Below are 144179 nucleotides of genomic sequence, written 5' to 3'. Positions count from 1 at the left end.
CATATACTGTGCCTACTTGCTCAGTGCCACCACTCATATCTGGTGTAACATTAGTGTAAATTAAAAAAAAAAACTTTTACATCAGTCTGCTAGTGTAATCTAATTTCAGTTGCCAGGCCAGCCTGCCACTGCCAGCCTGTGTGTCAGGCTCACAGCATATACTGTGCCTACTTGCTCAGTGCCACCACCAGTCATATCTGGTGTAACAGTAGTATAATTTTTTTTAAAAAAACTTTTACATTAGTCTGCTAGTGTAATCTAATAGCAGTTGCCTGCATGCCTGCCACTGCCAACCTGTGTGTCAGGCTCACAGCATATACTGTGCCTACTTGCTCAGTGCCACCACTCATATCTGGTGTAGCATTAGTGTAAATTTTTTTTAAAAAACTTTTACATCAGTCTGCTAGTGTAATCTAATTTCAGTTGCCAGGCCAGCCTGCCACTGCCAGCCTGTGTGTCAGGCTCACAGCATATACTGTGCCTACTTGCTCAGTGCCACCACCAGTCATATCTGGTGTAACAGTAGTGTAAATTTAAAAAAAAAAATTACATCAGTCTGCTAGTGTAATCTAATAGCAGTTGCCTGCCTGCCACTGCCAGCCTGTGTGTCAGGCTCATAGCATATACTGTGCCTACTCGCTCAGTGCCACCACTCATATCTGGTGTAACATTAGTGTATATTTAAAAAAAAAACCTTTTACATCAGTCTGCTAGTGTAATCTAATTTCAGTTGCCAGGCCAGCCTGCCACTACCAGCCTGTGTGTCAGGCTAACGGCATATACTGTGCCTACTTGCTCAGTGCCACCACCAGTCATATCTGGTGTAACAGTAGTGTAAATTTAAAAAAATCAACTTTTACATCAGTCTGCTAGTGTAATCTAATTTCAGTTGCGAGGCCAGCCTGCCACTGCCAGCCTGTGTGTCAGGCTCACAGCATATACTGTGCCTACTCGCTCAGTGCCACCACTCATATCTGGTGTAACATTAGTGTAAATTAAAAAAAAAAAAACTTTTACATCAGTCTGCTAGTGTAATCTAATTTCAGTTGCCATGCCAGCCTGTGCGTCAGGCTCACAGCATATACTGTGCCTACTTGCTCAGTGCCACCACCAGTCATATCTGGTGTAACAGTAGTGTAAATTAAAAAAAAAAAAACTTTTACATCAGTCTGCTAGTGTAATCTAATAACAGTTGCCAGCCTGCCACTGCAAGCCTGTGTGTCAGGCTCACAGCATATACTGTGCCTACTCGCTCAGTGCCACCACTCATATCTGGTGTAACATTAGTGTAAATTTAAAAAAAAAAACTTTTACATCAGTCTGCTAGTGTAATCTAATTTCAGTTGCCAGCAGGCCAGCCTGCCACTGCCAGCCTGTGTGTCAGGCTCACAGCATATACTGTGCCTACTTGCTCAGTGCCACCACCAGTCATATCTGGTGTAACAGTAGTATAATTTTTTTTAAAAAAACTTTTACATCAGTCTGCTAGTGTAATCTAATAGCAGTTGCCTGCATGCCTGCCACTGCCAGCCTGTGTGTCAGGCTTACAGCATATACTGTGCCTACTTGCTCAGTGCCACCACCAGTCATATCTGGTGTAACATTAGTTTAAATTAAAAAAAAAAAACTTTTACATCAGTCTGCTAGTGTAATCTAATAGCAGTTGCCTGCCTGTCACTGCCAGCCTGTGTGTCAGGCTCACAGCATATACTGTGCCTACTTGCTCAGTGCCACCACTCATATCTGGTGTAACATTAGTGTAAATTAAAAAAAAAAACTTTTACATCAGTCTGCTAGTGTAATCTAATTTCAGTTGCCAGGCCAGCCTGCCACTGCCAGCCTGTGTGTCAGGCTCACAGCATATACTGTGCCTACTTGCTCAGTGCCACCACCAGTCATATCTGGTGTAACAGTAGTATAATTTTTTTTAAAAAAACTTTTACATCAGTCTGCTAGTGTAATCTAATAGCAGTTGCCTGCATGCCTGCCACTGCCAACCTGTGTGTCAGGCTCACAGCATATACTGTGCCTACTTGCTCAGTGCCACCACTCATATCTGGTGTAGCATTAGTGTAAATTTTTTAAAAAAAACTTTTACATCAGTCTGCTAGTGTAATCTAATTTCAGTTGCCAGGCCAGCCTGCCACTGCCAGCCTGTGTGTCAGGCTCACAGCATATACTGTGCCTACTTGCTCAGTGCCACCACCAGTCATATCTGGTGTAACAGTAGTGTAAATTTAAAAAAAAAAAATTACATCAGTCTGCTAGTGTAATCTAATAGCAGTTGCCTGCCTGCCACTGCCAGCCTGTGTGTCAGGCTCATAGCATATACTGTGCCTACTCGCTCAGTGCCACCACTCATATCTGGTGTAACATTAGTGTATATTTAAAAAAAAAACCTTTTACATCAGTCTGCTAGTGTAATCTAATTTCTGTTGCCAGGCCAGCCTGCCACTACCAGCCTGTGTGTCAGGCTAACGGCATATACTGTGCCTACTTGCTCAGTGCCACCACCAGTCATATCTGGTGTAACAGTAGTGTAAATTTAAAAAAATCAACTTTTACATCAGTCTGCTAGTGTAATCTAATTTCAGTTGCGAGGCCAGCCTGCCACTGCCAGCCTGTGTGTCAGGCTCACAGCATATACTGTGCCTACTCGCTCAGTGCCACCACTCATATCTGGTGTAACATTAGTGTAAATTAAAAAAAAAAAAACTTTTACATCAGTCTGCTAGTGTAATCTAATTTCAGTTGCCATGCCAGCCTGTGCGTCAGGCTCACAGCATATACTGTGCCTACTTGCTCAGTGCCACCACCACTCATATCTGGTGTAACAGTAGTGTAAATGTAAAAAAAAAAAACCTTTTACTTAAGTCTGCTTGTGTAATCTAATAGCAGTTGCCAGGCCAGCCTGTGTGTCAGGCTCACAGCATATACTGTGCCTTCTTTCTCAGTGCCACCACCAGTCTTATCTGGTGTAACAGTAGTGTAAAATTTTTTTAAAAAACTTTTACATCAGTCTGCTAGTGTAATCTAATTGCAGTTGCCAGGCCAGCCTGCCACTGCCAGCATGTGTGTCAGGCTCACAGCGTATACTGTGCCCACTTGCCCAGTGCCACCACTCATATTATCTTGTTTAATAGTAGTGTAAGTGTACATTTTAAAAATAAAAAAACTATTTTGACTGTGAAACATCAGTCTGCTTTTTTGAGTCAGGCTCACAGCGTATACTGTGCCCACTTGTCCAGTGCCACCACTCACATTATCTTGTTTAATAGTAGTGTAAGTGTACATTTAAAAAAAAAAAACTATTTTGACTGTGAAACATCAGTCTGCTTTTTTGTGTCAGGCTCACAGCGAATACTGTGCCCACTTGTCCAGTGCCACCACTCACATTATCTTGTTTAATAGTAGTGTAAGTGTACATTTAAAAAAAAAAAAACTATTTTGACTGTGAAACATCAGTCTGCTTTTTTGTGTCAGGCTCATAGCGTATACTGTGCCCACTCACAGTAGCTTGCACACAGAGTAGCACTAATTGAAAAAAAAATGACAGGCAGAGGCAGGCCAACCCGCAGGGGCCATCGTGGTCGTGGTGCTGTGATTCCCTTTGGCCATAGAATAATGCCCAGTGTTAGGCCACGTACCATGAACACGAAAAGTTCTGATGAAATAGTTGACATTATAACACAGGACACCCAATCTTCTACAGCTTCCGCTCGTAACCTTGACGCACCATCTTCCTCCAGCTTAGCTTCAGGCACCTCTCAACTTACCACTCGCCGCCACCACAGACACTAGCACCACAGCCGCCTCAATTGATCTGTCAGAGGAGTTATGTACACCTCAGTGTGAAGAAATGAGTTATGCGCAACCATCATTGACAGAGGATGTAGATAACTGTGATATGTCTCAGTCAGGCAGCATTACAGACATGGATGACACACGGTGTGCTGATGATGATGATGTTGTACCTGCCGTGGCTTCCGTTGTTGAGTAGTCAGATACAAGTGAAGGGGTTGATGATGACGATGCGTCCATGGATGTCACATGGGCGCCTGGTAGAAGAGAAGAAGAACAGGGGGAAAGTTCAGATGGGGAGACAGAGAGGAGCAGGAGGAGGAGACGAGTTGGAAGCAGGGGGAGGTCGTCGCAAGGAGCTAGTGGCACAGTCCGACAGCATGTATTGGCACCCGGGGTCAGCCAGACAGCACGCCAATCAACGCATGCTGTTGACACCACCAGAATACCGTCATCGCAGAGCTCAGCAGTGTGGCATTTTTTTATGTGTCTGCCTCTGACAACAGCAATGCCATTTGCAACCTGTGCCAAAAGAAACTGGGAAGTCCAACACCCACCTAGGTACAACTGCTTTGCGAAGGCACATGGTCTCACATCACAAACGCCTATGGGATGAACACATGAGGACAAGCAGCACACAAACTCAAAGCCGCCATCCTCCTCCTGGTCCTGCATCTTCAGCCATGTCAACCACTGCTTTGCTCCTTGCCCCCTCTCAACCATCCGCCAATCCATCTCTCTTCCGGAGCAGTTCCTGCTCATCTGCCCAAAGTCAGGTATCTGTCAAGGACATGTTTGAGAGTAAGAAGCCAATGTCACCAAGTCACCCCCTTGCTCGGCATCTGACAGTTGTCTTGTCTGAACTCTTAGCCCGCCAGATTTTACCATACAAGCTGGTGGAGTTTGAGGCATTCAAAAAATTTGTAGATATTGGGACACCGCAGTGGAAGGTACCCGGCCGAAATTTCTTTTCACAAAAGGCAATCCCCAACCTGTACTCAATTGTGCGAAAGGAAGTAATGGCATGTCTGGCACACAGTGTTGGGTCAAGGGTCCATCTGACCACTGATAGCTGGTCTGCAAAGCATAGTCAGGGCAGGTATATCACCTACACTGTGCATTGGGTAAACCTGCTGACGGCTGCCAAGCATAGAATGCCTGGCTCTGCAGAGGAGTTGGTGACACCGCCACAACTTGCAGGCAGGCCTGCTGCCACCTCCTCTACTCCTCCTACTCCACCCTCTTCCATAACCTCCTCGGCTGAGTCCTCTTCTGCTGCTGCATCTTGCTCCACATCAACGGCACCCCCCCAGCTCCCCAGGTACTATTCCACATCCCGGATACGGCAGTGTCACGCCATCTTGGGGTTGACTTGCCTGAAAGCAGAGAGTCACACCGCAGCAGCACTCCTGTCCACCTTGAACGCACAGGTGGATCAGTGGCTGACTCCGCACCAACTGGAGATCGGCAAAGTGGTTTCTGACAACAGAAGTAGTTTGGTGGCGGCATTGAAATTGGGCAAGTTGACACATGTGTCGTGCAAGGCACATGTGAGTAATCTTATTGTACAACGCTTTGTGCATAAGTACCCAGGCTTACAGGATGTCCTGAAGCAGGCCAGGAAGGTGTGTGGCCATTTCAGGTGTTCCTACCTGGCCATGGCGCACTTGTCAGATATCCAGCGGCGAAACAACCTGCCAGTGAGGCGCTTGATTTGCGACAGCCCGACGCGTTGGAATTCAAAACTCCTAATGTTCGACCACCTGCTCCAACAAGAAAAAGCTGTTAATGAGTATTTGTATGACCGTGGTGCTAGGACAGCCTCTGGGGAGCTGGGATTTTTTTTGCCACGTTACTGGACACTCATGCGCATTGCCTGTAGGCTCATGCGTCCTTTTGAGGAGGTGACAAACCTAGTCAGTCGCACCGAAGGCACCATCAGCGACATCATACCATTTGTTTTCTTCATGGAGCGTGCCCTGCGAAGAGTGCTGGATCAGGCCATAGATGAGCGTGAAGAGGAAGAGTTGTGGTCACCATCACCACCAGAAACAGCCTTATCAGCATCGCTTGCTGGACCAGCGGCAACGCAGGAAGAGGATTGTGAGGAAGAGGAGTCAGACGAAGAATGTGGTTTTGAGGAGGAGGAGGAAGACCAAGCACAACAGGCATCCCAGGGTGCCTTAAAAAGTGACTTAAATGTTACCAAATTCCTGCAAGTCGGAAAGGATGGAGCAGTACAAAAATAAATTAAAAAGTATGCTTTACACAGCGTATAAGGGTGATGTCACAGCACAACGGGAATCTAACAGGGGAAGAGGTGAAAGTAATCCTCCTTCTCCCCCCACGACCACGCCGGCAAGGACAGGACGCTTTCCAGACGTGTTGTTGATGGAGGACATGCGGACCTTTTTAACTCCTATGCATAGCCACAGCCCTTCGGGATCCAGCCTCAGAGAACGACTCAACCGACAGGTAGTAGACTACCTCGCCTTAACTGCAGATCTCGACACTCTGAGGAGCGATGAACCCCTTGACTACTGGGTGCGCAGGCTTGACCTGTGGCCTGAGCTATCCCAATTTGCAATTGAACTTCTGGCCTGCCCCGCTTCAAGTGTCCTGTCAGAAAGGACCTTCAGTGCAGCGGGAGGTATTGTCACTGAGAAGAGAAGTCGTCTAGGTCAAAAAAGTCTTGATTACCTCACCTTTATTAAAATGAATGAGGGATGGATCCCGAAGGGACTGACATTGGGCGATACATTCGAGTAAAAAAGGCCTGATGAGATGAGCTGCCTTGGGCTAAAAATGGTTCACACGCTGCTGTATTTTATCTTCGAATGTCGGATGACTTGTGTGACTTATCCGCCAACAACTAGGATTCAAGCCGCAATGTTTTAGGGCACTTTCTAACTGTCAAACAGCTGCAACAATACCTAATTTTTCAGGCATGTGTACATGCCTAATTTTTCTGGCCTCTGGTGCTGCACTGTGGCTTCAAAACCCAAACCAAAAAAAAGGCAAATAACAGGGATTAAACTGCTAAGAATAGTACTACTTAACACACCACTCATATCTGGTGGCACAGTAGATTGCACGTGCAGTGCCCCAAATTTGAAGTAGGAGGACCGACCAAGCATCTTTTTCCATCTCCCGGTTCTTAAAATCCATGCCATATACACGTCCCCTGATAAGGGACACCGCAGTGGAAGCTACATGGCCGAAATTTCTTTGCACAAAAGGTAATCCCCAACCTGTACTCGATTGTGCAAAAGGAAGTAACCTTACCATGGGTCCCAGACCGCATGTCTTGTAAAATTCTCTGTCTGGGAAATTATCTATCTATCAAATCTATCTATTTATCTATCAAATCTATGTATCTATCGTATCTATAAAATTTATCTATTGCTCTGACAAAATGCAGAAGGACATTTGGCAGACGGACATTTGGCAGACGGACATTTGGCCGACAGACAGAAAGTTAAAGAATGTTCCGATTTCGGCCGAGGGCTCTGTTCTAATCAGAGCATCGGGCTCCGCAACTGCCTTTGGGAACCTTACCATGGGTCCCAGAACGTATGCCTTGTTGTAATTCTCTGTCTGGGAAATTATCTATCTATCTATCAAATCTATCTATTTATCTATCAAATCTATCTATCTATCTATCGTATCTATCATCAAATGTATCTATTGCATCTATTGATCTATCTATCTAATCTATGTATCTATCTCGTGGCCGGACTGACCAAGCATCTTTTTCCATCTCCCAGTTCCTAAAATCATCTCCGGGTTCCTAAAATTGATGCATACCTGTACTCGATTGTGCTAAAGGAAGTCATGGCATATGGGGTCTTTCAAATTGTCTGGCCTGTTGAGGGTCGGGGACACTCGTATAAAAAGGCTGAAGGAGAACGACCTGTACTGGGTGTCCAAGCATCTTTTTCCATCTTCCAGTTCCTAAAAATTATCTCCGGGTTCCTAAAATCGATGCCATACCTGTACTCGATTGTGCAAAAGGAAGTCATGGCATATGGGGTCTTTCAAACTGTCCGGCTTGTTGAGGGTCGAGGACCCTCGTATAAAAAGGCTGAAGGAGAACGACCTGTACTGGGTGTCCAAGCATCTTTTTCCATCTCCCGGTTCCTAAAAATTATCTCCGGGTTCCTAAAATCGATGCCATACCTGTACTCGATTGTGCAAAAGGAAGTCATGGCATATGGGTCTTTCAAACTGTCTGGCCTGTTGAGGGTCGGGGACCCTCGTATAAAAAGGCTGAAGGAGAACGACCTGTACTGGGTGTCCAAGCATCTTTTTCCATCTCCCGGTTCATAAAAATTAACTCCGGGTTCCTAAAATTGATGCATACCTGTACTCGATTGTGCAAAAGGAAGTAATGGCATATGGGGTCTTTCATGCTGTCGTGCCTGTTGAGGGTCGGGACCCTCGTATAAAAAGGCTGAAGGAGAACGACCTGTACTGGGTGTCCAAGCATCTTTTTCCATCTCCCGGTTCCTAAAATTATCTCCGGGTTCCTAAAATCAATGCCATACCTGTACTCGATTGTGCAAAAGGAAGTCATGGCATATGGGGTCTTTGAAACTGTCTGGCCTGTTGAGGGTCGGGGACCCTCGTATAAAAAGGCTGAAGGAGAACGACCTGTACTGGGTGTCCAAGCATCTTTTTCCATATCCCGGTTCCTAAAAATTATCTCCGGGTTCCTAAAATCGATGCCATACCTGTACTCGTTTGTGCAAAAGGAAGTCATGGCATATGGGTCTTTCAAACTGTCTGGCCTGTTGAGGGAAGGGGACCCTCGTATAAAAAGGCTGAAGGAGAACGACCTGTACTGGGTGTCCAAGCATCTTTTTCCATCTCCCGGTTCCTAAAAATTATCTCCAGGTTCCTAAAATCTATGTCATACCTGTACTCGATTGTGCAAAATGAAGTAATGGCATATGGGGTCTTTCATGCTGTCGTGCCTGTTGAGGGTCGGGGACCCTCGTATAAAAAGGCTGAAGGAGAATGACCTGTACTGGGTGTCCAAGCATCTTTTTCCATCTCCCGGTTCCTAAAAATGATCTCCGGGTTCCTAAAATCGATGCCATACCTGTACTCGATTGTGCAAAAGGAAGTGATGGAATATGGGGTCTTTCATGCTGTCGTGCCTGTTGAGAGTCAGGGACCCTCTTATAAAAAGGCTGAAGGAGAACGACCTGTGCTGGGTGTCCAAGCATCTTTTTCCATCTCCCGGTTCCTAAAATTATCTCTGGGTTCCTAAAATCGATGCCATACCTGTACTCGATTGTGCAAAAGGAAGTCATGGCATATGGGGTCTTTCAAACTGTCTGGCCTGTTGAGGGTCGGGGACCCTCGTATAAAAAGGCTGAAGGAGAACAACCTGTACTGGGTGTCCAAGCATCTTTTTCCATCTCCCGGTTCCTAAAAATTATCTCCGGGTTCCTAAAATCGATGCCATACCTGTACTCGATTGTGCAAAAGGAAGTCATGGCATATGGGGTCTTTCAAACTGTCTGGCCTGTTGAGGGAAGGGGACCCTCGTATAAAAAGGCTGAAGGAGAACGACCTGTACTGGGTGTCCAAGCATCTTTTTCCATCTCCCGGTTCCTAAAAATTATCTCCAGGTTCCTAAAATCTATGCCATACCTGTACTCGATTGTGCAAAATGAAGTAATGGCATATGGGGTCTTTCATGCTGTCGTGCCTGTTGAGGGTCGGGGACCCTCGTATAAAAAAGCTGAAGGAGAACGACCTGTACTGGGTGTCCAAGCATCTTTTTCCATCTCCCGGTTCCTAAAAATTATCTCCAGGTTCCTAAAATCGATGCCATACCTGTACTCGATTGTGCAAAAGGAAGTCATGGCATATGGGGTCTTTCATGCTGTCATGCCTGTTGATCGTCAGGGACCCTCGTATAAAAAGGCTGAAGGATAACGACCTGTACTGGGTGTCCAAGCATCTTTTTCCATCTCCCGGTTCCTAAAAATTATCTCCGGATTCCTAAAATCGATGCCATACCTGTACTCGATTGTGCAAAAGGAAGTCATGGCATATGGGGTCTTTCAAACTGTCTGGCTTGTTGAGGGTCAGGGACCCTTGTATAAAAAGGCTGAAGGATAACGACCTGTACTGGGTGTCCAAGCATCTTTTTCCATCTCCCGGTTCCTAAAAATTATCTCAGGGTTCCTAAAATCGATGCCATACCTGTACTCAATTGTGCAAAAGGAAGTAATGGCATATGGGGTCTTTCATGCTGTCGTGCCTGTTGAGGGTCAGGGATCCTCGTATAAAAAGGCTGAAGCAGAACGACCTGTACTGGGTGTCCAAGCATCTTTTTCCATCTCCCGGTTCCTAAAATCCATGCCATATACATGTCCCCTGATAGGGGACTTAACAGGGATTAAACTGATAAGAATAGAACTAGTTAACACACCACTCCTATCTGGTGGCACAGTAGATTGCACGTGGTGCTTTGACAAAATGCAGAAGGACATTTGGCAGACGGACATTTGGCAGATGGACATTTGGCCGACTGGCAGAAAGCTAAAGAATGTTCCGATTTCGGCCGAGGGCAGATACACAGAGTGCTCTGTTCTAATCAGAGCCTCAGGCGCCGCAACTGCCTCTGGGAACCTTACCATGGGTCCCAGACCGCCCATCTTGTAATTCTCTGTCTGGGAAAATATCTATCTATCAAATCTATCTATTTATCTATCAAATCTATCTATCTATCGTATCTATCATCAAATGTATCTATTGCATCTATTGATCTATTTATCTAATCTATGTATCTATCTATCTCGTGGCCGGACCGACCAAGCATCTTTTTCCATCTCCCGGTTCCAAAAATCATCTCCGGGTTCCTAAAATCGATGATAGGGCACGTAACAGGGATTAAACTGATAAGAATAGTACTAGTTAACACACCACTACTATCTGCTGGCACATTAGATTGCACGCGCAGTGCCCCAAATTGGAACTTGGAAGTAGGAGGATCGACCAAGCATCTCATCTCTGTGTGATTCCTGTTCTTGTAGGACAGTTAATGGGTCAGTCATGTTGCACAGCTCCTCAATGTGACAAATCTTCCTGGTTAGCTCGTCGTTCTCTTTTTCCCAGCTGCTGGATCAGATCAGAGATTGTGAGTAAAACCTGCTCCTGCTGCCGGGTGATCTCACTTAGGACTCGCTTCTCTAGGTCTTCCAGCGCTTCTCTAGGTCTTCCAGCTGTTTCCTGATGTCCCTAATCAGGGCAGTGAATCTCTCTGTTACACCAGCTGCTATCTCTTGCACCCCTCTCCTGTGCTTCTGCAGACTCTGGACTCTTTTATCAGTCTCCTCTATCTTTGTGGTCTTTGTGGTCATTTCCCAGTTTCTTTTTCTTCTTCTCAGAAGCCTCATTCAGCAGCTCGACCTGATGTCCCCTGTGCTCTCCGGCCAGGGAGCAGGACACACAGATACAGGCAGCATCCTCAGTGCAGTAAAATAATAGGAGCATCTTGTGGGTGGAGCATTTTCTTTTACCCCAGGAAGTGATTGCACACGCAGTGACATCAGTGAGGACAAGGAACGGGACATGGCTAGCTTGGTATCCAACCTTGTGCAAATGGGGAGTTTGCGGTTGTGCAAATGGACTGTTTGTGGTTGTTTGCTGTCAGCCTGTGGAAGGTAATCTCACCCCTGTAAAGGAGAGAGGGAATTTTTAGGACCACAACTGCAGGTTTAGGAGTGTTGTGAATGTATCAGTGATTCTGTGTAAGTGAGGGAAGGCAGCAAGGATCAGAATCATTAGATACAGTTCACTTTAATATAAGGATAGGAGTGACAATGGCTGAGACCTCAGAGCATATAGCCCCACTCAGTATTGACAAACTGGTTCCCACATATAAACAACAAGCAATTGCAAGATAAAGTTGTAGACATACCATATCTAATCATAGGTGGCAGCAGACATAGTGTACAACTTAAGGCAACAAATAGGGTTAATGAGATTTATGCAGCAATTAGGTGTTGAATCTGAACTCTTAAGAATATAGGTTGAATAGAGCATTTACATATGAAGGCAACCTAACTAAGATTCTGAGACATGTCAGGAGTAATTGCTGAATGATCGTAAGTTACTTCGGTATGAGTTTGAAGGAAGCGCTTTTGAGACTTACTAGTAAAAGTAAAGGGTGAGGTCTGTCCGGACAGAGCGAAGTTCCCCTGCAGAGTTTGGGGAAATTGCAGCGTGTGCGATGGCGTGTGACGTCACAGCTTGCCGGTTCCGGTCCTGTGTTAGGAAGAGAGGTGAGCCGCGTCTGTCTCTAAAGTTGCAAGCAGGTTAGAGGGTGAGAAGCTGGATTCAACAATCAAGCAATTTGGTATGAGTAGGAGGGAAATTTAAACTGCTTGTTGAGGAGGAGTTATGTAAGTGTGAAAAGACACAGCTATACAAAGGATAAGGCAAAGAACTTAGTCAATTATTACAGGACCCCCCCCCCAAAGATCAACTCCGGGGATCGAGTCCAGGACGATCAGGATAACGTTCATGGAACCTGGCCACCAACCGGGGGGCAGAGAGATTGGAAGCCGGTTCCCAGGAGTCCTCCGAATCAGGGTAGCCCTTCCAATGGACCAGATACTGAAGCTGCCCACGAAAACGTCGGGAGTCCAAGACATCTTGTACCTCATACTCCAGGGTGGTATCCTGTAGATGAGGAAGTAAAGGAATAGAAGGATCATGGTGACGAAGTTGTCTATAAGGCTTGAGGAGAGACACATGAAAGGTAGGATGGGATTTCAGATTTGCTGGTAATGCGAGAGTAACAGCGTTCATATTCACAATTTTTATGATGGGAAATGGTCCAATGAAGTTTGAAGATAATTTCCTGGAAGGAAGGGGTAAATGTAGATTACGTGTTGATAACCAAACGTAGTCACCTACACTATATTTAGGCGAGGAAATCCTTTTTTTATCATAATGGAATTTATAGCGATCCTTGGCGATGCGAATATTTTCAGCAGTTAGTGAAAAAGATTCACTAATAGTGTTGATGAGGTCATTCACAACAGGACAACTGTTGCTGTCCATAGAATCCCATTCAAAAGAAGGATGGAAACCATAATTAATGAAGAATGGTGTGAACTTTGTAGAGGAATGGATGGAATTGTTGAAGGCGAATTCTGCGTATGGTAGTAGTTGTGTCCAGGTATCTTGTTTAGCTGAAATGAAACATCTTAAATATTGTTCTATGCACTGGTTTGTCCTTTCAGTCTGGCCATTAGTTTGGGGATGGAAAGAGGTACTGAGACGTCTAGAAATACCCAATGAGTGACAAAGTTGTTTCCAGAATTGGCTGGTGAATTGAGTTCCCCTATCTGAGGTAATACTATTAGGGAGTCCGTGATACTTGAATATATGATGTATCATTAAGGAAATGGTTTCAGAAGAAGTTGGCAGCTTATGGTAGGGCACGAAATGTGCCATTTTACTAAATAGGTCTACGACTACTAATATGGTGTTATTCCCTTCAGAAATAGGTAGGTCGACTATGTAGTCAATTGCTATGTCCTTCCAAGGACGGTCAGGAGTTGGTAATGGGATCAATTTGCCGTAAGGGGGAGTCCTCCCTTTTTTTGTAGTTTCGCAGATTAAGCAGGTTTTAACGTAATCCTCAACATCAGAGAGGCAGGTAGGCCACCAAAAGAATCTGGAGACTAATTCTTGAGTTTTCTTTATGCCCATGTGTCCAGCAGATGGAGAATCATGTAAAGTTTTTAAGACTGTTGTTCTGAGACTGTTGGGTACATAGATTTGTTGTTGATAATAATACAACCCATCCGAGTGTAAATCCAAGACCTGTAATGGTTTATTGGAGTCAGCCTGTTGTGCTGATTTGAATTGAATGTTTTGTTCTGTAGTTAAAGCTAAGAATCTGTCAAGAGGAATTAAAGGTGAAAGGTTTGGATGTGACACTTGGTCCACCAAGTGTCTTGAAAGGGCATCAGCCTTCTTGTTCTTGTTTGCAGGACGGTAGGTGATAAGATAATTAAATCTAGCCAAGAATAGGTTCCATCGGACCTGTCGTGCGCTAAGAGTCCTATTAGATTGTAGGTATTCTAGATTTTTGTGATCCGTGTAAATCAAGATTGGAAGAAGGGTCCCTTCTAGAAGGTGTCTCCATTGTTCCAATGATGTTTTGATTGCTAACAGTTCTTTATCACCTATTGGATAGTTTATTTCAGCTGAATTAAGAATACGTGAATAGAAGGCAACAGGATGCAGAGGATCTTTTGGAGTCTGCCTCTGTGAGAGAATTGCCCCCAAAGCATAATTAGATGCATCTACTTCCAAGATGTACTGCAACTCAGAATTAGGGAATTGGAGGATAGGGGCCGTAGTGAAAGCTTTTTTTAAAAAATTGAATATTCCTTCTAAATCATCGTTCCATTTGAAGTGTGTGTCAGTTTTGGTCAAGTTAGTTAATGGTCTAGTCAAGTCAGCAAAATTTTTAATAAACTTTCTGTAGAAATTGGCGAAACCCATGAACCTTTGTATATCTTTTTTACTCTTTGGGGAAGGCCAATTTTGAATTACCGATATCTTATCATTATCCATCTGGATACCTTGGGGTGATACAATATAACCTAGAAATTTAATTTCTTTGGAGTGAAATAAGCATTTTTCTAGTTTAACATAAAGAGAGTTCTCTCGTAACCGTGTTAATACTAGGGTGACATGTTTGATGTGTTCAGTAAGTGAGGTAGAGAATATGAGTATGTCATCCAGGTATATTACCATAAATAAATCCAAAAAATCCTTGAAGATATCATTTATGAAATACTGAAAAGTAGCCGGGGCATTACAGAGGCCAAATGGCATCACAGTATATTCAAAAAGGCCATAACGTGTACGGAATGCTGTAAGCCATTCATGACCCTCCTTTATTCGTACCAAGTTGTAAGCCCCTCTAAGATCCAATTTAGTGTATATGGTAGCATTTTGTAATCTATCAAGGAGTTGAGGAATTAAAGGTAGTGGATAGCGGTTTTTTATCGTACGCTTGTTTAACTCTCTGTAATCGATAATGGGTCTTAGGGATTGATCTTTGTTTTTAACAAAAAAAATACCAGCCCCAGCTGGGGAGGTGGAAGGACGTATAAAGCCTTTCTTCAAATTATCTGCCAAATAAGTTTTTAGATGTTGTAACTCAGGATCAGAGAGGGGAAATATATGGCCGTAAGGTATATCAACACCTGGTAGGAGATCTATAGGGCAGTCATAAACCCTATGAGGGGGTAGATTCTCTGATTCTTTTTTGTCAAAGACATCAGCGAATGTTATGTATTCCTTGGGGATTTGTAAAGGAACATCAAGTAAAATTTGTTCATGATGGAGACACAAATTTTTACAATAAGGTGAATCAAAGATGACATGTGAAGTTGACCATTGTATAGTGGGATCGTGTTGTTTAAACCAACTGATACCAAGTATAATGGGATATAGAGGTGAGGGTATAACATCAAAAGTAAGAAATTCTGTGTGTTGGTCATGTGTGGTGAGCCTTAAAGGTATGGTGTGGTATAAGATGGGTCCTGATGTAATTTCCTTACCATCAATAAAACGAAGTATACTAGGCACCATTTTCTTAACTAGTGGAATTTTATTTACAATAGTGAATTGGTAATCTATATAATTGTGGCTGGCACCAGAGTCAAGGATTGCTTGTGAGTTGAGTCTTTGCTGATCCCACTGTAATAAGATAGGAAGGGAGCAATGATTAGATTGTGGTTGTTTAGCAGATAAACATATACTTGTGGTGTTCATCTTACCCTTCCTACGCTGTAATTGAGAGCAGTCCTTTACAGAGTGATCGATCCCTCCACAGTACATACAGAGATCTAAAGCTTTTCTTCTTAATTTTTCCTGTAGTGTTAATGGACCTCTGATGAAACCGAGTTCCATAGGGATTTCAGAGGCTTTTGTAGTTGTCTTAGGTGGATGTAGATTAGTAACTGTTTGTTTGGTGGATGTTTCTAAGTGTGACTTTTCTGAGCGTCTCTCTCTGATGCGTCTATCTAATGTGATGCTAGCATCTATTAGGAGTTCTAAAGTCTCTGGGAGGGGTTGTCTAGCTAGCTCATCCTTGAGAGTATCTGAGAGGCCTAGGCGGAATTGATTGCGCAAGGAAAGGTCATTCCACTGTGTATCAGGGGACCATTTCTTAAACTCTGCGATGTAGTCCTCCACAGGCCTTTTATGTTGTCTCAGAGACCTCATTGCTGTCTCAGCAGACAGCTGTTTGTAGGGATCATCATATAGCTGTCCCATTGCTTTAAAAAACTGATCAAATGAGTACAGCAATGGGTCATTGGTTTCAAAAAACAAATTTGCCCATATACGTGGTTCACCACGTAGATAGGAAATTGTGGTGAGAACCTTCAAATGATCATTGAAGTATGTTTTGGGTTTTAATTTGAAATATAAGGAACATGAGTTTTTGAATTCCCTAAATTCTGAACGAATACCACTAAATGTTTGTGGAGGATTAGGTTGAGGTTCACTAGAACTAATATGTGTAGTGAGGGTATCAATTTTTTCATTGATGTATTGCTTTAAGGCAGAGTTTTCTAATTGTAGTGTATTTAACCCTGTTGTAAGGTTATCTACAGTTTGAGTTAATTTCTCTACATGAGATAATAAGGCTGCTGGGTCCATGGTAAGGCTTGATTGTTATTGTCAGCCTGTGGAAGGTAATCTCACCCCTGTAAAGGAGAGAGGGAATTTTTAGGACCACAACTGCAGGTTTAGGAGTGTTGTGAATGTATCAGTGATTCTGTGTAAGTGAGGGAAGGCAGCAAGGATCAGAATCATTAGATAAAGTTCACTTTAATATAAGGATAGGAGTGACAATGGCTGAGACCTCAGAGCATATAGCCCCACTCAGTATTGACAAACTGGTTCCCACATATAAACAACAAGCAATTGCAAGATAAAGTTGTAGACATACCATATCTAATCATAGGTGGCAGCAGACATAGTGTACAACTTAAGGCAACAAATAGGGTTAATGAGATTTATGCAGCAATTAGGTGTTGAATCTGAACTCTTAAGAATATAGGTTGAATAGAGCATTTACATATGAAGGCAACCTAACTAAGATTCTGAGACATGTCAGGAGTAATTGCTGAATGATCGTAAGTTACTTCGGTATGAGTTTGAAGGAAGCGCTTTTGAGACTTACTAGTAAAAGTAAAGGGTGAGGTCTGTCCGGACAGAGCGAAGTTCCCCTGCAGAGTTTGGGGAAATTGCAGCGTGTGCGATGGCGTGTGACGTCACAGCTTGCCGGTTCCGGTCCTGTGTTAGGAAGAGAGGTGAGCCGCGTCTGTCTCTAAAGTTGCAAGCAGGTTAGAGGGTGAGAAGCTGGATTCAACAATCAAGCAATTTGGTATGAGTAGGAGGGAAATTTAAACTGCTTGTTGAGGAGGAGTTATGTAAGTGTGAAAAGACACAGCTATACAAAGGATAAGGCAAAGAACTTAGTCAATTATTACATTTGCGGTGCGTTAAACGGGGAGTTTGGTCTGTCACTGTGAAGCGGGTGTAACCCTTACACTACTTGAACAATACAACATCATACCTGATGTTTTAAAGCACGTTATTCCAAACAATTTAGGAATTTTAGGTGATTTATGCCCTTTATGGATTAAAAACAGACTCTGCATCAACTATGTTTTGCTATGGATCCCCCTCCGGCATGCCACAGTCCAGGTGTTAGTCCCCTTGAAACAACTTTTCCATCACTTTTGTGGCCAAAAAGAGTCCCTGTGGGTTTTAAAATTTGCCTGCCTATTGAAGTCAATGGCGGTTCGCCCGGTTCGCCCGTTCGCAAACTTTTGTGGAAGTTCGCGTTCGCTGTTTGCAAACGCAAAATTTTAGGTTTGCGACATCACTAGTAGTGATGTCGCGAATTGTTCGCCGGCGAATAGTTCGCCGGCGAATAGTTCTCGGCGAACATAGCATGTTCGAGTTTGCCTCGGCGGGCAAACATATGCGATGTTCGATCCGCCCCCTATTCGTCATCATTGAGTAAACTTTGACCCTGTACCTCACAGTCAGAATACACATTACAGACAATCAGCAGACCCTCCCTCCCAGACCCTCCCACCTCCGGACAGCATCCATTTTAGATTCATTTGGAAGCTGCATTCTTAGTGAGAGGAGGGACAGTGTAGCTGCTGCTGATTTAATAGGGAAATCGATAGCTAGGCTAGTGTATTCAGTGTCCACTACAGTCCTGAAGGATATCTGATCTCTGCTGTAAGGACAGCGTCCCAAAAAGTCCAGTGCCACCACTCATATCTGGTGTAACAGTAGTGTACATTTTTAAAAAAAAAAAACACTTTTTTGACTGTGAAATAATAGCAGACAGCTGCCAGTACCCAAGATGGCCGCCAATAAGGCAGATGGGGAGGGTTAGAGAGCTGTTTTGGGGGGGATCAGGGAGGTTGGGGGCTAAGGGTGGATGCTACACCAAAGCATATGTAAATATGCTAAAAAAATTTTTTACAAAGATGTAAAAACCTTTAATTTTAGTACTGGCAGACTTTCTGCCAGTACTTAAGATGGCGGGGACAATTGTGGGGTGGTGGAGGGAAGGGAGCTGTTTGGGAGGGATCAGGGGGTCTGATGTGTCAGGTGGGAGGCTGATCTCTACACTAAAGCTAAAACTAACCCTGCAAGCTCCCTACAAACTACCTAATTAACCCCTTCACTGCTAGCCATAATACACGTGTGATGCGCAGCAGCATTTAGCGGCCTTCTAATTACCAGAAAGCAACACCAAAGTCATATATGTCTGCTATTTCTGAACAAAGGGGATCCCAGAGAAGCATTTACAACCATTTGTGCCATAATTGCACAAGCTGTTTGTAAATAATTTCTGTGAGAAACCTAAAGTTTGTGAAAAAGTGAACATTTTTTTTTTATTTGATCGCATTTGGCGGTGAAATGGTGGCATGAAATATACCAAAATGGGCCTAGATCAATACTTTGGGTTGTCTACTACACTACACTTAAGCTAAAATTAACTCTACAAGCTGCCTACATGCTCCCTAATTAACCCCTTCACTGCTGGGCGTGTGGTGCGCAGTGGCATTTAGCAGCCTTCTAATTACCAAAAAGCAACGCCAAAGCCATATAAGTCTGCTATAATGGCATGTCTGGCACACAGTGTTGGGGCAAGGGTCAATCTGACCACTGATACCTGGTCTGCAAGCATGGTCAAGGCAGGTATATCACCTACACTGCGCACTGTGAAGCGGGTGTAACCCTTACACGTAACCCTTACACTACCTGATCGATACAACATCATACCTGATGTTTTAAAGCACGTTATTCCAAACAATTTAGGAATGTTAGGTGATTTATGCCCTTTATGGATTAAAACCAGACTCTGCATCAACTATGTAATTTTCCATGGGAGTTTTGCCATGGATCCCCCTCCGGCATGCCACAGTCCAGGTGTTAGTGCCCTTGAAACAACTTTTCCATCACTATTGTGGCCAGAAAGAGTCCCTGTGGGTTTTAAAATTCGCCTGCCTATTGAAGTCTAGGGCGGTTCGCCCGGTTCGCCGGTTCACAAACTTTTGTGGAAGTTCGAGTTCTTCGTTCGCGAACCCAAATTTTAAGGTTCGCGACATCACTAGTGAAGCCCCGGCAATGCCTGTCACTACACAGGACCGATCTCCAGGGTAGGAGCGGGTGAGAGCCCCCAGATCTCCCTCAAGCTGGGAGAGTTCTAGCGACGGCCGTCGTTATCACCTGAGTGGGAAACTCTGCAACGGCTCAGAGTCGTCATTAGCACTGAAAGGGTTAAGATAGCTATATTGTAAATTTAATTTAAAGTTAGGGGAGGTGTTAGGTTTAGGAGTTAGTAGTTTAATTTAGTGATTTGCGATGTGGGGGCCAGCGGTTTAGGGGTTAATAGGTTTAGTTTAGTATTAGTGATATGGGGGGCCAGCGGTTTAGGGGTTAATACGTTTATTATAGGAGTAGCGATGTGAGGGCCGGCGGTTTTGGGGTTAATATCCTTATATAGTGTTGGTGATGTGGGTGGGCAGCGGTTTAGGGGTTGATAACCTTATTATAGTAGTAGGTGTTACGGTTGCCTCCAGGCTGGCTGGAAGTTGGACCGTAGAAAAGGATGCTCCTAGCGCTCACCAAAGAATCATCAGCACCGTAGTCAGCAATCCCTGTAGTGATATAGCTGTCCCCTACAAACATGAGTCAAAGCTGCAAGTTAGAGGGTCAGAATAGGTCTGATGTGCTGGAGCACACAGCCTCCTTTTTATTGAGGTTACATGCAAACAGGACACTCTCAGGGGGAGGCATAAAATCCCCTATCACACATTTGATATTAGATAGAGAGACACTCCCTTTGACAGGCCACAACATTACTTCAGCAGATAACATTACACACAATAAAACAATGCAGTCCACCTTATCACTAGCAGTCTGATTAGACAATGGTAAGGTTTATCACTAAACCTAATTAGAGCTGATCCCAGCAAACTTGTATTTAGAATTGAACAAAATTAACTCTTAATGGCACACAATGAAACTGAACCAAGTGGGAGAAAGCCAGGGACAAGTTATTTCACAGGTCTGGGGACATAGTCTTAAAGGGGCATTGTTCACCAAAGTCACAATATGTCCCCAGACGGTTCTTAAAGGGCCATACACACCCAATAAAAGTTAATATACTCTCAGGGGCACAATCTTCCAGGGGCCATAGTCATGAGGAAGGAGGCTGGCAAATAGGCTTCTCCAAAATCCAGGGAAGCAGGGCAATTTTCCATTTAAAGGGCCAGTTACAAATAGCAGTTTGTAACATATCTCCCCTTTGGAGGGAGACTAACCAGGCACCTGACCTTCTGTCGGTCAGTGCCTAAGTTAGTCTCGTAACCCACCCACAAATAAACATTAGCAGCAAAGTAGCCCCCCCACAATAAGTAGTACTGGCCTGTAGGTTCCAGGTTGTAGGATGAAAGTGTAGCATCCTCGGCCTTCCTGGCGCAGCTGGGCAAATAGCTGGTGGTACTTGGGGGGCAGAGGCCAGCGGCACTCTGCCCTGGTGCCAGCGCTTCTGCTGGGGTGAGGGGTTTGCAGGCCAGTCCTGTAACAAGGGGGTCTGTAGGGCAGAGGCCAGCAGCGCTCTGTCCTGATGCCAGCTCTTCTGCTGGGGTGAGGGGTTTGCAGGCCAGCCCTGTAACAAGGGGGGTCTGTAGGGCAGAGGCCAGCAGCGCTCTGTCCTAATGCCAGCTCTTCTGCTGGGGGCATTGGGGCATAGTCCTGCCCGGTGGCAAAGGGAACGTGGGGGGTCAGTGGGGGTTAACATCTCCACTGTTAACCCTGGGCCCAAGTTAGGAGTTAGATGGAGAATGGAGACTGGGCTCCCAATCCACTGCATCTCACTCTGCTGATGGGGGACAGGAGCAACTGTCTCTGCCCCCTGTGCTGTAAGTGCAGAGACCACGGTCCCATCTGCACGGTTGTGGGGCTTACTGTCTCCCCCTGGTGCGTTAAGATGCCGCTGGGGAGAGGGGGTTACAAGCTCCTCTCCCATACATACTTCCAGCCGCTGGGGAATGGAGTCTGGGCTTCCAATTCCCTGCATATTCCTCTGCTGCTGGGGGACAGGACCAGCTGTCTCTGCCCTCTGTAACTCAGCCTGCCGCTGGGAAATGGAGTCTGGGCTCCCAAATCCCTGCATATTCCTCTGCTGCTGGGGGACAGGACCAACTGTCTCTGCCCCCTGTAACTCAGCCTGCCGCTGGGGAATGGAGTCTGGGCTCCCAATTCCCTGCAATTCACTCTGCTGCTGGGGGACAGGACCAACTGTCTCTGCCCCCTGTAACTCAGCCTGCCGCTGGGGAATGGAGTCTGGGCTCCCAATTCCCTGCAATTCACTCTGCTGTTGGGGGACAGGAGCAACTGTCTCTGCCCCCTGTGCTGTAAGTGCAGAGACCACGGTCCCATCTGCACGGTTGTGGGGCTTACTGTCTCCCCCTGGTGCGTTAAGTTGCCGCTGGGGAGAGGTCGTAACAAGCTCCTCTCCCATACATACTTCCAGCCGCTGGGGAATGGAGTCTGGGCTCACAATTCCCTGCATATTCCTCTGCTGCTGGGGGACAGGACCAACTGTCTCTGCCCCCTGTAACTCAGCCTGCCGCTGGGGAATGGAGTCTGGGCTCCCAATTCCCTGCATATTTCTCTGCTGCTGGGGGACAGGACCAACTGTCTCTGCCCCCTGTAACTCATTTTCTCGCTGGAGAGCAGGTGTCCATACCCCCAAACTCCACAGTTGGCGCTCAAAGGCTCGTGCCGCTTCGTTCTCAGTAGCCAATTTTCGTATGATTCGACTGACTACCTCCTGCGCAGGGTCTGGACCATATCGGACTAGCCGCCTCTTTACCTCTGGAACGAAATCAGCGCCCTCATAGTGACGGATCAGGTTGAGGTGCTCTTCACAGGGTTCTGACCAGTGTCTTGTCAGCTCCATGCTGCTGTAGGTAGGGACGCTGCGCAGTGGCTAGCGTTGTCCTCAATAACTCTCCTACGATACCAGTGCTGTTGGTGCTGCTCCTTGCGCTAGGACGCAATCCCACCGCTGCCGCCAAATGTTACGGTTGCCTCCAGGCTGGCTGGAAGTTGGACCGTAGAAAAGGATGCTCCTAGCGCTCACCAAAGAATCATCAGCACCGTAGTCAGCAATCCCTGAAGTGATATAAGCTGTCCCCTACAAACATGAGTCAAAGCTGCAAGTTAGAGGGTCAGAATAGGTCTGATGTGCTGGAGCACACAGCCTGCTTTTTATTGAGGTTACATGCAAACAGGACACTCTCAGGGGGAGGCATAAAATCCCCCATCACACATTTGATATTAGATAGAGAGACACTCCCTTTGACAGGCCACAACATTACTTCAGCAGATAACAAGTTACACACAATAAAACAATGCAGTCCACCTTATCACTAGCAGTCTGATTAGACAATGGTAAGGTTTATCACTAAACCTAATTAGAGCTGATCCCAGCAAACTTGTATTTAGAATTGAACAAAATTAACTCTTAATGGCACACAATGAAACTGAACCAAGTGGGAAAAAGCCAGGGACAAGTCATTTCACAGGTCGGGGACATAGTCTTAAAGGGGCATTGTTCACCAAAGTCACAATATGTCCCCAGACGGTTCTTAAAGGGCCATACACACCCAATAAAAAGTTAATATACTCTCAGGGGCACAATCTTCCAGGGGCCATAGTCATGAGGAAGGAGGCTGGCAAATAGGCTTCTCCAAAATCCAGGGAAGCAGGGCAATTTTCCATTTAAAGGGCCAGTTACAAATAGCAGTTTGTAACAGTAGGGATGTGGGGGGCCGGGTGGTTTAGGGGTTAATGGCAGCGCTATGGAGAGTGCGATACCGCTAATTTTTTGCGTAATTTACGCACCGGGTTTAGCACATAACTTGTAATCTTGTCAATAATGCTGCTTTCTGGGTATAGCATTTTACATTTGCCTATATTTTCGTATACATGTGTTTTTCTATTAGGGTATTAAGTATTTGTAATGATTTGAGAAAAGCTTGGCAGCTTTTAGCTAGCGAGAAAAAACTGTGAGATCTTTACAGAATTAACCTGGAATTACAAAGACATTTTCATATACTCCCATGGATAGTCCATGTTCAGTCCATTTTACGAAAAAAACAACAATTACACTTTGTATTTTGTATTTATAAGTACAAATTCTGTGTGATTTTTGAACATCCAGTGTACTAAAATTACAATTTATGCTGTGCATATTTAATTTAATTTATTCCTGTGTAAATTACATACACATTTTAAGTTTTTGTTAAATACAATATTTGGTGAAGAATTTTGTTACGGTTTTTGATGCACCTTAACAATACAATTTTTCTCTGCGTATTCAACTATCTGGGGCGCGATCCGCCACCTACATTATATGTATTAACCTCTAAACCGCCGCACCTAAATAAAGTGTTTAACCCCTAAACCGCGGCTCCCGGACCCTGGCGCCACCTACATTAAATGTATTACCCCCTAATCTGACTCCCCTACACCGCCACCACCTACATTAAATGAATTACCCCCTAAACCTAACTTATTTATTATTTAAATAAATCTAAATAATATAACTATTATTAACTAAATTATTCCTATTTAAAACTAAATACTTACCTATAAAATAAACCCTAAGATAGCTACAGTATAATTAATAATTACATTGTAGCTATTTTAGGATTTATTTTTATTTTACAGGCAACTTTGTATTTATTTTAACTAGGTACAATAGCTATTAAATAGTTAATAACTATTTAATAGCTACCTAGTTAAAATAATTACAAAATTATCTGTAAAATAAATCCTAACCTAAGTTACAAATACACCTAACACTACACTATCAATAAATTAATTAAATAAATTAACTACAATTATCTAAAATAAAATACAATTAAATAAACTAAACTTTAGTACAAAAACAAACACTAAATTACAAAAAATAAAAAAATATTACAAGAAGTTTAAACTAATTACACCTAATCTAAGCCCCCTAATAAAATAAAAAAGCCCCCCAAAATAAAAAAATGCCCTACCATATACTAAATTACAAATAGCCTTAAAAGGCGCTGCCCCAAAGTAATCAGCTCTTTTACCTGTAAAAACCTGTAAAAAAGAACAATCCTCCCAACATTACAACCCACCACCCACACACCCCTACTCTAAAACCCACCCGATCCCCCTTAAAAAACCTAACACTACCCCATTGAAGATCACCCTACCTTGAACCGTCTTCACCCAGCCGGGCCGAAGTCTTCATCCGATCCGGGCACAAGTGGTCCTCCAGCCGGGCAGAAGTCTTCATCCGATCGGGGCAGAAGAGGTCCTCCATCCGGCAGAAATCTTCATCCAAGCGGCAGAATGTGAGGTCAATTCTATTGGCTGATCCAATCAGCCAATCGGATTGAACTTCAATCCGATTGGCTAATTAAAACAACCAATCTGATTTTTCCTACCTTAATTCCGATTGGCTGATAGAATCCTATCAGCCAATCAGAATTCGAGGGACGCCATCTTGGATGACGTCATTTAAAGGACCAGCCATTCATTGGGTAGTCATCGTGCAGGAAGGATGCTCCGCGCCGGAGGTCTTCAAGATGGAGCTGCTCCTCGCCGGAAAGATGAAGATCAGATGAAGACTTCGGCCCGGCTGGGTGAAGATGGCTCAAGGTAGGGTGATCTTCAATGGGGTAGTGTTAGGGTTTTTTAAGGGGGGATCGATGGGTTTTAGTGTAGGGGTGTGTGGGTGGTGGGTTGTAATGTTGGGGGGGGATTGTTCTTTTTTTACAGGTAAAAGAACTGATTACTTTGGGGCAATGCCCCGCAAAAGACCCTTTTAAGGGCTATTTGTAATTTAGTATAGGGTAGGGCATTTTATTATTTTGGGGGGCTTTTTTATTTTATTAGGGGGCTTAGATTAGGTGTAATTAGTTTAAACTTCTTGTAATTATTTTTATTTTTTGTAATTTAGTGGGGGGGTTTTTGTACTATAGTTTAGTTTATTTAATTGTATTTTATTTTAGATAAATGTAGTTAATTTATTTAATTAATTTATTGATAGTGTAGTGTTAGGTGTATTTGTAACTTAGGTTAGGATTTATTTTACATGTAATTTTGTAATTATTTTAACTAGGTAGCTATTAAATAGTTAACTATTTAATAGCTATTGTACCTAGTTGAAATAAATACAAAGTTGCCTGTAAAAAAAAAATCCTAAAATAGCTACAATGTAATTATTAATTATATTGTAGCTATCTTAGGGTTTATTTTATAGGTAAGTATTTAGTTTTAAATAGGAATAATTTAGTTAATAATAGTTATATTATTTAGATTTATTTAAATAATAATTAAGTTAGGGGGGTGTTAGGGTTAGACTTAGGTTTAGGGGGTAATACATTTAATGTAGGTGGCGGCGGCGTAGGGGGGTCAGATTAGGGGTTACTATATTTAATGTAGGTGGCGGCGGTGTAGGGGGTCAGATTAGGGGTTACTATATTTAATGTAGGTGGCGGCGGTGTAGGGGGGGGTCAGATTAGGTGTTAATACATTTAATGTATGTGGCCGGTGTAGGGGGGTCAGATTAGGGGGTAATACATTTAATGTAAGTGGCAGCGGTGTATGGGGGTCAGATTAGGGGGAAATACATTTAATGTAGGTGGCAGCGGTGTTGGGGGGTCAGATTAGGGGGTAGTATATTTAATGTAGGTGGCGGCGGGGTCCGGGAGCGGCGGTTTAGGGGTTAAACCCTTTATTTTGGTGTGGTGGGGTCTGGGAGTGGTGGTTTAGGGGTTAATACACTTTATTAGGTATTGCGGTGGGGGATTGCGGTTGACAGGTAGATAGACATTGCGCATACGTTAGTTTTTTTTTTTTACAGGCATTTTAGGGAGTTACGGTACTCCCATACGGCTGCATTTTATGGTGAGGTGAAAATGGAGTAAGATTTCTCCATTTTCGCCACGTAAGGCCTTGCGCTGGATATTGGATACTGATTTACGATGCGGTCCCATGTTAGCCTATGGGAGTAAAATTTGCGGGCGACGGGTGAAATATAAGGGCGTAACTTGTATGCTATGCCGTATATGTAATAAAAAACCCGCACAAAATCTGGCGTCGCCGGCTTTTGCGGGCGACGCTGCATATCGGATCGGGCCCTTGTTTTGTATGATGTTTAAAATACAAATTTAAATGTGCACTTGTTACGGTACCAACAGGATACCAAGGGTTAATACCAGGGAACAATGTCCTGCATAGGGAATTAGCAATTCACAACCCAGCCAGTTTTCAGGTTTAAAACAGAATGACATTTATTAAAAGGCTATGCCTAGTATTTATGCAGGTCTGACCCCCCCCCAGATGGGGGTTGAAAGGCTGTTGTACATTACATGGAGGGAACAAGCCCTTTGACATGATACAATAGAATTATATTACTTAAACACTTCAACCACAAGACACTCTTGGCCCTTCTTATCACTTAGGCGTTTTCTCTCTGGAGGTGATCAAACAATAGAATGCTTAGCACTAATTAGATTATAGCTGGAGCCAGCAGACTCTGTCTTTAGAAATTAGTTTCTTAGCTAAACACAATTAACTCCTTCAGTCCTGACAGAAGGGTCTGTCACATATCTCCCCCCTTGTGGAACACTCCGGCAGACCCGGCTTGACCCTTTGGCGGGTCAACCTGGGGATGACCGGACTAGGAGGTGGTAGGCATGTCAGTTTGCCAGGACAATCCATCTGTATTCCCGTTATGAGAGAGAATTCCTGTCCATACAAACAAGGGTTCAACTTCCTCAGTGCCCAGACTAGGGCTAAACAGTCCTTCAAAATCCCATCAGCTTCTTTACGAGTTTTCTGTACCTGCTCTTTATAGGTATCCACAATCCCTTCATACTGACATAGGGTGCCCTTGAGTTGCTGCACCTCACTATGAGCCAGCGTCAGCTTCTCCTCAAGTGTCGCTAAGTTTTGTCTTTAATGTTTCATGTCCCACTCTCAAGCTGGTGTTTTCTGCAGTCTGTCGGTGCAGCTTGTCTAGCAGAGATTCACGTTCTAAACGTGCTTTTTCCTCTGCGCTCCTCTTCTCCTTCATCAGCGCATTGTAACGGGACTTCCACGTATCAATAGCGGATAGAGATTTACTGAGCTCAGCGTCCTGGGGCTTAGCAGCAGGGGGGTCAGTCTCTGCTGCACGGATCTGAGCATGGGAGCATAGGCAGATCTGAGCGGGACCCATGGGAGCATAGGCAGAAACAAGGGGAGCCAAGTCATTTCCAAGAAGAACATCAGCAGGTAAGTCCTTCTTGACCCCCACATTCACAGGTCTAGCGCCCACTCCCCAATCCAAATGTACCCTGGCAACAGGTAGGCTGAACACATCGCCCCCTGCTACCCTCACAGCCACAGTGTCTCCAGTGTACTGTTTCTCAGACACCAAGTTCTTTTGAAGCAAGGTCATGGTAGCACCAGTATCCCGTAGACCACTGACCTTCTTCCCATTCACTTTAACCAGTTGCCGGTTATTCCGGTGGGCAGCTTGCACAAGGTCTGCCTCATGTAGGATGCTCCAGCATTCTTGCGCCTCTACGTAGCGGGCCACAGGCTGAGAGTTACGTGGGATTCCGCCGGCGGGTCTTCTCCAGGACTGTGCTTGGTTCGCTGCATTTAGGGGACACTCTGGTCTTTTGTGCCCTAGTTGCTTACATCCAAAGCACCAAATAGGCTGTGAGTAGCCCCATGAATTGAACCGGGCTCTCTGAGGGTAGTTCGTGGCCGGAGGCCGTGTGGTATAGCCGTGCGCCGGGGGTTGGTAACTGGCAGCTGCTGGGGTGACTGGGGGTCTGTACTCCACTCTAGCAGGGGGCTTAGTGGTAGCAGTGTCCAGTTTGCGGGCATCCATATACTCATCTGCCAGGCGAGCAGCTTCATGCAGGGTGGAGGGTTTACGGTCCCGAACCCACTCTCTAACTCCTGCTGATAACTTGTCAAAGCAATGTTCCAACAGGAATAGCTGCAGCACCTCTTCCCCAGATACGGCTTGGCACCCCGCTATCCAGTGAGCTGCTGTGCGGTGCACCTTACATGCCCACTCAACGTAGGAATCACCAGCTAATTTAACAGTGTCTCTGAACCGCCTCCGGTATGCCTCCGGTGTAACCGCATACCGGGAGAGCAGAGCCTCTTTCACAGTATTATAATCCCCAACCTCCTCATCTGGAATGGCCCGAAAAGCCTCACTGGCCCGGCCGGATAATTGTCCGGATAATATCGTGACCCAGTCCTCTGCAGGTACCTTGTGTAGTGCACATTGCCTCTCAAAATCCGCAAGGAACCCATCAATCTCTCCTTCTGTTTCCAGGAAGTTTTTAAAAGCTGCAAAATTTACTTTTCTCTTTTCCACTTGGGCTGCTGCAGCGCTGCTTTGGCGAAGTAGGTTGGCCTCCACAGCTGCTATGACCCCGGTCGATAATTTCCGCAGATGGGTTGGGGCCATAATATGCCAGTCTTATTTTAACCGCCCGATCAAAGCTTGCTTCTTCAGGGGTTCTGTCTGATATGCTGGGCCCATTGGTTCCTTCTGTCCCTGGTACTCTTTCCATCTTAGTCAGTATTGTAATAATCCCCCTCTTCCTGAGGTTACTGGCTTGTGTAGTTGCTCTTCTGGGCGATAAGGTTCATCCCGTCGCTTGCCACCAATTGTTACGGTACCAACAGGATACCAAGGGTTAATACCAGGGAACAATGTCCTGCATAGGGAATCAGCAATTCACAACCCAGCCAGTTTTCAGGTTTTAAAACAGAATGACATTTATTAAAAGGCTATGCCTAGTATTTATGCAGGTCTGACCCCCCCCCCAGATGGGGGTTGAAAGGCTGTTGTACATTACATGGAGGGAACAAGCCCTTTGACATGATACAATAGAATTATATTACTTAAACACTTCAACCACAAGACACTCTTGGCCCTTCTTATCACTTAGGCGTTTTCTCTCTGGAGGTGATCAAACAATAGAATGCTTAGCACTAATTAGATTATAGCTGGAGCCAGCAACTCTGTCTTTAGAAATTAGTTTCTTAGCTAAACACAATTAACTCCTTCAGTCCTGACAGAAGGGTCTGTCACAGCACTTTTCATACGAAAATGCAATATACGCTCCTTAGCGAGACAAACTGTTTTCAGGGTAAAAAGTAGCTTTAGATCATTCCACCAGGGAAATAGAAGGACTGGAGAGTAATCATTAATAATCTCGCCAGCCCAGAGAGAGTTCAATCATCGAGCCCAAGGTTTAGCAAGCTGGAATGCATCAGTTTAGCATTAGAAAGTCCCTTCAAGTCCTTTTCCAACAACAAACACACAGACTCGTGCCTGATTGCTGCAGAGCACAGCAGTTATTTACCCCTCTATTGGTAATAACAAATGGAGCAGGGATTCCAGTTTAAATCACTCTGATTAACCCCTTGAGGTCAGTAACACACAGGGTAGTGCAATTAAATAGCAGTGATTAGACCCTGTTTATAGTGAGCTGTTATTAACCCCTTCCTGTAAGTAATACAGGCTGTCTGGAGTAATTTGTAAACATAGTAAAACAGCAGCTGGTGCAGAGTAAAATCATTATCCGGTCAGACATAAGATGGCAACATTAGAGGGCAGAGCATCATCTGAAACCTGTGAGGGCACATTAAACATATTTTTTTTATATCCTGACTAAGACCGAGCATGTCATTTTAACAGACAAACCTTTTAAATTTACTTTATTATCAATTGAGCTTCATTCTCTTGGTATCCTTTATTGAAGGTGCAGCAATGCACTACTGGGAACTAGCTGAATACATCTGTAACCATGACAAGAGACATGTATGTTCAATCACCAATCAGCAGCTAGCTTCCTGCTCCTGAGTCTACCGATGTATCCTTTTCAACAAAGCATGCCAAGAGAACAAAGCAAATAAGATAAAAGTAAATAAGAAACTTTTTTTTTAAATTGTAAAATCTATCTGAATCATGAAAGAACATTTTTAGGTTTCATGTCCCTTTGATTCTTGATAAAAAGAACTCTTTAGTATAACAAAAAAAAAGCAGTGCACATTCAGGGCCAGATTACAGGTGAGATTACATATGTGGCGGTGCCTGTAAAAGCCGGTGACGCCGGTGTTTAGTCCGGGTTTGCTATCACATATACTGTACATATAAATGCGTCGCCCGCTAATTTTACTCCCATAAGCTAACATAGAATCGCATCACAAGTTGGTATCACATATTCAGCGCAAAGACTTACAGGGCGAAAATGGCGAATTTGAAATTCAAATCAGCCAATTGGAATTTTTTAGAATAGGGATTTAATGCGCGGTAAAAGAGCTGAATAACCTTTTAATGGGAAGTTTGGGATTTTTTAGTGTTAGTGTTTTTTTATTTTGGGGGGTTTGGTTGGTGGGGGTTTCACTGTTAGGGGGAACTTATTTTTTTTTAAAGGTAAAATAGCTGTTTAATTTAGGGCAATGCCCTACAAAGGGCCCTTTTAAGGGCTATTTATTGTTTAGTATTAGATTAGGGGGTGTTTTTATTTTGGGGGGCTTTTTTATTTTCATAGGGATTAGGTTTAATTTTTTAATTTTGATAATTTGGTTTATTATTTTATGTAATGTTAGACTTTTTTATTTTTTTGCAATTTTAGATTAATTTAAACTTAATTTTTTTAAAGTAATGTTAGGTTTTTTATTGTAACTAAGTATTTTTTAATTTAGGTAATTGGGGTTAATTTAGGGGGTGTTTGGTTAGGGGGCCTAGTAATTTAATTAGGTTAATTGCGTTGTGGGGGTTTGGTGGTTTAGGGGTTAATAGATTGATTAGGTTAATTGCGATGTGGGTGTATGGCGGGTTAGGGGTTAATAGTTTTGTTAGGTAGATTGCTATGTGGGGGTTTGGCGGTTTATGGGGTAACTACATTTATTAGTTTAAGATATCATCAAAAACAGTAATAGCACCACATTAAAATATAATGTAATATAAAATAATTGTATCAGTAAATAATAACTCATATAATCTCTGAGAGGGTGCACGAGTATAGTATCGCCAAAAATACTCCAATAAATCTAATTAAACTATTATTCCCTAATCCGCCATTCACCCACATCGCAATCTACCTAATAAAAGTATTAACCCCTAAATCCACCAACCCCAACATCGCAAACTACCTAATAAATGTAAACAATATTACTCAGCACACCATTATAATGAACATCTAGACTTTATTCATATATATATATATAAAAACAATGCAAATAGAAAAATCACTGCCTAAACTCCTCTCATTCAAAACATACATCAATCATGCAAACATGTGAAATAGATTTAACCCAGGCGTCCCTAGGGGAATCAAGTACAGGCCATCATCTCAATTATGAAGAGTCTCAAGAGACATTTGATATTCCAAAGTCTGGTTTAATACTGTAGTCCAAAGGATGAGGGTAGTATGTGAAGTTAACCGTCTCAAGGAAAGTTAGTAGACAAAGTTAGTATCTCAAAGTGCCATCCGTTATTATTAGTGTTAGTTTGTCAGTACAATAAAGCACTATGCAAAGTTCCTCTCCTCCTGAACCCTTGTGTATGAGCATATATGTATAAGTCCCAAAGTTGAGAATGTCCGCCCTCCCCCCCCACTCCTAATACAACTTCTCTGTTAGCTCAAGACTTTGCCAGCCACTTCATCTACAAAATTGACTCCATCAGAAACGAAATCAGCTCTCAACATAATTCCATTCTCTCACCCCCTTAAATGCTCTCAATCAACCACAACCCACATAACCTTAAACTTAGCTCATTCTCCCCTGTGACTGAGAAAGAAGTTTCGGCACTTATACTGTGCTCTCACCTCACTACCTGTCCCCCTGACCCTATCCCCTCACAGCTACTCCCCTCCCTCTCTACTACCATTACCCCTATACTCACAAACATTATCAACCTCTCCCTCAGCACTGGTATATTTCCCTCATCTCTGAAACATGCACTCGTCACACCTATCCTCAAAAAAACCTTCCCTTGATCCTACCTCCCCATCCAACTACCACCCTATTTCCCTCCTCCCTCTTGCCTCAAAGCTTCTTGAAAAAATAGAATATGCATGCCTATCCATTTCCTTACATCAAACTCCCTCCTTGACCCACTGCAATCTGGATTTTGTCCCCATCACTCCACAGAGACAGCAATTGTAAAGGTTACCAATGACTTACTTACAGCAAAATCAAAAGGCCACTTTTCTCTGCTTATCCTCCTTGATCTGTCCACAGCCTTTAACACTGTTGACCACCCTCTTTTGCTCCAAACTCTCCAATCCTTCGGCATCTGTGACACAGCCCTCTCGTGGCTCTCTTCCTACCTGTCAAACCGTACCTTTAGTGTAGCCTTCTCTGGGGCCTCCTCTGCCCCGTCACCACTTTCTGTCTGAGTACTGCAAGGCTCTGTCCTCGGTCCCCTTCAATTCTCAATCTACACGTCATCACTAGGTTCCCTAATAAAGTCCCACGGTTTCTAATATCATTTGTATGACAATGACACCCAAATCTATTTATCTGCACCAGACCTATCTCCTTCCTTGCTAACCCGTGTCACTAACTGTCTTTCTCACATCTCTTCCTGGATGTCCTCTCACTACCTCAAGCTAAATCTCTCCAAAACTGAGCTCCCTATTTTCCCCCTTCTTCCAAAATCTCCAGCCCCAATCTCTCTATAACTGTCGATAACTCCATCATTACCCCTACCCCACATGCCCGATGTCTCGGGGTCACATTTAACTCAGATATTTCTTTCACTCCTCACATTCAGTCCTTGGCTAAAGCCTGCCGCTTCCACCTTAAAAACATCTCTAAAATTAGACACTTCCATACACAAGACACAACTAAGATTTTATTCCACTCTCTCATCCTTTCCCGCCTCGATTACTGCAACTCTGTCCTCTCTGGTCTCCCCACCTGCCGCCTAGCTCCTTTATAATCCATAATGAATGCCTCTGACAGGCTCATCTTCCTTACATGTCGCTCTTCATCTGCTGCACCTCTCTGCCAATCCCTTCACTGGCTTCCTCTTGCCTCTAGGATCAAACACAAAATTCTCACTCTGACATACAAAGCCCTCAACTGCACTGCTCCCCCCTATATCTCAGACCTTGTCTCCAGATACACTCCCTCCCGTCCCCTTCACTGTGCTCATGACCTCCTACTCTCCTAGTCTCTTGTTACCTCATCACACTCCCGTTTACAGGACTTCTCCAGACTGGCTCCCATCTTGTGGAACTCTCTGCCTCACTCCACAAGACTCTCCCCTAGTTTTGAAAGCTTCAAGCGCTCCCTAAAGAATCTACTGTTCAGGGATGCATACAAACTACGCTAACCTTTCCTCTCCTCCATCGCTATCCCCTGAACCCCCTTAGCATGTAAGCCTAAGAGTCCAGCTGTTTGTAGATCACCTTCTTAAGAGCTGACTACAACAGTGCAGCTCTTGGCAGGGCCCTCTACCCATTTGATCCATATAATTGTTTTGTTGTACTCCGCATTTGTTTATAGCTCTGCAGAATCTGTTGGCTCTCTACAAATAACCGATAATAATAATAATAATATTAATAATAATGTCGCTCCGTTCACTATATAGTGCATATAAACGCCTATCATCATCATATTAGCCCAGTGCAACAGGGTATCATAACAGTATATGATATAGGTATTAAGCCCAATACTTGCGGTTCCATTAGCGAGGCACCTTTAGTAATGTGCATTCATCACATGCAGCTAAGTTGTCCTTTTTCGTCAGGATAGCTCCGTGATTCTCACACCACAAACATGTCAGAGGACTGCTTGGTAGGATTCAGCCGTATGGATTCAGAAAACATCTTGGCGAGAGTACAACAGATAGGTACTATGGAGAGTTGATGGCACCAACAAACAACTCTGAAGCACGTTTCGGGACTTCACCCTTTCTCAAGGAGTATACATCATACCCAATTCCGCCTCTTCAAATAGGCCTTGACAGAATTCTTATTGGTTGGTTGAAACACACCTTTCACACATGTAGCCGTACAGATAGTACAGCATGCTAAGGCACTGTGGCTGAGCTCTGTAGCAACCCAAGGGTTGCAGGTTCAATCCCCGGTGAGGTCCACTCAGCCTTTCATCCTTCTGAGGTTGATAAAATGAGCAGCGCCTTGAGACCCTTACGGGTGATTAGTACCCAATATATATATATATATATATATATATATATATATATATATATATATATATATACACATGTGACCTACATTCATACTGCTCCTATCTTTTAAAGGTGGTATTGTATTTAGGGGACTGCTAATCCAGCCTATCCCCTTCAGAAAAAAGGTTGCTTCCCATGTCATAATTGTGCACAATGCAATTCCCTCATTAAGGGTGACAATGTGACACATCCCCACACTGGATGTAAAATTGGAATTAGAGGCACATATACATGCAATTCCAGTTATGTTGTATACGTAATCAAATGCCCTTGTGGGCTAGCATACGTTGGGGAGACCACACAGAATGTGCGTGACAGGATCAGACAACATAAGGTAGCTGTAGGCAATTTGGATATAGATGCACCAGTGGGCATATCACTTTACAGTCAATTACATAATAAAAGTCAATTAAGGTTCCAAATAGTTTAGGATGTCCTCCCCTTGAGAAGAGGGGGGAGACAGACAGAAGCTCTCTATTTAAAAAGGAGGGCCCAGGGCGGAGTTAGCCAGCTACTGAAGCAGCAGCAATTGTGAAGATCTCTGTCTAAAAATAACTCAATAAACTGGTAAAAAGTGCTTTTTTAAGATCAGAAAAGCCATAAAGGGACAAAGGGAAGCACCCCCAAACGGAGGATTACAATTAGAAAGAGACGTTTTACAGTTTGGGGAAAACGGAAGTGAATCCGCATTTGAGAACCGGACCAGATCTAGGAAAGCCCCCGGTTGCGGCCTACTCCGGACCGAAAGGCCATACAGAAGTTAAACTAAAGACCATCAAAACATCGGAGGTCAGTACAATAGTAACAATTGAGTACTGGAGGGGCTAATCGATACCACAGCCAAGAAAGGGAAAACTTTATTGAGAAGGGAAAAGACTCTGGGCCCACTCGCATTTTCGGGGCGGAGCTGGGGGGGTGAGAGGCACCCAGGACTCTGCATCTGCAACTTTAATATCTGAAGAGGATACCCAGAGCTGACCTTTAGCTACAGGAGGATCTGCTACAGTTAAGGCAGAGAGAAGAATCAATGTGAATTTGGCGTGAATCACCATTTTAAAGGTACTTTTTCTTTTCCACTCTCCTCTCCTTTTGCATTCCCTAAATGGTGAAGAAGGTTGGGTTGGCACATCTTATACAAAGTGGGCCTGAGAGGTTTAATACATCAAGAGCAGCTAACAGTGGCCCATCTTTTTAGACATAAGTGTGGAGAGAGATTTTGTGACAGGGTGCATTTTTACACTGCAGCACAACAACATCACAGCTGCCATCTCCCCCACAGGCCTACACTCAAAGTTTGTTTGCAACATTGCCTCCCAACTTTAACAAGTAGGCACATCTGGAGACACTTAAAAGAGGTGCTGAATAAACTAGTTCAGCTTCTACTCAGTCCCTACTGTTTAACAGCTTTTGTGCACCACATGTAACAGACAGCAGCACTCTCTCCTCATCCCTTTCCTGCCAGTCATAGTACTGGTGGGTCATATCACAGACTTCCTTTCCATGATGGTCCTGTGAGGACAACTTCCCTGAGGAGCTGAGTGTTGTTTTGCATCTGCTCACTTTTAGGAACAGGGTGGAGCACATCTTTCATCCTATATGACATTTTATTAACAGATGGTCCACTGATAGGGTAACATAGTACCTACAGAGGCTGTTTCCACTCGCTGACCTCTCATCCTCTAGCCTAAAGGCCCTTGGGCAGCAAGAAATACAGGTGGGGTATACTTAGCAGGCCCTGACATACTATACCCTATTCAGACTCCTTATATCTATCAGGATTCTATGCATACTTTCTCAAGTTCGTGCACAAGAAGAGATGATAAAGGATTAAATGTTTTAATGAATGAACATTTCGGACATGACTGAATAGATAACAATCTAGGTGGATCTCTACAAAGGCTTGGGTCGTGAGGCTGCTATATTGGCAACAAAGTGGTATTGTTTTATGAAATAGAAACTGCATAACCAATCAACAAGTCCCATACAGTGTAAAATTCAAGTCTTTTCTATCTATATATCATTCCTCATAGTGTTTCCAACATGAAAAGTCGTACGCAGTCAGTCAAAGAGTGCTTATCGAAGTCGCAACAGAAGAAGAAACAAGCTATGCTAAATTCATCCCAAAGGATGGAACCAGACGAAGATATAATAGACCCCTCTTCCTCCTCTCCCAAGTCCAATACCTCAAATGAGGCCCTCTAAAAGCAAATAAAACAAATGTTTCATGAAGAAATGAGAGCGGCCCTATCAGAACTGACACAAGAGATTGCAGACATAGGTGAGAGAACTTCGGCAATAGAAGACAAAGTGGATGAAATAGTGGAAGAAATCCCGGAACTATAAGCAACAGTGAGCTCACAACAAGCTCAGATACAGAAATTGGAAGACCACCTGGAAGATTTGGAGAATAGATCTCGCAGATCCAACATTCGCATACGCAACTTACCAGAAAAATATAACAACCTTTCTGACACTATAACCCGGATCTTTCAACAACTAGTGCCAGAAGAAGATGCATCATTCTTTCTTATGGATAGAGTACATCGAGCCTTAGCCAAACCTCCAAATCCTGGAGCTTACAGAGATGTTATAACAAAACTTCATTATTATCACATTAAAGACAGAATCATGCAGGCTGTCCGAGGAGTTCAAGAAATCACCTTTGAAGGTCACAAAATCCAAATTTTTGCTGATTATCACCTATCACTTTAAGGAAGAGGAGAGAATTTAAGCCAATAGTAGCAGCCCTGACCAACGCTCAGATTAAATACAGATGGGGGTTTCCTTTTCGACTATCCTTCATAGTGGATAAAACACCTTTTTCCTGTGCAACAGTTGAAGAAGGACAGTGGATCTTGAACAGACTTCATACTGGTAACGAGACGCTCCCTACAGCACAATCTCCCAAACCTCAGCGAAAGGCCCTAACACGTACCTGGACACCAGTACTCAAAAATGGGAAGACACTGAGGAGAAATCAAGATTCAGAGAGCCCGACCTGAGCCAAGGAAACAACTTACAAGTTTTCTTATATGTCCCCAGACAGGGGGTTTCGATGCCTTATTGGACTTACCCTATGAGGGTACACTCAAGAAACTTGTTACAATTGATAAGACTCGACCCAGATCTCACACGGGTCACTGTTTAACTATTTAATGAGGGTTTTTCAGACAGAGATCCACCTCTCATTCAAATCATTCAAACCATTCACATGATTCAAATGTTAGTTATTTTGAAGCGATGTATTTAATATTTCAATATTATATGTCCGAAGTTCATTTTGTTCTTCATGTTCTTTGTTATCCTTTGTGTTTCTATGTTTTATTACATTTTGGGATTCCTAATCCTAGTTTTGACCAATTATGGTCCACAGTTACCTGTTTTATTGCTGTTTAAACTAATTGACAAATGTTTTTCCATCTCAGCAATTTGTACATTATATATAGTTAAGCCTCTGCTTGTATGTGCCTCAAGCGAATTGACCGATAGTTTAATGTTTGCCCGGGGTGGGAGACCCAGCCGGACTGCAATTGGTGAGTTTTCTACCTTGTGTATTAAGAACACCCCCCACATAATTAAGAAATGTCAATAAATATAGTTTCCCACAATGTCAGAGGGTTGCACTCAAATGTAAAGAGACGTAAGGCTCTAGATGCTTACAAATCCCTAAAGGCCCATATAATCCTATTGCAGGAAACCCATTTTACAAAAATTAAAACTCCAAAGAATTGGGACAGGAGTTTCCCCACTCAATTCCACGCTACATGCCAGTCTAAGAAATGCGGAGTATCCATTTTGATCCACTCAGGCCTAAATTTCAAGGAAGACGAGGTAATAATAGATGTCAGGAAGATTTATCATTGTTAAGGGTAGAATACATGACACACATGTAATTATTGGTAACATATATGCTCCCAACGAGTCTCAAGCCCCATTCCTGTCTAAGATAGGGAAACTGCTAACTACTTGGAAGAAATCACGACTAATCCTGGGGGGAGATTTTAATCTAGTGGCTAATTCAGAACTAGACAAATCATCAATCCCACAAACACCTTCTTCCTACAACTCTAAAAAACTCATGTATGATTTTTTCCTTGATCATAATCTAGTAGATAGCTGGAGATGCATGAACCCGAAAACAAGAGATTATTCATTTTACTCTAGCGCACACAATGTATATTCTAGGATAGATTTTATCCTGGTCAGCCAGATCATGACCCCCTTAATAATGGCTTCAGATATTTTACCTGCACCCTGGTCGGACCATAATATAGTATTGACAAAACTGTCTGGTTTAATTGACCCTTACAGGGGCAGAAGCTGGACAATAAATCCAACATTTTTTCGGGACAAAGTTTTCACACAGTTTTCAGACGGAAATAGCCCACTTTCTAGAGACAAACTATAACTCAGTGTCTAATCCTATGCATATCTGGGGAGCACTTAAAGCTTTTGCGAGGGGCATCTTGATAAAAGAATCTAACAAGCAAAATAGGGCCTATTTAACTCAAATAGATCATCTTAAACAAGACATTAAACATCTGCAATACCAACACCATATAACGCATGATGAAAGAACACAGATTATTGAACGATAAAAAATATTCGCTAGATAATTTATTGACAAACGAGGCAACTAGGTACTTAAAACTTGTGGATGCCCAATATTTTATACAAGCTAATAAACCAGACAAACTGCTGGCGTTTAAACTAAAAGAAATATCTAGGGTAACTTCTGTGCCACAAATTCAAACAGCTAGTGGTCAGGTTTCTAATCACCCGCGGATTATTGCAGATGCCTTTGCCCAGTACTATAAAAAATTATATGCTCTTCCGGCACACGGTAACCCGCTCGATTTAGTGACAGATACAAATAATTTTCTGCAGGCCTGTAAACTGCCTAAAATCGATGAGGGCGACCTAGACAAATTAAACTCACACATAACTATCCGAGAAGTGAAACAAGCAATCCGTAGTCTAAAGATTGGCAAGGCGCCTGGTCCGGATTGATACTCGGGTATTTTTTATAAAACACTTATACAGGATATTAGCCCCATCTTAGTTACTATATTTAATCATATGTTAGAGGGTGGAGAGATCCCTACAGAACTTTTAGAGGCTCGCATATTGGTGTTGCCTAAGCCTGGAAAATGCAAGCAATATTGTAAAAATTACAGACCCATCTCGTTAATTAACTTAGACATTAAATTGTTTACCAAAATTTTGGCAACCAGGTTGAATGATATCCTTCCAAAGCTTATCCACCAGGATCAGGTGGGATTTATTCAGAACAGGGAGGCCCCAGATAACATACAGAAAATAATAGACTTGATAGATTTCTCAGCAAAACAGAATGTGCCTTCTCTGTTTCTTTCATTAGATGCAGAGAAGGCATTTGATCGGGTAAGGTGGGGTTACTTAGACTCAGTGCTAAAACATATGGGCTTTGCGGGAAATTTTTGTGCAGCTATTTCTTCAATATACTCTAACTCTTCCGCCTTCATTAAAATAGCAGGATATAAGTCCTCACCTATTAAAATCCTCAACGGAACCAGGCAAGGTTGCCCTTTATCGCCACTACTCTTCGCGCCATGTATCGAACCATTAGCAGCTAGTATCAGACAAAATATAGATATCACTGGTATTAAAATACAAGATCAAGATCATAAGATCAGCTTGTTTGCAGACGATGTTATTCTGTCTGTCACTAGACCTATGATTTCTCTTCCCCTGATTTACTCGATTATTGGCAAATTTGCCAATATATCGGGTTACAAGATTAATAATGATAAGTGCGAGGCAATTAGTGTACATCTCCCAGAACACACTAAAAAACTTCTAACACTGAACTTTGACTTCACATGGTCCGACAAGGGCATGAAATACCTGGGCATCAACATTCCAAGCAATTTAGACCACCTTTATAAATTAAATTACATACCCTTGTTCAAACACATTAAAAACCTACTATCCAGATGGAACAAGCTTAATATTTCCTTATATGGTAGATTGACTTTGATCAAGATGACAGTCCTGCCTAAAATTTTATATCTTTTCCGGTCGCTACCTATAAGTATTCCTACTTTAACACTGCAGAAAATTCAAAGAGACTTTATAGCATTCATTTGGAAATATCGAAGATCTAGAGTAAACAAACAAACCCTAACTAGACATAAGGTGGGAGGCGGGATGGGGCTGCCAGATTTAAAAGTGTATTATTATGCGGCTAGAGTGGCACAATCTTCGCTGTGGCATAATCATTTAGATAAAATCCAATGGGTACAGATAGAATCAGACATGATGATGACACATCCTATTTAAAAAAACTCCTCTGGTCCAAAAAAAAAGATAGACCTTCTAATTAGAGATCCTTTGTCACCATAGCACACACACTGATAATGTGGGACACCTTGACTACTAAATATTCTCTGATACAGAGGGCATCGAAAGCGACCCCACTGGTAACATTATCCACTAAGTATGACCTAACCACACAAGAGAAATGGGCAAACAAGGGCTTATATCGAATTGCAGATACTCTTGTGAGGACTAAGTTTTTAACCTTTCATCAGTATGCTGAACTTAATAGGTTAGAGAATTCTAGCTGGTTCCACTACTTCCAACTAAGAGCCAGAGTAACTGAAATTCTAGGCAACACTAAATTAACTACTAGCTCATACCTAGAGAGATTATGCCTGGCCACAAATCGGATTAGAGGGGCAATTTCCAACCTATATATACAATTTAATACACCTCATCAGTTAAGTAAATTACCATTCATGATGAAATGGGAGTCTGAATTTAATTTCACTTGGACAGCAGAAAAATGGTGTGACACCCTTAGATCTGGTACTTCTTTTTCTGTATGTGCCCACTTAAAAGAAAATTTTATTAAAGTGGCATTCCGGTGGTACTTCCACCCCTCTAGAATACATAGGATACAGGCTAACACTAATTGTTTACGAGGCTGTAATGAGAGAGGGACATATTCCCATATGTGGTGGCATTGTTGTCACGTGACTAATATTTGGTCCCAAGCATCGTCTCTTCTGAGTGAAATTATGGAAAGGCAAGTTAATTTATCCCCAAATCAGGCACTCTTACACGAACCTCTTCCAGACCTGAACTCAAAAGCTAATAAATTAGTAGCACTTATCTGTACGATAACTAAATTAAATATAGCTAGATACTGGAGAACATCGGTACCTTCATTCTCATTAATCAGAAATAAGATCGATTTCTACTATCAGATGAGTAGTGCATCTGCAGATATAATAGGCAACAAGGAGCAGTTTCTGAAGATATGGGAATCTTGGATGATGTATTCTGAAGCCGGAAATAGACAGCAGAGATTCAGAACACCTGACTAAAATCTAAAGAGTCATGAGGTGGGTGAACTCCTGCCTCTCCCGATCCTTCCCAGCAGGTCTGGGTGGGTCACAACCCACTTCCCTTTCCCCTCCTTTGGGTTATACCCAATCTCCCCTGGGGCAGGGGGGGGTAATAGATAGGACACCATGGTTTTTTCTCCAGGCTGGGTCCCCTCTTCAACAGGGTTCTGAAAGGTTATTGTTGGAAATAATGAGTTTTGTTGAATTTATGCTTTTATGCAGGAGGTAAATGTGATCATATTTAATGATTTAAAAGGTAATTATGATGGAATTCTTTGTCAAATGTAAAATGTACATTGTAAAATTCAATAAAAACTTTTGTTCATAAAAAGGAGGCCCAGTGGATTAGGAAACTAGATACCTTATCCCCTAAGGGTTTGAATAGAGATGTCCCATGGGGACACTTTGTATAATGTAATTTGCATATTATCAATGATAGATTCATTTTAAGATCAGTATTTTTACTGTGGAAGTCTTATTACATTATGGAGCTAATATGCTGTAGAGATTTGATATGCATTATCCTACAAGAATGTGATATATTGTGTATAACCAGCCTTCTCTTTGTAGATTTTCTATATATACCTAGTGTTAGTGCTTTGATTAAAGATAGTCATATGTATAGTTTCCTTGTACATTTATGTATATATTAGGATTATTTGAGATACTATTTAGCTGCAGTTAAAAATATTTGTACGTTTTATTTTTAGATTTTGTGTAAAATATTACAATTCCACCTTTAAAAGAAAAGGGGCAATATGAATGTAGGTCACATGTGTGAAAGGTGTGTTTCAACCAACCAATAAGAATTCTGTCAAGGTCTATTTGAAGAGGCGGAATTAGGTATGACGCATACTCCTTGAGAAAGGGCGGAGCCCCGAAACGTGCATCAGAGTTGTTTGTTGGTGCCGTTAACTCTCCATAGTATCTATCGGTTGTACTATCACCTGGATGTGTTCTGACTCCATACGGCTGAACCCTACTGACTGAGCAGTCCTCTGACATGTTTGTGGTGTAAGAATCATGGAGCTATCCTGATGTAAAAGGACGACATAGCTGCATGTGATGAATGCACATTACTGAAAGTGCCTCGCACCGAACCGCAAGTATTGGGCTTGATACCTATATCATATACTGTTATGATCCCCTGTTGCACTGGGCTAATAAGCTGATGAGAGGCGTTTATATGCAATATATAGTGAACAGAGCGACATTCTCAACTTTGGGACTTATACATATATGCTCAAACACAAGGGTTCAGGAGGAGAGGATCTTTGCGTAGTGCTTTATTGTACTACAAACTAACACTAATAATAACAGATGACACTTGCAGATACTAACTTTACTAACTTTCCTTGAGATGGTTAACTTCACATACTACCCTCATCCTTGCGATTACAGTATTAAACCAGACTTTGGAATATCAAATGTCTCTTGAGACTCCTGATACTTTAGATGACGGCCTGTACTTGATTCCGCTAAGGGTGTCTGGGGTGGAATCTATTTCACATGTATGCATGATTGATGTATGTTTTGTATGAGAGGAGTTTAGGTAGTGATTTTTCTATTTGCATTGTTTTTATATATAGAAATATAGTCTAGATGTTCATTATAATGGTGTGCTGAGTAATATTGTTTACATTTATTAGGTAGTTTGCAATGTTGAGGTTGGCGGATTTAGGGGTTAATACTTTTATTAGGTAGATTGCGATGTGGGTGAATGGCGGATTAGGGGATAATAGTTTAATTAGATATATTGCGTTGTGGGGGGTTGGCGGTTTAGGGCTTAATACTTTTATTATTAGTTGCAATGTGGGGGGATTGTGAATATTGGGGTTTTGACGTGTCGGGTTTATTTTTGGGAGGCGGGTTAGACTTTTCCGAGCGAGTTAACATTTTTTTTATTTTCTTAGGCGTCGGCAGTTTCTAAAGCGCCGTAAGTCACTGGCGACTCCAGGAAATGTGTGTATTTATGCACATTTCTGGATATCGCAAGTTTATTCGACTTACGGCACTTTATGAACTGCCAGAGAGGTTTATTGGATTCCCCGATGTGCGAGGTTAAATTACCGGTGGCGCTGGTTTTAGCAGTTGCGCTGAAGCCTGTACCATATATGTAATCTCGCCCTGCAAGTGGCAAGTTAACAGTTATGCGTGAGTGAAAAGGGGTTTATCGTGAGTGTTTGTGCGCGTTGGGTGTGTCGCTTGTATTACAAGTTGAAAGTAAACGTGATTGCTTGAGCACAATTGAAGTTAACACGCATCGGGATAGCGCGACCTCAGAGCTCTGGTTAACTGTTTCTTGAAACAAAAAAGTGTTGCAAAACACATCAAAAATACATTGAAAAGTACAGTTACACTCATAATAACACTGATAAAAATTATTTTTAAAAAATTGCACAAAAAAAAGTTATAAGGGCTCATAGATATGAGGTCTCAGGTGTTAGAAAAACAAAAGGCAGAAAAAGGGCTTTAACAATGAGATACATGCATATACATGTCTAAATATGTATATGTCTGTATATATATATATATATATATATGTATATAAATATATATATTTATATGTGTGAACAGATGTATTTATGTATTTATATGTGCATATATATATATATATATATATATATATTTACAGACATATATACACCTATAAACACATAAATATATATGTATACATATATAGAAATATTCCTAAGTGCATTGTAGCCCTTTAGAGTCAAGTAGCTTAAAACATGTAAAAGCATACGTATGCAATATTCATATTTAATAACGTGTTTAACTATGTTTTACTGTAAATATTTCCTATTGCAATGTTCTGTACATAGCTGAATATGTTTTATGTATTTATAAATATATATTTTCTTATATATACACTGTATATATATATATATATATATATATATATATATATATATATATATATATAGATGATAGATAGATAGATAGATAGATAGATAGATAGATAGATAGATAGATATTTAATTTACCCCCAAAAAATCATATATATATAGGAATATGTATTTGTATGTAAAAAAATTCATATTTTTATGTCAGGTTAGCGCACTTGAGTATAAGCTATTGGCTTTGCGCACGAGTAAGGTACTAGTTTTTTTTTCCCTCCATTGACTTCTCTTGGGAAATATGCTAACACAATGGTGATATTCGAAGTTTGGCTTTTTGCACGCATCAGGTTAGCTCAAGAGCATACATTTTTACTTTCAACTTGTAATACCAGTGCTACACCCGACACGGGCAAAAATCTTACTTCTAGCTGAGTTATTGCGAGAGTGGGAGCGTTAAAAATCTGCTCCACTTGTAATCTGCTCTCATTGATTAATTTGCCTGATTTTCCTGTAAATTAACTCAAACGAAAAGCCGAGACCCAGAATCCACTAAAAAACGGAAGGAGATGCCAGCAGAATTGATCACTACCTGTTTCTACACCATCCAGATTAATACAGTTTCATTGTTGCTCAATACTTTAAAACAGCTATTGATATCTAATACAAAAAAACATACACAAAGTTCTGGTTGTGGAAAATCAATGTGTATAAAAGTAAAGTCAATAAAGGCACCAGTTATAATAAAGGGGTATGGCGAGACCACGCCAGTTGTAAAGTCCGTATATATGCAGCTCAATGAAGGCAGAGCAAAAAACGATCACCCAAAACAAGCTTAGTGTGTAAAAGGGCTCACCTCCTCTTCATAGCAATAAAGTGCTCCCGTTGTGTCAGCCTTTAGCTCTCTGGTTCGAGCAAAACCTAATTGCCACAGGGAACCATCAGTGGCAAATACCTCCAGAGACCAATCCCAGGACGTCAGCATGTATGACCTCGCTCCCCTCCTGGGGTAGGTCAATCTCGGGTAGACTCGGGTCAATGCAAAGGGAAGTTGCAGCCACTTGCTCGTGATATCCTGAAGACAGCCTCGGGCAAAACTGTGTGAATCTGTAAAGTGAAGCTTGTGAGCGGGATGTAGAACAGACAATAAACCCCAGTGATAACTCCAGGATGCCTTGAGATCCGGTACCGGTAATTCCTGTAAGAGTAGGAGAACCCTCAGAGGGGGCTACTTATCAAGCCGTCTACTTTCTGGCTTCGCCGGCCCAATACGTCCGCCTAAGCTCGCCTACCTTCGCCGCCGCGGACCTTGAATACGTTTGCCTAAGTTATCAAATAAAGCTGTCAAAAAGCCGCGGGGCGATGAGCAGCGGACTGTGACAGTTATCACTCATCCGATCTCGCTGCCCTTCGGCTTTTTCCCAGCTTTATTGCTAGCCTGTCACTAAGCACTCACACTAAACTACACTGTTCTACCCCCTATACCGGCGCCCCCGGAGGCCCCCGCAACTAAATAAAGTTACTAACCCCTAAACCGCCGCTCCTAGACCCCGCCGCAAGTCTTATAAATGTATTAACCCCTAAACCGCCGCTCCTAGACCCCGCCGCAACTCTTATAAATGTATTAACCCCTAAACCGCCGCTCCCGGACACCGCTGCCACCTACATTATACCTAGTAACCCCTATCCTGCCCCCCTATACCGTCGCCCTCTATTATAAAATTATTAACCCCTATCCTGCTGATCCCGCACCTCTCCGCAACTAAATAAATAGTTTAACCCCTAAACCGCCGCTCCATGAACCCGCCGCAACCTATAATAAATTTATTAACCCCTATCCTGCCCCCCACTACGCCGCCGCCACTGTAATAAAATGATTAACCCCTAAACCTAAGTCTAACCCTAACCATAACGCCCCCCTAACTTAAATATTAATTAAATAAATCTAAATAAATTAACTCTTATTAACTAAATGAATCCTATTTAAAACTAAATACTTACCTTTAAAATAAACCCTAATATAGCTACAATATAAATAATAATTATATTCTAGCTATCTTAGGATTTATTTTTATTTTACAGGTACCTTTCAATTTATTTTAACCATGTACAATAGCTATTAAATAGTTATTAACTATTTAATAGCTTACCTAGCTAAAATAAAGAGAAATGTACCTGTTAAATAAATCCTAACCTAAGTTACAATTACACCTAACACTACACTATACTTTAATAAATTATTCCTATTTAAAAATAAATACTTACCTGTAAAATAAACCCTAAGATAGCTACAATGTAATTAATAATTATATTATAGCTATCTTAGGATTTATATTTATTTTACAGGTAACTTTGTATTTATTTTAGCTAGTTAGAATAGTTATTAAATAGTTATTAACTATTTAATAACTACCTAGCTAAAAGAAATACATAATTACCTGTAAAATAAATCCTAACTTAAGTTACAATTAAACCTAATACTACACTATCATTAAATTAACTAAATAAACTACCTACAAAGAACTACAATGAAATACAATTACATAAACTAACTAAAGTACAAAAAATAAAAAAAGCTAAGTTACAAAAAATAAAAAATTAAGTTACAAACATGTTAAAAATATTACAACAATTTTAAGATACTTACACCTAATCTAAGCCCCCTAATAAAATAACAAACCCCCCCAAAATAAAAAAAATCCCTACCCTATTCTAAATTACATAAATTTCAAAGCTCTTTTACCTTACCAGCCCTTAAAAGGGCCATTTGTGGGGGCATGCCCCAAAAAGTTCAGCTCTTTTGCCTGTAAAATAAAAATACAACCCCCCCCCCAACATTAAAACCCACCACCCACATACCCCTAATCTAACCCAAACCCCCCTTACAAAAACCTAACACTAATCCCCTGAAGATCATCCTACCTTGAGTCGTCTTCACTCAGCCGAGCCACCGATGGAACTGAAGAGGACATCCGGAGCGGAAGAAGTTAATCCTCCAAGCGGCGCTGAAGAAATCTTCCATCCGATGAAGTCATCATCCAGGCGGCGCTGAAGAAGTCTTCGATCCGGCCGATGTCATCTTCAAAGAGGCGCTGAAGAGGTCTTCTATCCGGGCGAAGTCATCTTCCAAGCCGGGTCTTCAATCTTCCTTCCGCCAACGCGGAACCACCTTCTTCACCGACGGACTACGACGAATGACGGCTCCTTTAAGGGACGTCATCCAAGATGGCGTCCCCTCAATTCCGATTGGCTGATAGGATTCTATCAGCCAATTGGAATTAAGGTAGGAAAATCTGATTGGCTGATGGAATCAGCCAATCAGATTGAGCTCGCATTCTATTGGCTGTTCCGATCAGCCAATAGAATGCGAGCTCAATCTGATTGGCTGATTGGATCAGCCAATCGGATTGAACTTGAATCTGATTGGCTGATTCCATCAGCCAATCAGATTTTCCTACCTTAATTCCGATTGGCTGATAGAATCCTATCAGCCAATCGGAATTGAGGGGACGCCATCTTGGATGACGTCCCTTAAAGGAGCCGTCATTCGTCGTAGTCCGTCGGTGAAGAAGGTGGTTCCGCGTCGGCGGAAGGAAGATTGAAGACCCGGCTTGGAAGATGACTTCGCCCGGATAGAAGACCTCTTCAGCGCCTCTTTGAAGATGACATCGGCCGGATCGAAGACTTCTTCAGCGCCGCCTGGATGATGACTTCATCGGATGGAAGATTTCTTCAGCGCCGCTTGGAGGATTAACTTCTTCCGCTCCGGATGTCCTCTTCAGTTCCATCGGTGGCTCGGCTGAGTGAAGACGACTCAAGGTAGGATGATCTTCAGGGGATTAGTGTTAGGTTTTTGTAAGGGGGGTTTGGGTTAGATTAGGGGTATGTGGGTGGTGGGTTTTAATGTTGGGGGGGGGTTGTATTTTTATTTTACAGGCAAAAGAGCTGAACTTTTTGGGGCATGCCCCAACAAATGGCCCTTTTAAGGGCTGGTAAGGTAAAAGAGCTTTGAAATTTATGTAATTTAGAATAGGGTAGGGATTTTTTTTATTTTGGGGGGGTTTGTTATTTTATTAGGGGGCTTAGATTAGGTGTAAGTAGCTTAAAATTGTTGTAATATTTTTAACATGTTTGTAACTTAATTTTTTATTTTTTGTAACTTAGCTTTTTTTATTTTTTGTACTTTAGTTAGTTTATGTAATTGTATTTCATTGTAGTTCTTTGTAGGTAGTTTATTTAGTTAATTTAATGATAGTGTAGTATTAGGTTTAATTGTAACTTAAGTTAGGATTTATTTTACAGGTAATTTTGTATTTCTTTTAGCTAGGTAGTTATTAAATAGTTAATAACTATTTAATAACTATTCTAACTAGCTAAAATAAATACAAAGTTACCTGTAAAATAAATATAAATCCTAAGATAGCTATAATATAATTATTAATTACATTGTAGCTATCTTAGGGTTTATTTTACAGGTAAGTATTTATTTTTAAATAGGAATAATTTATTAAAGTATAGTGTAGTGTTAGGTGTAATTGTAACTTAGGTTAGGATTTATTTAACAGGTACATTTCTCTTTATTTTAGCTAGGTAAGCTATTAAATAGTTAATAACTATTTAATAGCTATTGTACATGGTTAAAATAAATTGAAAGGTACCTGTAAAATAAAAATAAATCCTAAGATAGCTAGAATATAATTATTATTTATATTGTAGCTATATTAGGGTTTATTTTAAAGGTAAGTATTTAGTTTTAAATAGGATTCATTTAGTTAATAAGAGTTAATTTATTTAGATTTATTTAATTAATATTTAAGTTAGGGGGCGTTAGGGTTAGGGTTAGGTTTAGGGGTTAATCATTTTATTACAGTGGCGGCGGCGTAGTGGGGGGCAGGATAGGGGTTAATACATTTAATATAGGTTGCGGCGGGTTCAGGGAGCGGCGGTTTAGGGGTTAATATGTATAGAGTAGCTTGCGGTGGGCTCCGGGAGCGGCGGTTTAGGGGGTAATAACTTTATTTAGTTGCGGCGGTGTAGGGGGGGTCAGATTAGTGGTGTTTAGACTCGGGGTACATGTTAGGGTGTTAGGTGTAGACAGCTCCCATAGGAATCAATGGGATGTCTGTCAGCAGCGAACTTGTACTTTCGCTATGGTCAGACTCCCATTGATTCCTATGGGATCCGCCGCCTCCAGGCTGGCGCTTTGAAAACCAGGTACGCTGGGCCGTAAAAGTGCCGAGCGTACCTGCTAGTTTTTTGATAGCTAGCAAAAGTAGTGAGAATGTACCGCACTTGTGTGCGGAACATCTGGAGTGACGTAAGAATCGATCTGTGTCGGACTGAGTCCGGCGGATCGAAGCTGACGTCACAAAATTCTACTTTTGCCGGTCTCGAGCCTTTGATAACTAAGGCGTATCAGCCTCGCCACAAATACGCTGCGGAATACGCAGCGTATTTGAGGTTGACGGCTTGATAACTACCCCCCATAGTCTCCAATAATCAATGAATAAACAAAAAGGGATACAGGAACTCCATAGGTGTGATGAATAAAAAACAGTCTTTATTCCAAACTTTTAAAAGTGAACACAGGTACAGGCAATGACTGGTCTTACGCGTTTCGCCGAACTGCCGTAATCATAGACCTGACAAACAAACGTCAATTAGCAGCTTAAAAGGGTTACAAATGAATAGCATTAGTTAAATGAAAATTAAACACCTGCTGTACTTATGCACATAATAGACTCTCCATACGCTGTGAAAATATACCTATGTGGATACAAAAGAGTAAAATATATACAATATGTACCCAAATATCCATATACAGTATTACAAAGGATACATGTTGTATTTAGATAGCTACTTAAAGGAACACTGTACCCAAATTTTTTCTTTCGTGATTCAGATAGAGCATGCAATTTTAAGCAACTTTCTAATTTACTCCTATTTTCAATTTTTCTCCGTTCTCTTGCTATCATTATTTAAAAAAAGAAGGCATCTAAGCTTTTTTTTTGGTTTCAGAACTCTGGACAGCACTTTTTTATTGGTGGATTAATTTATCCACCAATCAGCAAGGACAACCCAGGTTGTTCACCAAAAATGGGCAGGCATCTAAACTTACATTCTTGCATTTCAAATAAAGATACCAAGAGAATGAAGAAAATTTGATAATAGGAGTAAATTAGAAAGTTGCTTAAAATTTCATGCTCTATCTGAATCACGAAAGAAAAATTTTGGTTACAGTGTCCCTTTAAATCGATCTGTAAAACAAGATACCATAAATATGTATAGCAGTGGCATACAGGGGAACAGAATGAAGACTAAGCGCTGCGGAATCTGTTGGCGCTCTACAAATAACCGATAATAATTATACAGGGATTACAAATACAAATAATGAATAGCTAGAAACAAATTGATGCAGTTAGTGAACCTTCTTAAAAGCATAGTGTTTTATTCCCAATAATTGATAAGATTGAATTCAGAGTTAAAACCATTAGGCACCTGAGTTGACAACTTAAAAATCCAAAACGCTTTCTGCCTAGAAAACTTTAAATGTATCTCCTCCTCTATTTAGGTTGGAAATGCATTCAATAGCACAAAATTTGAAATCTTTGACATTACCCTCATGTATATCTAAAAAATGTCCAGACAATTCTGAACAACGCTTCTCAATTTTAATATAACCCAGGTGTTCTCTTATTCTTGTTTTAACGCCTCTTGTGGCCATACCTACGTATTGCAAATTGTGGACTGTACATTCCACAAGGTATACCACAAAAGACGCAGAACAGTTGTCCAGTAATACATGACCGAAAAGAACTACCTGTTTTAATGAAATCACAGGCTTTGCAACAATGGTTACCACATCTGAAAGTACCATTGGTTGTCAGCCATGAACTGGCTGTACCTAGGGCGCGATCCGATAAAGATCGTAGTTTGTGGTGCAAGCGAGGGAACCCCCGCTGCCCGCAGTTTCAGCTCGCAACTCGAGCTATCCTATATACGGCGCCGTCAGATGCTAAAGTTGTGTAAGTCTGATAAACCAGCGATGTCCAGAAATCTGCGTAAGTACAAATTTCTGGAGTTGCCAGTGACTTACGGCACTTTAGAAACTGCCGGCGCCTACAAAACCTGACTAAAGTATAAAATCACCCGTACTGTCTAACACGCCTCCCAAACATAGCCCGACACATCTAACCCTCTAACCGCTATCCCCCCTCACTATCCTAACAATAAAAAAATGTATTATCCCCTAAACCGCCGCTCCCGGACCCCGCCGCCACCTAATAAAGTAATTAACCCCTAAACCGCCGCTCCCGGACCCCGCCGCCAGCTATATTAAATCTATAACCCCCTAATGTGAGCCCCTACCCCGCCGCCATCTATCTTACCTACCCCCTAAAGTGAGCCCCCGACCCCGCCGCCATCTATCTTACCTACCCCCTAAAGTGAGCCCCCTACCCTGCCACCATCTATCTTACCTACCCCCTAAAGTAACCCTATCTAACGCTTACACCCCTGACTAAATTCTTATTAAAATAAATCTAATTAATATTAATATTATTAATTAAAATATTCCTATTTAAATCTAAATACTTACCTATAAAATAAACCCTAAGAAAGCTACAATGTAATTAATAATTACATTGCAGCTATTTTAAGGTTTATATTTATTTTACAGGTAACTTGGTATTTATTTTAACTAGGTACAATAGCTATTAAATAGTTAATAACTATTTAATAGCTACCTAGTTAAAATAATTGCCAATTTACCTGTAAAATAAATCCTAACCTAAGTTACAAATATACCTACACTATCAATAAATTAAATAAACTACAAATATCTAAACTAAAATACAATAAAATAATCTAAACTAAATTACAAAAAAAACAAACACTAAATTAAAAAAAAAAATACAAGATTTTTAAGCTAATTACACCTATTCTAAGCCCCCTAATAAAATAATAAAGCCCCCCAAAATAAAAAAATTTCCCTGCCCTATTCTAAATTAAAAAAGTTCAAAGCTCTTTTACCTTACCAGCCCTTAAAAGGGCCTTTTGCGGGGCATGCCCCAAAGAATTCTGCTCTTTTGCCTGTAAAAGAAAAACACAATACCACCCCCAACATTACAACCCACCACCCACATACCCCTATTCTAAACCCGCCCAAACCCCCCTTAAAAAAACCTAACACTACCCCTCTGAAGATCTCCCTACCTTGTCTTCACCCAGCCGGGCCGAACTCTTCATCCGATCCGAGCGATGTCCAATGAAGCGGCAGTGAAGTCTTCTTCCATCCGGGCGATGTCTTCAATCAAGCGGCAGTGAAGTCTTCTTCCATCCGGCGATGTCTTCTTCCATCCGGTGATGTCTTCAAGCAAAGCGGCATCTTCAATCTTCTTTCTTCGCTCCTCCGCCACGGAGCATCCATCCGGCACGACGACTTCCCGACGAATGAGGTACCTTTAAATGACGTCATCCAAGATGGCGTCCGTCGAATTCCAATTGGCTGATAGAATCCTATCGGATGAAGAGTTCGGCCCGGCTGGGTGAAGACAAGGTAGGGAGATCTTCAGAGGGGTAGTGTTAGGTTTTTTTAAGGGGGTTTGGGTGAGTTTAGAATAGGGGTATGTGGGTGGTGGGTTGTAATGTTGGGGGGTGGTATTTTGTTTTTCTTTTACAGGCAAAAGAGCAGAATTCTTTGGGGCATGCCCCGCAAAAGGCCCTTTTAAGGGCTGGTAAGGTAAAAGAGCTTTGAACTTTTTAAATTTAGAATAGGGCATGGAATTTTTTTTATTTTGGGGGGCTTTATTATTTTATAAGGGGGCTTAGAATTGGTGTAATTAGCTTAAAAATCTTGTAATATTTTTTTTATTTTTGTAATTTAGTGTTTGTTTTTTTTGTAATTAAGTTTAGATTATTTTATTGTATTTTAGTTTAGATATTTGTAGTTTATTTAATTTATTGATAGTGTAGGTGTATTTGTAACTTAGGTTAGGATTTATTTTACAGGTAAATTGGTAATTATTTTAACTAGGTAGCTATTAAATAGTTATTAACTATTTAATAGCTATTGTACCTAGTTAAAATAAATACCAAGATACCTGTAAAATAAATATAAACCCTAAAATAGCTGCAATGTAATTATTAATTACATTGTAGCTATCTTAGGGTTTATTTTATAGGTAAGTATTTAGATTTAAATTGGAATATTTTAATTAATAATATTAATATTAATTAGATCTATTTTAATAAGAATTTAGTTAGGGGTGTTAGCGTTAGATAGGGTTATTATACTTAATATATATATATATTTTAATAACGATATTAACTATATTAACCCTAATATAATTAGGGTTAATATAGTTAATATATATAATATAATATAATAACTATATTAACCCTAATATAATTAGGGTTAATATAGTTAATATAGCTTGCAACGGTGTAGGGGGATCACATTAGGGGGTTATACTTTTATTGTAGGTGGCGGTGGGGTCCGTGTGCGGCGGTTTAGGGGTTAATAACTTTATTAGGGATTGCGGCGGGGGATCGCGGTTGACAGGTAGATAGACATTGCGCATGCGTTAGGTGTTAGGTTTATTTAGCAGCTAGTTTAGGGAGTTACGTTGCTCCAATAGACAGTGTAAGGCTTACTACGCCTGCAATTTGTGGCGAGGTGAAAATGGAGTAAGATTTCTCAATTTTCGCCATGTAAGTCATTACGCTGTATATTGGATACCAAACTGCGCTGGTTTGGTATACCTGCCTATGGCCAAAAAAACTACGGGCGACGGCAGAAATAGACGGGCGTAACTTCTAGGTTACGCCGTATATGTGATACCAAACCAGCGCAAATGTCGGCGTTGCCGGCTTTTGTGGGCGACGCTGCATATCGGATCGGGCCCCTGGTGTTTTGGGAAGTTGACTGGGAGATAAAATATTAACCAGTGTGAGGTTCTTAGAGTACACACATTTACACCCATTTTCCACACTTTTTTTAAAGGATTTATCTCCATATAGGAGATAAATATACTTATTGATTATTTTACAGATAGAAGAATATTCTGTAGAGTATTGGGTGATAATTAAAGGTCAATCATCTCTATTTTTAGTCTTACTCCTTACATGTTTGGAACTCTTTACATCATCAATTTTGTCTACGGTTTTAGACATGTTGTCAAGGAGACTCACCGAATAGCCTCTAGCAGTAAGACGGGTTACTCTCTGCAATAAAATCTTCTTGCTGACAGCAAATTCTTTTTGCTCTAAGAAATTGGCCTTTAGCTATCCCCTTGAAAACATGTCGTGGATGGGCACTCTTGGCATGTCGTATAGCATTGCCAGATATTGGTTTGCGGAACAGTTTAGTGAGGATCCTGTTCTCATTTTTATCACCTGTAAATGTAATGTCCAAAAAGTTAATGTTGTGAGTCTGCCACTCATGGGTAAATTTAACTCCATTTATATCTTGGTTCAAATATTGAACAAATATCTCTGCGCACTTCTCACTCCCCCCCCCCCCCCCACACACACACAATTAAAAGATCATCTATGAATCTTTTATAAAAAATAATATATTCAAGAAAAGCTATTGGTATCGTTATTTGATATTGAGGAGGAACGTCAGCTACCTGTGGAGGCACATCCACCAATCAGGTGAGAGCTGATGCAACTCACATGTTAACAATCACACAGTGTAAGACGGAAAAGTTCTCTTGACGAAAATAACACAGTTGGGAGTCACAAAAAAGTAAAGTACCTTAAACTTATATTCTTAAAAACTTGTATTGATTACCTCGAAAAGGGAGACTTCCTGTATCAGACTTTTTATTCAGCTTACCATTTGGTTGCCCAGGTTTTTTAGGAATATTTAATCTATCACAGATAACATTTTAAAAAAAATAAAAAGATAATATTTATTTATTTTAGCCCGATGGGAAAATTGCTTTGATTCCTATTTAAATGTATTTCTTGACATCATCACACATCTTTTTTATATACCCAAGCTCTACTCTATTTTATGTTTGGCTGCAAATTAACTAAAAAAACTGCAGTGTTTTACCTCTTGTCCTTGATTGGAAAGCAAAAGAAGTAACAGAAACAACATTCAAAAGGCTTTGCAAGGGGTATAGGACAATAAATATATTTCTAAGCAAATTACAGATTTAAATACTTTTAAAAGAGTTATTTTACATGTAAACCATTTGCAATGCAGTCAATCATTTTTGATGTATAGACAAAAACAAAAAAATACTTTAATTTGAGTCCATATAAATATTTGCAACATTTAATCAATGGCCTCTAGTTATCAACGTGTCTACTTACCTGCCATCGCCGGCCCCAATGCGCCCGCCAAAGCTCGCCTCACATCGCCGCCGCGGACCTGAATACGCTCGCCAAAGTTATCAAAAAATCTGTCAAAAAGACGCGCACCAAATACGGGGCGATGAGCAGCGTACTGTGATAGTTATCACTCATCCAATCTCGCTGCTCTTCGGCTTTTTCCCAGCTTTATTGATAAGCTGTCACTAAGCACCCACACTATACAATACTGTTCTACCCCTATACCGGCGCCCCCGGAGACCCCGCAACTAAATAAAGTTATTAACCCCTAAACCGCCGCTCCTAGACCCCTCCGCAACTATAATAAATGTATTAACCCCTAAACCGTCGCTCCTGGAGCCCACCACCACTCTAATAAACTTATTAACCCCTAAACTGCCGCTCCCGGACCCCGCCGCCACCTACATAATACCTATTAACCCCTATCCTGCCCCCCTATACCGCCGCCACCAATAATAAATTTATAAACCCCTATCCTGCCGATCCCGTACCCCGCCACAACTAAATAAAATGTTTAACCCCTAAACTGCCGCTCTCGGACCCTGCCGCAACCTATATTAAACTTATTAAACCCTAATCTGCCCCCCCTACACCGTCGCCACCTATAATAAATTTATTAACCCCTATCCTGCCCCCCCTACACCGCCGCAACCTATAATAAAATTATTAACCCCTAAACCTAAGTCTAACCCTAACACCCCCCTAACTTAAATATTAATTAAATAAATCTAAATAAATTTTACTCTTATTAAATTAGTTATTCCTATTTAAAACTAAATACTTACCTATAAAATAAACCCTAATATAGCTACAATATAACTAATAGTTAAATTATAGCTATTTTAGGATTTATTTTTATTTTACAGGCAAATTTGAATTTATTTTAACTAGGCACAATAGCTATTAAATAGTTATTAACTATTTAATAGCTACCTAGTTAAAATAAAGACAAATTTACCTGTAAAATAAAAACTAACATAAGTTACAATTACACCTAACACTAAACTATCATTAACTAAATTATTCCTATTTAAAAATAAATACTTACCTGTAAAATAAACCCTAAGATAGCTACAATGTAATTAATAATTACATTGTAGCTATTTTAGGATTTATATTTATTTTACAGGTAACTTTGTATTTATTTTAACTAGGTAGAATAGTTATTAAATAGTTATTAACTATTTAATAACTACCTAGCTAAAAGGAATACAAAATTACTTGTAAAATAAATCCTAACCTAAGTTACAATTAAACCTAACACTACACTATCATTAAATAAATTAAATATCTACAAATACCTACAATTAAATACAATTAAATAAACTAACTAAAGTACAAAAAATAAAAAAAACTAAGTTTCAAAAAATAAAAAAATATTACAAGATTTTTAAGCTAATTACACCTAATCTAAGCCCCCTAATAAAATAACAAAGCCCCCCAAAATAAAAAAATGCCCTACCCTATTCTAAATTACGAAAGTTAACAGCTCTATTACCTGTATTCAGCTCTTTTGAATGTTAAAAAAAATACAACCCCCCAACATTAAAACCCACATACCCCTACTCTAACCTTCCCAACCCCCCCCTTAAATAAACCTAACACTAACCCCCTGAAGATCATCCTATCTTTAACCGTCTTCAGCCAGCTGACCACCGATGGAACAGAAGAGGACATCCGCAGCGGCCGAAGTCATCATCCAAGGGGCGCTTAAGAGGTCTTCCATCCGATAGAAGTCTTCATCCAGGCGGCGTCTTCAATCTTCATCCATCCGAAGCGGAGCGGCGCCATCTTCAAAGCAGCCGACGCAGAGCCATCTTCTTCCACCGATGCCTACTCGCCAAATGAATATTCCTTTAAGTGACGTCATCCAAGATGGCGTCCCTCAAATTCCGATTGGCTGATAGGATTCTATCAGCCAATCGGAATTAAGGTAGGAAAAATCTGATTGGCTGATCCAATCAGCCAATCAGATTCAAGTTCAAGCTGATTGGCTGATCCAATCAGCCAATCAGATTGAGCTTGCATTCTATTGGCTGTTCCGATCAGCCAATAGAATGCGAGCTCAATCTGATTGGCTGATTGGATCAGCCAATCAGATTTTTCCTACCTTAATTCAGATTGGCTGATAGAATCCTATGAGCCAATCGGAATTTGAGGGACACCATCTTGGATGACATCACTTAAAGGAATATTCATTCGGCGAGTAGGCATCGGTGGAAGAAGATGACTCCGCGTCGGCTGATTTGAAGATGGCTCCGCTCCGGATGGATGAAGATTGAAGACGCCGCCTGGATGAAGACTTCTATCGGATGGAAGACCTCTTCAGCGCCCCTTGGATGAAGACTTCTATCGGATGGAAGACATCTCCAGCGCCCCTTGGATGATGACTTCGGCCGCTGCGGATGTCCTCTTCTGTTCCATCGGTGGTCAGCTGGCTGAAGACGGCTAAAGGTAGGATGATCTTCAGGGGGTTAGTGTTAGGTTTTTTTAAGGGGGGTTTGGGTGGGTTAGAGTAGGGGTATGTGGGTGGTGGGTTTTAATGTTGGAGGGTTGTATTTTTTTAAACATGCAAAAGAGCTGAATACTTTGGAGCATGCCGCGCAAAAGGCCCTTTTAAGGGCTGGTGAGGTAATAGAAATTTAAATAGGGTAGGGCATTTTTTAATTTTGGGGGGGCTTTGTTATTTTATTAGGGGGCTTAGATTAGGTGTAATTAGCTTAAAAATCTTGAAATATTTCTTTATTTTTTGTAACTTATTTTTTTTTATTTTTTGTACTTTAGTTAGTTTATTTAATTGTATTTAATTGTAGGTATTTGTAGTTAATTGATTTAATTTATTTAATGATAGTGTAGTGTTAGGTTTAATTGTAACTTAGGTTAGGATTTATTTTACAGGTAATTTTGTATTTCTTTTAGCTAGGTAGTTATTAAATAGTTAATAACTATTTAATAACTATTCTACCTAGTTAAAATAAATACAAAGTTACCTGTAAAATAAATATAAATCCTAAGATAGCTACAATGTAATTATTAATTAAATTGTAGCTATCTTAGGGTTTATTTTACAGGTAAGTATTTAGTTTTAAATAGGAATAATTTAGTTAATGATAGAGTAGTGTTAGGTGTAATTGTAACTTAGGTTAGTTTTTATTTTACAGGTAAATTTGTCTTTATTTTAACTAGGTAGCTATTAAATAGTTAATAACTATTTAATAGCTATTGTGCCTAGTTAAAATAAATACAAACTTGCCTGTAAAATAAAAATAAATCCTAAAATAACTACAATATAATTATTAGTTATAGTGTAGCTATATTAGGGTTTATTTTATAGGTAAGTATTTAGTTTTAAATAGGATTAATTTAGTTAATAAGAGTAATATTATTTAGATTTATTAAAATAATATTTAAGCTAGGGGGGTGTTAGGGTTAGACTTAGGTTTAGGGGTTAATTAGTTTTATATAGATGCGGCGGTATAGGGGGGGCAGGATAGGGGTTAATAAATTTATTATAGGTGGTGACTGTGTAGGGGGGGCAGATTAGGGGTTAATACGTTTAATATAGGTTGCGGCGGGGTCCGGGAGCGGCGGTTTAGGGGTTAAACAATATATTTAGTTGCGGCGGGGTACGAGATCGGCAGGATAGGGGTTAATAAATTTATTATAGGTGGCGCCGGTATGGGGGGGCAGGATAGGGGTTAATAGGTATTATGTAGGTGGCGGCGAGGTCCGGGAGCAGCGGTTTAGGGGTTAATAAGTTTATTAGAGTGGCGGTGGGCTCCGGGAGCGGCGGTTTAGGGGTTACCATGTTTAATATAGGTGGCGGCAGTGTAGGGGGGCAGATTAGGGGTGTTTAGACTCAGGGTACATGTTAGGGTGTTAGGTGTAGACAGCTCCCATAGGAATCAATGGGATGTCGGGCAGCAGCGAACATGAACTTTCGCTATGGTCAGACTCCTATTGATTCCTATGGGATCCGCCGCCTCCAGGTCGGCGGATTGAAAACCAGGTACGCTGGGCCGGAAAAGTGCCGAGTGTACCTGCTAGTCATTTGATAACTCCCAAACGTAGTCAGATTGTGCCGAACTTGCATTCGGAACATCTGGAGTGACGTAAGAATCGATCTGTGTCGGACTGAGTCCGGCGGATCGAAGCTTGCGTCACTATATTCTACTTTTGCCGGGCAGCAGGGCTTGATAACTTAGGCGAATCAGCCTCGCCACAAATACGCTGTGGAATTCCAGCGTATTTGAGGTTGACGGCTTGATAACTAGAGGCCAATTAATATATTAATTTTGCCAATTTTGATAATGGTGATATTTTCACATACTAAAATGTTTCGAGTGACTGTTGTTCATAATTAATAGTCTATCACTAGGGGTTGACAGTGATAGATACTAAGATTCAGAACCAGACACTGGTCACTGACATTCACAGGCAGAGGTTATCCTGACAACTACACTACAGGGGTTATAGTACCAATCTTTGTTTCTCTAGTGATACACATAGCAGCGCTAAAAATGTTAGCGTAACTTGAGACCTTAGGTAAAGTGTAAGGGCTACAATAAGTGTATAATAATAAACATGTACACTTATTAATTACACATAGACGGTATATATATATATATATATATATATATATATATAATGCAAAATATATGTTTATTATTGAACTAAATGTATAAAAAAGTGTTTAAAAAAGATATGGTATATGACACAGTGTTTGACAGGGATAGACTCAGAGGTCTCTCTCTCTCTCTCCCTCCCCCCTCTCCTGTTTATATATAAAAAAAATTATGTAAGAACTTACTTGATAAATTAATTTATTTCATAGTGGCAAGATTCCATGAGCTAGTGACGTATGGGATATACATTCCTACCAGGAGGGGGCAAAGTTTTCCAAACATCAAAATGCCTATAAATACACCTCCCATCTCACTCATGCCTTAGTTAACATGTAGCCAAGAAGTGAGGTGTAAAAGAAGGAGTAAAAAGCATACTGGAAAAAATAAAGTGCTTTATAAAAAAAAACATAACCACAAAAAATAGGGTGGGTCTCATTGACTCTTTCCACTATGAAAGAAATGAATTTATCAGGTAAGTTCTTACATAAAATATGTTTTCTTTTATGTAAGTGGCAAGAGTCCATGAGCTAGTGACGTATGGGATATAATACCCAAGATGTGGAAATCCACAAGTCACTAGAGAGGGAGGGATAAAATAACAACAGCTAAATCCACTGAGAAATTAAATCCAAAAAAATAATTGTTTTCTTAAAAATTAAAAAAAAACTCAAATCAAAGGCACTAGAATCAGACTGTGACAACTGCCTGAAGAACCTTTCTACCAAAGACTGCTTCCGAATAAGCAAACACATCAAAATGGTAACATTTAGTTAGTATGCAAAGAAGACCAAGTTGCTGCTTTGCAAATTTGATTAACTGAAACTTCATTCTTTAAAGCCCAAGAAGTGGCAACTGATCTAGTAGATTAAGCTGTAATTCTCTGAGGCGGAGACTACCCCACCTCCAAATAAGCTTTGTGAATCAAAAGTTTCAACCAAGATGCCAAAGAAATGGCAGAGGCCTTCTGACCTTTCCTGGAGCCAGAAAAAATAACAAATAGACTAGAAGTCTTTCTGAAATCTTAATAGCCTCAACATATTTCAAAGCTCTTACCACATCCAAAGCATGTAAAGACCTTAGGATTAAGACACAAGGAAGGAACATAAATGTCCTCATTAATGTTGTTAGAATTCAAAACTTTAGGCACAAATTTAAATGAAGTTACCAAAACAGCTTTATCTTGATGGAAAATCAGATAAGGAGACTCACAAGAGAGAGCAGTCAATTCAGAAACTCTTCTAGCAGAAGAGATAGCCAAAAGAAATGATACTTTCCAAGAAAGTAATTTAATATCCAGAGAATGCATAGGCTCAAAAGGAGGAGCCTGTAAAATCTTCAAAATCAATTTGAGACTCCAAAGAGGAGAAATAGATATAATAACAGGTCTGATATGAATCAAAGCCTGAACAAAACAGTGAATATCAGGAAGTTTAGCAATCTTTTTATGAAATAAGACAGAAATTTTATCCTTTCAAAGTATTTGCAGAACAAAACTTATCCAAGCCATCCTGAAGAAACTGTAAAATCCTAGAAATTCTGAAAGAATGCCAAGAATAATTATGAGTGGAACACCATGAAATATAGGTTTTCCAAACCCAATGATAAATCTTACTTGAAACAGACTTACAAGCCTGTATCATAGGGTTAATTACTGAGTCAGAGAAACATCTATGACTAAGAACTAAGCGTTCAATTTCCATGCCTTCAAATTTAGAGATTTGAGATCCTGATAGAAAACTGGGCCTTGAGACAGAAAGTCTGGTCTTATAGGAAGTGACCAAGGCTAGCAACTGGACATTTGGACAAAGTCCGCATACCAGAACCTGTGAGGCCATGCTGGTGCTATCAGAAACACATAGGATTGTTCCATTATGATCTTTGAGCTCACTCCCAGAGGTGAAAAAATGTAGGCAGGTTGGTAAAACTATGGAACTGCTAGAGCATTCATCATTTCCGCCTGAGGATCCCTGGACCTGGAGAGGTATCTGGGAAGTTTCTTGTTTAGACGAGAGGCCATCAGATCTATGTCTGGAGGACCCCACATCTGCAAAATCTGATAGAACACATCTGGATGGAGAGACTACTCCCCGGATGTAGAATCTGACGGCTGAGATAATCCGCTTCCAAATTGTTTAGACCTGGTATATGAATCGCAGTGATTAACCAAGAATTGGATTCAGCCCAAGAAAGTATTAGAGATACTTCTTTTATTGCTATGGGACTATGAGTCCCCTCTTGATGATTGACATATGCCACTGTTGTGACATTGTCTGTTTGAAACCGAAAATACGATTCTCTCTTAATAGAGGCCAAGCCTGAAGAGCTCTGAAAATTGCACGGAGTTCTAAGATATAGATTGGTAACCTCGCCTCTTGAGGATTCAAAAATCCTTGTGCTGTTAGAGAACCCCAAACAGCTCCCCAACCTGAGAGATGTGCATATGTCATGATCACAGTCCAGGTAGGACAAACAAAGGAGGCACATTAAGGTGATGGTATAACCACCAAGTCAGAGAGAGTGGAGAGTTCGGATTTAAGTATATTAGTTGTGATAATCCCTGCACCATTGGTGCCACATGCAAAACTGTAGAGGTCTCAGATGAAAACAAGCAAAAAGAATTGTGTCTGATACTGCAATCATGAGACCTAAAACTTCCATGCACATAGCCACTGAAGCGAAGTCATGGACACATGGACACTGAATCTATCTGGAAATCTATTGAGCTAGCACCAAGATATCGTCCAACTAAGGAAACACTGCAATGCCCTGCTCTCTGATTACAGATAGAAGGGCACCTAAAACTATTAAGAATATTCTTGGTGCTGTTACAAGGCCAAATGGAAGAGCGACAAATTGGAAATGCTTGTTTAGAAAAGAGAATCTCAGAAAACAATAGTAATCTGGATGAATCGAATTGTGAAGATAAGCGTCCTGTAAGTCTATTGTGGACATGTGACCTTGCTGAACAAAAGGCAGAATAGTCCTTATAGTCACCATCTTGAAAATTGGGACTCTTACAAAACCATTTAAAGTTTTCAGATCCAAAATAGGTCTGAAAGAATTTTCCTTCACAGTTACAATGAATAGATTTTAATAAAAACCCCAATCCTTGTTCCTGCTGTGGAACTGAGAAAAATTACACCTGAAAGTTCTAGATCTGAAAAACATTTCAGAAAGACTTAAGCTTTTTCTGTTTTTTTTTGTTACATGGGTAAGAAAGAATCTTCCCAAAGGAAGTCTTATTTTGAATCCTATTCAACACCTCTAAGAAATTATATTCTGAATCCATTGATTTTGGACAGAGTTGATTTTGGACTCTTTGAAATAGCTTTAGTCTGCCTCCTAGCAGAAGAACTGGCTTGAGAGTTGCACCTTCATATAGGTTTAGGGGCAGGATTTGGTTTCTTATAAGGCTTGGGTTTATTCCAATTCGGAGATGGTCTCCAATTAGAGCCAGAGGCCTTAGGGGAAGGAGTGGTTTTCTGTTCTCTATTCTGAAGAAAGGAACGAAAACAATTGGCAGCTTTAAATTTACCCTTAGATTTCTTGTCTTGGGGCAGAAAAAATCCTGTACCTCCAGTAACAGTGGAGACAATAGAATCCAATTGTGAACCAAAAAGATTTTTACCTTGAAAAGAGAGAGATAATAATCTAGTTATGTACACCATGTCAGTATTCCAAGATTTAAGCCATAAAGCTCTTCTAGTTAGAATGGCTAAATACATGGATTTGACATTGATCTTCCTAACATCAAATATAGCATCACAAATAAAATTATTTGCATGTTGAAGTAAAACAATAATGTTAGATAATTCAGAATCTGAAGACAACTGCTGTGCTAAACTGTCCAACCAAAAAGTAGAAGCAGCAGCAACATCATCCATAGCTATAACAGGTCTAAGAATATAGCCAGAATGTAAATATGCCCTTCTTGGATAAGATTCAAGCTTCCTATCTAAAGGATCATTGGCTACAGGTAAAGGATACAATTTCTTAAACCTAGAAGAAGGGTTAAAAGAGGTACCAGGCTTAGACCATTCTTTAGCAATCACATTAGAGATAGCGTCAGGAATAGGAAATACTACAGGAGTAATAACAGTAGTCTTAAATACAGAATTTAGACAATTACTAGCTTTATCATCAGGAGATTCAGACTCCTCAATACCCAAAGTAAACAAAACTTCCTTTAAGAGAGAATGAATATAATCTAACTTAAATAAAAAAGATTTGTCTATATCAGTCTCTGACGTTGCATCCTCTGAATCAGAGGAGACCCCATCAGTAGAGGATACGTCAGTATGCTGAAGGTCAGAACTTAATTCACTAAATTTAGGAAAATGTTGGAAAAGCCTTTTATATTTATTTGAAGGCAAAATAGCAGTCATTGCCTTCTCTATAACTGTAGCAATAAAATCTTACATTTCTGCAGTAATACTATGTACATTTAAACTGAGATGGAATAACAGTGTGTATATTTGTACTCATTAGATATATTTAACAATTTGTTAAACAAGAGTCACATAATAGAGCTGAAAAATTTAGATCAGCTTAATTACAACATGCATACTTAGCCTGTTTATGCAGCTCAAATCCTATGGTAACATCAGACGCAGGTTCAGTTTGAGACATAATTGCAAAAAAACAAAATTAGAAAAAATTAAAATAAATAAATTCTGCAAATTTATATCCATGCTCCTATATTATATATTATATATATAACAGGTTCGAGAGAATGGGAAACAGAGCGAAAAAAAATTATAAAAAAGAAAACTGATTCATAAAATGCATGAAAGCTCTTAAGTGTTTACTGAGAACACTGAACAAGCTGGGGGCGGAGCTTCTAACAGCAATTTTGGCGGGAACATTTTGGTGGGAAAAAAATTGTGAGAAAATTTTAATTTTTGGCGGGAAATTTTTGGCGCCAAAAAAATGGCACACAATGATGACACGTCACCCTATGACATAAATAGTATCATCACATGCACAACATGCAAAGCTGAAGAGGATTTCAAATACACCTATAACTCTAAAAAGCAGGTAAGAATTTTGATTGTATATACAAAAAAAACTAAATGAACCAAAACAAAGCTAATGGATATTTCTATTATAGCTGCATAAAATGTGATTATCAACATTCCAGGAGTCTAACATAATACTTAGCATCCTAATCCTATAATATAAAAGACCAAGTGTGTTTGTCCGAAGCTGTCATGCACAGTAGAAACAGCACAAGGACAAACACACCTGGCCTGGCCTTTGAGTCCCTAGCTGATCTGCGGCAGAAGTGAGCATGGCCGGGCGTGAAGGGGCCATGGCCAGCGTGAAGGGGGCGTGGCTGGGCATGAATGGGCAAGAAGGGGCGTGGCCGGGCGTGAAGGGGCGTGGTCGCGCGATAGAGGGGAGAAAGATAGAGAGGGGAGAGAGAGAGGAGGGGAAAGAGAGAGGGGGAGGATTGAGAGAGAGAGAGAGAGAGAGGGGAGAGAGAGAGAGGGAGGAGAGAGAGAGAGGGGGAGAGAGAGAGAAGGGGGGAGAGAAAGAGAGGGAGGGAGAGAGAGAGGGTGAGAGAGAGAGGGGGGCGAGAGAGAGAGAGGGGGAGAGAGAGAGAGTGGCGAGAGAGAGAGGGGGGAGAGAGAGGGGGGTAGAGAGAGGGGGGGAGAGAGAGGGGGGGGAGAGAGAGGGGTGGGGGAGAGAGAGGGGGGAGAGAGAGAGCAAAAGAGAGGGGGGGAGAGAGAGCACAAAAGTGGGGGGGGAGAGAGCGCAAAAGAGAGGGGGAGAGAGAGAGTGCAAAAGAGAGGGGGAGAGAGAGAGCATGCAAAAGAGAGGGGGGAGAGAGAGAGAGCAAAAGAGGGGGAAGAGAGAGAGAGCAAAAGAGGGGGGGAGAGAGCGCAAAAGAGATGGGGGGAGAGAGAGCACAAAAGAGAGGGGGAGAGAGAGCGCAAAAGAAAGGGGAGAGAGAGCGCAAGAGAGGGGGAGAGAGAGAGCGCAAAAGAGAGGGGGGAGAGAGCGCAAAAGAGAGGGGGGAGAGAGCGCAAAAGAGAGGGGGAGAGAGAGAGCGCAAAAGAGAGGGGGGAGAGAGAGTGCAAAAGAGAGGGGAGAGAGAGAGGAGGGGAGAGATTGCAAAAGAGATGGGGAGAGAAAGAGTGCAAAAGAGATGGAGAGAGAGAGTGCAAAAGAGAGGGGAAGAGAGAGAGCGCAAAAGAGAGGGGGGAGAAAGAGTGCAAAAGAGAGGGGAGAGAGAGAGGAGGGAAGAGAGTGCAAAAGAGATTGGGAGAGAGAGAAAGCAAAAGAGATGGAGTGAAAGAGTGCAAAAGAGAGGGGGAGAGAGAGAGCGCAAAAGAGAGGGGGAGAGAGAGAGCGCAAAAGAGAGGGGAGAGAGAGAGCTCAAAAGAGAGGGGGGGAGAGCTCAAAAAAAGGGGGAGAGAGAGAGCAAAAGAGAGGGGAGAGAGAAAGAGAGCAAAATAGAGGGGAGGGAGAGAGTGCAAGGGGTGGGACCACTGTACTGCAAAAAATGGCCCGTGTGAACGGCTTTAGGACTAGTTTATAAATAAATTACTAGCTCCAAAAAAAACCTGTATGTTTCACAGACTCTACCAACCTTGACAAATATTTAGTTACAAATAAAGTCGCTAAAAAACAGAATTTATGTTTACCTGATAAATTTCTTTCTCCAACGGTGTGTCCGGTCCACGGCGTCATCCTTACTTGTGGGATATTCTCTTCCCCAACAGGAAATGGCAAAGAGCCCAGCAAAGCTGGTCACATGATCCCTCCTAGGCTCCGCCTACCCCAGTCATTCGACCGACGTTAAGGAGGAATAATAGCATAGGAGAAACCATATGGTACCGTGGTGACTGTAGTTAAAGAAAATAAATTATCAGACCTGATTAAAAAACCAGGGCGGGCCGTGGACCGGACACACCGTTGGAGAAAGAAATTTATCAGGTAAACATAAATTCTGTTTTCTCCAACATAGGTGTGTCCGGTCCACGGCGTCATCCTTACTTGTGGGAACCAATACCAAAGCTTTAGGACACGGATGAAGGGAGGGAGCAAATCAGGTCACCTAAATGGAAGGCACCACGGCTTGCAAAACCTTTCTCCCAAAAATAGCCTCAGAAGAAGCAAAAGTATCAAACTTGTAAAATTTGGTAAAAGTGTGCAGTGAAGACCAAGTCGCTGCCCTACATATCTGATCAACAGAAGCCTCGTTCTTGAAGGCCCATGTGGAAGCCACAGCCCTAGTGGAATGAGCCGTGATTCTTTCGGGAGGCTGCCGTCCGGTAGTCTCGTAAGCCAATCTGATGATGCTTTTAATCCAAAAAGAGAGAGAGGTAGAAGTTGCTTTTTGACCTCTCCTTTTACCTGAATAAACAACAAACAGGGAAGATGTTTGTCTAAAATCCTTTGTAGCATCTAAATAGAATTTTAGAGCGCGAACAACATCCAAATTGTGCAACAAGCGTTCCTTCTTTGAAACTGGTTTCGGACACAGAGAAGGTACGATAATCTCCTGGTTAATGTTTTTGTTAGAAACAACTTTTGGAAGAAAACCAGGTTTAGTACGTAAAACCACCTTATCTGCATGGAACACCAGATAAGGAGGAGAACACTGCAGAGCAGATAATTCTGAAACTCTTCTAGCAGAAGAAATTGCAACTAAAAACAAAACTTTCCAAGATAATAACTTAATATCAACGGAATGTAAGGGTTCAAACGGAACCCCCTGAAGAACTGAAAGAACTAAATTGAGACTCCAAGGAGGAGTCAAAGGTTTGTAAACAGGCTTGATTCTAACCAGAGCCTGAACAAAGGCTTGAACATCTGGCACAGCTGCCAGTTTTTTGTGAAGTAACACCGACAAGGCAGAAATCTGTCCCTTCAGGGAACTTGCCGATAATCCTTTTTCCAATCCTTCAAGAAGGAAGGATAGAATCCTAGGAATCTTAACCTTGTCCCAAGGGAATCCTTTAGATTCACACCAACAGATATATTTTTTCCAAATTTTGTGGTAAATCTTTCTAGTTACAGGCTTTCTGGCCTGAACAAGAGTATCGATAACAGAATCTGAGAAACCTCGCTTCGATAAAATCAAGCGTTCAATCTCCAAGCAGTCAGCTGGAGTGAAACCAGATTCGGATGTTCGAACGGACCCTGAACAAGAAGGTCTCGTCTCAAAGGTAGCTTCCAAGGTGGAGCCGATGACATATTCACCAGATCTGCATACCAAGTCCTGCGTGGCCACGCAGGAGCTATCAAGATCACCGACGCCCTCTCCTGATTGATCCTGGCTACCAGCCTGGGGATGAGAGGAAACGGCGGGAACACATAAGCTAGTTTGAAGGTCCAAGGTGCTACTAGTGCATCCACTAGAGCCGCCTTGGGATCCCTGGATCTGGACCCGTAGCAAGGAACTTTGAAGTTCTGACGAGAGGCCATCAGATCCATGTCTGGAATGCCCCAAAGTTGAGTGACTTGGGCAAAGATTTCCGGATGGAGTTCCCACTCCCCCGGATGCAATGTCTGACGACTCAGAAAATCCGCTTCCCAATTTTCCACTCCCGGGATGTGGATAGCAGACAGGTGGCAGGAGTGAGACTCCGCCCATAGAATGATCTTGGTCACTTCTTCCATCGCTAGGGAACTCCTTGTTCCCCCCTGATGGTTGATGTACGCAACAGTCGTCATGTTGTCTGATTGAAACCGTATGAACTTGGTCCTCGCTAGCTGAGGCCAAGCCTTGAGAGCATTGAATATCGCTCTCAGTTCCAGAATATTTATCGGTAGAAGAGATTCTTCCCGAGACCAAAGACCCTGAGCTTTCAGGGATCCCCAGACCGCGCCCCAGCCCATCAGACTGGCGTCGGTCGTGACAATGACCCACTCTGGTCTGTGGAATGTCATCCCTCGTGACAGGTTGTCCAGGGACAGCCACCAACGGAGTGAGTCTCTGGTCCTCTGATTTACTTGTATCTTTGGAGACAAGTCTGTATAGTCCCCATTCCACTGACTGAGCATGCACAGTTGTAATGGTCTTAGATGAATGCGCGCAAAAGGAACTATGTCCATTGCCGCTACCATCAACCCGATCACTTCCATGCACTGAGCTACGGAAGGAAGAGGGACGGAATGAAGTATTCGACAAGAGTCCAGAAGCTTTGTCTTTCTGGCCTCTGTTAGAAAAATCCTCATTTCTGAGGAGTCTATAATTGTTCCCAAGAAGGGAACCCTTGTTGACGGGGATAGAGAACTCTTTTCCACGTTCACTTTCCAGCCGTGCGATCTGAGAAAGGCCAGGACGATGTCCGTGTGAGCCTTTGCTCGAGGGAGGGACGACGCTTGAATCAGAATGTCGTCCAGGTAAGGTACTACTGCAATGCCCCTTGGTCTTAGCACAGCTAGAAGGGACCCTAGTACCTTTGTGAAAATCCTTGGAGCAGTGGCTAATCCGAAAGGAAGCGCCACGAACTGGTAATGTTTGTCCAGGAATGCAAACCTTAGGAACCGATGATGTTCCTTGTGGATAGGAATATGTAGATACGCATCCTTTAAATCCACCGTGGTCATGAATTGACCTTCCTGGATGGAAGGAAGGATAGTTCGAATGGTTTCCATCTTGAAAGATGGGACCTTGAGAAATTTGTTTAAGATCTTGAGATCTAGGATTGGTCTGAATGTTCCCTCTTTTTTGGGAACTATGAACAGATTGGAGTAGAACCCCATCCCTTGTTCTCTCAATGGAACAGGATGAATCACTCCCATTTTTAACAGGTCTTCTACGCAATGTAAGAACGCCTGTCTTTTTATGTGGTCTGAAGACAACTGAGACCTGTGGAACCTTCCCCTTGGGGGAAGTCCCTTGAATTCCAGAAGATAACCCTGGGAGACTATTTCTAGCGCCCAGGGATCCAGAACATCTCTTGCCCAAGCCTGAGCGAAGAGAGAGAGTCTGCCCCCCACCAGATCCGGTCCCGGATCGGGGGCCGATATTTCATGCTGTCTTGGTAGCAGTGGCAGGTTTCTTTGCCTGCTTTCCCTTGTTCCAGCCTTGCATTGGTCTCCAAGCTGGCTTGGCCTGAGAAGTATTACCTTCTTGCTTAGAGGACGTAGCACCTTGGGCTGGTCCGTTTTTACGAAAGGGACGAAAATTAGGTCTATTTTTTGCCTTGAAAGGCCGATCCTGAGGAAGGGCATGGCCCTTACCCCCAGTGATATCAGAGATAATCTCTTTCAAGTCAGGACCAAACAGCGTTTTCCCCTTGAAAGGAATGTTTAGTAGCTTGTTCTTGGAAGACGCATCAGCCGACCAAGATTTCAACCAAAGCGCTCTGCGCGCCACAATAGCAAACCCAGAATTCTTAGCCGCTAACTTAGCCAATTGCAAAGAGGCGTCTAGAGTGAAAGAATTAGCCAATTTGAGAGCATTGACTCTGTCCATAATCTCCTCATAAGGAGGAGAGTCACTATCGAGCACCTTAATCAGTTCATCAAACCAGAAATATGCGGCTGTAGTGACAGGGACAATGCATGAAATGGGTTGTAGAAGGTAACCCTGCTGAACAAACATCTTTTTAAGCAAACCTTCTAATTTTTTATCCATAGGATCTTTGAAAGCACAACTATCCTCTATGGGAATAGTGGTGCGTTTGTTTAAAGTAGAAACCGCTCCCTCGACCTTGGGGACTGACTGCCATAAGTCCTTTCTGGGGTCGACCATAGGAAACAATTTTTTAAATATGGGGGGAGGGACGAAAGGAATACCGGGCCTTTCCCATTCTTTATTAACAATGTCCGCCACCCGCTTGGGTATAGGAAAAGCTTCTGGGAGCCCCGGCACCTCTAGGAACTTGTCCATTTTACATAGTTTCTCTGGGATGACCAAATTTTCACAATCATCCAGAGTGGATAATACCTCCTTAAGCAAAATGCGGAGATGTTCCAATTTAAATTTAAAAGTAATCACATCAGATTCAGCCTGCTGAGAAATATTCCCTAAATCAGTAATTTCTCCCTCAGACAAAACCTCCCTGGCCCCCTCAGATTGGGTTAGGGGCCCTTCAGAGATATTAATATCAGCGTCGTCATGCTCTTCAGTAACTAAAACAGAGCATCCACGCTTACGCTGACAAGGGTTCATTTTGGCTAAAATGTTTTTGACAGAATTATCCATTACAGCCGTTAATTGTTGCATAGTAAGGAGTATTGGCGCGCTAGATGTACTAGGGGCCTCCTGAGTGGGCAAGACTCGTGTAGACGAAGGAGGGAATGATGCAGTACCATGCTTACTCCCCTCACTTGAGGAATCATCTTGGGCATCATTGTCATTATCACATAAATCACATTTATTTAAATGAATAGGAATTCTGGCTTCCCCACATTCAGGACACAGTCTATCTGGTAGTTCAGACATGTTAAACAGGCATAAACTTGATAAGAAAGTACAAAAAACGTTTTGAAATAAAACCGTTACTGTCACTTTAAATTTTAAACTGAACACACTTTATTACTGCAATTGCGAAAAAAACATGAAGGAATTGTTCAAAATTCACCAAACTTTCACCACAGTGTCTTAAAGCCTTGAAAATATTGCACACCAATTTTGGAAGCTTTAACCCTTAAAATAACGGAACCGGAGCCGTTTTAAGCTTTAACCCCTTTACAGTCCCTGGTATCTGCTTTGCTGAGACCCAACCAAACCCAAGGGGAATACGATACCAAATGATGCCTTCAGAAGTCTTTTATAAGTATCAGAGCTCCTCTCACATGCGACTGCATGCCAAAAACAAGTGCGCAACACCGGCGCGAAAATGAGACTCTGCCTATGCTTTGGGAAAGCCCCTAAAGAATAAGGTGTCTAAAACAGTGCCTGCCGATATTATTATATCAAAATACCCAGAATAAATGATTCCTCAAGGCTAAATAAGTGTTAATATCAATCGATTTAGCCCAAAAAATGTCTACAGTCTAAATAAGCCCTTGTGAAGCCCTTATTTACAATCGTAATAAACATGGCTTACCGGATCCCATAGGGAAAATGACAGCTTCCAGCATTACATCGTCTTGTTAGAATGTGTCATACCTCAAGCAGCAAGGACTGCAAACTGTTCCCCCAACTGAAGTTAATGCTCTCAACAGTCCTGTGTGGAACAGCCATGGATTTTAGTTACGGTTGCTAAAATCATTTTCCTCATACAAACAGAATTCTTCATCTCTTTTCTGTTTCTGAGTAAATAGTACGTACCAGCACTATTTGAAAATAACAAACTCTTGATTGAATAATGAAAAACTACAGTTAAACACTAAAAAACTCTAAGCCATCTCCGTGGAGATGTTGCCTGTACAACGGCAAAGAGAATGACTGGGGTAGGCGGAGCCTAGGAGGGATCATGTGACCAGCTTTGCTGGGCTCTTTGCCATTTCCTGTTGGGGAAGAGAATATCCCACAAGTAAGGATGACGCCGTGGACCGGACACACCTATGTTGGAGAAAAGAACACTGAAATAATGACTCAAGGCATGTATACAAACAATATATAACAACTTTACTTAAAAAGTGCCCAATCCATAGCTGAGAGTGTCTTATATAATAAAATTATATACTTACCGTGTAAGATACCCATCACATATAGCAGACATCCAAACCAGTACTGAAACATATCAGCAGAAGTAATGGTAGAGGAGTATATAGCAGACAGCTAAACCAGTACTGAAACGTATCAGCAGAGGTAATGGTAGAGGAGTATATAGCAGACAGCTAAACCAGTACTGAAACGTATCAGCAGAGGTAATGGTACAAGAGTATATAGCAGACAGCCAAACCAGTACTGAAACATATCAGCAGAGGTAATGGTACAAGAGTATATAGCACAGCTAAACCAGTACTGAAACATATCAGCAGAGGTAATGGTACAAGAGTATATAGCAGACAGCCAAACCAGTACTGAAACATATCAGCAGAGGTAATGGTACAAGAGTATATAGCAGACAGCCAAACCAGTAATGAAACGTATCAGCAGAGGTAATGGTACAAGAGTATATAGCAGACAGCTAAACCAGTACTGAAACATATCAGCAGAGGTAATGGTAAAGGAGTATATAGCAGACAGCTAAACCAGTACTGTAACGTATCAGCAGAGGTAATGGTACAAGAGTATATAGTAGACAGCCAAACCATTACTGAAACATATCAGCAGAGGTAATGGTAGAGGAGTATATAGCAGACAGCCAAACCAGTACTGAAACATATCAGCAGAGGTAATGGTAGAGGAGTATATAGCAGACAGCTAAACCAGTACTGAAACGTATCAGCAGAGGTAATGGTACAAGAATATATAGCAGACAGCCAAACCAGTACTGAAACATATCAGCAGAGGTAATGGTACAAGAGTATATAGCAGACAGCCAAACCAGTACTGAAACATATCAGCAGAGGTAATGGTACAAGAGTATATAGCTGACAGCCAAACCAGTACTGAAACATATCAGCAGAGGTAATGGTAGAGGAGTATATAGCAGACAGCTAAACCAGTACTGAAACGTATCAGCAGAGGTAATGGTAGAGGAGTATATAGCAGACAGCTAAACCAGTACTGAAACGTATCAGCAGAGGTAATGGTACAAGAGTATATAGCAGACAGCCAAACCAGTACTGAAACATATCAGCAGAGGTAATGGTACAAGAGTATATAGCACAGCTAAACCAGTAATGAAACATATCAGCAGAGGTAATGGTACAAGAGTATATAGCAGACAGCCAAACCAGTACTGAAACATATCAGCAGAGGTAATGGTACAAGAGTATATAGCAGACAGCCAAACCAGTACTGAAACGTATCAGCAGAGGTAATGGTACAAGAGTATATAGCAGATAGCTAAACCAGTACTGAAACATATCATCAGAGGTAATGGTACAAGAGTATATAGCAGACAGCTAAACCAGTACTGAAACATATCAGCAGAGGTAATGGTAAAGGAGTATATAGCAGACAGCTAAACCAGTACTGTAACGTATCAGCAGAGGAAATGGTACAAGAGTATATAGCAGACAGCCAAACCATTACTGAAACATATCAGCAGAGGTAATGGTAGAGGAGTATATAGCAGACAGCCAAACCAGTACTGAAACATATCAGCAGAGGTAATGGTAGAGGAGTATATAGCAGACAGCTAAACCAGTACTGAAACGTATCAGCAGAGGTAATGGTAGAGGAGTATATAGCACAGCTAAACCAGTACTGAAATGTATCAGCAGAGGTAATGGTACAAGAGTATATAGCAGACAGCTAGACCAGTAATGAAACATATCAGCAGAGGTAATGGTACAGGAGTATATAGCAGACAGCTAAACCAGTAATGAAACATATCAGCAGAGGTAATGGTACAAGAGTATATAGCAGATAGCTAAATCAGTACTGAAACGTATCAGCAGAGGTAATGATACAAGAGTATATAGCAGACAGCCAAACCAGTACTGAAACATATCAGCAGAGGTAATGGTACAAGAGTATATAGCAGACAGCTAAACCAGTACTGAAACATATCAGCAGAGGTAATGGTAAAGGAGTATATAGCAGACAGCTAAACCAGTACTGAAACGTATCAGCAGAGGTAATGGTACAAGAGTATATAGCAGACAGCCAAACCAGTACTGAAACATATCAGCAGAGGTAATGGTAAAGGAGTATATAGCAGACAGCTAAACCAGTACTTAAACATATCAGCAGAGGTAATGGTAAAGGAGTATATAGCAGACTGCTAAACCAGTACTGAAACATATCAGAAGAGGTAATGGTACACGAGTATATAGCAGACAGCCAAACCATTACTGAAACATATCAGCAGAGGTAATGGTAGAGGAGTATATAGCAGACAGCCAAACCAGTACTGAAACATATCAGCAGAGGTAATGGTAGAGGAGTGTATAGCAGACAGCTAAACCAGTACTGAAACGTATCAGCAGAGGTAATGGTACAAGAATATATAGCAGACAGCCAAACCAGTACTGAAACATATCAGCAGAGGTAATGGTACAAGAGTATATAGCAGACAGCCAAACCAGTACTGAAACATATCAGCAGAGGTAATGGTACAAGAGTATATAGCTGACAGCCAAACCAGTACTGAAATATATCAGCAGAGGTAATGGTAGAGGAGTATATAGCAGACAGCTAAACCAGTACTGAAACGTATCAGCAGAGGTAATGGTACAAGAATATATAGCAGACAGCCAAACCAGTACTGAAACATATCAGCAGAGGTAATGGTAGAGGAGTATATAGCAGACAGCTAAACCAGTACTGAAACGTATCAGCAGAGGTAATGGTACAAGAATATATAGCAGACAGCCAAACCAGTACTGAAACATATCAGCAGAGGTAATGGTACAAGAGTATATAGCTGACAGCCAAACCAGTACTGAAACATATCAGCAGAGGTAATGGTAGAGGAGTATATAGCAGACAGCTAAACCAGTACTGAAACGTATCAGCAGAGGTAATGGTAGAGGAGTATATATCAGACAGCTAAACCAGTACTGAAACGTATCAGCAGAGGTAATGGTACAAGAGTATATAGCAGACAGCCAAACCAGTACTGAAACATATCAGCAGAGGTAATGGTACAAGAGTATATAGCACAGCTAAACCAGTAATGAAACATATCAGCAGAGGTAATGGTACAAGAGTATATAGCAGACAGCCAAACCAGTACTGAAACATATCAGCAGAGGTAATGGTACAAGAGTATATAGAAGACAGCCAAACCAGTACTGAAACGTATCAGCAGAGGTAATGGTACAAGAGTATATAGCAGATAGCTAAACCAGTACTGAAACATATCATCAGAGGTAATGGTACAAGAGTATATAGCAGACAGCTAAACCAGTACTGAAACATATCAGCAGAGGTAATGGTAAAGGAGTATATAGCAGACAGCTAAACCAGTACTGTAACGTATCAGCAGAGGTAATGGTACAAGAGTATATAGCAGACAGCCAAACCATTACTGAAACATATCAGCAGAGGTAATGGTAGAGGAGTATATAGCAGACAGCCAAACTAGTACTGAAACATATCAGCAGAGGTAATGGTAGAGGAGTATATAGCAGACAGCTAAACCAGTACTGAAACGTATCAGCAGAGGTAATGGTAGAGGAGTATATAGCACAGCTAAACCAGTACTGAAATGTATCAGCAGAGGTAATGGTACAAGAGTATATAGCAGACAGCTAGACCAGTAATGAAACATATCAGCAGAGGTAATGGTACAGGAGTATATAGCAGACAGCTAAACCAGTAATGAAACATATCAGCAGAGCTAATGGTACAAGAGTATATAGCAGATAGCTAAATCAGTACTGAAACGTATCAGCAGAGGTAATGATACAAGAGTATATAGCAGACAGCCAAACCAGTACTGAAACATATCAGCAGAGGTAATGGTACAAGAGTATATAGCAGACAGCTAAACCAGTACTGAAACATATCAGCAGAGGTAATGGTAAAGGAGTATATAGCAGACAGCTAAACCAGTACTGAAACGTATCAGCAGAGGTAATGGTACAAGAGTATATAGCAGACAGCCAAACCAGTACTGAAACTTATCAGCAGAGGTAATGGTAAAGGAGTATATAGCAGACAGCTAAACCAGTACTTAAACATATCAGCAGAGGTAATGGTAAAGGAGTATATAGCAGACAGCCAAACCATTACTGAAACATATCAGCAGAGGTAATGGTAGAGGAGTATATAGCAGACAGCCAAACCAGTACTGAAACATATCAGCAGAGGTAATGGTACACGAGTATATAGCAGACAGCCAAACCATTACTGAAACATATCAGCAGAGGTAATGGTAGAGGAGTATATAGCAGACAGCCAAACCAGTACTGAAACATATCAGCAGAGGTAATGGTAGAGGAGTGTATAGCAGACAGCTAAACCAGTACTGAAACGTATCAGCAGAGGTAATGGTACAAGAATATATAGCAGACAGCCAAACCAGTACTGAAACATATCAGCAGAGGTAATGGTACAAGAGTATATAGCAGACAGCCAAACCAGTACTGAAACATATCAGCAGAGGTAATGGTACAAGAGTATATAGCTGACAGCCAAACCAGTACTGAAATATATCAGCAGAGGTAATGGTAGAGGAGTATATAGAAGACAGCTAAACCAGTACTGAAACGTATCAGCAGAGGTAATGGTACAAGAATATATAGCAGACAGCCAAACCAGTACTAAAACATATCAGCAGAGGTAATGGTACAAGAGTATATAGCAGACAGCCAAACCAGTACTGAAACATATCAGCAGAGGTAATGGTACAAGAGTATATAGCTGACAGCCAAACCAGTACTGAAACATATCAGCAGAGGTAATGGTAGAGGAGTATATAGCAGACAGCTAAACCAGTACTGAAACGTATCAGCAGAGGTAATGGTACAAGAGTATATAGCAGACAGCCAAACCAGTACTGAAATATATCAGCAGAGGTAATGGTACAAGAGTATATAGCACAGCTAAACCAGTAATGAAACATATCAGCAGAGGTAATGGTACAAGAGTATATAGCAGACAGCCAAACCAGTACTGAAACATATCAGCAGAGGTAATGGTACAAGAGTATATAGCAGACAGCCAAACCAGTACTGAAACATATCAGCAGAGGTAATGGTACAAGAGTAAATAGCAGATAGCTAAACCAGTACTGAAACATATCAGCAGAGGTAATCGTAGAGGAGTATATAGCAGACAGCTAAACCAGTACTGAAACATATCAGCAGAGGTAATGGTAAAGGAGTATATAGCAGACAGCTAAACCAGTAGAGGTAATGGTACAAGAGTATATAGCAGACAGCCAAACCATTACTGAAACATATCAGCAGAGGTAATGGTAGAGGAGTATATAGCAGACAGCCAAACCAGTACTGAAACATATCAGCAGAGGTAATGGTAGAGGAGTATATAGCAGACAGCTAAACCAGTACTGAAACGTATCAGCAGAGGTAATGGTACAAGAATATATAGCAGACAGCCAAACCAGTACTGAAACATATCAGCAGAGGTAATGGTACAAGAGTATATAGCAGACAGCCAAACCAGTACTGAAACATATCAGCAGAGGTAATGGTAGAGGAGTATATAGCAGACAGCTAAACCAGTACTGAAACGTATCAGCAGAGGTAATGGTACAAGAGTATATAGCAGATAGCTAAATCAGTACTGAAACGTATCAGCAGAGGTAATGATACAAGAGTATATAGCAGACAGTCAAACCAGTACTGAAACATATCAGCAGAGTTAATGGTACAAGAGTATATAGCTGACAGCCAAACCAGTACTGAAACATATCAGCAGAGGTAATCGTAGAGGAGTATATAGCAGACAGCTAAACCAGTACTGAAACGTATCAGCAGAGGTAATGGTAGAGGAGTATATAGCACAGCTAAACCAGTACTGAAATGTATCAGCAGAGGTAATGGTACAAGAGTATATAGCAGACAGCTATACCAGTAATGAAACATATCAGCAGAGGTAATGGTACAGGAGTATATAGCAGACAGCTAAACCAGTAATGAAACATATCAGCAGAGGTAATGGTACAAGAGTATATAGCAGATAGCTAAATCAGTACTGAAACGTATCAGCAGAGGTAATGATACAAGAGTATATAGCAGACAGTCAAACCAGTACTGAAACATATCAGCAGAGGTAATGGTACAAGAGTATATAGCTGACAGCCAAACCAGTACTGAAACATATCAGCAGAGGTAATCGTAGAGGAGTATATAGCAGACAGCTAAACCAGTACTGAAACGTATCAGCAGAGGTAATGGTAGAGGAGTATATAGCACAGCTAAACCAGTACTGAAATGTATCAGCAGAGGTAATGGTACAAGAGTATATAGCAGACAGCTAGACCAGTAATGAAACATATCAGCAGAGGTAATGGTACAGGAGTATATAGCAGACAGCTAAACCAGTAATGAAACATATCAGCAGAGGTAATGGTACAAGAGTATATAGCAGATAGCTAAATCAGTACTGAAACGTATCAGCAGAGGTAATGATACAAGAGTATATAGCAGACAGCTAAACCAGTACTGAAACATATCAGCAGAGGTAATGGTAAAGGAGTATATAGCAGACAGCTAAACCAGTACTGAAACGTATCAGCAGAGGTAATGGTACAAGAGTATATAGCAGACAGCCAAACCAGTACTGAAACATATCAGCAGAGGTAATGGTAAAGGAGTATATAGCAGACAGCTAAACCAGTACTGAAACATATCAGCAGAGGTAATGGTAAAGGAGTATATAGCAGACTGCTAAACCAGTACTGAAACATATCAGCAGAGGTAATGGTACACGAGTATATAGCAGACAGCCAAACCAGTACTGAAACATATCAGCAGAGGTAATGGTACAAGAGTACATAGCAGACAGCCAAACCAGTACTGAAACATATCAGCAGAGGTAATGGTAGAGGAGTATATAGCAGACAGCCAAACCAGTACTGAAACATATCAGTAGAGGTAATGGTACAAGAATATATAGCAGACAGCCAAACCAGTACTGAAACATATCAGCAGAGGTAATGGTACAAGAGTATATAGCAGACAGCCAAACCAGTACTGAAACATATCTGCAGAGGTAATGGTACAAGAGTATATAGCTGACAGCCAAACCAGTACTGAAACATATCAGCAGAGGTAATGGTAGAGGAGTATATAGCAGGCAGCCAAACCAGTACTGAAACGTATCAGCAGAGGTAAGGTAGAGGAGTATATAGCAGACAGCTAAACCAGTACTGAAACATATCAGCAGAGGTAATGGTAGAGGAGTATATAGCAGATAGGTAAACCAGTACTGAAACATATCAGCAGAGGTAATGGTACAAGAATATATAGCAGACAGCCAAACCAGTACTGAAACATATCAGCAGAGGTAATGGTACAAGAGTATATAGCAGACAGCCAAACCAGTACTGAAACATATCTGCAGAGGTAATGGTACAAGAGTATATAGCTGACAGCCAAACCAGTACTGAAACATATCAGCAGAGGTAATGGTAGAGGAGTATATAGCAGGCAGCCAAACCAGTACTGAAACGTATCAGCAGAGGTAAGGTAGAGGAGTATATAGCAGACAGCTAAACCAGTACTGAAACTTATCAGCAGAGGTAATGGTAGAGGAGTATATAGCACAGCTAAACCAGTACTGAAATGTATCAGCAGAGGTAATGGTAGAAGAGTATATAGCAGACAGCTAGACCAGTAATGAAACATATCAGCAGAGGTAATGGTACAAGAGTATATAGCAGACAGCCAAACCAGTACTGAAACATATCAGCAGAGGTAATGGTACAAGAGTATATAGCAGACAGCTAAACCAGTACTTAAACATATCAGCAGAGGTAATGGTAAAGGAGTACATAGCAGACAGCTAAACCAGTACTGAAACATATTAGCAGAGGTAATGGTACAAGAGTATATAGCAGACAGCCAAACCAGTACTGAAATATATCAGCAGAGGTAATGGTAAAGGAGTATATAGCAGACAGCTAAACCAGTACTGAAACATATCAGCAGAGGTAATGGTAAAGGAGTATATAGCAGACGGCTAAACCAGTACTGAAACATATCAGCAGAGGTAATGGTGCAAGAGTATATAGCAGACAGCCAAACCAGTACTGAAACATATCAGCAGAGGTAATGGTAAAGGAGTATATAGCAGACAGCTAAACCAATACTGAAACATATCAGCAGAGGTAATGGTACATGAGTATATAGCAGACAGCTAAACCAGTACTGAAACACATCAGCAGAGGTAATGGTACAAGAGTATATAGCAGACAGCTAAACCAGTACTGAAACATATCAGCAGAGGTAATGGTACAAGAGTATATAGCAGACAGCTAAACCAGTACTGAAACATATCAGCAGAGGTAATAGTAGAGGAGTATATAGGAGACAGCTAAACCAGTACTGAAACGTATCAGCAGAGGTAATGGTACAAGAGTATATAGCAGACAGCTAAACCAGTACTGAAACATATCAGCAGAGGTAATGGTACAAGAGTATATAGCAGACAGCTAAACCAGTACTGAAACATATCAGCAGAGGTAATGGTACAAGAGTATATAGCAGACAGCTAAACCAGTACTGAAACATATCAGCAGAGGTAATGGTAGAGGAGTATATAGCAGACAGCTAAACCAGTACTGGAACATATCAACAGAGGTAATGGTAAAGGAGTATGTAGCAGACAGCTAAACCAGTACTGAAACGTATCAGCAGAGGTAATGGTACAAGAGTATATAGCAGACAGCTAAACCAGTACTGAAACGTATCAGCAGAGGTAATGGTAGAGGAGTATATAGCAGACAGCTAAACCAGTACTGAAACGTATCAGCAGAGGTAATGGTAGAGGAGTATATAGCAGACAGCCAAACCAGTACTGAAACGTATCAGCAGAGGTAATGGTACAAGAGTATATAGCAGACAGCTAAACCAGTACTGAAACGTATCAGCAGAGGTAATGGTACAAGAGTATATAGCAGACAGCTAAACCAGTACTGAAACATATCAGCAGAGGTAATGGTACAAGAGTATATAGCAGACAGCTAAACCATTACTGAAACATATCAGCAGAGGTAATGGTAGAGGAGTATATAGCAGACAGCCAAACCAGTACTGAAACATATCAGCAGAGGTAATGGTAGAGGAGTATATAGCAGACAGCCAAACCAGTACTGAAACGTATCAGCAGAGGTAATGGTACAAGAGTATATAGCAGACAGCTAAACCAGTACTGAAACATATCAGCAGAGGTAATGGTACAAGAGTATATAGCAGACAGCTAAACCAGTACTGAAACATATCAGCAGAGGTAATGGTAGAGGAGTATATAGCAGACAGCTAAACCAGTACTGAAACATATCAGCAGAAGTAATGGTACAAGAGTATATAGCAGACAGCCAAACCAGTACTGAAACATAGCAGCAGAGGTAATGGTACAAGAGTATATAGCAGACAGCCAAACCAGTACTGAAACACATCAGCAGAGGTAATGGTACAAGAGTATATAGCAGACAGCCAAACCAGTACTGAAACATATCAGTAGAGGTAATGGCAGAGGAGTATATTGTCGATCTGTAAAGGGAGGCAGCAGATGAATCTCTGTGACCGATTTACAGAGAGACTTAGAATAGATTTCCCATAGGTGAAAACATTGAGGGATAGTTATCAACGTGTCAACTTTCCTGCCTTCGCCGGCCCAATACGACCGCCTAAGCTCGCCTACCATCGCCGCCGCGGACCTGAAAAAAATTGCCTAAGTTATCAATAAATCTGTCAAAAAGCCTCGCACCAAGTACGGGGCGATGAGCAGCGGACTGTGAGAGTTATCACTCATCCGATCTCGCTGCTCTTCGGCTTTTTTACAGCTTTATTGCTAGCCTGTCACTAAGCACCCACACTAAACTACACTGTTCTACCCCCTATACCGGCGCCCCCGGAGCCCCCCGCAACTCAATAAAGTTACTAACCCCTAAACCGCCGCTCCTAGACCCCGCCGCAACTCTTATAAATGTATTAACCCCTAAACCGCCGCTCCAAGACCCCGCCGCAACTCTTATAAATGTATTAACCCCTAAACCGCCGCTCCCGGACACCGCTGCAACCTACATTATACCTAGTAACCCCTCTCCTGCCCGCCCTCTATAATAAAGTTATTAACCCCTATCCTGCCGATCCCGCACCTCTCCGCAACTAAATAAATAGTTTAACCCCTAAACCGCTGCTCCCGGACCCTGCCGCAACCTATATTAAATTTATTAACCCCTAATCTGCCCCCCCTACACCGTCGCCACCTATAATACATTTATTAACCCCTATCCTGTCCCCCACTACACCGCCGCCACTGTAATAAATTTAATCAGCCAATCAGATTTTTCCTACCTTAATTCCGATTGGCTGATAGAATCCTATCAGCCAATCGGAATTGAAGGGACGCCATCTTGGATGATGTCCCTTAAAGGAGCCTTCATTCGTCAGTAGTCCGTCGGGAAAGAAGGATGTTCCGCATCGGCGGGATGAAGATTGAAGATTGAAGACCCCGCTTGGAAGATGACATCGCCCGGATAGAAGACTTCTTCAGCGTCGCTTGGAAGATGACATCGCCTGGATGGAAGACTTGTTCAGTGCCGCCTGGAGGATCACTTCATCGGATGGAAGATTTCTTCAGCGCTCCTTGGAGGATCACTTCTGCCGCTCCGGATCCCCTCTTCAGTTCCATCGGTGGCTCGGCTGAGTGAAGACGACTAAAGGTAGGATGATCTTCAGGGGATTAGTGTTAGGTTATTTTAAGGGGGGTTTGGGTTAGATTAGGGGTATGTGGGTGGTGGGTTTTAATGTTGATGGGGGGTTGTATTTTTCTTTTACAGGCAAAAGAGCAGTTTTCTTTGGCGCATGCCCCACAAAAGGCCCTTTTAAGGGCTGGTAAGGTAAAAGAGCTTTGAACTTTTTTAATGTAGAATAGGGTAGGGAATTTTTTTATTTTGGGGGGCTTTGTTATTTTATTAGGGGGCTTAGATTAGGTGTAATTAGATTAAAATTGTTGTAATATTTTTTAAATGTTTGTAACCTATTTTTTTTATTTTTTGTAAGTTAGCTTTTTTTATTTTTTGTACTTTAGTTAGTTTATGTAATTGTATTTAATTGTAGTTATTTGTAGTTAATTTATTTAATTTATTTAATGATAGTGTAGTGTTAGGTTTAATTGTAACTTAGGTTAGGATTTATTTTACAGGTAATTTTGTATTTCTTTTAGCTAGGTAGTTATTAAATATTTAATAACTATTTAATAACTATTCTAACTAGCTAAAATAAATACAAAGTTACCTGTAAAATAAATATAAATCCTAAAATAGCTACAATGTAATTATTAATTACATTGTAGCTATCTTAGGGTTTATTTTACAGGTAAGTATTTAGTTTTAAATAGGATTAATTTAGTTAATAATAGAAATATTATTTAGATTTATTTAATTAATATTTAAGTTAGGGGGGTAAATTTATTACAGTGGCGGCGGTGTAGGGGGGCAGGATAGGGGTTAATAAATGTATTATAGGTGGCGACGGTGTAGGGGGGCAGATTAGGGGTTAATAAGTTTAATATAGGTTGCGGCAGGGTCCGGGAGCGGCGGTTTAGGGGTTAAACTATTTATTTAGTTGCGGCGAGGTGCGGGATCAGCAGGATAGGGGTTAATAACTTTATTATAGAGGGCGGCGGTATAGGGGGGGCAGGATAGGGGTTACTAGGTATAATGTAGGTTGCGGCGGTGTCCGGGAGCGGCGGTTTAGGGGTTAATACATTTATTATAGTTGCAGCAGGGGCAGGGAGCGGCGGTTTACGGTTAATATGTATAGAGTAGCTTGCGGTGGGCTCCGGGAGCAGCGGTTTAGGGGGTAATACATTTATTTAGTTGCGGCGATGTAGGGGGGACAGATTAGGGGTGTTTAGACTCGGGGTACATGTTAGGGTGTTAGGTGTAGACAGCTCCCATAGGAATCAATGGGATGTCGGGCAGAGGCGAACATGAACTTTCGCTATGGTCGGACTCCCATTGATTCCTATGGGATCTGCCGCCTCCAGGGCGGCGGATTGAAAACCAGGTATGCTGGGCCGGAAAAGTGCCGAGCGTACCTGCTAGTTTTTTGATAACTAGCAAAAGTAGTCAGATTGTGCCGCACTTGTGTGCGGAACATCTGGAGTGACGTAAGAATCGATCTGTGTGGGACTGAGTCCGGCGGATTGAAGCTTACATCACAAAATTCTACTTTTGCCGGTCTCTAGCCTTTGATAACTAAGGCGAATCAGCCTCGCCACAAATACGCTGCGGAATTCCAGCGTATTTGAGGTTGACGGCTTGATAACTACCCCCCATTGTATCATCAGGCAATACTCCCTTCACATCCCTCAGACAAACACTGTACTTAGAGAGGAACTGGGCTTCAATATGCTTAGAAGCACCTATCACAGAAGAAAAATCAAGCACAACTTGCTTCACCACCTCCATAAGAGGCAAAGTTTGTAAAACAAAGGTATGAGTGAGGTGGACGTTGTATTTATAGACATTCTAAGGTTTGCGAAACTTTGCCCCCTCCTGGTAGGAATGTATATCCCATACGTCACTAGCTCATGGACTCTTGCCACTTACATGAAAGAAATATATATATAATATGTATGTTTCTATGTTTACACATGACTCATACATACAGATAAATACATATACACAAACAAATATACAAACCTATTAAAGCCTACCTAGGTACGCATTTCAACAAAAAGATGCTAAGAAAAAAAATTAAATAGTAGAAGTAAATGGAAAAGTCTCAGAATTACATGTTTTATCCGAACCATTTATTTTAACTTTTCATGTCACTTTAAATTTAAATGATTAATAAAACAGAAAAAAATTCAACTTTTTATTTTCATACTAGAATATCCACTGGAATGTGTGCACAGTATTTTATATACACACTTTCTGAGTCACTGGCTACTACTGGGCATGTGCAAGAGTTCACAGTGTATATGAGACTGTGATTGGCTGATGGCTGTCATATGATACAGGGGGCCAGCAAATTGAAATACAGTTTGAAGTTTGTCACACAAAAAAAACTACTACTCACTTTAGGGCTAGATTACAAGTGTGGCCTAATGGAAGTGGAGGGCCCTCTAGTGGGCCTGTAGCAAAATTAAGGGGCAAGGGACTTGAAGTCTGGATGGTTCTAGGTAAAACAATGTTGCAATTGAAGGGGCGGGGGTTTCTACTCACCTTTAAAGGTTCTTGCTGCAGTAGATCCGGTCTCTTTGTTCCAGTGCACAGACTTCAAGAAGAACTTTTGTTGCTGTAGCAAGATGAGGCGAGCAAAGAGAAGATCTGTCCCTCCAAGGAGATATGCTGAAGTGGTGAAGGAGATTCCGGGGATGAGAGGCCCTGCAAGGGAATGAGAAGAATCAGGTTCTGAGGGAGTTATACCTCCCACCCCCAGGGCTATACCAGCTAAAGTGATCGGACCCAGGCCAGGGGCTAGGAGAGGCCTTGGTTTGCAGGGAAGGGTTACGAGGCAGGGGGCTCAGCAGGGGGTGAGGGCACAGGAATCTAATGCCCCAGGCTCTCCAGGGGTTTCCCTTAGCGTAACCGATGCAGAGGTGCCGTCGGGAAGTGGGGCAGTAGTAAGGGCCTCAGGTATTGGCGGCCAGGGCGCGCAGCTGCCTGCAGTGCATGCTGCGGCCGCTTCTGGGACACAGGCATCAGTTCAGGATTGAGCAGCGGTTCCCCACGTGGCAACGCCTGACGCGGCGGTGACCGAGTGGCTGGCTACATGCCAGCAGCTTAGGGGCTTACATCCCGCGGCATCCGTCGCCTCCTTGGCCCAGTCCCTGGTGGCATTCATGTCCCCCGGTATGGCTGGGGGGGGGGGCGGTGACGGCGAGGCAGTTCCGGGAGGCAGTGGTGCGGCCTGCAGGCCTCAGACGGCTACTAGGCCGCGTTGTGCGTCCCTGGCTGGCTCCGCCTCCTTTTTTACGTCACGCGCATCCTCCCCATGTGACTCATCGAGTGGGGAGGAGCGTGGGTGTCCAAGGAGGAGATGCAGAGAGCGCAGCGGGAGCGGATCTTCTTCCGGAGAGGCCCCAAGTAAGTTGGGGAGGCTCCGGGTGGAGGATGCGGCTCCCGATGGGAGGGGGGTCAGGCGGGTTGGCGGCAAAGCGACACATAAGACCCCGGAAGGGGGTAGAGGCAGAAACACCGGCAATGCAAGGGGTGTGAGTGCTTCAAGGGCCGGGCCTGCAGAGGGGGAAAACACAGCAGAAATGTCGGGCACAAGGATGTTTCCGGAACAAGACAGGCAGGGTGCAATGGGAGACACGGGGTCTGCAGCTGGTTTGCATGAGGCAGGAAGCTTTCGGGAGCATGGCAGTCTGGGTGCATCTGGTGATAGGCGGCATGCAGGGGTTATGCAGGAGGCTGGAAACATGAATGAGCGAAGTGGTCAGGGTGCATTTGGTGAAAGACATAGGACAGATAGAGGGGTGAATGTACACTGCCAGGAGACTTTGGTGGCTGCTATTGCGCAAACAGGGTGTGTGAATGAGGAGTTGATAAGAAAGGCTGTGGCCTCTGCACTAGGGATGGCTGTGGGGGATGGCAGTAGGGGACAGAGGTGTGTAGGGGAGGTGGCTGGGGCCCCCTCGGGGGTTTCATCCTGCACACAGAGTACTCCCCATGTTCCTTTATTTCCCCAGGTTGGCAGTGAGACGACAGCAGCGCAGATGGATTCCCCGGCTGGGCAAGCTCCAGCTGGATCTCAGGCTGTTGCCGCAACGGCGGCTGCGGCGGCAGCACAAAGTGGAACAGGAGCTGCACCTCCTTTGGCCCCGAGCGGTGAGTCCCTACTTGGCACTTCCACACACACTGAACACATGGTACCCTCTAGTGAGTCAGGTTCAGATAGCGATGGGGACCTAGGGCTAGTGGGTAAGGGCCAGAAGGAGATGTTTAAAATGATTAAGAAACTAGTAGCAGCGCAGGTGAAGAACCAGACAGAGCAAGCGTCGGGTTCGGCGTTGGTTCCGTTTGTCCCCGGGGTGGGTGCGGTTTTGCAGCCCCCTTTGGGGAAGCCAGTGACAAGGAGAGTGGCCTCGCAGGGTGATACTTACCCATGCTTGGTTCACTCCCTTTATGGGCACCTCAAGGTGAAGGTAGTGAAAAGGATTCAAGATGGTCGCTACGTGAACATCTTTGAACTTTCACCTGAGGCATGTCGCGCTAAAGAGCGGGCAGCGATGGCACGGGTCCTAAGAAGGTCCAAAGGCCAGAAACATATGAAGAATGGCAGAGGTGCTTCAGAGTCCTCGCAACCTGCTATTTGGATAAGTGGCAGACGCAAGGGCATAACCTGTTTAAATATGAAGACACTATCAACGATGTCCATGCCAGATTCAGGGAAGGGGCGTGGCGCGAATATGACATGGCCTTTCGTAGGAAAATGGTAGGGAACCCTATGCTCCACTTTAGGACACAGGATTTATACCTGTGGTTCAAACTGGGGTTGGAAGGGCAAGCGGGCCAGACAACAGGCCTGCGGATGGGTCCTGGGCGGCCTGGCACCCCGCGTCCAAAGAGACGCGGACGGGAATACTGGAAATTTCAGGACAAGCAGTGTGACAGGGGGGCAAGTTGCTCCTTTCGTCACATCTGCAAGTTCTGCAGCGGCCCACACCCAGGAGTTGATTGCAACAAGAAGAGAGAGGCTGGCGGAGACAAACAGTTCCAAAAAGGGACCCCTGGTAACAAGGGCCCCAACGCCTCTTAGGCTTGAGGCCATGGCCATGTGGCTGGCACAGTACCCGGACAGGGGAGTAGCCGAACTCCTCCGCCGGGGTTTGGTGGAGGGGTTTAGGATACCTGTGTCGGGCCGGGTGGTGGGTTCCTTGTTGCATAGGAATCTGAAATCAGCCTATGAGTTTCCAGGAGTGGTTAGGGAGAAGTTAGCTAAAGAATTGTCCTTGGGGAGAGTTGCGGGCCTGTTCGGGACTAAGCCTCTTCCGGACCTGGTGGTGTCTCCGTTGGGGGTTGTCCCAAAGAAGGATTCAGGCAAGTTTCGGCTCATACACCACTTGTCTTACCCCAAAGGGGCATCTGTGAATGATGCCATTGACACCGAGCTTAGTTCGGTGCACTACCAGTCCTTTGACGAGGCATTGGCACTGGTCAGAGACAGGGGACATGCGGCTTTGATGTCTAAGCTGGACATTGAGTCAGCGTTTCGGCTTCTCCCTTTGCCTTTAGGCTGATGGGCATGAAATTTGAAGGGGAATTTTATGTTGATCGTTGCTTGCCCATGGGTTGCTCGTTGTCATGTGCCCTATTTGAGAGTTTCAGTACGTTTCTTCACGGGTTATCTGGAAGGCGTCGGGTGGTGGGGCCGTGGCCCACTACTTGGATGACTTTCTTCTGGTGGGGCGTGCGGACACATCGGAATGTAGGGTCCTAATGGACGTTATGCATGACATGATGGGCAGGTTTGGTGTCCCATTGGCGTCAGATAAGACGCAGGGGCCGTGCACTTGTCTCACATTTCTAGGTATAGAAATTGATACAGTGGCTGAGGTATGTCGGCTCCCAGGTGACAAAGTGGTGCGCATGTTGGGGGCCGTGAAAAGGGAAACTTGGGTGTCCAAAAAAGATCTGCAATCCTTACTTGGAATGCTGAATTTTGCCGGTAGGGCTATTCCCATGGGTAGGGTTTTTAACAGACGGTTGGAAGAGCAATTACGGGGGCCACGCGACGGGGCGCATCGTTTTAAAGTGTCGCAAGCCATGAGGGATGACTTAGAAGTTTGGGAAGAATTTCTGAGTCAGTTTAATGGCGTCTGTATTTGGCAGAATAAACGCCCAAGTCAAATCAGGCGTTGCATCTGTTTACAGACGCAGCAGGCAGCCACGGCTATGGGGCTTACCTGAATGGGTCGTGGAGCGCCGCTCCTTGGCCTAGGGAATGGGTCGCAGCTGGCCTCAACAGGAATCTGACGCTGTTGGAGCTGTTTCCTATTGTGGTAGCAGTTGAGCTGTGGGGACCAGCGCTGGCCAACAAATCTGTAGTCTTTTGGTCAGATAACATGAGCGTTGTCTACGCCATCAACAGGCTATCGGCGTCTTCCCCTAGGGTAGTCACCTACCTTCGGCACTTGGTGTTGCGCTGCTTGCAGCTTAACATTTGTGTCGTGGCCCATCATGTCCCTGGCGTCCATAATGTGGTTGCGGACGCATTGTCTAGGTTTAATTGGGAATTATTTAGGCAGGCCGCCCCTCAGGCAGAGCAGAATGGCTTGACATGCCCTCCTTTTCTTTGGCAGATGGCAGAGGCTGGGAAACTATTATCCCTTTAATTCGGGCTTCAGTGGCGCCTAAGACATGGACAACCTATGTGAGTCACTGGAGGGTGTGGGAACGTTTTGCTGTTAATCAAGGGTTTTAGGTGCACAAGGCATCGCAGGTACAGGTCTTAGAGTGGCTGGCGAGTTTGCGGAAAGAAGGGACCTCTAGATTGGCTGCTCTAGTAGGTTGGCTGCAATGGCGTTCTTTAATAGAACGTTTGGTATTCCAGATTTTTTGGGGTCATTCCTTGTTAGGCAAGTACTGAAGGGATGGGGTCGCGTTTATCCTCGCCCTCCTGACCACAGGGAGCCCATCACGCCTTCTCGTCTGCGGGCGTTGATGGGATGCTTGGGGGAGGTATGCTCCTCTGAGTTCGAAGTTTTGCTGTTTCGTGCAGCATTTGCGTTGGCGTTTGCGGGGGCCCTTAGGATTGGGGAGTTAGTGGCGTCGTCGTGTTCTGGGGGCGCTGGTGGTATTCTGTGGAAAAATGTACGGCCGGCAGAGAATGGCCTTATGTTGCTCATTCCTAGGTCTAAAACGGACCAAGCAGGAAAAGGAGCATGGTTATGTTTGGGCAGGTCAGCGGAGGAAGATTGTTGCCCAGTGTGGAACTTCGAAAAGTTTTGCGCAGTGCGTCCGGCGGGTCCACTGCAGCTACTCGTGCATGAGGATGGGTCATCCTTATCTGCCTTCCAGTTCCGCAGGGTTCTGGCGAGAGCGGCGAGGGCGGCTGGGTTGGATCCTGCTAATATAGGGTCTCATTCATTTAGAATTGGGGCTGCGACGTCGGCTGCTGCATGCGGGTCTTCAGGCGTAGAAATTCAGCGGCTGGGGCGCTGGAAGTCGGGCAGGTATAAGTTGTATATTCGGCCGGTGAAGGTTTCACGGGGTTCGGATCAGAAAACAGGAGGACAGGTCACTCAACGCTAGTCAGAAGGGCTTCCGGGGTTTGGGAGGGGCGAGAAGGGAGCTCTCTCGGGCTTCTTAGGTCTGAAGGGGTGGGCGATCTGTATGAGTGTTGCTCAGCATTTATATCATGTCCTTTCAGGCAGGAATACCCCTCCATCACGCGTTTGGATAGTGGGCCACTCATTTATTCATTGGGCTGCCATCAGGGCGTTGAGGTTACCAGAAGGGCAGCAGCTGGGAATTACGTTGTCAAGGGCCAATGTGCGTTGGTTGGGTCGCAGGGGATTGGCTTGGGATGAGTTGCCAGCCCTCCTCCAGGATGCTCACAGGAGGTGGGGGAAGCCTCAGATTGTAATTTTGCATGTGGGAGGCAATGACTTGGGTGCTGTCCCGGTGTTGGATTTGATCAGAAAGATGGTGTCTGATTTACGATGGGTGTATGCTTGGCTCCAAGGTGTGCAAGTAGGGTGGTCCAACGTGGTTGCACGGCTGCGCTGGAGACATATTGTGACACAAAGGGCGGCATATAATGTTAAGAAAAAAGTCAACCGGGAAGTAGGGAGAGCGGTCACGGCATTGGGCGGCTTTGTAATTAGGCATGACTCAATTACAGCCGACAAGAAGGATTTATACCGTCCAGACGGAGTTCACCTGGCGGATGCTGGGATTGACATTTTTCTGGCAGACATCAGAAGGAGTTTGCTATCAGTTTTATAAAAGTTTTAAGAAAAGTTTTGTTCTATGGACAGTGTTACATGGTTAATTAAAGTTATTGAATTAATGCTGGTTGTGTTTTGTGTGGTGGCGGCAAGAGGGCAGGGAGCTGTTCTCTTGTGGCGGTCGGCTCGGTCCCCCGAAGCGGGTAGAGAGAGATTTGAGTGACACCCTTGAATGGGGGAGGGATGCCTGCCGGGTGCCGGCCTGGGGGGTCCTCCCCCTTACTAATCTTTGGTTGAAGATCTCTACAGTTCTGCAACTATCTCTCTCTGCCATTTTGGGTGCAAGCAACCCGTGCTGCGCTGCAGTCCCCCGATTGGGGGGTCTGGGTCGGCTGTCGGTAGGGGTTAGGATAAGGAGTAGATGCCGCCACCAATTTTTGCTGAACTTGTTACAAGTTGAAAAATTGAAAGTTGCCTGATGTGGCATTTAGCCGTGATAAAGGTTAGGTTAATAAATGCGACCGTGACCAGTCTTTTCCCACGTACATATGTGTTGTGTATTTATTTTGAGTAAGTCTAGATTAATTTAAGACGGAATAGGAGGTTTGCCCCTTATGGCAGTGGAGGGCCCTCTAGTGGGCCTGTAGCAAAATTAAGGGGCAAGGGACTTGAATTCTGGATGGTTCTAGGTAAAACAATGTTGCAATTGAAGGGGCGGGGGTTTCTACTCACCTTTAAAGGTTCTTGTTGCAGTAGATCCGGCCTCTTTGTTCCAGTGCACAGACTTCAAGAAGAACTTTCCCACCCGCCCAGCCCGGAGAGAGGAGATGCAGCATATTAGTGTAATGTGAGGGCTTAGTCAGACTCGGCCCGGGTAGGTTTATGTGAGCCAGCCCGGTAAGTCCAAGTCTTGTAATTTTAGTTTCCACCACGGATTGGCGTGTTTTTACGACTCGACAGGCGTGGGTGCCTTCTCGGGCTGGAATTGAATACCCTAGCTGGCGGTCGGCTCGGTCCCCCGAAGCGGGTAGAGAGAGATTTGAGTGACACCCTTGGATGGGGGAGGGATGCCTGCCGGGTGCCGGCCTGGGGGACCTCCCCCTTACTAATCTTTGGTTGAAGATCTCTACAGTTCTGCAACTATCTCTTTCTGCCATTTTGGGCGCAAGCAACCCGTGCTGCGCTGTAGTCCCCCGGGGGGTCCGGGCCGGCTGTCAGTAGGGGTTAGGATAAGGAGTAGATGCCGCCACCAATTTTTGCTGAACTTGTTACAAGTTGAAAAATTGAAAGTTGCCTGATGCGGCATTTAGCCGTGATAAAGGTTAGGTTAATAAATGCGACCGTGACCGGTCTTTTCCCACGTACATATGTGTTGTGTATTTATTTTGAGTAAGTCTAGATTAATTTAAGACGGAATAGGAGATTTGCCCCTTATGCAAACACAACCTTGGATTCTCATTGCCCTGAAGCCAAGCACTCACAAGTGCGCGCTTCGATGGGCTTTAATGGGAGCCTCGTTTTAATGCCGACAGCCACGGCAAACCACCTAGCAAAGCGCAGGGAGCAAATTGCACAGCTTTGGGCAGCAATAAATAAATATATATGTATATACACATATTAACACATAAATATACATGTATAAGCATATACATATATACCTATAGTGAAAACACAGTCCCTCAGTCACCTCCATTAAAGGCACTTTAGGTGCCTTTTTTTCTACACCCCACGTCCCCTCACTTTAACCCCTTATAACTGCTTTGTGTACTTTAAAAAAAAAAATGCTCATCTTTATTTTAAATGTTTATGTACTGTTCTCTTTATTTTGGGGGCCTTTGGGGTATTTTCTCTGGTTAATTGCGCTTAGCGCAAAGTGAAACCGCGTGCTTGTGGTCACATTAACCATCCACTTGTAACTCGCACGTTAAGATAGCGCTCCACTCATAACCTGGCCTTTAGATAGATTATACAATTTTAAATAACTTTCCAATTTATTCTGTTGTCTAATTTTTGTCATTCTCTTGGTATCCTTTGTTTAAAGGGACACTGAACCCAATTTTTTTCTTTCGTGATTCAGATAGAGCATGCAATTTTAAGCAACTTTTTAATTTACTCATATTATCAATGTTTCTTCGTTCTCTTGCTATCTTTATTTGGTTCAGACTCTGGATAGCACTTTTTTGCTATTACATTGTCTTTTAATTCATGCACATGTTGGTTATGCCATTCTACTGTATTTATGTTTAAATATTTTTTATTGAGATTATAACATCATATAACATCACATCAGTTTACCACCTGTGTCACGAGCAGTCTAGTGGTAAGGTCATTATACAAATAGCTGGAATGAAGCTAACAATCTTGCAATTGATCAGGTGGAATTACAGTTTGATTTCTCAAAATAGCTTTTAAAAAACTTATAACATAGGGATTTACTAAAATGTCTAACTATAACAGGATAAAAACAAGAAGACCCCAAGATATATTCTGAAAGTTTTCTCTGAATCACCTTGTATCCACCTTGGGTTAGAGATATTAAGGCCACAGTGAGCCCAAGATAGAAAGTAAGAAAAAGAAAAAAAAGAAAAAAGGAAAAGAAAAAGAGAAAAAGATTTGTTTTAGTTGCCGAGAGTTATCTCCTTGTTTGTCCCCCCCCACGGGTCAGCAGCTATCTATACCATCTCCCAATCAGCAAGGAGAAAGCTGTGTTTAAGTTGTAGGTCTGTTGTTTAGTGTCCAGTAAAACCAGATCTTCTCGAATTGTGTTTGTGTGTCCAGTACCTGTGATGCGGACTCATACATTCGGTATGTAAGAGAAATTCTATTTAAAACCTCTTCCCAAGGGGGGGCCGAAACCTTCCAGTATTTTGCAATACTCACTCTGGTGACTGTGCAAATGATTTTGATGAATGTATTTATCTGTTTGTTAAATTTGGGAAGAGGTATGTGTAACAATGCATGGGTTGGAGCCAGGCAGATAGTGTCCTCCAGGATTGAACTGAGTAGGTCAGAAGTTTTAGTCCAGATTTCCTGTATTTCCCTACATTCCCACCACATATGGTAATAGGAGCCTATTTCTCCACATCCCCTATAGCAATATTTGTTATGACTAGCAGATACATGGGCTGTTTTAATTGGGGTCAGATACCATCTGAACATGGTCTTAATCGTGTTTTCTCTCAAATCGGTACTCAGTAGTCCTTTACAGGCTGAGTGGAACACGTCATCCCACCATCCCCTATCTTTGTAAATGTTTAGATCTGATTCCCAATTAATGAGTAATTTAGACTTGTGTGGGTTTCCAAGTGTTTGTATCTGTATGTATAATTTGGATATGGCCCCTTTAGGTCTGTGGGATGATTTGAGTAGGCTTTCTAACGGAGTAGTAATGTCTGGCTGAAAGTCTCTGATGTATCTACAGATCACTGAGTTAACTTGTAGGTACTGGAACCACTGTAGCTTTACTGTATCAAGTTGTGTTTGAATCTGGTTAAATGTTTTAGGTTTTCTACCATCCATCCAGTCCGCCACTCTGTATAGTCCTTTGTTGGACCATTTATCGATTGTAGCATGTAGGTCTATAGGAGTTAGAGATCGAATTGGACGTACTAATGTTTGTTTGGATAATAAATTTTGTCGTTTAGTCAGAAAGGACCATATCTGAGAAGTATGTAATGTTACCTGTGAGCCTGGTTTGTTTGAAAGTTCTTTTGAGGGGTAATCCTTCCACAAAATATCGTCTGAGTGTGAAGAATCTCTTAGCTTAGCCTCTAGATCAATCCAAATAATTTCCCTGTAATCATCTATAATGTTGGGCGCACCCACTCCACCCAATTGTCTGTGTCTCATAATGAGTGTGGATATTATCCGCGCCGTTTTGTTCCCCCTAATAAATGCTATTATGTCTTTTTGTAGTGTCTTTAGGTCTTTAAGTGGAACTTGGATGGGGAGAGTCCTAAAAAGATATAATATCTGGGGTAAGATGGTCATTTTGACAGACGCTAGTCTGCCTAACCACGAGAAGTTATATGTTTTCCATTTATGTAGTTTTTTCTTTATCTCTTTGTAAAGGGGTTCATAATTATGTTTGTATAGCTGGTCAATACGAGGTGTTAGGTGTATTCCCAAATATTTGAGCGAATGAGCAACCCATCTGATTTGAAAGTTAATTTCAATATTTTTTTTGGTATGTTGTGGTAGTCCTAGAGACATTGCTTCGCATTTATCTAAATTAATTTTGTATCCTGAAATTTGAGAGAACTGGTCTAGGAGAGTGTATAAATTGGTTAGTGAGGTGAGGGGCTTGGACAAAGTTAGAAGAATGTCATCTGCAAAAAGTGTTGATTTGTATTCTTGATTTTTAATTTTTACTCCTGAAATATCTGGGTCTGATCTGATTCTTGCTGCCAGAGGCTCTATGCAGAGCGCGAATAGAAGAGGGGACAGTGGGCATCCCTGTCTCGTGCCGTTTAATATGGGGAAGATCTTAGACTTGTAACCTGAGATTGACACTTGGGCTGTTGGGTTTGAATAGATAGCATTTATAGCCGTAATAAAGGCCCCCCTGAATCCCATCTGATGTAGTACCGCCGACATGTATCTCCAATCTACTCTATCGAATGCCTTCTCTGCATCCAGCGAGAGGAGCAGAGAAGGCATCCCGGTGTCTCCCACATAATCTATGATATTTAAGAGCCGTCGTACATTGTCTGGAGCTTCCCTATCTGATACAAAGCCCACTTGATCTGGGTGAACTAGTTTTGGCAGAATATGTTTTAGTCTATTAGCTAAAATTTTCGTGAAAATTTTCATGTCTTGATTAATAAGCGAAATGGGGCGATAATTCGCGCATAAGTTGTGGTTTTTGCCGGGTTTGGGAATCACTACTATTTTGGCTTGTAACATATCTTTTGGGATAGTGTGCCCCTCTAGTATTAAATTACAAAACTCTGTGAGATGCGGGACTAGTATTTCTTTGAATGATTTATAGTATTCCCCCACAAATCCATCAGGTCCTGCTGCTTTTCCTGTCTTGAGGTCCTTAATGACCCTCAGGACTTCTGCCCTAGAAATTGGTGTGTTTAGTTTGTCTAGGTCTTCTGTTGTAATTGTGTGTAAATTGGCTTCTTTTAGAAATTGCTTTGTTTGGGATTCTGTGGTGTTTGTGTAAGTGACCTTATTACCGTCGTATAACTTCCCATAGAAGTCCGCAAATGTATCCGCGATAAGTTGAGGATTTGAAACTGAAGTGCCATTTGCCGCTAATATAGAAGGGATAATAGATGCTTTGCATCGGTCTCTGAGTTTATTCGCCAAAAATTTGTCTGGTTTGTCTTTGTAGATGTAGTATTGTGTATTTAGTTTCTGTATAGCCCTGATAGACTGAGTGTTTAACATGCTGGCTAAAGCGTCTCTTTTAACTGTTAGGGTAGTTAAAATGTCTTTTCTTTTTGTAATCTTATGGAGTTTCTCTAAGTCAGAAATTTCTGTGTGTAGTTGTGATATTTGAGCTCTGTATTGTTTGTTACTAGTGGATTTGTCCTGGATGAATAATCCTCGCATGTAGGTTTTATGTGCCGCCCAAGGAGACAGAGGGTTCAGTGTAGTTCCCTTATTAAGTTCCCAAAAATCAGTCTGTGATTTGACGTATTTATCTCTGTGTGTGGGGTTTTTTAAATGTGTCGGATCATAAGTCCAGGATCTTGCTCTTTGTGTATCTACAAATCCCTCTAGATATAAGGACAAAACAGAATGGTCTGACCACACACATGGCTGGATTTTTGAGGTTTGTAGAAGTGGTTGTAAGACTTGGCTAATGTAGATGTAATCCAGTCTCGTGTATTGTTTATGGGCTGCCGAATAAAAAGTAGTGTCTGTTGTGTTTCCATATAATGTGAACCAAGAGTCAAATAAAGCATGTGGTGTTAGGTGTTCCTGAATGGAGCTTACTATTCTGTTGTGTCTGATTTGTTTAGCTGTGAGTTTGGTTTTGGATTCTTTAAATTTGGTCATCGTGATATTGAAATCACCTGCTAATATAATTTTATAGTGGGACCAGTTGGTGAGTAAACTGGAGATTTGGGTAAAAAACGAATGCTGATTGTCGTTGGGGGCGTAAACATTGCATAGAATAACGTGGGATTCTCCAAAGTGACCCCTGACTATAAGATATCTTCCTTCTCTGTCTGCAATAGTGGATTCATGCTTAAATGGTAAATTAGCGTGGATAAGGATGGAGACCCCTCTTTTCTTAGAGTTAGTCGTTGCGTGGAAGTGTTGTGTGAATTTTCTGGTCCAAAATTTCGGGATTATGTCTTTGGTAAAGTGGGTTTCTTGAAGGAATAAGATGTTGGCTCCTAAAAGACTGTACTGGGACATGGCTGTACGTCTCTTAACATTAGTATTTAAGCCTCTCACGTTGTGAGATATGAGGTGAATTTTTGGTATCATCTAGTTCGTAAAATGTAAAGTGTTTTCTGATATGGTGCAGGTAAATAAGTGTTTAATACATACGACCCAAAGGAGGTGGTAGGTTCAAACCTGGAGGCGATAGAAAGTTGTGCTGACCCGGAGGGGGTGACCTTCTCGGCATCTTTAGGAGAAGAGTTAAAGAACGTTAAAAGAGAGATATAAATGAAGCATAAACATGAAAAACAAAGTGTAACATAACAACTGTTAAACCTAACTTGTAGGTATGCATACATTATTACTACTAACAAGTTGGGATAGGGGAGAAGAGCTGGACCGTGAGATGAGTTAATAAAAAGTTAGCTAATGTGTCAGCTTTTAGAAATTTCGACTAACATAACTAATCATATTTTCTAACTGAGAAACAACATATTACAATTCTTTTCCCCTCCTTCGTTTTGTACAAAGGAGGGCTTTAAAGTAGTTCATACAAAAGGGTCAAGTAGCCAAAGTTCCCCTGTCAGGGACCTTGGTCAAACAGTACTCGGGGGGATTGGGGCTCTGCCTGGAGGGTCCAGGCGGCATTTTTGTGACTGTTCTGCATCCCCCCGGTGAAAAAACAATGTAAATGGGTCAGGCAACCTTGATATTGTATCATTTTTTGGTTCTTTTGCGGTTTACTTGTGTCCATTTTATGTGGTTAGAGGTGTTCGGCAGTGGATGAGGAATGTCCTCCATTGGTATGTTCGGGACTTCCAGTCCTAGTAATTTGCAGGTAGGGGGAATATCTTCTACATCGTGGACTGTAAAGGTTTTGTTGTCCTTGAGAATGTGCAGGGCGAAGGGGAAGCCCCATCTATATTTAATTTGATTTTTGCGTAGAAGAGTTGTCAAGGGGCGCAGGGAGCTTCTTCTATGGAGGGTTCTAATGCTGAGATCTTGGAAGAACTGAATAACACTTCCCTGAAATTTATAGGTAGGTTTGCTTCTGGAAGCTTGAAGGATTTTCTCTTTATCTTGAAAAAATGAGAATTTTACTATAATGTCTCTAGGGGGCGCCTCCTCCCTGGGTTTTGCTCTTAACGCTCTATGGGCTCTTTCAATCGCAAACTCAGTTTCTTCTGATTCTCCTGTAATATTTCTGAATAAGTGTTTCAGGTATGTGTTTAGATCAGGATTAGTGATTGATTCTGGGACCCCCTTCAGCCTGATGTTACTTCTGCGTGACCTATTTTCTAGGTCATCGACCTTGTCTTGCAATTCGTTGATGGTCTGGTTTTGTGACTGTAGGGTGTGAGAGGTAGTTTCCATTTCTTCTGTTACTGTGTCTCTGTGTTCTTCTAAGGCTTCTAGTCTACCTCCCATGTCTGCTATGTCTGCTCTAATATCTGTTAGGCTGGATGTGACTGCTGAGTGCATTGTGTCTATCTTTTCCCACAATTTTTCGAAATTTGCTGCGATGTCTTGTTTTGAGACCAGGTCTTTGAGGTCTGCTTTTGTTACTGGGTGAGTCTCACTATGTGGAGTAGAATCTAATTCAGTGTCTGAATTTCCCTCCATCTCCTCTGTCACTGTTTCTGTCAGTTTACTGTGGCGTGAAGGTTTGAAGAAGGTGCTCACAGTGGAGGATTTATTTATCTTTTCTCCTTTAGTAGATTTTTTGGCTGACATATTAGTTGTTTATTATTAGAGATGAGAATATAGTATGGTGGAGGGTGAGCTGATATCTTTAAGAGACTCTCCAATATGTTAGTATAGCCCTTTGAAATAAAGAAACCTTGCTGTGTAAGAGAGAGTTGCCTCAGGTTAGAGGTGATGTTATAATATCTTTTAGAGCTTTTGACTTCCAGATAGAAAATGACTCTAGGTAACTAAGGGTAATGAATTCAGCTAGTTGTCTTGAGATAGCCACTAAAAGTTATGTCCCATTAAGTGAATTGTTTGATGCCACGTGTGTGTGGATAACAGGGGTTATGTTGCAAGTTTTAGGGCCTGCCGTGCACTTCCAATTGCCGAATATATTAACAGACTCTTATGTTCCTTATATGTTTTTAAAGTGGGTATGCCTGATTGATCATTAGATGCCTCACATCTTCCGTTTAGGGCCAGTTATACTTTAAAGTTATTGTGACTCCTTTGGCCCAAACTTAATTACTTTTGCTTGAAATGTCCCTCTTATTTTGCCCCCAAGCATAGTCCGGCTATGACTGCCTGTGTTACTTATAAGATTTATCACCTAATAGTTCGGGGGTGTTGGGATGGCTGACAGCGCCAAATTCCAGCATCTGTCTTCATCGGTTACCAACCGTTATGTGTTGCGTAGATCGGCATTCACTAGGCCCATGTGTGCAGGTGATGGAGGCTGCTTACCCGTGTGATTATCTGGATCGGAGCGGTCAGCGCCGCTTAACTTATAGAAAGTTTGTGTTGTCGCCCATCTGCTTACTGTATTATGGCTCTAGTCGCTGCTGCTTGAATGCTGGGTTCCGGAGTTTTGTCCGTCTGTTGCTTGTCACGCCATTAATGCTGCAGGGATTACTTTAGTTTCGGCGCGAAACCGCCGCTTGTAAAATTGGTAATTTTCCCAGCAGCGCCAACCGCTCACTGTCCCTCTTCAGATTGTGTTCCCGGTGTTCAGAGACCTCACCCAGTGTATAAATATTATATATTCTTATTTTAAAGCTGAAATGCTGACTTTGTTAGGGATTCCAGCTCAGAGCTCAGAGCTCACACGTCCATCTTTGAGCTCAGTCAAACTCCGCCCCCCCATTCTACTGTATTTAAAGGGACATGAAACACAGTTTTCTTTCATGATTTGGATAGAACATACAATTTTAAACAACTTTCCAATTATTATCAATTCTGCTTCAATCTCCTGCTATCCTTTGTTGAAGCACTCCCAGGATTTAGCTGAACACATTGGTAAGCCAATGAAAAGAGGCATATATGTGCTGTAACCAATCAGCAGCTAGCTCCCAGCTCCCAAGCCTACCTAGATATGATTTTCAACAAAGAATACCAAGAGAACTAAGCTAAATAGATAATAGAAGTAAATTGGAGTTATTTAAAATTATATGTTCTATTTTAATCATATATATATGTATATATAAATTAATTTCATGTTCCTTTAATGGTCCTTTAGGAATTATTTTGTGTGCATGGAAGTAGGAATCTATCTCACGTTGGCCGTTACCTGTTATGCTGTTTTGGTTTGTAAAATCTGCTAAATGTGTGATATTATTTAGATACGTTAAACTGTCACTGTTTTTAGTGTCTATATCAGTAAATCCCTTGTCCCTGGTGAGACGTTTAGTTTATGTTTGTGAGTTCAGCTGAAATATTTTTTACCATTCTTATCGGAATCTCTTTAAAACTGAAAGAATTCTTATTTACTAAAATGTAATTAAAGAGACATAAAATTTAAAAAATAAAATGCTCTAATGAGCTAAAGAATTTTATTATTGCACCATTGCTTAAACAGAAAGGGCTTAAATATATAAATAAAGGGTTGCGAAACCCAATTTTTTGTTTTGTGATTCTGACAGACAGAGCAAACCATTAATACAAATAAAAGTTTTTAATTGTTTCTGCTATTAACATTGCTTTGTTCTCACTGCATTATTTGTTGAAGTTCATACTTAGGTAGGTAGTGTGCACAAGTCTGCAGCACTACATGACAAACTGCCATTCTTGCAAATGTATAACATAGTAACATAGGCCTAGATTTGGAGTTTTGTCGGTAAAGACCCGCGTAGCTAACGCCGGCTTTTTTCTGGCCGCACCATAAAAATAACTCTGGCATTGAGAGTCCACATAAAGGCTGCGTTAGGCTCCAAAAAAGGAGCGTAGAGCATATTTAACGCAGCTTCAACTCTCGATACCAGAGTTGCTTACGCAAGCGGCCAGCCTCAAAAACGTGCTCGTGCACGATTCTCCCATAGAAAACAATGGGGCTGTTTGAGCTGAAAAAAAACCTAACACCTGCAAAAAAGCCGCGTTCAGCTCCTAACGCAGCCCCATTGTTTGCTATGCGGAAACACTTCCTACGTCTGCACCTAACACTCTAACATGTACCCCGAGTCTAAACACCCCTAACCTTACACTTATTAACCCCTATTCTGCCGCCCCCGCTATCGCTGACCCCTGCATATTATTATTAACCCCTAATCTGCCGCTCCGTAAAACCGCCGCTACTTACATTATCCCTATGTACCCCTAATCTGCTGCCCTAACATCGCCGACACCTAACTTCAAACTTTGTATTTATTTTAACCAGGTAAAATAGCTATTAAATAGTTAAGAACTATTTAATAGCTACAATAGTTAAAATAATTACAAAATTACCTGTAAAATAAATCCTAACCTAAGTTACAATTAAACCTAACACTACACTATCAATAAATTAATTAAATAAACTACCTACAATTACCTACAATTAACCTAACACTACACTATCAATAAATTAATTAAATACAATTCCTACAAATAAATACAATTAAATAAACTAGCTAAAGTACAAAAAATAAAAAAGAACTAAGTTACAAAAAATAAAAAAATATTTACAAACATAATAAAAATATTACAACAATTTTAAACTAATTACACCTACTCTAAGCCCCCTAATAAAATTACAAAGCCCCCCAAAATAAAAAAATGCCCTACCCTATTCTAAATTACTAAAGTTCAAAGCTCTTTTACCTTACCAGCCCTGAACAGGGCCCTTTGCGGGGCATGCCCCAAGAAGTTCAGCTCTTTTGCCTGTAAAAAAAAACATACAATACCCAAGCCCCCCAACATTACAACCCACCACCCACATACCCCTAATCTAACCCAAACCCCCCTTAAATAAACCTAACACTAAGCCCCTGAAGATCTTCCTACCTTGTCTTCACCTCACCGGGTTCAACGATCTGTCCAGAAGAGCTCCTCCGATGTCCTGATCCAAGCCCAAGCGGGGGGCTGAAGAGGTCCATGATCCGGCTGAAGTCTTCATCCAAGCGGGGCAGAAGAGGTCTTCCATCCGATTGAAGTCTTCATCCAAGCGGGATCTTCTATGGTCATCCATCCGGAGCGGAGCGGCAGGATCCTGAAGACCTCCGACGCGGAACATCCATCCTGGCCGACGACTGAACGATGAATGACGGTTCCTTTAAATGACGTCATCCAAGATGGCGTCCCTCGAATTCCGATTGGCTTATAGGATTCTATCAGCCAATCGGAATTAAGGTAGGAATAATCTGATTGGCTGAAGGAATCAGCCAATCAGAATCAAGTTCAATCCGATTGGCTGATCCAATCAGCCAATCAGATTGAGCTCGCATTCTATTGGGGGGCTTTGTTATTTTATTAGGGGGCTTAGAGTAGGTGTAATTAGTTTAAAATTGTTGTAATATTTTTATTATGTTTGTAAATATTTTTTTATTTTTTGTAACTTAGTTCTTTTTTATTTTTTGTACTTTAGCTAGTTTATTTAATTGTATTTATTTGTAGGAATTGTATTTAATTAATTTATTGATAGTGTAGTGTTAGGTTAATTGTAGGTAATTGTAGGTAGTTTATTTAATTAATTTATTGCTAGTGTAGTGTTAGGTTTAATTGTAGGTAATTGTAGGTATTTTATTTAATTAATTTATTGATAGTGTAGTGTTAGGTTTAATTGTAACTTAGGTTAGGATTTATTTTACAGGTAATTTTGTAATTATTTTAACTATTTTAGCTATTAAATAGTTCTTAACTATTTAATAGCTATTGTACCTGGTTAAAATAAATACAAAGTTACCTGTAAAATAAATATTAATCCTAAAATAGCTATAATATAATTATAATTTATATTGTAGCTATATTAGGATTTATTTTACAGGTAAGTATTTATCTTTAAATAGGAATAATTTATTTAATAAGAGTTAATTAATTTTGTTAGATTAAAATTATATTTAATTTAGGGGGGTGTTAGTGTTAGGGTTAGACTTAGCTTTAGGGGTTAATACATTTATTAGAATAGCGGTGAGCTCCAGTCGGCAGATTAGGGGTTAATGTTTGAAGTTAGGTGTCGGCGATGTTAGGGAGGGCAGATTAGGGGTTAATACTATTTATTATAGGGTTAGTGAGGCGGATTAGGGGTTAATAACTTTATAATAATAGCGGTGCGGTCCGCTCGGCAGATTAGGGGTTAATAAGTGTAGGCAGGTGGAGGCGACGTTGAGGGGGGCAGATTAGGGGTTAATAAATATAATATAGGGGTCGGCGGTGTTAGGGGCAGCAGATTAGGGGTACATAAGTATAACGTAGGTGGCGGCGCTTTGCGGTCGGCAGATTAGGGGTTAATGATTGTAGGTAGCTGGCTGCGAGGTTGTGGGGGGCAGGTTAGGGGTTAATAAATATAATATAGGGGTCGGCGGTGTTAGGGGCAGCAGATTAGGGGTACATAAGTATAACGTAGGTGGCGGTCGGCAGATTAGGGGTTAAAAAAAATTAATCGAGTGTCGGCGATGTGGGGGGACCTCGGTTTAGGGGTACATAGGTAGTTTATGGGTGTTAGTGTACTTTAGAGTACAGTAGTTAAGAGCTTTATAAACCGGCGTTAGCCCAGAAAGCTCTTAACTACTGACTTTTTTCCTGCGGCTGGAGTTTTGTCGTTAGATGTCTAACGCTCACTTCAGACACGATTCTAAATACCGGAGTTAGAAAGATCCCATTGAAAAGATAGGATACGCAATTGACGTAAGGGGATCTGCGGTATGGAAAAGTCGCGGCTGAAAAGTGAGCGTTAGACCCTTTTTTGAGTGACTCCAAATACCGGAGGTAGCCTAAAACCGGCGTTAGGAGCCTCTAACGCTGGTTTTCACGGCTAACGCCAAACTCCAAATCTAGGCCATAGTAACATAGTAGATGAGGTTGAAAAAAGACCAAAGTCTATCGAGTTCAACCTATGCAAATCTAAAATATATACAAAAAGCTCCAGTTAAGGTTAAATAATCCCACTAAAAAGTGACCCATTTAATACTAGCAATCATATCCATGAATTTTGTTTATAGACAGAAATGTATCCAAATATTTTTTAAATGTATCTAGGGTATTTGCATTCACTACCTCCTTTGGTAATGAGTTCCACACTTTTTATTGCTCTTACAGTTAAAAAACGTTTCTGTTGCAGGAGATTAAATCTCCTTTCCTCCAACCTTAAATTGTGACCCCTGGTCACAAACAATTTTCTTGGAATAAACAGAGCTTCTGCCATCTCTGTATATGGGCCTTGAATATATTTATATAAAGTAAAGTAATCATGTCACCTCTTAAGCGCCTTTTTTCCTAAAGAAAACAGACCCAGTTTGGCTAGCCTCTCCTCATAGGTTAAATTCTCCAATTCCCTTATTAGCTTTGTGGCCCTTCTGTGGACTTTTTCTAGTTCTGCAATATCATTTTTTGCAATTGGTCCCCAGAACTGCACTTCATACTCAAGGTGAGGTCTTATCAGAGCTGTATATAATGACAGAATTATGCTTTCCTCCCTTGAGTCAATGCCTCTTTTAATACATGCTAGTATCTTATTAGCCTTTGAAGCTGCTGCCCTGCATTGTGCACCCATCTTTAGCTTGTTATCTATTACTACCCCCAAATCCCTTTCCTCCTGTGTTTGGCTAAGTCTTGTCCCATTTAAATAATAGGTTGCCTGCTTATTTTTACTTCCAAAATGTAGAATCTTGCATTTTCCCGTATTAAATCTCATTTTCCATTTACCTGCCCATACTTCTAATTTTTGCAGGTCCCTTTGTAACGAAAGTTCATCCTGCTCTGACCTAATGACCTTACTTAACTTAGTATCATCTGAAAAAATAGAGATGTTGCTATTTAATCCTAGCTCCAAGTCATTTATAAAAATATTAAAAAGAATAGAATAAGGCCTAGTTCTTATTCTCGCAAAGTTTAAGGAGGTGATTAGATAGGAGCGCCAAATAAGGCAAGGTCTAGGGGGTAAAGGAATGGGTGATTTAATATAATCACAAATGGAAATGATCCTGTGAGTGTTGTATTAAAGTGGACTATAGGGGTGGAAATAGTCCTATCTTATGTATTGATGAGTTCGTTGAATACGTGAATTCCAAGCATATATACCCCTAAATTTAATATAGGGGTAATGGTAGCATTCAATGAGTAGAGTGCAAGTATAAAAACGAAATTATATGTATAGCGCAGTAGAGGTTTGCATAAGAAATCGATGTGTGGCACAAAAAATATATATTTAAATAAAAATAACAAAGTTTAATATCAATTACATAAATAAATATGGATCCATATCAACATTGGTATTACCCTAAAAACAATATTTTGGTATTATCCTAAAACAGTTTTAATAAATAAATCTATCTGATCAAGAACTTTGCTAATTACGAATTTGAATGCAATCTTAACAATACAATTTTGCCTGCGTATTTTGTTTGCATAGTTCAATTATTCATCTTTTAAGATTTTTAAATTATGAATTTTATTGTGCACTTCCCATATGAAAATGCAGTATACGCCCCTTAGTGAGACACCGTGTTTTCAGGGTAAAAAGTGGCTTTGTAGAATTCCAGCAGCAAAATTGAAGGACTGGCGAAACTTCTTATAGAATCTCAGCCCAGAGACCTTTTTAGCCAGTATGACGGCAGTTTTGCAAGAATAAGAGCAAAGTGTTTTTTCTTACAGCGCTGTATGTGGACGACCTATAGCTCCTGTCTAAGGCAGGTCCCCAAATGCCCGCGGTATGAGATAAAGTTTAAGGAGGTGATTAGATAGGAGCGCCAAATAAGGCAAGGTCTAGGGGTAAAGGAATGGGTGATTTAATATTATCACAAATGGAAATGATCCTGTGAGTGTTGTATTAAAGTGGACTATAGGGGTGGAAATAGTCCTATCTTATGTATTGATGAGTTTGTTCAATACGTGAATTCCAAGCATATATACCCCTAAATTTAATATAGGGGTAATGGTAGCATTCACTGAGTAGAGTGCAAGTATAAAAACGAAATTATATGTATAGCGCAGCAGAAGTTTGCATAAGAAATCGATGTGTGGCACAAAAAATATATATTTAAATAAAAATAACAAAGTTTAATATCAATTACATAAATAAATATGGATCCATATCAACATTGGTATTACCCTAAAAACAATATTTTGGTATTATCCTAAAACAGTTTTAATAAATAAATCTATCTGATCAAGAACTTCGCATATATAAAAGGGGGGCGTGGCACGTTGTCAGGTTTTTCTCTAATAGATGAGCCTGCTAAATATAAAGGTGCGCAAGAATAGACAATAAATGACAAAAATTAAAACACAAAAGGCGTTAGCCCATCTAATGATAAGGTGGGCTAAAAATAGTAAAGATAAATAGTTAAAACCCTAGTATTGGGAAGTCAACATTTAAACAATATAGTTTGTTATAACAATTAAAAAACAGATGCAAAACGGCATAATCTAACATAACAATATTAAAAAGTAATATTAAAAAGTAATATTGGAAAATAACGTGATCTCCAGTGAAAATAGTGACAGTCCAAGTTAGTGGGATATAGTCCAATTCGTGAAAAACATGTAGTTCAAAAATAATGCAAAAAGTTAAATCCACAAAAAAATATATATAAAAGTATACAGTTCCTTCCAAAAATGTAGTGATGTCTCAAATGGTGAAAAAATGAAAAATTGAGTAGCTAGTGTGTGCACAAACTAGTGAACGTGATCACTGGAAAACCATAAAAAACTTTAAAAAGCTTAGAAGGCTTGTTATTCTCAAGTGGTAGTCTACAATCAGCTTCCTGATAACAGAGGTCCCTTAGGTTGTGACCCTATCCGCAAAGGGTAATGCGAGAAGATAATTCAAAAAGAGAATAAAAGACAAAACTCAATTAAAAATAAAAACAAAAATAGAAAAAAGTGTCTGGGAAGTCCTCAAAACCTGTAAATAAAGAATAGCAACATAGTGTGATATTGCTAATAATGTACAATAGTTAAAAGGAATAATGCTCACCATATACTTGTCAACGCGTTTCGGCCTGCAGTAGAGGCCTTTCTCAAGACTTTGAGGACTTCCCAGACACTTTTTTTCTGTTTTTGTTTTTATTTTTAATTGAGTTTTGTCTTTTATTCTCTTTTTGAATTATCTTCTCGCATTACCCTTGCGGATAGGGTCACAACCTAAGGGACCTCTGTTATCAGGAAGCTGATTGTAGACTACCACTTGAGAATAACAAGCCTTCTAAGCTTTTTAAAGTTTTTTATGGTTTTTCAGTGATCACGTTCACTAGTTTGTGCACACAATAGCTACTCACTTTTTCATTTTTTCACCATTTGAGACATCACTACATTTTTGGAAGGAACTGTATACTTTTATATATATTTTTTTGTGGATTTAACTTTTTGCATTATTTTTGAACTACATGTTTTTCACGAATTGGACTATATCCCACTAACTTGGACTGTCACTATTTTCACTGGAGATCACGTTATTTTCCAATATTACTTTTTAATATTACTTTTTAATATTGTTATGTTAGATTATGCCGTTTTGCATCTGTTTTTTAATTGTTATAACAAACTATATTGTTTAAATGTTGACTTCCCAATACTAGGGTTTTAACTATTTATCTTTACTATTTTTAGCCCACCTTATCATTAGATGGGCTAACGCCTTTTGTGTTTTAATTTTTGTCATTTATTGTCTATTCTTGCGCACCTTTATATTTAGCAGGCTCATCTATTAGAGAAAAACCTGACAACGTGCCACGCCCCCCTTTTATATATGCAAAGTTCTTGATCAGATAGATTTATTTATTAAAACTGTTTTAGGATAATACCAAAATATTGTTTTTAGGGTAATACCAATGTTGATATGGATCCATATTTATTTATGTAATTGATATTAAACTTTGTTATTTTTATTTAAATATATATTTTTTGTGCCACACATCGATTTCTTATGCAAACCTCTGCTGCGCTATACATATAATTTCGTTTTTATACTTGCACTCTACTCAGTGAATGCTACCATTACCCCTATATTAAATTTAGGGGTATATATGCTTGGAATTCACGTATTGAACAAACTCATCAATACATAAGATAGGACTATTTCCACCCCTATAGTCCACTTTAATACAACACTCACAGGATCATTTCCATTTGTGATAATATTAAATCACCCATTCCTTTACCCCTAGACCTTGCCTTATTTGGCGCTCCTATCTAATCACCTCCTTAAACTTTATCTCATACCGCGGGCATTTGGGGACCTGCCTTAGACAGGAGCTATAGGTCGTCCACATACAGCGCTGTAAGAAAAACCACTTTGCTCTTATTCTCGCAAAACTGCCGTCATACTGGCTAAAAAGGTCTCTGGGCTGAGATTCTATAAGAAGTTTCGCCAGTCCTTCAATTTTGCTGCTGGATATCTATAAAGCCACTTTTTACCCTGAAAACACGGTGTCTCACTAAGGGGCGTATACTGCATTTTCATATGGGAAGGAGATGCGAACATTACTAAAGTGCACAATAAAATTCATAATTTAAAAATCTTAAAAGATGAATAATTGAACTATGCAAACAAAATACGCAGGCAAAATTGTATTGTTAAGATTGCATTCAAATTCGTAATTAAACTGTTAATCAAAAAACGTATTTTATCAAAAACGCAGAATTTGTATGTAAATTACACAGGATTAAATCACATTAACTATGCACAGTGTAAATCATAATTTGAGTACACTAGGGGCGCGATCCGATATAGATCGCAGTTTGCGGCGCAAGCGAGGGAACCGGCGTCGCCCGCAGTTTCAGCTCGCAACTCGAGCTATCCTATATAAGTCGCCGTCAGATGCTAACGTGCCGTAAGTCTGAGAAACCAGCGATGTCCAGAAATCTGCGCAAGTACAAATTTCTGGCGTCGCCAGTGACTTGCGGCACGTTAGAAACTGCCGGCGCCTATAAAACCTGACTAAAGTCTAAAACACCCGCACTGTCTAACACGCCTCCCTAACATAGCCCGACAAGTCTAACACGCCTCCCTAACAAAGCCCGACATGTCTAACCCTCTATCCGCTATCCCCCCTCACTATCCTAACAATAAAAAAGCTATTAACCCCTAAACCGCCGCTCCCGTACCCCGCCGCCAGCTATATTATATCTATAACCCCCTAAAGTGAGCCCCTAACACCGCCGCCATCTATATTAAAATTATTAACCCCTAATGTAAGCCCCTTACACCGCCGCCATCTCTATTAAAATGATTAACCCCTAATTTAATCTACCTACCCCGCCGCCAGCTATATTATCTATATTAACCCTAAGTATATTATAGTTAATATAGGTATTACATTATATATATTAACTATATTAACCCTAATTATATTAGGGTTAATATAGTTAATATAGTTACTATAGTATTTATATTAACTATATTAACTCTATCTAACCCTAACACCCCTAACTAAATTTATATTAAATTAATCTAATTCATTTATAAACTAAAATATTCCTATTTAAATCTAAATACTTACCTATAAAATAAACCCTAAGATAGCTACAATATAATTAATAATTACATTGTAGCTATGTTATGGTTAATATTTATTTTACAGGTAAATTGTTAATTATTTTAACTAGGTATAATAGCTATTAAATAGTTATTAACTATTTAATATCTACCTAGTTAAAATAATTACCCAATTACCTGTAAAATAAATCCTAACCTAAGTTACAAATACACCTACACTATCAATAAATTAAATAAACTACAAACATCTATCTAAAAATACAATTAAATTAACTAAACTAAATTACAAAAAAAAAAAAACACTAAATTACAAAAAATAAAAAAAGATTACAAGATTTTTAAGCTAATTACACCTATTCTAAGCCCCCTAATAAAATAATAAACCCCCAAAATAAAAAAAATTCCCTGCCCTATTCTAAATTAAACAAATTTCAAAGCTCTTTACCTTACCAGCCCTTAAAAGGGCCTTTTGTGGGGCATGCCCCAAAGAATTCAGCTCTTTTGCATACAAATACAATACCCCCCCCCCCATTACAACCCACCACCCACATACCACTATTCTAAAACCACCCAAACCCCCCTTAAAAAAGCCTAACACTACCCCCCTGAAGATCTCCCTACCTTGTCTTCACCACACCGGGCCGAACTCCTGATCCGATCCGGGCGATGTCTTCCTCCAAGCGGCAAAGAAGAATTCTTCCTCCGGCATTGTCTTCCTCCAAGCGGCAAAGAAGAATTCTTCCTCCGGCGACGTCTTCCTCCAAGCGGCAGCAAAGTCTTCATTCTTCCGGCGGCATCTTCAATCTTCTTTCTTCGCTCCGCCGCTGTGGAGCATCCATCCCGGCCGACTACTGAACTACGAATGAGGTACCTTTAAATGACGTCATCCAAGATGGCGTCCGCCGAATTCCGATTGGCTGATAGGATTCTATCAGCCAATCGGAATTAAGTTAAAAAAATCTGATTGGCTGATTGAATCAGCCAATCAGATTCAAGTTCAATCGGATTGGCTGATCCAATTAGCCAATCCGATTGAGCTCTCATTCTATTTGCTGTTCCGATCAGCCAATAGAATGCGAGCTCAATATGATTGGCTGATTGGATCAGCCAATCGGATTGAACTTGAATCTGATTGGCTGATTCAATCAGCCAATCAGATTTTTTTAACTTAATTCCGATTGGCTGATAGAATCCTATCAGCCAATCGGAATTCGGCGGACGCCATCTTGGATGACGTCATTTAAAGGTACCTCATTCGTAGTTCAGTAGTCGGCCGGGATGGATGCTCCGCGGCGGCGGAGCGAAGAAAGAAGATTGAAGATGCCGCCGGAAGAATGAAGACTTTGCTGCCGCTTGGAGGAAGACGTCGCCGGAGGAAGAATTCTTCTTTGCCGCTTGGAGGAAGACATCGCCCGGATCGGATCAGGAGTTCGGCCAGGTGTGGTGAAGACAAGGTAGGGAGATCTTCAGGGGGGTAGTGTTAGGCTTTTTTAAGGGGGGTTTGGGTGGTTTTAGAATAGGGGTATGTGGGTGGTGGGTTGTAATGGGGGGGTATTGTATTTGTATGCAAAAGAGCTGAATTCTTTGGGGCATGCCCCACAAAAGGCTCTTTTAAGGGCTGGTAAGGTAAAGAGCTTTGAAATTTGTTTAATTTAGAATAGGGCAGGGAATTTTTTTTATTTTGGGGGTTTATTATTTTATTAGGGGGCTTAGAATAGGTGTAATTAGCTTAAAAATCTTGTAATCTTTTTTTATTTTTTGTAATTTAGTGTTTGTTTTTTTTGTAATTTAGTTTAGTTAATTTAATTGTATTTTTAGATAGATGTTTGTAGTTTATTTAATTTATTGATAGTGTAGGTGTATTTGTAACTTAGGTAAGAATTTATTTTACAGGTAATTGGGTAATTATTTTAACTAGGTAGATATTAAATAGTTAATAACTATTTAATAGCTATTATACCTAGTTAAAATAATTAACAATTTACCTGTAAAATAAATATTAACCCTAACATAGCTACAATGTAATTATTAATTATATTGTAGCTATCTTAGGGTTTATTTTATAGGTAAGTATTTAGATTTAAATAGGAATATTTTAGTTTATAAATGAATTAGATTAATTTAATATAAATTTAGTTAGGGGTGTTAGGGTTAGATAGAGTTAATATAGTTAATATAAATACTATAGTAACTATATTAACTATATTAACCCTAATATAATTAGGGTTAATATAGTTAATATATATAATGTAATACCTATATTAACTATAATATACTTAGGGTTAATATAGATAATATAGATGGCGGCGGGGTAGGTAGATTAAATTAGGGGTTAATCATTTTAATAGAGATGGCGGCGGTGTAAGGGGCTTACATTAGGGGTTAATAATATTAATATAGCTGGCGGCGGTATAGGGGGATTAGATTAGGGGTTAATAATTTTTATATAGGTGGCGGCGGTGTAAGGGGTCAGATTAGGGGATAGATAAGGTAGATGACAGCGGTGTAAGGGGTTCTAATTAGGGGATAGATAAGGTAGATGGCGGCGGTTTTAGGGGCTCACAGTAGGGGGTTAGTTTATGTAGATGGCGGCGGGGTCCGGGAGCGGCGGTTTAGGGGTTAATAACTTTATTAGGGATTTCGGGGGGGGGGGATCGCGGTTGACAGGTAGATAGACATTGCGCATGCGTTAGGTGTTAGGTTTATTTTAGAAGATCGCGGTTGACAGGGAGATAGACATTGCGCATGCGTTAGGTGTTAGGTTTAATTTAGAAGATCGCGGTTGACAGGGAGATAGACATTGCGCATGCGTTAGGTGTTAGGTTTATTTTAGCAGCCAGTTTAGGGAGTTACGGAGCTCCAATAGTCAGCGTAAGGCTTCTTACGGCTGCTTTTTGTGGCGAGGTGAAAATGGAGTAAGTTTTCTCCATTTTCGCCACGTAAGTCCTTATGCTGCATATTGGATACCAAACTGCGCGGGTTTGGTATACCTGCCTATAGCCCAAAAAACTACGGGCGACTGCAGAAATATACGCGCGTAACTTCTAGGTTACGCCGTATATGTGATACCAAACCCGCGCAAATATTGGCGTCGACGGCTTTTGCGGGCGACGATTTTTATCGGATCGACCCCCAGATGTGCAAATAAAAGCAAGAAATTCGTACATAAAAGTACAAAATACAAAGCGTAATTGTTGTTTTTTCATAAAATTGGCTGAATATGGACGTATACATTTTTTTCTCAAATCCCAGTGTAATTCTCTAAATAATTTTCACAATCCAGTTCTCACTGTTTTTTCTCGCCAGTTAAAAAGTGTTGAGTTTTCACAAAAATACTCAAAACACTAATTATTCTGAAAGGAAAACCAATGCATTAAAAAATGTTAGCGAATTTAAAGTACAGAGCGCTGAAAACAGTATCATTTTGTTGTATTAAGCGCAATTTTAAAGTTTTAAAACACTCCGGTTTCACCCTTTTTACTTTGCCCTCCGTTGCAAACTTTTACCTAGCAGAGAGCTCTCATTATTTGTATGGGAGACATCTCGCCACTCGCAGGGACAGCACCTTTTTACCTAGCAGAGAGCTCTCATTATTTGTATGGGAGAAAGCTCGCCACTCGCAGAGACAGCACCTTTTTACCTAGCAGAGAGCTCTCATTATTTGTATGGGAGACAGCTCGCCACTCGCAGGGACAGCACCTTTTTACCTAGCAGAGAGCTCTCATTATTTGTATGGGAGACAGCTCGCCACTCGCAGGGACAGAACCTTTTTACATAGCAGAGAGCTCTCATTATTTGTATGGGAGACAGCTCGCCACTCGCAGGGACAGACCCTTGTTACCAAGCAGAGAGCTCTCATTATTTGTATGGGAGACAGCTCGCCACTCGCAGGGACAGACCCTTTTTACCTATCAGAGAGCTCTCATTATTTGTATAGGAGACAGCTCGCCACTCGCAGGGACAGCACCTTTTTACCTAGCAGAGAGCTCTCATTATTTGTATGGGAGACAGCTCGCCACTCGCAGGGACAGCACCTTTTTACCTAGCAGAGAGCTCTCATTATTTGTATGGGAGACAGCTCGCCACTCGCAGGGACAGCACCTTTTTACCCAGCAGAGAGCTCTCATTATTTGTATAGGAGACAGCTCGCCACTCGCAGGGACAGCACCTTTTTATCTAGCAGACAGCTCTTATTATTTGTATAGGAGACAGCTCGCCACTCGCAGGGACAACACCTTTTTACCTAGCAGAGAGCTCTCATTATTTGTATAGGAGACAGCTCGCCACTCGCAGGGACAGCATCTTTTTACCTAGCAGAGAGTTCTCATTATTTGTATGGGAGACAGCTCACCACTTGCAGAGACAGCACCTTTTTACCTAGCAGAGAGATCTCATTATTTGTATGGGAGACAGCTCGCCACTCGCAGGGACAGACCCTTTTTACCTAGCAGAGAGCTCTCATTATTTGTATGGGAGACAGCTCGCCACTCACAGGGACAGCACCGTTTTACCTAGCAGAGAGCTCTCATTATTTGTATGGGAGACATCTCGCCACTCGCAGGAACAGCACCTTTTTACCTAGCAGAGAGCTCTCATTATTTGTATAGGAGACATCTCCCCACTCGCAGGGACAGAGCCTTTTTACCTAGCAAAGAGCTCTCATTATTTGTATAGGAGACAGCTCGCCACTCGCAGGGACAGCACCTTCTTACCTAGCAGAGAGCTCTCATTATTTGTATGGGAGACATCTCGCCACTTGCAGGGACAGCACCTTTTTACCTAGCAGAGAGCTCTCATTATTTGTATGGGAGACAGCTCGCCACTCGCAGGGACAGCACCTTTTTACCTAGCAGAGAGCTCTCATTATTTGTATGGGAGACAGCTCGCCACTCGCAGGGACAGCACCTTTTTACCCAGCAGAGAGCTCTCATTATTTGTATAGGAGACAGCTCGCCACTCGCAGGGACAGCACCTTTTTATCTAGCAGACAGCTCTTATTATTTGTATAGGAGACAGCTCGCCACTCGCAGGGACAACACCTTTTTACCTAGCAGAGAGCTCTCATTATTTGTATAGGAGACAGCTCGCCACTCGCAGGGACAGCATCTTTTTACCTAGCAGAGAGTTCTCATTATTTGTATGGGAGACAGCTCACCACTTGCAGAGACAGCACCTTTTTACCTAGCAGAGAGATCTCATTATTTGTATGGGAGACAGCTCGCCACTCGCAGGGACAGACCCTTTTTACCTAGCAGAGAGCTCTCATTATTTGTATGGGAGACAGCTCGCCACTCACAGGGACAGCACCGTTTTACCTAGCAGAGAGCTCTCATTATTTGTATGGGAGACATCTCGCCACTCGCAGGAACAGCACCTTTTTACCTAGCAGAGAGCTCTCATTATTTGTATAGGAGACATCTCCCCACTCGCAGGGACAGAGCCTTTTTACCTAGCAAAGAGCTCTCATTATTTGTATGGGAGACATCTCGCCACTTGCAGGGACAGCACCTTTTTACCTAGCAGAGAGCTCTCATTATTTGTATGGGAGACAGCTCGCCACTCGCAGGGACAGCACCTTTTTACCTAGCAGAGAGCTCTCATTATTTGTATGGGAGACAGCTCGCCACTCGCAGGGACAGCACCTTTTTACCTAGCAGAGCGCTCTCATTATTTGTATGGGAGACAGCTCGCCACTCGCAGAGACAGACCCTTTTTACCTAGCAGAGAGCTCTCATTATTTGTACGGGAGACAGCTCACCACTCGCAGGGACAGCACCTTTTTACCTAGCAGAGAGCTCTCATTATTTGTATGGGAGACATCTCGCCACTCGCAGGGACAGCACCTTTTTACCCAGCAGAGAGCTCTCATTATTTGTATGGGAGACAGCTCGCCACTCGCAGGGACAGCACCTTTTTACCTAGCAGAGAGTTCTCATTATTTGTATGGGAGACAGCTCGCCACTTGCAGGGACAGCACCTTTTTACCTAGCAGAGAGCTCTCATTATTTGTATAGGAGACAGCTCGCCACTCGCAGGGACAGCACCTTTTTACCTAGCAGAGAGCTCTCATTATTTGTATAGGAGACAGCTCGCCACTCGCAGGGACAGCACCTTTTTACCTAGCAGAGAGCTCTCATTATTTGTATGGGAGACAGCTCGCCACTCGCAGAGACAGCACCTTTTTACCTAGCAGAGAGCTCTTATTATTTGTATGGAAGACAGCTCGCCACTCCCAGGGACAGCACCTTTTTACCTAGCAGAGAGCTCTCATTATTTGTATAGGAGACAGCTCGCCACTCGCAGGGACAGCACCTTTTTACCTAGCAGACAGCTCTTATTATTTGTATAGGAGACAGCTCGCCACTCGCAGGGACAGCACCTTTTTACCTAGCAGAGAGCTCTCATTATTTGTATAGGAGAAAGCTCGCCACTCCCAGGGACAGCACCTTTTTACCTAGCAGAGAGCTCTCATTATTTGTATGGGAGACAGCTCGCCACTCGCAGAGACAGCACCTTTTTACCTAGCAGAGAGCTCTCATTATTTGTATGGGAGACAGCTCTCCACTCGCAGGGACAGAGCCTTTTTACCTAGCAGAGAGCTCTCATTATTTGTATAGGAGACAGCTCGCCACTCGCAGAGACAGACCCTTTTTACCTAGCAGAGAGCTCTCATTATTTGTATAGGAGACAGCTCGCCACTCGCAGGGACAGCACCTTTTTACCTAGCAGAGAGCTCTCATTATTTGTATAGGAGACAGCTCGCCACTCGCAGGGACAGCACCTTTTTACCTAGCAGAGAGCTCTCATTATTTGTATGGGAGACATCTCGCCACTCGCAGGGACAGCACCTTTTTACCTAGCAGAGAGCTCTCATTATTTGTATGGGAGACATCTCGTCACTCGCAGGAACAGCACCTTTTTACCTAGCAGAGAGCTATCATTATTTGTATAGGAGACATCTCCCCACTCGCAGGGACAGAGCCTTTTTACCTAGCAAAGAGCTCTCATTATTTGTATAGGAGACAGCTCGCCACTCGCAGGGACAGCACCTTCTTACCTAGCAGAGAGCTCTCATTATTTGTATGGGAGACATCTCGCCACTTGCAGGGACAGCACCTTTTTACCTAGCAGAGAGCTCTCATTATTTGTATGGGAGACAGCTCGCCACTCGCAGGGACAGCACCTTTTTACCTAGCAGAGAGCTCTCATTATTTGTATGGGAGACAGCTCGCCACTCGCAGGGACAGCACCTTTTTACCTAGCAGAGCGCTCTCATTATTTGTATGGGAGACAGCTCGCCACTCGCAGAGACAGACCCTTTTTACCTAGCAGAGAGCTCTCATTATTTGTACGGGAGACAGCTCGCCACTCGCAGGGACAGCACCTTTTTACCTAGCAGAGAGCTCTCATTATTTGTATGGGAGACATCTCGCCACTCGCAGGGACAGCACCTTTTTACCCAGCAGAGAGCTCTCATTATTTGTATGGGAGACAGCTCGCCACTCGCAGGGACAGCACCTTTTTACCTAGCAGAGAGTTCTCATTATTTGTATGGGAGACAGCTCGCCACTCGCAGGGACAGCACCTTTTTACCTAGCAGAGAGCTCTCATTATTTGTATAGGAGACAGCTCGCCACTCGCAGGGACAGCACCTTTTTACCTAGCAGAGAGCTCTCATTATTTGTATAGGAGACAGCTCGCCACTCGCAGGGACAGCACCTTTTTACCTAGCAGAGAGCTCTCATTATTTGTATGGGAGACAGCTCGCCACTCGCAGAGACAGCACCTTTTTACCTAGCAGAGAGCTCTTATTATTTGTATGGAAGACAGCTCACCACTCCCAGGGACAGCACCTTTTTACCTAGCAGAGAGCTCTCATTATTTGTATAGGAGACAGCTCGCCACTCGCAGGGACAGCACCTTTTTACCTAGCAGACAGCTCTTATTATTTGTATAGGAGACAGCTCGCCACTCGCAGGGACAGCACCTTTTTACCTAGCAGAGAGCTCTCATTATTTGTATAGGAGAAAGCTCGCCACTCCCAGGGACAGCACCTTTTTACCTAGCAGAGAGCTCTCATTATTTGTATGGGAGACAGCTCGCCACTCGCAGAGACAGCACCTTTTTACCTAGCAGAGAGCTCTCATTATTTGTATGGGAGACAGCTCTCCACTCGCAGGGACAGAGCCTTTTTACCTAGCAGAGAGCTCTCATTATTTGTATAGGAGACAGCTCGCCACTCGCAGAGACAGACCCTTTTTACCTAGCATAGAGCTCTCATTATTTGTATAGGAGACAGCTCTCCACTCGCAGGGACAGCACCTTTTTACCTAGCAGAGAGCTCTCATTATTTGTATGGGAGACATCTCGCCACTCGCAGGGACAGCACCTTTTTACCTAGCAGAGAGCTCTCATTATTTGTATGGGAGACAGCTCGCCACTCGCAGGGACAGCACCTTTTTACCTAGCAGAGAGCTCTCATTATTTGTATAGGAGACAGCTCGCCACTCGCAGGGACAGCACCTTTTTATCTAGCAGACAGCTCTTATTATTTGTATAGGAGACAGCTCGCCACTCGCAGGGACAGCACCTTTTTACCTAGCAGAGAGCTCTCATTATTTGTATAGGAGACAGCTCGCCACTCGCAGGGACAGCATCTTTTTACCTAGCAGAGAGTTCTCATTATTTGTATGGGAGACAGCTAGCCACTCATAGGGACAGCACCTTTTTACCTAGCAGAGAGCTCTCATTATTTGTATGGGAGACAGCTCGCCACTCGCAGGGACAGCACCTTTTTACCTAGCAGAGAGCTCTCATTATTTGTATGGGAGACATCTCGCCACTCGCAGGGACAGCACCTTTTTACCTAGCAGAGAGCTCTTATTATTTGTAAGGGAGACATCTTGCCACTTGCAGGGACAGCACCTTTTTACCTAGCAGAGAGTTCTCATTATTTGTATGGGAGACAGCTCGCCACTTGCAGAGACAGCACCTTTTTACCTAGCAGAGAGATCTCATTATTTGTATGGGAGACAGCTCGCCACTCGCAGGGACAGACCCTTTTTACCTAGCAGAGAGCTCTCATTATTTGTATGGGAGACAGCTCGCCACTCACAGGGACAGCACCTTTTTACCCAGCAGAGAGCTCTCATTATTTGTATGGGAGACATCTCGCCACTCGCAGGAACAGCACCTTTTTACCTAGCAGAGAGCTCTCATTATTTGTATAGGAGACATCTCCCCACTCGCAGGGACAGAGCCTTTTTACCTAGCAGAGAGCTCTTATTATTTGTATAGGAGACAGCTCGCCACTCGCAGGGACAGCACCTTCTTACCTAGCAAAGAGCTCTCATTATTTGTATGGGAGACATCTCGCCACTTGCAGGGACAGCACCTTTTTACCTAGCAGAGAGCTCTCATTATTTGTATGGGAGACAGCTCGACACTCGCAGGGACATCACCTTTTTACCTAGCAGAGAGCTCTCATTATTTGTATGGGAGACAGCTCGCCACTCGCAGGGACAGCACCTTTTTACCTAGCAGAGCGCTCTCATTATTTGTATTGGAGACAGCTCGCCACTCGAAGAGACAGACCCTTTTTACCTAGCAGAGAGCTCTCATTATTTGTACGGGAGACAGCTCGCCACTCGCAGGGACAGCACCTTTTTACCTAGCAGAGAGCTCTCATTATTTGTATGGGAGACATCTCGCCACTCGCAGGGACAGCACCTTTTTACCCAGCAGAGAGCTCTCATTATTTGTATGGGAGACAGCTCGCCACTCGCAGGGACAGCACCTTTTTACCTAGCAGAGAGTTCTCATTATTTGTATGGGAGACAGCTCGCCACTCGCAGGGACAGCACCTTTTTACCTAGCAGAGAGCTCTCATTATTTGTATAGGAGACAGCTCGCCACTCGCAGGGACAGCACCTTTTTACCTAGCAGAGAGCTCTCATTATTTGTATAGGAGACAGCTCGCCACTCGCAGAGACAGCACCTTTTTACCTAGCAGAGAGCTCTCATTATTTGTATAGGAGACAGCTCGCCACTCGCAGGGACAGCACCTTTTAACCTAGCAGAGAGCTCTCATTATTTGTATGGGAGACAGCTCGCCACTCGCAGAGACAGCACCTTTTTACCTAGCAGAGAGCTCTTATTATTTGTATGGAAGACAGCTCGCCACTCCCAGGGACAGCACCTTTTTACCTAGCAGAGAGCTCTCATTATTTGTATAGGAGACAGCTCGCCACTCGCAGGGACAGCACCTTTTTACCTAGCAGACAGCTCTTATTATTTGTATAGGAGACAGCTCGCCACTCGCAGGGACAGCACCTTTTTACCTAGCAGAGAGCTCTCATTATTTGTATAGGAGAAAGCTCGCCACTCCCAGGGACAGCACCTTTTTACCTAGCAGAGAGCTCTCATTATTTGTATGGGAGACAGCTCGCCACTCGCAGAGACAGCACCTTTTTACCTAGCAGAGAGCTCTCATTATTTGTATGGGAGACAGCTCTCCACTCGCAGGGACAGAGCCTTTTTACCTAGCAGAGAGCTCTCATTATTTGTATAGGAGACATCTCGCCACTCGCAGAGACAGACCCTTTTTACCTAGCAGAGAGCTCTCATTATTTGTATAGGAGACAGCTCGCCACTCGCAGGGACAGCACCTTTTTACCTAGCAGAGAGCTCTCATTATTTGTATGGGAGACATCTCGCCACTCGCAGGGACAGCACCTTTTTACCTAGCAGAGAGCTCTCATTATTTGTATGGGAGACAGCTCGCCACTCGCAGGGACAGCACCTTTTTACCTAGCAGAGCGCTCTCATTATTTGTATAGGAGACAGCTCGCCACTCGCAGAGACAGACCACTTTTACCTAGCAGAGAGCTCTCATTATTTGTATGGGAGACAGCTCGCCACTCGCAGGGACAACACCTTTTTACCTAGCAGAGAGCTCTCATTATTTGTATGGGAGACATCTCGCCACTCGCAGGGACAGCACCTTTTTACCCAGCAGAGAGCTCTCATTATTTGTATGGGAGACAGCTCGCCACTCGCAGGGACAGCACCTTTTTACCTAGCAGAGAGTTCTCATTATTTGTATGGGAGACAGTTCGCCACTCGCAGGGACAGACCCTTTTTACCTAGCAGAGAGCTCTCATTATTTGTATGGGAGACAGCTCGCCACTCGCAGGGACAGCACCTTTTTACCTAGCAGAGAGCTCTCATTATTTGTATGGGAGACAGCTCGCCACTCGCAGAGACAGCACCTTTTTACCTAGCAGAGCGCTCTCATTATTTGCATGGGAGACATCTCGTCACTCGCAGGGACAGACCCTTTTTACCTAGCAGAGAGCTCTCATTATTTGTATGGGAGACAGCTCGCCACTCGCAGGGACAGCACCTTTTTACCTAGCAGAGAGCTCTCATTATTTGTATGGGAGACAGCTCGCCACTCGCAGGGACAGCACCTTTTTACCTAGCAGAGTGCTCTCATTATTTGTATAGGAGACAGCTCGCCACTCGCAGGGACAGCACCTTTTTACCTAGCAGAGAGCTCTCATTATTTGTATGGGAGACAGCTCGCCACTCGCAGGGACAGCACCTTTTTACCTAGCAGAGAGCTCTCATTATTTGTATGGGAGACAGCTCGCCACTCGCAGGGACAGCACCTTTTTACCTAGCAGAGAGCTCTCATTATTTGTATGGGAGACAGCTCGCCACTCGCAGAGACAGCACCTTTTTACCTAGCAGAGAGCTCTCATTATCTGTATAGGAGACAGCTCGCCACTCGCAGGGACAGCACCTTTTTACCTAGCAGAGAGCTCTCATTATTTGTATGGGAGACAGCTCGCCACTCGCAGGGACAGCACCTTTTTACCTAGCAGAGAGCTCTCATTATTTGTATAGGAGACAGCTCGCCACTCACAGGGACAGCACCTTTTTACCTAGCAGAGAGCTATCATTATTTGTATAGGAGACAGCTCGCCACTCGCAGAGACAGCACCTTTTTACCTAGCAGAGAGCTCTCATTATTTGTATGGGAGACAGCTCGCCACTCGCAGGGACAGCACCTTTTTACCTAGCAGAGAGCTCTCATTATTTGTATAGGAGACAGCTCGCCACTCACAGGGACAGCACCTTTTTACCTAGCAGAGAGCTATCATTATTTGTATAGGAGACAGCTCGCCACTCGCAGAGACAGCACCTTTTTACCTAGCAGAGAGCTCTCATTATTTGTATGGGAGACAGCTCGCCACTCGCAGGGACAGCACCTTTTTACCTAGCAGAGAGTTCTCATTATTTGTATGGGAGACAGTTCGCCACTCGCAGGGACAGACCCTTTTTACCTAGCAGAGAGCTCTCATTATTTGTATGGGAGACAGCTCGCCACTCGCAGGGACAGCTCCTTTTTACCTAGCAGAGAGCTCTCATTATTTGTATGGGAGACAGCTCGCCATTCGCAGAGACAGCACCTTTTTACCTAGCAGAGCGCTCTCATTATTTGCATGGGAGACATCTCGTCACTCGCAGGGACAGACCCTTTTTACCTAGCAGAGAGCTCTCATTATTTGTATGGGAGACAGCTCGCCACTCGCAGGGACAGCACCTTTTTACCTAGCAGAGAGCTCTCATTATTTGTATGGGAGACAGCTCGCCACTCGCAGGGACAGCACCTTTTTACCTAGCAGAGTGCTCTCATTATTTGTATAGGAGACAGCTCGCCACTCGCAGGGACAGCACCTTTTTACCTAGCAGAGAGCTCTCATTATTTGTATGGGAGACAGCTCGCCACTCGCAGGGACAGCACCTTTTTACCTAGCAGAGAGCTCTCATTATTTGTATGGGAGACAGCTCGCCACTCGCAGGGACAGCACCTTTTTACCTAGCAGAGAGCTCTCATTATTTGTATGGGAGACAGCTCGCCACTCGCAGAGACAGCACCTTTTTACCTAGCAGAGAGCTCTCATTATCTGTATAGGAGACAGCTCGCCACTCGCAGGGACAGCACCTTTTTACCTAGCAGAGAGCTCTCATTATTTGTATGGGAGACAGCTCGCCACTCGCAGGGACAGCACCTTTTTACCTAGCAGAGAGCTATCATTATTTGTATAGGAGACAGCTCGCCACTCGCAGAGACAGCACCTTTTTACCTAGCAGAGAGCTCTCATTATTTGTATGGGAGACAGCTCGCCACTCGCAGGGACAGCACCTTTTTACCTAGCAGAGAGCTCTCATTATTTGTATAGGAGACAGCTCGCCACTCACAGGGACAGCACCTTTTTACCTAGCAGAGAGCTCTCATTATTTGTATAGGAGACAGCTCGCCACTCACAGGGACAGCACCTTTTTACCTAGCAGAGAGCTCTCATTATTTGTATGGGAGACAGCTCGCCACTCGCAGCGACAGCAACTTTTTACCTAGCAGAGAGCTCTCATTATCTGTATGGGAGACAGCTCGCCACTCGCAGGGACAGCACCTTTTTACCTAGCAGAGAGCTCTCATTATTTGTATAGGAGACAGCTCGCCACTCGCGGGGACAGACCCTTCTTACCTAGCAGAGAGCTCTCATTATTTGTATAGGAGACAGCTCGCCACTCGCAGTGACAGCACCTTTTTACCTAGCAGAGAGCTCTCATTATTTGTATAGGAGACAGCTCGCCACTCGCAGGGACAGCACCTTTTTACCTAGCAGAGAGCTCTCATTGTTTGTATGGGAGACAGCTCGCCACTCGCAGGGACAGCACCTTTTTACCTAGCAGAGAGCTCTCATTGTTTGTATGGGAGACAGCTCGCCACTCGCAGGGACAGCACCTTTTTACCTAGCAGAGAGCTCTCATTATTTGTATGGGAGACAGCTCGCCACTCGCAGGGACAGACCCTTTTTACCTAGCAGAGAGCTCTCGTTATTTGTATGGGAGACAGCTCGCCACTCGCAGGGACAGCACCTTTTTACCTAGCAGAGAGCTCTCATTATTTGTATAGGAGACAGCTCACAACTCGCAGGGAAAGACCCTTTTTACCTAGCAGAGAGCTCTCATTATTTGTATAGGAGACAGCTCGCCACTCGCAGGGACAGACCCTTTTTACCTAGCAGAGAGCTCTCATTATCTGTATGGGAGACAGCTCGTCACTCGCAGGGACAGCACCTTTTTACCTAGCAGAGAGCTCTCATTATTTGTATAGGAGACAGCTCGCCACTCGCAGGGACAGCACCTTTTTACCTAGCAGAGAGCTCTCATTATTTGTATAGGAGACAGCTTGCCACTCGCAGGGACAGACCATTTTTACCTAGCAGAAAGCTCTCATTATTTGTATAGGAGACAGCTCGCCACTTGCAGGGACAGCACCTTTATACCTAGCAGAGAGCTCTCATTATTTGTATAGGAGACAGCTCGCCACTCGCAGAGACAGCACCTTCTTACCTAGCAGAGAGCTCTCATTATTTGTATAGGAGACAGCTCGCCACTCGCAGGGACAGACCCTTTTTACCTAGCAGAGAGCTCTCATTATTTGTATGGGAGACAGCTCGCCACTTGCAGGGACAGACCCTTTTTACCTAGCAGAGAGCTCTCATTATTTGTATGGGAGACAGCTCGCCACTCGCAGGGACAGACCCTTTTTACCTAGCAGAGAGCTCTCATTATTTGTATGGGAGACATCTCGTCACTTACAGACCCTTTTTTATAGAATTCCTTGAGGGCTGCCCCTGCGAGTTTGGAGTGAAAAACCTTTTTAGAATCGGGGCCATAGTCCTTTAGACACATAAGCCTACCTACCTGCTTTTCAAAGGTACCAAGAAAATGTAATAGATTTGATAACTGAAATAAATTGCATTTTTTTTAAATAATATGATCTAGCTGAACCATTTGTGGTTTTGTGACCGTTTAGAGTAATTTCTTGAGCAGCAACGCACTACTGGTCCTGAGCTACAGATGGCTGATTGCTACTCACATATGCCATTCTGATTGTTTCAATGGCCATGTTTAGCTCAGACCATTAGTGCATTTGCAAGGGTTAAACACAAGCAATAATAAAATGTTTCTAACACATTAGAGCACTTTATTATTGCTATTTTATTGTCCTTTAAAAATACCAAGCTTCCCCTAAGTGGGGACTGATTATTACTGTTTGATGATGAAGCTGACTGTTCTGCTCATTTAGCAACTGTTTTGTTAAGTTTCATTAACTGCCATTTTGTCCAAAGTTACTTAGACAACTGAGTTAGTTTTTAATAAAAGTTAAGGAATGTTTATTAGTGAATGTGCAGACCGATGACCTCCTGACAATTCCAAGAACTCCTCACTGAAAAACAGCTGAACCACTCCTATGTTATTCTGCAAAGAGCCTACAACGCTGGTGCACTGGCCTCAGTCTGTCTCTTCTGACAGTTAGTTTAAAGGGACAGTCAAGTCAAAATGAAACTGTCATGATTCAGATAGGACATGCAATTTTTAACAGCTTTACAGTGTACATTTATCATCAAATGTGCTTTGTTCTCTTGGTATTCTTTGTTTAAAGCTAAACCTAGGTAGGCTCATATGCTAATTTGAAAGCCCTTGAAACCGCCTCTAATGTAAGAACATTTTGACAATTTTCAACAACTAGATAGTACTAGTTCATGTTTCCCATAAAGATAATATTGTACTTAATCCAATGGAGTTATTTATGAGTCAGCACTGATTGGCAAAAATGCAAGTCTGTAAAAAGAACTGAGATAAGGGGGCAGTCTGCAGAGGCTTAGATTCACAAAGGGAGAATGTGTAATAAAAGGATTGTCTATATTTTTAAACAATCATTTTTTTTTTTAGTAGACTGTCCCTTTAAATAGCAACTGTCCCAAGTTATTTATATTTGCCCAGCTTTTTTCAATCCTCTAATATATGAATGTACACTGGACTTGTTTAAATTACATTCGTGAAGAGTGCCTTATACGGTAAATGCCCAACACATGTGGACTATTTTAGAAATACCATACATCAGAACTAGGGGAGGCGACAAAGAACCGATTTTGAGCAGAAGAGAAATCTATTGGATCCTTCATCTGAAGACAAGAATTCCAGAGGGTTTAAATTCACAATATGATATATTGAATTTTTTTAAATAAGCAAACTTATTTTAGTTAAAGTTAGTTCAGCGAGGTCTGTTGGACATGATTCGCAATGTCAGATCATGTCCGACAGGCCTTTCATAAATAGGCCCCAATAGGTTTAAGGAACAACTAAGAATAATATTGTTATTGTAATCACTAATGAAATTATAAAAATGTAATTAGTTATTGTATAATCCAGATTGCTGGAAAAAATATGAGAAATATAGAATAAATAATATGGAGGTGTTAGTAAACTATATAGTTAATAATATCATCCAACTTTTTATAACTAAAAACATCACCAAGTCCCTATTAATAATCTTAGTATAAGAAGGCTCATAATGAGACTAGATGCAATGGGTTAATTAGGCATGCTTTGTTTTTTAATTAAGTGCAACTGTGTATATAATGTAGACTAAACTAAGACACTGACCAGTCTATGATTATGGCTGACAAGCTGAAACGCGTCAGCCGGGTCGTGCTGTCCTGCATGTCTTTGACTTTTATCTGATTAGGTTTTTAATGCAACGTGGATTAAAGGATTGATTTTATACCAGTTGAGCCGTGTTGTGTCTACTTTCTTTGGATATTGGAAAACACAATATTTCCCTTTTACATAAGCAGCGTTTTCACCTTGTCCGATAGCAATGAAGGAGTGAAAATGTCTTCGGCGTTATCCTCTCTCACGGTGTATATTGATGGTACCATAGGTCAATAATGTATAATAGAAACATTTGTATTCTTATCTGATTGATTTAGCTCATAAATAATAAAAAAAATAAAAATTAAACACATAAATATAACTAAAATAAAATAGATATGTTAAATGAGAAATTATCTTGAAACACTGTCCACATTTAGCTAAATATATAACACTAAGTTGTTATTAATCATAGACTTTAGGTAGTGACGATATTGGGGGGTGCTAGTTCCATGTTTCAAAAATATCGCTATTTGTTCAAAAACTTTCTGAATTAGAACAGTTAATCACGTGAACATTGTGTAAGGTTAATTACTGTGACTTAAAGGGACAGTCAAGTCCAAAAAAAACTTTCATGATTCAGATAGGGCATGTAATTTTAAACAACTTTCCAATTTACTTTTATCACCAATTTTGCTTTGTTCTCTTGGTATTCTTAGTTGAAAGCTAAACCTAGGAGGTTCATATGCTAATTTCTTAGACCTTGAAGGCCGCCTCTAATCTAAATGCATTTTGATAGTTTTTCACCACTAGAGGGCATTAGTTCACGTGTTTCATATAGATAACATTGAGCTCATGCACGTCAATTTACCATGGAGACAGCTCTGATTGGCTAAAATGCAAGTCTGTCTGAAATAAGGGGGCAGTCTGCTGAGGCTTAGATACAAGGTAATTACAGAGGTAAAATGTGTATAATTATAACTGTGTTGGTTATGCAAAACTGGGGAATAGGTAATTAAGGGATTATCTATCTTTTAAAACAACAAAAATTCTGGTGTGGACTGTCCCTTTAACAATTAGATGTCATGTTTATCATTTGGTAGCTTAGAATTGTTTTTTTCCTAGGATTACCCATATTTCCAGGGGTCAAGTATTCACATGCTTTACATATTGAATATCCACATCTATATTCCCATTTGTGTATCAACCAAGAACTCTGTTGTGATGTGTTTGTCCTAAAAGGGACATAAAACCCAATTTTTTCTTTCATGGTTCAGATAGAACATATAATTTTAAACAACTTTCCAATTTACTTCTATTATCTAATTTGCTTCATTTTCTTGATATCTTTTGTTGAAAAGCATATCTAAATAGGCTCAGTATCTGCTGACTGGTGGTTGCACATACATGCCTCGTGTGATTGGCTCACCCATGTGCATTGCTATTTCTTTAACAAAAGATATCTGAAGAATGAGTCAAATTACATAATAAAGTAAATAGTAAGTTTGTTTAAAATTATATTCTCTATCTGAATCATGAAAGAAAATGTTTGGGTTTCATGTCCCTTTAACTGTGTTGGGGAAATTGTTTCTTATTGTCATCCCACTTTTATAGGAGCACCTATCTCCCTTCACCATATCTGTCACATCATCATCAGCTATAAATAATTTAAAATGTTTTCTCACTATTATACATATTTGATCGTATTGTTGACTATGGGCTGGAATAGATTATGAGTAGACCGCTATTTATCGTTCCCACTCATGCATTAACATTACTAGAAGTAAACTTTTTGCGCACGTCAAACAGCCAAAGTTAGAATATTGCAACCACATTAACGTATTCCCCCATAGACTTCAATGGAGCGTGAAAAGTGTAAAAAAATAAATGAACAGCCTACTGACGCGCCAACCTAATTGTTTTTAACCAAGTATGCTAACCAGACATGAAATATGAATATTTCACATCCCAATATTCTTCACATAGAAGAATATGTTCTATTTATTCATTAATACATATTTCTACACACAGTATATCTTATGGTATTTTGGTATATATATATATATATATATATATATAGGGAGTGCAGAATTATTAGGCAAGTTGTATTTTTGAGGATTAATTTTATTATTGAACAACAACCATGTTCTCAATGAACCCAAAAAACTCATTAATATCAAAGCTGAATATTTTTGGAAGTAGTTTTTAGTTTGTTTTTAGTTTTAGCTATTTTAGGGGGATATCTGTGTGTGCAGGTGACTATTACTGTGCATAATTATTAGGCAACTTAACAAAAAACAAATATATACCCATTTCAATTATTTACTTTTACCAGTGAAACCAATATAACATCTCAACATTCACAAATATACATTTCTGACATTCAAAAACAAAACAAAAACAAATCAGTGACCAATATAGCCACCTTTCTTTGCAAGCACACTCAAAAGCCTGCCATCCATGGATTCTGTCAGTGTTTTGATCTGTTCACCATCAACATTGCGTGCAGCAGCAACCACAGCCTCCCAGACACTGTTCAGAGAGGTGTACTGTTTTCCCTCCTTGTAAATCTCACATTTGATGATGGACCACAGGTTCTCAATGGGGTTCAGATCAGATGAACAAGGAGGCCATGTCATTAGATTTTCTTCTTTTATACCCTTTCTTGCCAGCCACGCTGTGGAGTACTTGGACGCGTGTGATGGAGCATTGTCCTGCATGAAAATCATGTTTTTCTTGAAGGATGCAGACTTCTTCCTGTACCACTGCTTGAAGAAGGTGTCTTCCAGAAACTGGCAGTAGGACTGGGAGTTGAGCTTGACTCCATCCTCAACCCGAAAAGGCCCCACAAGCTCATCTTTGATGATACCAGCCCAAACCAGTACTCCACCTCCACCTTGCTGGTGTCTGAGTCGGACTGGAGCTCTCTGCCCTTTACCAATCCAGCCACGGGCCCATCCATCTGGCCCATCAAGACTCACTCTCATTTCATCAGTCCATAAAACCTTAGAAAAATCAGTCTTGAGATATTTCTTGGCCCAGTCTTGACGTTTCGGCTTGTGTGTCTTGTTCAGTGGTGGTCGTCTTTCAGCCTTTCTTACCTTGGCCATGTCTCTGAGTATTGCACACCTTGTGCTTTTGGGCACTCCAGTGATGTTGCAGCTCTGAAATATGGCCAAACTGGTGGCAAGTGGCATCTTGGCAGCTGCACGCTTGACTTTTCTCAGTTCATGGGCAGTTATTTTGCGCCTTGGTTTTTCCACACGCTTCTTGCGACCCTGTTGACTATTTTGAATGTAACGCTTGATTGTTCGATGATCACGCTTCAGAAGCTTTGCAATTTTAAGAGTGCTGCATCCCTCTGCAAGATATCTCACTATTTTTTACTTTTCTGAGCCTGTCAAGTCCTTCTTTTGACCCATTTTGCCAAAGGAAAGGAAGTTGCCTAATAATTATGCACACCTGATATAGGGTGTTGATGTCATTAGACCACACCCCTTCTCATTACAGAGATGCACATCACCTAATATGCTTAATTGGTAGTAGGCTTTCGAGCCTATACAGCTTGGAGTAAGACAACATGCATAAAGAGGATGATGTGGTCAAAATACTCATTTGCCTAATAATTCTGCACTCCCTGTAAATATATATTCATATATATCTATATACTAGTACTTAAGCCCGTGTACACGGGCCTTTTTTTGCAGTACAGCGGTCCCACCCCTTGCTCTCTCCCCCCTCTCTTTTGCTCTCTCTCCCCCCTCTCTTTTGCTCTCTCTCCCCTCTTTTGCTCTCTCTCTCCCCTCTTTTGCTCTCTCTCTCCCCTCTTTGGCTCTCTCCCTCCTTTCTTTTGCTCTCTCTCCCCCCTCTTTTGTTCTCTCTCCCCTCTTTTGTTCTCTCCCCCCTCTTTGTCTCTCTCCCCCCCCTCTTTGGCTCTCTACCCCCCCTCTTTGGCTCTCTACCCCCCCTCTTTGGCTCTCTACCCCCGCTCTTTGGCTCTCTCTCCCCCCCTCTTTGGCTCTCTCTCCCCCCTCTTTGGCTCTCTCCCCTCTTTTGCTCTCTCTCCTCTTTGGCTCTCTCTCCTCTTTGGCTCTCTTTCCTATTTGCCTCTATCTCTTCCCCCTCTTTGGCTCTTTCCCCCCCTTGGCTCCCCCCCCCCCCTTTGGCTCTCTCCCCCCCTTTGGCTCTCTCCCCCCCCCCCTTTGGCTCTCTCCCCCCCCTTTGGCTCTCTCCCCCCCCTTTGGCTCTCTCCCCCGCCTCTTTGGCTCTCCCCCCCCCTCTTTGGCTCTCCCCCCTCTTTGGCTCTCTCTCCCCCCTCTTTGGCTCTCTCCCCTCTTTTGCTCTCTCTCCTATTTGGCTCTCTTTCCTCTTTGGCTCTCTCTCTCCCCCCTCTTTGGCTCTCCCCCCCCTTTCACTCTCCCCCCCCCTTTGGCTCTCTCCCCCCCTTTGGCTCTCTCCCCCCCCTCTTTGGCTCTCTCCCCCCTCCTCTTTGGCTCTCTCCCCCCCCCCCTTTTGCTCTCTCTCTCCCTCCTTTATTTTGCTCTCTCTCCCCCCTCTTTTGTTTCCCCCCCTCTTTTGTTCTCTCCCCCCTCTTTGGCTCTCTCCCCTCCCCTCTTTGGCTCACTTCCTCCCCCTCTTTGGCTCTCTCTCCCCCATCTTTGGCTCTCTCCCCTCTTTTGCTCTCTCCTCTTTGGCTCTCTCTCCTCTTTGGCTCTCTTTCCTCTTTGGCTCTCTCTCTCCCCCCTCTTTGGCTCCCCCCCTCTTTGGCTCTCCCCCCCCCCCTTTGGCTCTCCCCCCCCTCTTTGACTCTCTCCCCCCTCTTTGGCTCTCCCCCTCTTTGGCTCTCCCCCCCCTTTGGCTCCCCCCCTTTGGCTCTCTCCCCCCCTCTTTGGCTCTCTCCCCCCCCCACCTCTTTGGCTCTCCCCCCCCCCTCTTTGGCTCTCTCTCCTCTTTGGCTCTCTTTCCTCTTTGGCTCTCTCTCCTCTTTGGCTCTCTTTCCTCTTTGGCTCTCTCTCCCCCCCCTTTGGCTCTCTCTCCCCCCCCTTTGGCTCTCCCCCCCCCCCTTTGACTCTCTCTCCCCCCCTTTGGCTCTCTCTCCCCCCCTTTGGCTCTCTCTCCCCCCCTTTGGCTCTCCCCCCCCTCTTTGGCCCTTCTCCCCCCCTCTCTGGCCCTTCTCCCCCCTCTCCTGCTCCCTCTCAGGCTCTGTCTTAATTGAAAGCCTTTGCCTCTCTGGCCACGCCCCCATCGCGGCACCCCGTCCGGCCACGCCCCATCATGGCGACACCCGTCCGGTCACGCCCCTTGCCGCGCCCGGCCACGTCCCCATTGCGACGCTCCCGTCGGCCACGCTCCCTGACACTCCGCTTCAGCCTTGCTCTGTGCTGAGTGTTGAGTGTCAGGAGGATCCAAACGGCCAGGTATGTTTGTCACGTGCAGTCTCTACTGCGCATGACTGCATCTGACAAACATACTTGGCCATTTATTATATAGGATATATATATATATATACTGTATATATATATATATATATATATATATATATATACATATATATATATATATTGAGAGAGAGAGAGAGAGAGAGAGAGAGAGTTGTGCTCATAAGTTTACATACCCTTGCAGAATTTATGATTTCTTGGCCATTTTTCAGAGAATATGAATGATAACACAAAAACTTTTCTTTCACTCATGGTTAGTGTTTGGCTGGAGCCATTTATTATCAATCAACTGTGTTTACTCTTTTTAAATCATAATGACAACAGAAACTACCCAAATGACCCTGATCAAAAGTTTACATACCCTGGTGATTTTGGCCTGATAACATGCACACAAGTTGACACAAAGGGGTTTGAATGGCTATTAAAGGTAACCATCCTCACCTGTGATCTGTTTGCTTGTAATTAGTGTGTGTGTATAAAAGGTCAATGAGTTTCTGGACTCCTGACAGACCTTTCATCCAGTGCTGCACTGACATGGGGAAAGGAAAAGAATTGTCAAAGGATCTCTGGGAAAAGGTAGTTGAACTGTATAAAACAGGAAAGGGATATAAAAAGATATCCAACTAATTGAGAATGCAAATCAGCAGTGTTCAAGCTCTAATCAAGAAGTGGGAAATGAGGGGTTCTGTTGAAACCAAACCACGGTCAGGTAGACCAACTAAAGTTTCAGCCACAACTACCAGGAAAATTGTTCGGGATGCAAAGAAATACCCACAAATAACTACAGGTGAAATACAGGACTCTCTGAAAACATGTGGTGTGGCTGTTTCAAGATGCACAATAAGGAGGCACTTGAAAAAAGATGGGCTGCATGGTCAAGTCACCAGAAGAAAGCCATTACTACGCAAATTATTATTATTATTATTTATTTATAAAGTGCCAACAGATTCCGCAGTGCTGTCCATGGGTAACAAAGATAAAAGGACAGTACAATATGAGACACCAGACAAAATTTAACAAACAAATACAGGGGGAATTGGGAGCCCTGTTCTTGTGGGAACTTACAATCTAAATGGGTAGGAGGGTGAGAAACAGGAGGTGGAGACTGCAAAGGTGGGAATGATGTTAGTGTGGAGTTAAATGAGGGCAACTATTAGGCAAGTGGAATTCATTAGTTACTGATTTGGTGATAGGCTTCCCTGAACAAGAAGGTCTTTAGGGAGTGTTTAAAGAATGTTGAAGCTGCTGGTTGAAGAGCGTAATCAGGCTAAGGGTTTATGCAGCGTGGATCAGCCTTTGCTGCCGGCAGGACATAGCGCATTGGCGGCCTCCGCGGGCAGTGCTGCGAGAGGGGAGAGTGTAGCACAGCCGCAGGATATACCAGTTAATGCTAGGAGGGTGGCTCTGCAGGGGGACTGTACCCCTGTAAGATCCACTGTCTGCATGCGCATCTTAAGCCCAAGACGGTGCAAAAAATTCGAGATCACAAGTATGTTAATATGTTTGAGCTGTCGCTGGAAGCGCAGCGCGACAAGGAGCGTAGTGAGGATGGTACTGGACCAAAAAAGATCCAGCGTCCTGATACCTTTGAAGAGTGGAGGCGATGCTTCAGGGTATTCTCCTCCTGTTACATAGAACAGAGGCCAAAGGCCGCTATAGACGTAATCAAGTATGCGGAGATTATAGAATGTATCTACAAGAGATACGGGGAAGGCATGTGGAGGGCCTACGACAGTGAATTTAGGAGAAAAATGGTCGGGAACCCAGTTATGAACTTTGGGGTGAAAGACTTGGACCTGTGGTCCCTGCTCATACCAGAGAAAGGGGGGGCAGGGGGATCGCTGCTGCGGGCAGGGCCCACTAGACCGCAGAGCTTGGTCAAGCATTGGGGCAGGGAGTGATGGAAGTACAACGAGAAGCAGTGTGATAAAGGGGCTTCCTGCTCCTTTCATCATGCCTGCATGTACTGCAGCGGACAACACCCAGGCGTCGAGTGCCCCAAGCGGAGGGATGGCGGAGCCTTCCGTGGGGCATTTAAAGGGGGGTCTGGACAAAAGAGCTCCAAAACCCCTGAAGCTGGACGCCATTAGGCCTTGGCTAGCGGCCTACCCAAATAGGGTGGCGGCTGCCAGTCTATTGGCGGGGATTGGAGACGGTTTTAAAATACCAACCATGGGGGTGGTTGTTGGGTCTGCATCGCATAAGAATTTGAAGTCGGCTTATGAAATGCCGGGGGAAGTACGGGCGAAATTGGGCAAAGAAATTGCCCTTGGGAGGTTTGCAGGTCCATTTGAGCGACCTCCCATCCCTGACCTGGTTATTTCCCCACTGGGGGTGGTTCCTAAAAAGGAACAGGGGAAATTTCGCCTGATTCAGCATTTGTCTTATCCGAGGGGCGGGTCTGTCAATGACGCGATAGACCCAATGATAAGCTCGGTGACCTACCAATCATTTGACCAGGCATTGGAGTTGGTTGTTGCAGCGGGGCCGGGCGTGCTTCTAGCCAAAATGGACATCGAGTCCGCCTTTTCGGCTGCTCCCCATACACCCATCATCGTTCAGGCTGATGGGGTGTAAATTTGAGGGCAGTTATTTCATTGACAAATGCCTGCCCATGGGTTGCTCGCTATCGTGTGCTTACTTCGAGGAATTTAGCTCATTCTTACATTGGGCTATCGTGGTGGCGGCGGCCGGCGGGGTAGTAGTCGCCCATTACCTCAATGACTTCCTGCTGGTCGGCGGCGCAAATACCAGCGAGTGCGATCGGCTAATGGCAGTAATGCGGGGTTAATGGCGAAATTCGGAGTACCGCTAGCTGAGGAAAACACGCAGGGCCCTTGTACAAGGCTTACGTACTTGGGGATTGAGATTGACACTGCTGCAAGGCTATGTCGTCTTCCCACCGACAAGGTGGAAGCCATGCTCTTAGCGGTGCGCAAGGCTATGGCGGCAAGGAGCATGCCATTGAGGGAGCTACAGTCAGTACTAGGGTTACTCAATTTTGCATGCAAAATCATACCCATGGGCCGCGTATTTAACAGGAGGATGGAAGCTATGCTTTCCACCCCCCATGGTGCGCGTAAGGTTGCGGTTTCAGAGGACATGCGGCAAGACCTAAGGGTATGGGAGCGGTTCCTTAGAGACTTTAACGGAACGCTGCTTTGGCGCGCTCCTCGGGCTTCCAGTCAGACAGTGCACCTGCTGACGGACGCAGCTGGGGCAGCCGGTTATGGTGCTTACCTGGACGGGCAATGGAGCTCCGAGTCGTGGATCCTATCCTGGGTCCAAGGGGGCCTGACGAGGAATCTGACACTCCTGGAGCTTTTTCCCATAGTCGTGACTATGGAGCTCTGGGGGCCGGCCTTAAAGGACCGGTTTATTGTGATTTGGATGGACAACGCTACCGTTGTGTTCGCCATAAACAGATTGTCTGCTTCATCACCTGTAGTGGTTAGGTATTTGCGCCAGCTGGTGCTTAGGTGCTTGCAATGCAATATTCAGTTTACCGCGAGACACGTCCCCGGGGTCAACAACACCCTGGCGGACGCACTCTCAAGGTTTCAATGGGAGCAGTTTCGCAGACTGGCTCCTAACGCAGCCGCAGTTGGCTTACCCTGTCCCCACTCTATTTGGCAGTTGGCGGGGCATGGAGGTCCGTAGGGCACCTCGTGAGGGCGTCCCTGGCACCGAATACTTGGAGAGCTTATTCACAGCACTGGGGGGAGTGGGTAAGTTATTGTCATGAACAGGGCGCAGCGGCAGGAGAAGCCCCTAGGGAACTGTTCTTGAAGTGGCTTGCAGAGAGGAACAGGCAGGGAATCTCGAAGGGTGCTATAGCTAACAAGATAGCGGCTGTCTCCTTCTTCTGCAACATGTTGAAGTGGCCCAACATGACTAAGGGTTTCCTGGTGAGGCAGGTGATTAAGGGTTGGGGTAGACTCGAAGGCAGATCGAAAGATGCTCGCGAACCAGTGACGTAGTGCAGATTATCCAAGCTGCTCGACGCCACCGGGGGCATTTGTGTCGAACCAGGAGAAAGGGAGCTGTTTCAGTGCGCCTTTTCTTTGGCATTTTTTGCTGCCCTTAGGCCGGGGGAGCTGGTCGCTGCTTCAAAAGACGCGGTTAACTCTGGAATGCAGCTGGCTCATGTTAAATGGGCGGGGGATAATTTGTTACTGTTTATCTCGCATTCAAAGACGGACCAGGAGGGGAGAGGGGTGTGGTTGACCCTGACCCCTTCAGCCTTGGGCGCCTGCCCAGTTTTGATGACAAGGTCTTACATTGCGCAGCGACCGCGAGGCCCTGCTCAGTTCCTGGTGCACTCTAATGGATCCAATCTTTCTCGGTACCAGTTCACAGCGGTGCTCAAAAAGGTAGCGCTTGCGGCAGGTTTGGGGACCTGTAGAATCACTTCTCATTCCTTCCGGATAGCGGCGCTGGGTTGGAGGGGGGAACACATCCAGAGGTTGGGCAGATGGAGGTCCCAATGTTATAAGTCATATGTGCGCCCGCCAGCGGAGGCGTAGTGGTTTAAAGGGGCCTGGGTAAGAAAGCATTGAGTATTTGCAGTTATCTGGTTGTGTTGTCTGTTTATGGTTTCAGGTGATTAACTATGTAATCCGTTTTTAGGTGTGGCTACAGGTCCTACTCGAATCTGGATCATAGGGCACTCTTACGTGCACTGGGCGGCACTGAGGGCTCATTCTCTTCCTGAGGGGCAGCAGTTGGGTCTACCGACGTCAAAGGCATCAAAACGGTGGTTGGGCCGTAGAGGCTTACAGTGGGATGGTTTGCCTGCCCTCCTCCAGAATGCTAGACATAGATGGGGACAGCCCCACATCATCCTCCTCCACATGGGGGGGAACGATATAGGAAGTGCACCGGCTTTGGATTTCATCAATGCGATGAGGTCCGACGTCAAGTGGATCTGTACCACGTTCCCGGGGGTTAGGTTGGCTTGGTCCAACATAATTCCCCGGTTGCGTTGGAGATTTTTCCCCACACCTAGGAGTAGCTTATAGGGTTAGAAAAAAAGTTAACAGGGAGCTGGGTAGAGCTGTGCTGGCTGTAGGGGGTTTTGTGGTCTGCCATGAACTGATCTCAGCGGACAAGAAAGGGCTGTATCGCCCGGACGGGGTGCACCTGTCCGATGATGGGCTGGCGATCTTCCTGGCGGACCTCAAAACGGCCTTGGTTAGTAATATTTAGCGGGTGGCGGCAAGAGCCCGGTTTTGGGAGTGCCTGTCTCTTGTGGTGGGAGGTCGTAGCCATCAACAATTGAGGGCGGAGTCTGCAGAGGTTACAGTCGGGCTAATGGGTGGGGGTGATGTCCTCAGGTAGTGACCTGGGGGGCCCCGCCCCGTGGGTCTGCTGGCTGAAGATCCTTTAGGACGTCCGCGCCTATTAGACGGAATGGGGTGGGGCCACATTTGCGGCCCACCCTTGGCATTTGCAATTCCACAACATATGGCTGCGACCTCTTGTCATATGGAGCTAATAGTATCATTTTACTAGGCCTCAAATGCCGCCACAGGTTAAATATATGAAGTGACTTCCGTTGAAGTCAAGTTAATCTTTGTTAATAAATATGACCATTGACATGGTCTTAAAACCCAGCTATCTGTGTTGTGTGTTTATTTCTTAGAATAAGTAGTTATTTAAGTATTTTTGTAAGGGGTTGGAACTACCAAATACAGCATCAGCCCTTAACAGTAATATCTATTTAAAAATACTTTGAACACATTCCAATATATGAAGAACATTGGAATGTGAAATATTTACAGTAAATACACAGTTAAAACCTTTATTAAATATGAATTTTCATGTTTTCAGCTATTTGAGTGCTCTAATACTTATATATGTATACATATGTATTTATGTGTTTATAGGTGTATATATGTCTGTAAATGCATCTATATATACATAGAAATACATCAATAAAATATGTACACACATACACACACACACATATATATATATATATATATATATTAACATATATTAACATATATATTTATATATTCATATTTAGACATGTATATGTATGTATCTCTATGTTAAAGCCCTTTGCCTGTCTTTTTTTTTTCTAACTCCTCGTATCTTTGAGCCCTTAAAACTTTTTTCTATAATATTTTTTTAAATATTTTTTTATCAGACAGTGTTACCATGAGTGTAACTGTACTGTACAATGTATTTTGATGTGTTCTGTGAAACTTTTTATTTAAGCGTAACAGTTAAAGTAACCGCGCGAGTAAGGGTGTTCATTTTATACCCTCACTTTTCGCACTCCTTTTACTTCTATGGGGGAATAGGTAAACACAGTTCCAATATTCTAACTTTTAACTAATAATATGTGTGGCACCCGACGAACACAAAAAGCTTACTTCTAGCAGAGTTACCGCTCGAGCCGGTTCGATAAATAACGATCCACGCGTAATCTAGCCCTGAATTAGTAAATCACACAAATTATGTATATGAAATTAGGAAAAACTGTCTACACAACGGAAAAAAGTATAAGGAACAACTGTATGGTGATTCATAGAGGAAAAATATACACTCAAAGTGAAAGTAAAATATGGTGTCTAATTTATTCTGTTATAATAATGAATGGCTGATTGTGTTTAGCACTGTTTTTCCACTTCACCAATAGAATCAATTCATGACATGTGCATCCAATTAAGAATTTTGAGTAATTTTAAAATTAACACGTTTAAATGTCTAAACTGTTCATCATAATCATAAACTAACTAAGGTTGTATTTAAGTTGTGTATATAGTTTATAGTTTATATTGTGATTTCAACTATGTTTAAATCTTTAGTAAAGCAGGAAATGACTGCGTTCACTTACATGTAAACTGAGCATGCACAAGCACTTAGAGTGACGGTAAATGTTTATGATCATAAGGGATTAAATGTCCTATCGTCCCTGAGAATAACAATACTTAAAGGGACAGTCTACACCCAATACATAATTTTGATTATTTATTGTTACTTACCAGAGAAGCATCCTGCAACCGGTCCCACATCTATAAGCTTGTAAGAAGTACATGAAACATTTAAATATTCATAGTTTGCTAGGAGCAAATGGCCACCAAGCTTCACTCACCTATTGCATGTATATTTTGGTATGCTAAGTTTCTCCAATCACGATCAACTTGAATAAGTTTTCCTACTCGCACACGCTGATTTGTGCATGTGAAATTTAAAATAGCTAACAGAAAAATATTAAACGTGCACTGCTAAACTGTCATACAAGAAAACAGCTAATTGGACAAGAAGAAAGCTGTGGGCGGAGCCTGGTGGCCATTTTCTACTGCTAACAGACAATGATTATTTTTCATATACTCCTTAAAAGCTTATAGATGTAGAACCAGTTGCAAGATGCTTCTCTGGTATGTAACAATAAATAATAAAGAATAAGTATTGGGTCTATATTGTCCCTTTAAACTAAACCTTAACAGACCTTATAAGAAGCAAAATAAGACACTAAGACAGAATTGGAAGTTTAAGACCCGTGGGTTGAATTTATTGTAAATCACAGAACATCTGGCATAAAACTCTTTAATTTAAAAATAAGCCCAGGTGTCGGCAAATCGAGTCCTAAGTAACTAACCCTTGCTAAGCTGGTCAGGTTCCAGGCTGCCGCGTTTCGTGCCCCCTACAGGCGCTTACTCATAGACGTCTATGATTAAACTCCTGTAGGGGGTGTGAAACACGTCAGACACCTGTCTGTAAGTTTTTTCATGCTCCTTGAACTTTTGATTTTTTGTATTTTTGTTGTTTTTTTATCAATAAATCTATGGACTTTTTCTAAGCACCTCGTTGTAGTGCCTACATCCTTTCCTTCTGATTCACTATATTGCGAAATGGTTCATCCGCTACTTAGTTACGACAAACCAGGAGACAATGTTAATTTGGGCATCCTTTATGGACTTCCGGTTTTGGGGCTGACTGAGTGCTGCTGTTGCTGGGACGGTACACTGTTGTTGTAAGATCCGTCTCTTCTATGCACCTGCTTCCTACGTATTGTGTGGAAACATGCTACTAAAGTACGTGTTACCAGTGATATGGCCTCTAATTGTGCGAAGTATCCTACTAGACAAAAAAATGTCTATATAATGCATCATGCCTATATAAGACTTTATTTTGTCTTTGGCCATCCGTCCATCGGTCAGACTTTCTTTCTGCCTCTATGATGTGTTGTGTAATAACACTAAGAAAATAAAAAAACATTGGAAACAGCCAAAAAAAGAGACAATTAAATCAGTCAAAACATATTTTCAACAGGTCCAAAAGTAAAAAAAATAAAAAATATGTGAAATGTAAATTATATCCTTACAAAGTAAACGTATTGTTTTTATAGCCCCAAATTTGAAACACTTTAGATAAATTTATTTGGGTTTTCAAATGATTTGGAATGGATTTGAATTAGAAAATCCCATGAGAACTCATTTGATGGAATGAATACTATGGGGTCGATTTATTAAAGTGCGGATGGACATGATTACTGCTGTTTCCTGAAGACTTGTGCGGAAACAGGGGCATCAAGCTCCATTCAAAGCTTGATAATTCGCCCCCTATATCTGCAAATGAATGAGAAAGAAGCTAGAAACCCTTAATTATAGGTCTTCTGATTAAAATAAGGCCAGTGTTCTGTCGGATTCTGTGACCAGTCGGAATGTGCGTAGTTGCAAAATCCTGCAGAACAGCTCATATTGGATTTTGCAACCGTGAAGTGCACATTCGACATACGTCAGCAGTTGCAAAATCTGACACGAAACAGCTGTCATCGGATTTTTCGACCGAGGAGTAGAGCGCACGCATGAGCCTACATCAGCATTCTGATATGTCTTACAAACACCAGTATATTACAGCCCATTTTTTGTATATTATTAGCTTATCTGGTTGTATTAAAGGGTCCTGAAGATCTGTAAACACAGCCACTGCCCTTGCACACGTCACAGGTGACAGACAATGATGTGGCGCACATGGTGCCGCTGCGCCTGTGTATGTGCAATAGGGCCAGCTCCTGTCTGATGTGTCATACGAGAACCTCCCCACATCCCACACGTGGGAATACTGTGGTGGGCTTATAAATAAGACTTTTGCTGCCAGAGAGAACTTGCCAAGGGTGTTGTGCAGCAAATTGAATCATCTCAGAAACATACAGAACAAAAACAGACCATAAAATTGCAATTAACTCTCAAAATCCGATGACAGCTGTTATGTGTAGGATTTTGCAACCGCTGACCTTCGCGGTTGCAAAATCTGATGGGAGCTGTTTTGTAGAATTTTGCGACCAATGGAATGTAGATGGAATGCGATGACGTAACTGCGTGCATAATAAGATCGTCTGTTCGCACATTCCGACAGACCACCGGCTCATGATATTGTGCTGCCTGGGTCCATGAATGCAATGACGCCACCCTGCAGTAACATTATTGATTAGCATATAAACCTACTAGCCTGATGGGTGATCTTACTGAGCCTGCCTACCTGCATGCAACCAATGCTTATGCACAATTACACAGTAAGTGGGAAGGGAGTTATGTAACAGATACACTTGTTCCACCTTGAATGTAGCCCCTGAATGGTCCTATGTCTTTGTATATGATAAGGTTTTGCTGCTGGGAACCTGCGACTTACCCCATGTAGACAGAGGATGGGAGTGGTCTGAGTCTGATGGTGACTGACTCAGTCGCTGAAGTGCTACTCCTTGTCAAGTACTGCCTGGGTCCTTTAGACACACTTGGTCCTATGTTTAAGCCAGCCCTGCTTAAAATCATTCAAAAACCTTTATGAATGATAACTAATTTATCTTATGCGTTTGAAATGCATTCTGCCCACGAAAACAAACTCCATACATTGCATGGGGACAATTTAACACAGTTTTCCATCAATAAGAAGAAGATTTTTGGAGTTTTCAGATTCTACAACTCTTACCTGTTGAAAGCACATTTTGACTGGTTTGAGAGATACTTTTAAACAATGAAATGTGTACACACGTTACATAATATAATTTATTTAAATAGACAGGTGTAGGGGTGCAATACTGCTCTAACACATTCCTCTCTAAAGCTTTATGTCCTGTTTTCCCTGCTGTACGTTACTTTGACTTTGGCTTCAAAACTGTTTTATACATAAATATATATAGATGGATTTAGGGGGGCGGAGCGTGCGGGCGTGCTGAATGGCCGGACTTTGTTAGAGCTCCTGAAACGGCGGCGGTGGAGCTTTCTCACAGACGAACACCTACAGCCCGGAGAGGTCTAACTTCTGCCGTGACATGTGGGTGAATCATTAGGGGACCTCCGGATTAACTTTCAGAGCCGGGGTTATGGCAGAACAGCTGTTTGGGCTCCCGGACCGCAAAGGAGGCCACATCTGAAGCCTTTTCCTGCAGTTTGGAGACGTCATAGCTCTCTGAAGAGCCCCTGCACCCGTTTGGGAAGCCTTTCCCCAGAAGTCAGCAGGATTATCATGGTGTCAGGGTAAGCAGCGCCATGTTGGGGCAATGGAGTGTAAAAATGAGCATTAAGTTTATTATCAAAATGCTTTAAAGTTATTGAAGGCCCAAAAACGCCCCCTGCTTTTAACAAAGATATAATCTAATGAATCCCTGGGGCAGGAGGTTTTGTATGCACTAGCTACCGTAAGGACTATTTGTTGATTTAATGCCAAAAAGCAAGAAATACTTCAATTCTAGTGGCAGTCAAAAGAAAGACTTGCGACAGTATACATCAGGAACGTTCTATTTTTATTGATAAGAGCAAAAGACTGTGCCTGTTTTGTCAGCATGGCGCTGCGCAGGAACGCCAAAAGCGATAAGACACTAAAGACCACTTTAGTTTCTGGAACAGTGAATACCTTCTTTAAAAGCTCAGACCAAAAAAAGAAAAAACC

Source organism: Bombina bombina, chromosome 1 (genome assembly GCF_027579735.1).
Source record: "Bombina bombina isolate aBomBom1 chromosome 1, aBomBom1.pri, whole genome shotgun sequence".
NCBI lineage: Eukaryota > Metazoa > Chordata > Amphibia > Anura > Bombinatoridae > Bombina > Bombina bombina.
The sequence above is the reverse complement of the archived record's forward strand: the minus strand, read 5'-3'. Positions refer to the sequence as shown.